The sequence below is a fragment of the Chiloscyllium plagiosum genome, unplaced genomic scaffold (genome assembly GCF_037043375.1).
Source record: "Chiloscyllium plagiosum isolate Xiang-an unplaced genomic scaffold, Cpla_swu_hap1 HiC_scaffold_6, whole genome shotgun sequence".
NCBI lineage: Eukaryota > Metazoa > Chordata > Chondrichthyes > Orectolobiformes > Hemiscylliidae > Chiloscyllium > Chiloscyllium plagiosum.
The window spans coordinates 129,261,839-129,406,017 of NW_028270144.1; the positions used below are offsets into that span (position 1 = coordinate 129,261,839).

The 144,179-nt window shown below is 44.7% G+C and overlaps 3 protein-coding genes across 10 annotated transcripts in view; 1 reads left to right on the plus strand and 2 right to left on the minus strand.

The window, feature by feature from the left end:
• Window positions 1–15,700: 15,700 nt before the first annotated feature.
• On the minus strand, window positions 15,701–26,695 carry spcs2 (signal peptidase complex subunit 2). 2 transcript variants are annotated; one of them, XM_043692542.2, is made up of 5 exons: window positions 26,625–26,695; window positions 24,086–24,169; window positions 22,518–22,678; window positions 16,415–16,549; window positions 15,701–15,972 (listed from the first exon to the last, which is right to left on the minus strand). In XM_043692542.2, exons 1-5 carry the CDS (start codon window positions 26,661–26,663, stop codon window positions 15,786–15,788), a joined length of 606 nt encoding a protein of 201 aa, XP_043548477.1. In that variant the 5' UTR covers window positions 26,664–26,695; the 3' UTR covers window positions 15,701–15,785. The 2 variants fall into 2 exon arrangements, with proteins under 2 accessions (XP_043548477.1, XP_043548478.1); XM_043692543.2 differs by having other exon boundaries at window positions 24,086–24,166; window positions 26,625–26,690.
• xrra1 (X-ray radiation resistance associated 1) lies at window positions 26,281–114,820 on the plus strand. Of its 6 annotated transcripts, none has more exons than XM_087988461.1 (18): window positions 26,281–26,869; window positions 39,936–40,031; window positions 43,522–43,697; window positions 48,123–48,194; window positions 62,213–62,285; window positions 67,586–67,683; window positions 73,936–74,081; window positions 74,291–74,395; window positions 77,985–78,271; window positions 83,459–83,511; window positions 85,989–86,114; window positions 88,335–88,425; window positions 93,118–93,236; window positions 94,922–95,194; window positions 102,128–102,281; window positions 103,266–103,381; window positions 107,062–107,167; window positions 114,447–114,820. In XM_087988461.1, exons 2-18 carry the CDS (start codon window positions 39,941–39,943, stop codon window positions 114,668–114,670), a joined length of 2,310 nt encoding a protein of 769 aa, XP_087844587.1. In that variant the 5' UTR covers window positions 26,281–26,869; window positions 39,936–39,940; the 3' UTR covers window positions 114,671–114,820. The 6 variants fall into 6 exon arrangements, with proteins under 6 accessions (XP_087844587.1, XP_087844590.1, XP_043548474.1 ...); XM_043692539.2 differs by lacking the exon at window positions 26,281–26,869 and adding an exon at window positions 27,007–27,194; XM_087988463.1 differs by lacking the exon at window positions 26,281–26,869 and adding an exon at window positions 27,010–27,194 and having other exon boundaries at window positions 67,589–67,683.
• Window positions 114,821–125,464: 10,644 nt separating this feature from the next.
• Window positions 125,465–144,179, minus strand: part of rnf169 (ring finger protein 169) — a 28,780-nt gene continuing 10,065 nt past the window's right edge. The window contains exons 2-6 of one of the 2 annotated variants that reach the window (XM_043692545.2): window positions 142,161–142,237; window positions 137,812–137,985; window positions 132,371–132,489; window positions 131,710–131,806; window positions 125,465–129,698 (exon numbers count right to left, since the gene is read on the minus strand). In XM_043692545.2, coding sequence (XP_043548480.2) covers window positions 128,718–129,698; window positions 131,710–131,806; window positions 132,371–132,489; window positions 137,812–137,985; window positions 142,161–142,237 — 1,448 coding nt within the window. In that variant the 3' untranslated portion in view covers window positions 125,465–128,717. The remainder of the gene's footprint in view (window positions 129,699–131,709; window positions 131,807–132,370; window positions 132,490–137,811; window positions 137,986–142,160; window positions 142,238–144,179) is intronic. The other variant, XM_043692546.2, reaches the window with a different exon arrangement.

A 144,179-nucleotide genomic window follows, 5' to 3' on the forward strand; every position in this document is an offset into this window, starting at 1 on the left:
GGGTTCAGAAAAGATTTACTAGAATGTTGCTGGTATAGAGAGTTTGAGTTATAGGGAGAGATTAGATTCCCTACAGTGTGGAAACAGACCCAACCATCACCCCTCTGAAGAGTAACCCACCCAGACCCATTTCCCTCTGACTTAACACTATGGGCAATTTAGCTTGGCCAATTCACCTGACCTGCACATCTTTGGACTGTGGGAGGAAACCAGAGCACCCAGAGGAAACCCACGCAGACACGGAGAGAATGTGCAAACTGCACACAGACAAACGCCTGAGGCTGGAATTGAACCTGGGACCCTGGTGCTGAGAGGCTGGTGTGCTAACCACTGAGCCACCATGCCGCCCGTTATAAAATCATGAGGGGCATAGATAAGGTGAATGGCAGGTGTACTTTTCCTATAGTGGGCGATTTCAAGACTAACTGGCACATGTTTAAGGTGAGAGGAGAAAATTTTTTAAAGAATGTAACAGAGTAGTTAATTTGTGAAATGAACTTGCACAGGAGTTGTGGGTTGCGGGTACAGTGCCAACATTTAAAAGACATTTGGATAAGTACATGATTAAGAAAGGTTTTGAAGAATATGGATCAGGAGCAAGCAGGTTACTCCTGCTCAAAACAACTAGCAAAGTTAGGATCTGGGAAGGAAAGCCAAAGGAGACTGTATTTTTGGATACAACACAGAGGGAAGAACCAATTTTAGAGGATTCTGAATTGGACATTCCTCATGTTAAATTGGACAATGAGGAAGTTGTCGAAAATTGGGATAAATTATTGAGTTACCTTCCAGAGAAAAATCAAAATGACCTGAGAGAGTTATTACTATTACACGGGCAGATGTGTGGAAATAAGCTGGGAAGTACAAACCTAATGCCTGACATAGATATAGGAGATGTTGTTCCGATTAAGTAACATCCTTATAGGCATAACCCTCTGAAGTTGGTACAGGTTCAAAAAGAGGTTGAACGCATACTCCAAGACAACATAATCAAATTTAGTTACAGTGGCTGGAGCTCACCCACAATAATGGTTCCAAAACCAGATGGTGTTCAACAGTTACGTGTGGACTATCGCAAAGTCAATGCAGTTATGAACATTGATGCATATCCAATTCTGCATTTGGAAGACTGTGTTGAGAAGGTGAGCCCAGCAACTTATATTTCTAAGTTGGACTTGCTCAGAGAATACTGGCAGGTACCTTTGTCAGAAAGAGCGAAAGCAATTTTGGCTTTCATAATGTCTGATGGACTGTATCAGTTTAAAGTCATACTGTTTGGTCTGAAAAATGTGCCAGCTACATTTCAAAGACTAAGCAATAAAGTCATTGCCAGATTACTCAATTGTGTTGTATATTGTGGTGATGACCTGGTGATTTCTAGTCACACATGGAAGGAACATTTGCAGCATTTATCATACTTGTTTGATCGACTTTGGAAGGCAGGCTTGGTGATAAACCTGGCTAAAAGTGAATTTGCCAAAGCACAAGTCACTTTCCTGGGCCATGTTATTAGACATGGACAAACAGTCCCATGGGATGCAAAACAAAAGGTAATTGGGGAGTTTCCCATATCATCGACAAAAAGAGCAATACTATTGAGTGGATTTTATCAAACTTCATCCAAATTTTAGCAGTGTGGCTGCTCCACTCACTGCATTGCTAAAGAAAGGCAAGACGTTTCAGTGGATAGCTGACTGTCAGAAGATATTTGACAGCCTGAAAGCTCTGTTAACCATTGCTCCAGTATTAGCCGCACCTAATTACGCAAAGCCATTCAAGGTGGCTATCAATGCATGTGATGTGGGTGTCGGTGCTGTGTTCTTGCAGGAAGATGATGAGAAGATAGTAAGACCTATTGGGTATTTCTCCCAAGAAATTGAACATTCATCAGCAAAAATATTTGACAGTTGAGAAAGAGACTTTGAGCTTGGTGTTGGCATTACAACATTTCAATATTACATTACCGTTAACGTATCTGAGACAATCATATACACTGATCATAACCCATTGAAGTTTGTGGAGAAATTTAAGGACAAAAATGCCAGATTGTTTAGATGGAGCTTGTTGTTACAGCCGTTCAATTAGAAAATTGTGCATGTGGCAGGACAAGAAAACGTGATTGCTGACGCATTGTGGAGACTGAGATGAGAAAGGAGGCACTCAGTGGAAGGAGTAAATCAGTTTGAAAGAGAATGTAGTTATGCATGTTTGCACATTTATAATCGATGTAATATATGTGTGTGTATGCTATAGAGCACAAACAGTTTAGGACTAAGAGGTTTTAAAATGAAGCCATCTTTAGATATGATGGTTAATTGTTTTGGGGGGGGAGGGGAGGTACAATGATGCTGCTCCTTTATCAAGGTTATGTTGTCCTTGGGTTTTTCTCAGGAAGTTATTAAAACACATGTTCTGAAAAGTCTAGGCTTGGATGGGTATTAGGGCCAATTTGACTATAGCTAACAGACACTGCCTCAGGAAAAGGGCTTTCAAGTCTTTTTTTAAAAAAAAACATACTTGTACAATGAGAGGGGAATGGCCAGTTCTCCCAGCGCAGGCTTTCTCTGGTTTGATTTGGTTTTTGGCAGTTTGGCTATTCACTGAAAGCAGTCAGGCAGTTTTAAAGTTGCTAGACTCAAAGAGGCAGGGCCATGCTGATCCTCCTCTCTCTCTGATATCTCTCCTATAAGACCCTGCATTTGATTTTACCTTTTGTGCCAAGGGGTGGAATTGTTGCAAGTATTTGGAACACCATCATTGCATTAGGATGATCTGTTGGGTTTGGGGAGAGGTTAAGTTATTCAGTACTCTGTTCTCTTTTGTTTGTGTTTCGTTGGGTAATCTTGTAAACAAATTCGGTTTTGTTTAAAACTAAGTGGTTTGACTAACTGCATCCCTCCTGGAATAAAACAACTAGTGAAGTTCGGATCTGAGCTACTCTCTTGAAATGTTTTGAGGGGGTCTGTCCTGGTCCAAAACATCAGGAAACATTCTTGTTTTAATTTTTTCCATACTTTCACATTCTTCCTAAAGTGCAGTGCCCATAACTGAGCACAATACTTTAGCTGAGGCCAAACTTGCATTTTTTACTAATCCAACATAACCTCTTCTTTTTGGTTTGTTTCTAATGTCCATGTGATTTCTTCTCCAGAATTGCACACACACAGTATCCTGGAGATTGATTTATGGAGATGCCTGGCCAATCCTGGAGAGTCGGGACCCTACAACGATGTGTATAATAGGAAGATCTATCATTTCCTAAAAATGCTTTCCTGAATCTGTTATTTTTTTGTTCTTTTGGTGACTGCTTTATCATCTTCATTCCTTCTGAACAACTTGACTAACAAAGAAGTCAAAGGGCATTGGGGATCCTCAGGAAAATGAATCAATCAGATCAAGCATACTCTTACTGAATGGTAGAGCAGGCTAGAGGGGCTGAATAGCCTACTCACACTTCTAATTCATACGTCTGTGTATGTTTATATGGAATTCCAGTGCATCGAGCCGAACTGACTGAAGGGACATGCACTGCTCGGGTGGTGGGGCATGCCAAAATCTGAGATAGAATTGTTGGATTGAAAGGCTGGGACAGCCCTAGTGATTCGAGTGTGATACTGGAAAAGCACAGCAGGTCAGGCAGCATCCGAGGAGCAGGAGAATTGACGTTTCAGGCCAGAGCCCTTCATCACCGCAGGATACACTGGCGCTGCTGGATTCCCTATCAGACATGTTACCTACCTTGAACGTCATTTCCGTCCCCGTAGTTGGTGCCGCAACAGTTGCTTCTGCCACCACTGACATCAGCAGCCGATTACCCTAAACTAACGTTGCCTTCCCGCCTGTGATGTCACTTCCGCCCCTGTTAACTCTACCATCAGCACCACTTCCGCCCCCTTTGTAAGCATTACTTCCTTTGGGGACGTCACTACTGACCCCATAACCACATATACTCAAGCCACTATCTCCACCCCCACCTCAAATTCCAGCCCCATCCCAGGTCCTAGCTTACATCCCACCTCAAACTCCAGCCCCACCCAGGTCCTAGCCACCATCTCACCTCAAACTCCAGCCCCACCCCAGGTCCCAGCACACATCCCTGCCATGTCTTCACCATTCCCCCAGACCTCCCCCTCACTGAGGACAAATGTTTAGTCCTCAGTAAACGCGCCACCTTTATCCCTCCGCAGTCCCAGATTAATGAGTTCAACACACGCTGCAACCTTGAACATTTCTTCTGCCGCCTCCGTGCCTACTTTTTTAACCAAAACACCCACCCAATCACCCAACACCCCTTCTCCCACCTCCAACACTTCACATCCACCTGAACACCCTGTGCTGGTCTGCTACCTGCCCTTGACCTCTTTACTTCAAACTGAAACCGTGACATCGACAGCCTGAACCTGTCCAACCGCCTCACCCACTCCAACCTCTCGCCCTCACAACGCACAGCCCTCTGCTCCAACCCCAACCTCACCATCAAAACAGCTGATAAAGGGGGTGCAGTGGTAATTTGGCATATTAAGACCATAAGACATAGGAGTGGAAGTAAGGCCATTCGGCCCATCGAGTCCACTCCACCATTCAATCATGGCTGATGCGCATTTCAGCTCCACTTACCAGCGTTCTCCCCGTAGCCCTTAATTCCTCGAGACAACAAGAATCTATCAATCTCGGCCTTGAAGACATTTAGCGTCCCGGCTTCCACTGCACTCCGTGGCAATGAATTCCACAGGCCCACCACTCTCTGGCTGAAGAAATGTCTCCGCATTTCTGTTCTGAAATGACCCCCTCTAATTCTAAGGCTGTGTCCACGGGTCCTAGTCTCCTCGTCTAACTGAAACAATTTCCTTGCATCCACCTTTTCCAAGCCATGTATTATTTTGTACGTCTCTATTAAGTCTCCCCTTAATCTTCTAAACTCCAACGAATACAATCCCAGTATCCTCAGCCGTTCCTCATATGTTAGACCTGTCATTCCAGGAATCATCCGTGTGAATCTCCGCTGGACACGTTCCAGTGCCAGTATGTCCTTCCTGAGGTGTGGGGACCAAAACTGGACACAGTACTCCAAATGGGGCCTAACCAGAGCTTTATAAAGTCTTAGTAGTACATCTCTGCTTTTATATTCCAACCCTCTTGAGATAAGAGACAACATTGCATTCGCTTTCTTAATCACGGACTCAACCTGCATGTTTACCTTTAGAGAATCCTCGACTAGCACTCCCAGATCCCTTTGTGCTTTGGCTTTATTAATTTTCTCACCATTTAGAAAGTAGTCTATGCTTTTATTCTTTTTGCCAAAGTGCAAGACCTCGCACTTGCTCACGTTAAATTCCATCAACCATTTCCTGGACCACTCTCCCAACCTGTCGAGATCCTTCTGTAGCCTCCCCACTTCCTCAGTACTACCTGCCTGTCCACCTAACTTCGTATCATCGGCAAACTTCGCTAGAATGCCCCCGGTTCCCTCATCCAAATCATTAATATATAATGCGAACAGCTGTGGCCCCAGCACCGAACCCTGTGGGACACCGCTCGTCACCGGCTGCCATTCTGAAAAAGAACCTTTTATCCCAACTCTCTGCCTTCTGTTAGACAGCCAATCCTCAATCCATCCCAGCAGCTCACCTCGAACACCATGGGCCCTCACCTTGCTCAGCAGCCTCCCGTGTGGCACCTTATCAAAGGCCTTTTGAAAGTCTAGATAGACCACATCCACTGGGTTTCCCTGGTCTAACCTACTTGTTACCTCTTCAAAAAATTCCAACAGGTTTGTCAGGCATGACCTCCCTTTACTAAATCCATGTTGACTTGTTCTAATCAGACTCTGCTCTTCCAAGAATTTAGAAACCTCATCCTTAATGATGGATTCTAGAATTTTACCAACAACCGAGGTTAAGCTGATTGGCCTATAATTTTCCATCTTTTGCCTTGATCCTTTCTTGAACAAGGGGGTTACAACAGCCATCTTCCAATCATCCGGGACCTTTCCTGACTCCAGTGACTCTTGAAAGATCTCAACCAATGCCTCTGCTATTTCCTCAGCCACCTCTCTCAGAACTCTAGGGTGTATCCCATCGGGGCCAGGAGATTTATCAATTTTAAGACTTTTTAACTTTTCTAGCACTATCTCTTTCGTAATGGCAACCATACTCAACTCAGCCCCGTGACACCCTTTAATTTTTGGGATATTACTCATGTCTTCCACTGTGAATACTGACGCAAAGTACTTGTTAAGTTCTCCTGCTATTTCCTTATCTCCCATCACTAGGCTTCCTGCATCAGTTTGAAGTGGCCCAATGTCTACTTTTGCCTGTCGTTTGTTTCTTATGTACTGAAAGAAACTTTTACTATTATTTCTAATATTACTGGCTAGCCTACCTTCATATTTGATCCTCTCCTTTCTTATTACACTCTTTGTTATCTTCTGTTTGCTTTTGTATCCTTCCCAATCTTCTGATTTCTCACTGTTCTTAGCCACTTTATAGGATCTCTCTTTTTCTTTAATACATTTCCTGACTTCCTTTGTCAGCCAAGGTTGTCTAATCCCTCCCCGGTTAATCTTTCTTTTCTTGGGAATGAACCTCTGTACAGTGTCCTCAATTATACCTACAAACCCCTGCCATTTTTGCTCTACTGTCTAGTAACTATAGGCCGGTGAGTCTCACTTCTGTTGTGGGCAAAGTCTTAGAGAGAATTGTAAGGGATAGGATTTATGCACATCTGGATAGGAATAATGTGATCAAGGATAGTCAGCATGGTTTTGTGAAGGGCAGGTCGTGCCTCACAAACCTTACTGAATTCTTTGAAAAGGTGACGAAGGAGGTTGATGAGGGGAAAGCGGTAGATGTGGTATATATGGATTTTAGTAAGGCGTTTGATAAGGTTCCCCATGGTAGGCTACTGCAGAAAATACGGAGATATGGCATTGAGGGTGAGTTGGAGGTTTGGATTAGGAATTGGCTGGATGGAAGAAGACAGAGGGTAGTAGTTGATGGCAAAGTTTCTTCATGGAGTGCCGTCACTAGCGGTGTTCCGCAAGGATCTGTTTTGGGACCATTGCTGTTTGTCATTTTTATAAATGACCTGGAAGAGGGGTTAGAAGGTTGGGTGAGCAAGTTTGCGGATGATACGAAAGTCGGAGGAGTTGTTGACAGTGAGGAAGGATGTGGCAGGTTACAGCAGGATATAGAGAAGCTGCAGAGCTGGGCAGAAAGGTGGCAAATGGAATTCAATGTAGCTAAGTGTGAGGTGATTCACTTTGGGAAGAATAACAAAAAGATGGGGTACTGGGCTAATGGTCGGATACTTGGTAGTGTGGATGAGCAGAGGGATCTTGGTGTCCATGTACACAGATCTCTGAAAGTTGCCACCCAGGTAAATAGTGCGGTGAGGAAGGCATATGGCATACTGGCTTTTATTGGTAGAGGAATTGAGTTCCGGAGTCCTGAGGTCATGATGCAGTTGTATAAGACTCTGGTGCGGCCGCATCTGGAATATTGTGTGCAGTTTTGGTCGCCATACTATAGGAAGGATGTGGAGGCACTGGAACGGGTGCAGAGGAGGTTTACCAGGATGTTGCCTGGTATGGAAGGAAGATCGTATGAGGAAAGACTGAGACACTTGGGGCTGTTTTCATTAGAGAAAAGAAGGTTTAGGGGTGACTTGATTGAGGTGTACAAGATGATTAGGGGGTTAGATAGGGTTGACAGTGTGAACCTTTTCCCGCGTATGGAGTCGGGTATTACAAGGGGGCATAGCTTTAAATTAAGGGGGGGTAGATATAGGACTGAAGTTAGGGGTAGGTTCTTCACTCAGCGAGTCGTAAGTTCATGGAATGCCCTGCCAGTAGCAGTGGTGGACTCTCCCTCTTTATGGGCATTTAAGCGGGCATTGGATAGGTATATGGAGGATAGTGGGTTAGTATAGGTTAGGTGGGCTTGGATCGGCGCAACATCGAGGGCCAAAGGGCCTGTACTGCGCTGTGTTCTTCTATGTTCTATGTCTTCCCAGTTAGCCTCTGCTTCCAGTCTATTTTAGTCAGTTCCTCTCTCATGCCCTCATAATTACCTTTATTCAACTGTAACACCATTACATCCGATTTTGCCTTCTCCCTTTCAAACTCCAGACTGAACTCTATCATATTATGGTCGCTACTTCCTAAGGGTTCCCTTACTTTAAGATCTTTTATAGAGTCTGGTTCATTGCAAAGCACTAGGTCCAGACCTCTACACCGTTGAAGCCAGGCGCCAACTCGAAAACATCTCCTCTTACCGCCCCATCGACCATGACCGCACCCTCCCATCACCAAACCATCATCTCCCAGACCATACACAACCTCATTGCCTCAGGGGATCTCCCACCCACAGCTTCCGACCTCATTGTTTGGGAACCCCAAACCACCCGATTCTACCTCCTACCCAAGATCTACAAGCCTGACTACCCCGGCCGATCTATCATCTCAGCCTGCTCCTGCCCCATCAAACCCATCTCCAACAACCTCGATACTGTCCTATCCTCCCTGGTCCAGGAACCCCCCACATACGTTTGGGACACCACCCACACCTTCCACGTCCTCCAAGACTGGTTTCCCCGGCCCCCAATGCCTCACCTTCACCATGGACATCCTGTCCCTCTACACCTCCATCTGCCATGACCAGGGCCTCCAAGCCCTCCATTTCTTCCTCTCAAGACGTCCCCAACAGTACCTTTCCACTGACACTCTCATTCGTTTGGCTGAACTGTCCTCACCCTCAACAATTTCTCCTTCCAGTCTTCCTATTTCCTCCAGATGAAAGGAGTAGCCAAGGGGACCCATGTGGGCCCCAGCTATGCCTGTCTCTTTGTCGGTTACGTAGAACAGTCCATCTTCAGGAGTTACACCGGCACCATTCACCACCTCTTCCTCCGCTACATTGATGACTGCATCGACGCCACCTCGTGCTCCCACCAGGAGGTCGAACAGTTCATCAATTTCACAAACACATTCCACCCTGACCTTAAATTCACCTGGATCATCTGACACCTCCCTCCCCTTTCTAGACCTCTCCATTTCCATCCACGAGGACCGACATTCCTGATGAAGGGACCTGGTCTGAAACGTCGATTTTCCTGCTCCTTGGATACTGCCTGATCTGTTCTTTTCCAGCAACACATTCTCGACTCTGATTTCCAGCATCTGCAGACCTCACTTTCTCCCAGCCCTTGTAAGTGGCTTCTGGTTTGGTTTTCATATAAGCCATTTCTCCGTGTAGCATGGGTGCCCTCTACAGGCAAATAATTTAATAATATGCGTTAGAGAACTATTTCATACATTTTTGCTAAACAAGAAAATCGACGTTTCGGGCAAAAGCCTTCATCATGAATAGAGCTCTATTCCTGATGAAGGACTTTTGCCCGAAACGTCGATTTTCCTGCTCCTCGGATGCTGCCTGAACTGCTGTGCTTTTCCAGCACCACTCTAATCTAGACTCTGGTTTCCAGCATCTGCAGTCCTTGTTTTTACCCATTTTTGTTAAACAGCACTTTATACATAATAAAATGGCCCAAGGAGTGTTTAAAAGGAAATCTGACATTGATCCGAATAAGATGTTCAGGTTGATCTCCTAAAGCTTCGTCAAGGAGATTATTTTCTGTTTTAAAGTAGGAAAGGGATGTACAGAAATGGTGAGGTTTGTGGAAGGAGTTCTAAAAGTTAGGACTCAGACAGCAAAAGGCACAGTAGTGAACTGATTAGAATTGGTGGTGCTCCAGAAGCTAAAATTAGAAAATCAGAGATATCTTTGGAAGATTTTCTGTCTGAACAGATTAAGGAGAGACAGAGTGGCAAGGCAGTAAGCTGAGTGGTTGTGAGCTGCCTTCTTGAATTACTGGAGTCTAAGTATCCTCGCAGTATCCTTGAGCTAACCTTCCTGGAGTAGACAAGTCTCACTTTTTTATTCACTTGTGGGCATTGTTGGCTGGTCAGCATTTACTACCCATCACTAGTTGCCCTTGAGAAAGATGGTGGTGAGCAGCCTTCTTGAGCCACTGCAGTCAATGTGCCGTAAGTAGAGCCACAAAACCTTTAGGGAGGGAATTCCAGGATTTTCACCCAGCAAAACTGAAGGAACAACAATATATTTCCAAGTCAGGATGGTGAATGGCTTGGAAGGGGATTGCAGGGGGTGGTGTTCCCATGTCTTCTGTAAAATATATGGGGCCTTCTAGAAAGGGTAATAATGTGTTTGGATAGAGTTATGTAAGAATCTTTAGTGAATTTCTGCAGAGCATCTTGTAGATGCTATGCATGGCTACTATCAATGATGGAGGATGCCTGTGGTTTTTATCTATTTTATTTTTTCATAGGATCTGGTAATGAGGAAGTTACAATGTTCTTTACTTCTCTTTCTGTGCACATTGGGACCTTTTGAGTCAAAAATCCCACTACCAAAGGACTTACTGCAACAGCAACTGAAAGCCTGTATTCTTTCAATGCACACATGTGGATTCCCCCATTCCATGCAAGAAAGCCTAGACAAGATCTTTGTCCTTTGCAGACAGGACTAATAGCCCTGGCCCCAACCCACTTAACTGCCGCCCTCTCCCAATTGTCTTACTTCCCCTCCATTTTAGCATAGGTATGCAAATCCTCATTCACTTTCCCTCCCTATTAACATCGGGATGTGAATTCCCCCTCATTTCCCTCCCCTCCATATTAGCATAGGTATGTGAGTACCCCATTTTTAGCAGGCAAAACCTTTCTGCTTTAATTTCTTTCCATCAATACATATCATGGAAGATACGATCATTGGTTTCTAAAGTCCATTCACACAGGACATCAACATTCATCGGGTTTTGTAAATTCATAATTACCTACTTTAAATTATGTGATGACAATCATCCATGTAACTGATCAGTTTTTCAATTTCTATAAAATATACTGTCTCTGGGTGTAAGGCAGAGACTTGTGAGGAAGATGCTTTGAATCTCTAGCCAGCTGTCTAATAATAAAGCTACTGCTGTTATACAGAAAACTTGTGTTGTCCAGATTTGCAGAACAAAGCAGACATCAACAGTTAGGCCAGCATTTATTACCCATCCCCAATTGCACAGGGCAGTTGAGGTTCAAGCACATTGCTGTGGGTCTGGAGTCACATGTAGACCAGCAGTTTCCTTCCCAAAAGGGTATTTGTGAACCAGATGGGAATTTTCCCGACAACTGGCAACAATTGCATGGTCATCAGACATTTGATTCCAGATTTTTATTGAAATTAAATTCCATAAGCTGTACAGCAGGATTCAAAACCTGATCTTCAGAATATTACCTGAGTCTCTCAATCAATAATCTCACAATAATACTGCTGCACCATCACTTCCCCCAATAGGGTACTAGCAGTTTGGAACTCCCTTAAAATGGCAGTTGATGCTAGATCAATTGTTAGTCTAAAATCGGAGATAAATAAATTTTGTAGTCATAGGTATCAAGTGATAAGGCAGCACTGCAGAGCTTAGATCTGAACCATTGAATGCAGGGTCACTAAGTTCAGTCTATGAGTTACTGCTTATTCTGTTTGGCCCACACCCCACAGATGCCTAGTCTTGAATTGTTAGATCTGTTTATCACCATGAAAAATGGTGACTGATGACACACAAGATAGAGCGTAGTCTCAATGTGAAGGTGGGACTTCGTCTCCACAAGGATGGTCCAGAGATCACTCATAGCAATATTGGCATAGATTCATTTTTGCAGGCAGATTACTGAGGATGAGGTCGTATATGATTCTCCCTCCTTATACACTAATAGAATTATACAGCACAGATTCAATCAGGTCGATCAGTAGCGTTGCTGCCAAGCTAATCTGGGTGGGTATTTCTGTATCCATCACCAAAAGTACATTCTACAACCCTGCTACCCTCAATGCTTAATAGGAGCGTGGAGGAGTATGGATTCATCAGTCAGAGTCAGAGAATTATACAGTAGAGAAACAGACCAGCAGAAATGGTCCAACTCATCCATGCTAACTAGATATCCTAAACTAATCCCATTTGTCATTCCTCAGCCCATCTAATTAAGCTCCCGTTCTACTCAAACATAATTGTCTTCTCTGTCCACTATGTCGCCAATTTTAGTGTCATTTGCAAACTTACAAACCATACCTATACAATAATATCCAATTTTTAAAATAATATGCGGCACTGATGCTCTTGGTCTCACAGTCAACAGAGTACATTATGTGATGATCACCAGGAGATAGCCTTGCCCATGGTTAACCTGACATCAAGAGATTTCATAGTGTTCACTGTCAATGTTGAAGACACCAGAGCAACTTCCTACCTGCTGCATACCAACACTTCTGCTTGACCTATACTATTGATTGGCCAGGACATATCAAGGAATAGTGAGCGTCGTTTGGGACATTATCTCGCTTTGTCTCGCGAACACTCTACTGACAAAGTTACTCTCTCAGGTCTACACCATTTCTTTGCTAGGGAGGTGCTCACATCCCACATGCCATTGATGGCTTATACACATTAGTGTTTTGGAAACTGACTTATAACAACTACTGAGTCTTTACCAGCTGGCTAGGGAGATGAAATATACAAATTTTAGGGAACTTTTTCTTGCTTCTTCCTCCAACTACAAGGAAGCAGTTTGACCCTGAGAAGTACTGATCACGTTGCTTTTCTTACACTGAAAACTAACTACTACTTCCTCTCACAGTAGGGTTCATCCAACTTTTGGATTAGATCACCCTATATTGGTCCTTACCTTTACCAAGCTCACACTTGGGAATCTAAGTTGTGATCAAGAAGTCTCAATAGCCCCAATAAATTTGCAATTGGCAGGTCAAGCTCGGTGAGGGTATCCATTAGTTGCTGAATTATGAAAACCGATTCTGGTGGCCTGTGCAGTTTATACAAATCTAAAATCCAACGGTTGTGAAGGTAAATAAGCACCACATTATGGAGTATTAAGCTCAAAAAGACGACATCCTGCAAATTGTGTTTAGCTAACTTCCTTTAGTTTCATTTTAAAAGGTAATAGATCGGATCATGAGGGCAATACTGTTGGAAATTTGTATTGTGAACTATGAGGATAATACAGAGCAGTTGATAAAATGAACAGTGTGGCTGTTGAAATTTAGTGCAGTGAATTACGAAGTAATTAATTTTGGTAGAAAGATTATGCACAGGCAACATAAAACAAATGGTACAATTCCAATTTGAATCAACACCGTTGATGAAACCCTGGTCATATGTGCTAACATCAGCTCAGTAGCTCAATCCATTGTCCTGTAAAGTGCACAGGATAGTTTCCTGTGTAAAGATGCAATGTCAATGCAAGTTCTTATAATTTGTGAAAGTTAGTGATTACCCTATAAGATAATGGAATACTGTCTAATTAATCACATTAAAATTACCAGTGAACGAAGTAGATTTGATTTCAACAGTTTCTAATAGACCACAGCCAGATAAAACCAGTATTCACACTTAAAACCTTTTTCCACTCCCAAAAGGGTGGAATGTCATATTACAGGAGTAGCTGTTCATTGGAACAGAAGTTCAAATCTCCAACAGGGCAGTTTGAAAAAAAATCTAGTATCAGTAAAGTATCTTTGAAGCTGTTAGACGGTCAGAAAATATATCTATACACTTTGGTACCGTGTGTAATTTCAGTCGAATACGAATATAGATGATTCTCAACTCAAAATGGTCTCTCAAAATCAAATATTGTACCAAACAGCTACCAATAGTTCAAGATCTACCATTATCTTCTAAGGACATATTATTTATGGTCCAAGTACTCAATGGCAGAGATAGAATGCTTCAGAGCTAGCTTCAGCAAACATCCAGATCAAAACGATGACAGACTTGGAGGGCAACACAGACAATGGTATTCTATGCTTCAGTGCCTTTGCCCATTAAGTGGGCTTGAGGAATGAACAATATTTTGATCAGTTGTTGATTGCATGCCATATTTCCCCACATTCTGTCAAGATAACCCTTCAAAAGAGTACTTTCACTGGCTGTTGGGCACTTTTGAGAAATCCCAAGTCACAAAAGGGGCTGTGTAGATGAACACGTTTGAGACTTTTTTTTCAAAGGACACACGAAGGGACAATGCTGCTCCACAAATACTCTCACTTTCACTCATTACACCATTCAGCATTGAAGGGCAAGTTTCTTTAGAGTCATTACAGGCCGATCTACACTGTCAAGATTTTAGACAGAACACAAGAGACCGAAGACACTGATTACCGCTGCCTGGGATAGGTCACAAGCCCCCCACAATAAATCTTAGACGTTTCCCCTAAATAGAGACAGCCAACTGCTTGCCCACTGCCTTGTTCTATTTTATTCGACCAATATCAGAACAATTTAGAGTGGAGGGTATAAAAATACAATTGCTTCGACTCTAACTTGTCGAAGGTTTGCTGTGTGAAACTTTAAGGATAAACAGAATAAGCATTCTAGAATAAAGGAACTGAACAATGCAAACAGTTTCTGCTCTTCCTCCCAAAAAATGTAACCAGCATCTACAAGGATGTGTGCAGTGTTGGTTAAGTAGACATGTCACTTTGTTGGGATCAATTCTCTTCTGAAAACACTGTTGCTAAAGTTTGATTAGGCTTAATCTCCAGGTGGGAATCAGTAATACCTCAGAGAGGCCTAGCAATACCAATACAGCTTGGCACTGACAAGAGATGACATCTGTAAAGTGGGATGTCCACCAGCCAGATGTTAGAAAGAAAACTCCATTGCCATTCTTGGATCAGCACTATTTTGAAGAGCAGAAGAAATTGACAGCAGTGATAGTTTGAACTCATCTACCATCACTGGAATTACAGATTCTGATACATTGAAGCTTAACCTCACCTGACCCATGTCCTTGGAGTCACTGAGGGACAATGTGCAGTAGCTGCACTGGTTCATTCTCTAGCTCACTGCTCATTACTTTAGTGCAAATGGGCTAGAAACACAAGACAGCCCTCTTTAAAGGTCATCCCAGCAGATTACAATCTGGACCTACACAGCCCATTGGAAAATCAAGCCTGAGATACTGGCCAAAGTCCACTTCTGCCCAACAGAAAGTGCACAGCTCATGACATCAAACAGTCCAGTCAACAAATTCCTCTAACTCCCTACTCAAAGTGAGCACAACTCCAAAAGGTTGATTGTTCTGTGGTATCTTGCACAAAGCAACAATCTCAACTGAAAGGCCAAAACTGATTCGTTGTCCCCTCTGTTACAGCTCCCCTGAATGATATCAACTATTTCTGCCCCCACGTTCTATAATGGATATTAACAAAGGATAAGTAGTTGTTGACAAAACTTCATGTGCAAGGAATAAACAGTATGTGTCACAGCAGTAGGAAGGTTGCACTGTATTTTCTCAAGAAGATAGTCTGTATTTGAACATCTATATTTTCCAAGAATGCATCCTTGCTACCCCTTCCAGCCAGTCCTCTACATGAAAACCCCTTTGCCCACCCACAAACTCCAATCCCTAGGCACCAAATCCATCATTTTTCAGTAGAGACAGTCTAAGGTTGGACCAGACCAGTTGAAGTTGTGGCATCACATCTGACCCTTCCACAAAGCTGAAGGCATTGTATAAATGCAAGTTGCTGCGGCCGAACGAATTTAGAAAATGTGAAGTGCTCCGCCAACCCAAAGGAGAATCAGTGTTGAAGAGGGTGCAATCACAACAAAGATATTTCCACAAAGTGTTTTTTTTCTCCCCTTTTCTTTGCAAGCATTATCTCAGCAATACAACATAATGCAAAGAAGCACACATGTTCTTATTTAATTTTTTTCTTCTTCCCCAAGGAATCATGAAGCTTGGACACTTCCACCTCAAACAAATCCATAACCAGGGTACCAGATTCATCAAAGAAGTACTCGAGAGACTTGGTGAACTCCCTCTCCCGCTCCTGGTTGGTTCGCCCATCAATGAAAGTCATCTTCAAGGTGTACTGATCATCAAACCTAAAACAGCAGAAATTAATAATATGCAAAATAAAAGTGAGAAAATAATTCAAAATCAGTTAGTACTTTGCAATTATTCCCACAAACAACTTTCAGTAAAGACTGTTGGTGCAGGGGCATGTGGTTAATCTTTCAATGGTTGGCTAGACAAATCAGCTCCGAAACCCCTAATCTCTATAAATAAGCTACGAGCTGCTTGTTAAAATATTGGTGGCAGTGACCAACCACAGCGGCACAGCCAACGCCCAGCAATATGAAAGATTCTGGTGCATTTGCTGAACCCTTCAGCCTCAAAGAACAAGTATGAGACTAGTCTATTCAGTCAAACAGGGCTACCTCCAACTGCTCAGTATCATTGCATTCAACCAAAATTATCAACTGAAATAATTAAATAGTTTGAGATTAAAATGAACTTGTTAAAAAGAGAAAATCAATTCAATACCTCCGCAGAGATGATGAGAGTTGCCAGATGTCACCGGGATCCAATCCAGCTGGGTCTTTCTGTATGGCAATTAAAAATATGCTTCTCTCTTTGTAAGAGGTATAAAACGTAAGAATCCCCATCATAACAAAATAGGTATAGATATGTTAAAGAAAACCAGAGACTTTAGCACCACTTGCATGTGTATAATTAGAAAAGTCACTTTCTTATTGAATGTCCGAACATGCTGGAGAAGCTAAATAATCTACTCAAATAAGATATGAAATACTTGCTGAACAGGATCAAAGCCAATCCTCTCTCAATGCCATATTCCTGTTTTCTCCACATTGCCATGTTTGTGCTTAAAGTCTAAAAACGTATGGTTCTTTCTTGAAAATATTCAGTAATTTGGCCTTCAACATTGAGGTCCAGAATTCCACATGCACAATACTCGAGTGAAGAAATTTATTATCTCAGGCCGACGCTGTCTACCTCATATCTAGGGCTTTGCCGCCTAGTTCTAGACTCCCAACCAAGGAATACATCCTCTCTGCACTTAGTCTGTCCAGCGTTGGTAGAATGTCATATGTTTCAATTAGATCCCCTCTCATCCTTCTAGAATCTTGTGAATTCAATTCCTGATGAAGGGCTTTTGGCCGAAACGCTCATTTTCTTGCTCCTCGGATTCTGCCTGACTTCCTGCGCTTTTCCAGCACCACTCTAATCTTGACTTTGATCTCGAGCTCTCGTGAATACAACTAGGAGAAAGTGAGGACTGCAGATGCTGGAGATCAGAGCTGAAAAATGTGTTGCTCAAAAAGAGCAAGTCAGGCAGCATCCAAGGAGCAGGCGAATCGAGGTTTCGGGCAAGCTCTTCTTCAGGGATGAGGAAGGTGTGTCAAGCAAGTCCCTCCTCTCTACCTTTTATTTTAGCACGCTTGGCACACCTTCCTGAAGAAGGGCGGCACGGTGGCACAGTGGTTAGCACTGCTGCCTCGCAGCGCCAGAGATCCGGGTTCAATTCCCGCCTCAGGCGACTGACTGTGTGGAGTTTGCACGTTCTCCCCGTGTCTGCGTGGGTTTCCTCCGGGTGCTCCGGTTTCCTCCCACAGTCCAAAGATGTGCAGGTCAGGTGAATTGGCCATGCTAAATTGCCCGTAGTGTTAGGTAAGGGGTAAATGTAGGGGTATGGGTGGGTAACGCTTCGGCGGGTCGGTGTGGACTTGTTGGGCCGAAGGGCCTGTTTCCACACTGCAAAGTAATCTAAAGTAATCTAATCTAATCTAAAAAAGGGCTTATGCCCGAAACATTAATTCTCCTGCTCCTTGGAAGCTGCCTGACCTGCTGCACTTTTCCAGCAACACATTTTTCAGCTCCAGTGAATACAAGCCAGTCAATCAAAATCTCTCCTCAAAGGACAGCCCTGCCACCCCAGTATCAGCCGAGTGAACCCCTGCTGCACACTCCATCGAATACCAAGTATATCCTTTCTTGGGTAGGGATATCAAAACTTCTCACAACACTCAGTGTGGTCTCACTGAGGCCTTAACATCTCTGTCCTTAAACTCAATTCCTCTTGCAAAATACAATTTGCTGCATTTGTTTGTCTGCTTTCATTGACTGGTATTTAAGGATATCTAAATCCCTATAATACTATTTAAATAATACCCTTCCTTTCTGTTTTCCACATCAAAATGCTTCAGTTCATAATTAGCTTTGAACTGCACCTGCACGGTTTACCCACTCAACTTGTTTAAATCACATTGAAGCCTCCTTCTGTCAACATTACCCAATTTTATGTTATCAGCAAACTTGGAAATGTTGCCTCTGATTACCTCATCCAAGTTATTTATATATTATGACTGGCTGAGCCCCCAGTCACTGATCCTTCTGGTAGTCACTGTCTGCCACTTGGAGGAAACAATTTATTTTCGCACTGTTTCCTGTTTGTCAACTAATTCTCTATCCAAACATGTACATTATCCCACCCAATGTGTTTTAACTTTGCTCTTCTGAGGAACCTTATCAAAAGCCATCTGAAAATCCAAATGCACCATATCTACTTGTTCTCCCTTATCCATTTTACTAGTTACAATCTCAAAAAACTCCAAAACAGGGGCGGCACGGCAGGTCAGTAGTTAGCATTTCTGCCTCACAAATCCAGGGTTCCAGGTTCAAATCCAGCCTTGGGCAACCATTTGTGTGGAGTTTGCACATTCTCCCCACGTTCTGCGTGGGTTTCCTCCAGGTGCTCTGGTTTCCTCCCACATTCCAAAGATGTGCAGGTCAGGTGAACTGGCCATGCTAATTTGTCCATAGTGTTAAGTGCATTAGTCAGAGGGGAGTGAGTTACTCCAGAGGGTCAATGTGGACTTGTTAGGCCAAAGGGCCTGTTTCCACACTGTAGGGAATCTAATCTAATTTGTTCAGCATGATTTGCCTTTCATAAATCCATTGTGACTTTGTCCAATCCTATTAATGCTTTCCAAATGTTCTTTTATTGTTTCTTTTATAACAGACTTTCATTCTCCCCAGGACTGATGTCAGGCTAACATCTGTAATTAATTTTGTTTTTTCTCAACTCTCCCTTTTCAATACTAAGGTCACATTCATCACTCTCCAATCTGTAAGACCTACTCCAAGGTCGACAGAATTTTGGAAGATGACCATCAGTACATCCACTGTTCCCAGTGTCACTTCCTTTACTACATATAGATTTAGACCTTGGTGATTGGTCATCTGTTAAACTTATTTATTTCCCCAGCACGACTTTCTTACCAATACTGATTTCCTTCTATACCACCCTCTCACCGGACCACTAGTTCTCTTACATCGCCATTTACTACTTGTTCCACATTTCTTAGATAATCATTGCTCGTGGGCACTTAGAGGTAAGCAATAAATGCTGTCCATCCAGTGATGCCCACATCCTACAAGAGAATTAAAAACCTCACTGATTTTCCTAAACTACCTCAGTCTACAGAATCAATGTTGTCACACACAAGACCTAAACTTCAAGTGGCAGTTCTGCTGAGAGGACATGGCAAAGATTTTTATGGCTTTTCTTAAAAAGTGGTTGAAACAGAATCAAAATGGATTTCTCATGGCTACAGAGAAAGAGCAAGCTGACTGCAAGCAATTCAGCTAATTGAAGGGTTCTTTTCAAAGACTCTGCAGAAGTTCCATGGTACAAATGCCATTTTTCCTATGCTATAGGATTCTATAAGTGAAGCAAAAGAATGGGATAAATTTTATTGCCAGCCATACAGAAAATGATTCAGAATTAGTTTGAGACCACAAATTTTCTTATTGCCAACTCTGTAGAAAGGTGGCAGGCTAGTAAACTAAATTTCGAGTATTTGGGGTGAAACTGTCCTTCCATCATGCCCATTACAATACATTGGGGAATTTCCCTTGAACCTTGACATTGATAGGGTCAGGACAGACATCACAAATTGGTGTAGACTAATATACACATAGGTCATCAGATCACTGGAGTGAAAACCTTCTCAACCTCTTTCAGAGTCCAAAGGCACTGCCAACATCAAGTCCGCATTTCTCTCCAATTAAATGTTTTGAGATGCAGCAACAATTTTAAAATCACCTTATTTTTAAATCCAAGCTGTAGACTAAGTTAACCGCCACGACATTTACCACCTCAACCTCTCCACCCCTCTCACCCACTCCAACCTCTCACCCTCAGAACATGCAGCCCTCCACTCCCTCCGTTCCAACCCCAACCTCACTATCAAACCGGCAGACAAGGGAGGCGCGGTAGTAGTTTGGCACATTGACCTTTACACCGCTGAGGCTAAACGCCAGCTTGCGGACACCTCCTCCTACTGCCCCCTTGACCATGACCCCACCTCCCACCACCAAACCATCATCTCCCAGACCATCCATAACCTCATCACCTCAGGGGATCTCCCATCCAACCTCATAGTCCCACAAGCCTGCAACGCCCATTTCTACCTCATGCCCAAAATCCACAAACCTGACTGCCCCGGCCGACCCATTGTCTCAGCCTGCTCCTGCCCTACTGAACTCATCTCTGCATACCTCGACACAGTCCTGTCCCCCTTAGTCCAAGAACTCCCCACCCACGTTCGGGATACCATCCACGCCCTCCACCTCCATGATTTTCGCTTCCCTGGTCCCCAAAGCCTTATCTTCACCATGGACATCCAGTCCCTGTACACCTCCCCCATCACGAAGGACTCAAAGCCCTCCACTTCTTCCTTTCCCACCATACCAACCAGTACCCTTCCACTGACACCCTCCTTTGACTGACTGAACTGGTCCTCACTCTGAACAACTTCTCTTTCCAATCCTCCCACTTCCTCCAAACCAAAGGAGTAGCCATGGGCACCCGCATGGGCCCCAGCTCTGCCTGCCTCTTTGTAGGATATGTGGAACAGTCCATCTTCTGCAGCTACACTGGCCCCACCCCCCACCTTTTCCTCCGCTACATCGATGACTGTATCGGCGCTGATTCGTGCTCCCACGAGGAGGTTGAACAGTTCATCCACTTCACCAACACCTTCCACCCCGACCTCAAATTTACCTGGACCGTCTCAGACTCCTCCCTCCCCTTCCTAGACCTCTCCATTTCTATCTTGGGCGACCGAATCAACACGGACATTTACTATAAACCGACCGACGCCCACAGCTACCTAGACTACACCTCCTCCCACCCTGACCCCTGTAAAAATGCCATCCCATATTCCCAATTCCTACGTCTCCGCCGCATCTGCTCCCAGGAGGACCAGTTCCAATACCGTACAACCCAGGTGGCCTCCTTCTTCAAAGGCCGCAATTTCCCCCCAGACATGATCGCATCTCCGCCACTTCCCGCTCCTCCGCCCTTGAGCCCCGCCCCTCCAATCGCCACCAGGAGAGAACCCCACTGGTCCTCACCTACCACCCCACCAACCTCCAAATACATCATATCATCCGTTGTCATTTCCGCCACCTCCAAACGGACCGCACCACCAGTGATATATTTCCCTTCCCTCCCCTATCAGCGTTCCAAAAAGACCACTCCCTCTGTGACTCCCTCGTCAGGTCAACACCCCCCACCAACCCAACCTCCACTCCCGGCACCTTCCCCTGCAACTGCAAGAAAAGCAAAACTTGCGCCCACACCTCCCCCCTTACTTCCCTCCAAGGCCCCAAGGGATCCTTCCATATCCGCCACAAATTCACCTGCACCTCCACACACATCATTTACTGCATCCACTGCATCCGATGTGGCCTCCTCTATATTGGGGACACAGGCCGCCTACCTCCGAACGTTTCAGAGAAAACCTCTGGGACACCCGGACCAACCAACCCAACCATCCCGTGGCTCAACACTTCAACTCCCCCTCCCACTCCACCAAGGACATGCAGGTCTTTGGACTCCTCCATCGCCAGACCATAGCAACACGACGGCTGGAGGAAGAGCGCCTCATCTTCCGCCTAGGAACCCTCCAACCACAAGGGATGAACTCAGATTTTGCCAGTTTCCTCATTTCCCCTCCCCCCATCTTGTCTCAGTCCCAACCCTCAAACTCAGCACCGCCTTCCTAACCTGCAATCTTCTTCCTGACCTCTCCGCCCCCACCCCCACTCCAGCCTATCACCCTCACCTTAACCTCCTTCCAGCTATCGCATTTCCAACGCCCTTCCTCCAAGTCCCTCCTCCCTACTTTTTATCTTAGCCTGCTTGGCACACTTTCCTAATTCCTGAAGAAGGGCTCATGCCTGAAATGTCGATTCTCCTGCTCCTTGGATGCTGCCTGACCTGCTGCAACACATTTTCAGCTCTGATCTCCAGCATCTGCAGTCCTCACTTTTTCCTGTAGACTAAGTTACACCTTTATGGAGTTAAAGATCCCAAATGCTTTGCTAACTACACTCATGAATTCCCTATGTTCCTACACTCTTTACAACTGTGTCATTTAAGGCCCCACAAAAACATTATCCACTTCCCTGCATTAAAATTCTTTAATTAGTGGCCATAGGATCTTTCATATACATGAGGGGACAGACGCAACTTTAGTAGAAAGATGCATCTCCACAACTAAAGCATTGCCTCAGTACCACAACAAAGTAACTGTTCACTGCTATATTGAAAGGATATGAAAGGACACAACCTGCAAGGACACTCTTCGACTCAGGAAAAGGGTGCATGTAGTCCCAAATTAGTGCAATTATTGCAAAGACACAGGAAATTGTGCAAATGAGGAGTCGCCCATCGATCAGTCCATAATTCTCCTCATACCCGTACTTCTCCAAAAGGACCTAACAAGAAATAAAAACGATGAAAATTATTGAATCAAGAGCAAATGTATGTCAAAGATTAAATCATACTATCTCTCTGGACATTAATGTAAAGTTAAAGGGTTAAACTGTACTGCCGTTCTCCAAGAAGCTGAACATTCTGGAAGTGGGTGGGGGTGACATGCATGCAGGAATGTGGATGACCCACACTTCATTTGGGCAAAGTTAGAAATCACACATCACCAGGTTATCACCCAACAGGTTTATCTGGAAGCATTAGCTTTCGAGGTGCTGTTCCTTCATCAGGTGGTCTGGGTACCCGCAAGCATTACCAACTGGCCTGTACAAAGGGGATGTATTTCCTTTGTTTGGGGCTCATTTGACTCGACTTTTCATGCAGCTGTAGAGATGCATCTTTCTACTGAAGTTGCGTCTGTCCCCTCATGTATATGAAAGATCCTATGGCCACTAATTAAAGAATTTTAATGCAGGGAAGTGGATCGGGAGTAGATGCTCATCGGTAATTGTCCAGGTATAGTTTGTATCTTTCCAATGGAAGTCATAGTCTTGAAGCGTTAATTCTGTTTCTATCTGCAGATGTTGCCTGGCCTGCTGCATACTTTTCAACATTTACTGTTTTATCTCTTTATTGTGTATATATACGTTAGGTTCTTTTCCTGAGGTTTCACACGCAAGGTGCACACACCAAGCTCTGCAAACGGTTCAAGTTTATTACAGCCTGTAGAAGCTAGGTGACCTCTTTGACAGACTTTGCATGCTGTCAAAGAGGTCACTTTAGACCCCCCCCACCCAAGAGTGCAGAACTCAATTGCTAGGGGTCACGAGTTCAAAGTGGGAGGGCAAGGTTCAGGGGAGATATGCATGGAAAGTTCTTTATGCAGAGGGTGGTGGGGACCTGGAATGCGTTGCCAGCGGAGTTGGTAGAGGCAGAAACAATAGCATCATTTAAGACATATCAGATACACAATTGGGCAGGGAGCCAAGGGATACAGATCTTTAGAAAATAGGCAGGTTTAAATAGAGGATCTGGATCAGTGCAGGCTTAGAGGGCCGAAAGGTCTGTTCTTGCGCTGTAAATTTCTTTGTTCTTAAGAGACAACTGGTGGTAAGAATAGCCAACAGTCTCCACACCTCAGAAGAGAGGCAAGGTGGAGAACGCAGAGATTTTGCAGTGACCTCAGCCAGTAAGGGAACTAAATCTGCGTTGTCGGCCTCACTCTGCATTGCAAACCAGCCATCTAGCCAACAGAGGTAATAAACCCCCAAACAAAACAAAGTTATCAGTAAAAACAGGTTGTCTTACAACTTCAAACCCAATGTATAATGATTAGAAGATTGCAATGGTTTGGCAGGGGATGCAATTAGCTGTAAACAAATGGCAAAGATTCCATTCTGCTATTATCTTACCTTTTTAGCAGCATCGTCCAAAGCATTTTTCACAGCTGCACCATCCCACTTGTCAATCTTAATTGGCTTGTCATCGATCTTCCACTAGGAAAAAGTGAGACCCAGAAACAAAATCAGCCCATCACAGCTGGGCAGATACTTTAAAAGAGCTACCTATTTAGTCACATTCACCTGGCTTCTTCTCATGTGCTCTTTACAAACTTTATCTGTTTCCTTTAGAAATATTCCACTTTTTAAAAAAATCCACTGCTCGGGACAGCATTCTATCTTTTCAGACATTCCCTTTCTTTTTGATAAGATTCAGGGTCCCCATTATTGGTTCAATGAGAGTAGTTGTTTCCCTATTATAGATAATCATTAAGTTTCGACATCTGATGGTCTCCTAACACTTTCATCCCCACTGTTTTAAGAAAGGGGGTAATTTCTCAAATGGCATGTCTTAATGTGTTAGCATCTCTGATGAACCCTGTCCATGGCTTTTCTTGATGCCTCCAGTTACCTGCCCCCTAAGCACTGTCTCACTCACCATAACACCAGCCTTACACCCCCCCAATCTTTGCTGGTTCAGTTGTTCAGTTTGTCATGCATCCACTCATTTCCAGTAGTGTGCTTTAACTTTTTTTATTCTCCTGCTCAGCGAATTGCTTGTTGCTCAATTTGAGTTTTCCAACAGCCCAGACCTAAAGACTATTGGCTGAGCAGAAGAGGACAAATGTATTAAGCAAAGTTCTGAATATGAATAACAGGAAAATTGCAAACTAAACGATATCAGTAAATAGAATTGAGAGCTCAAGTTTATAACTCTGCACATAATTTGTTAAAAATCATTTAACTGAAACCAAGAAATAAAGTGCCTTCTTCAGTATCTGAAAATGTTTGAAACGAACAAGGGGACACTAAACTGAGAGATTATCCTTTTAGGACAGAAAAAATTTGTTTCTCTGAGGGTTGTGCAACTTCAGCACACTGCTTCAGAAGATGCTGGAGGCATTCATTGAATCTACCTCTGCCTTAAAAATATTCATTCTTTTAAATCGGGGAAATCAAACAATTACAAGGGTAAATGAAAATGTGGAATTCAAAACAAAATGACCAGCCTTGGTCTTAAATGACAGGTCAACCTCAAAAGGCCAAATGACCTACTCCTGTGAATGCACATATATGCAGCCCTAAGCAAAAGTGAGGACTGCAGATGCTGGAGATTAGAGTCAAGTGTGGTGCTTGCTGGAAAAGCATAACAGATCAGGCAGCACCTGAGGAGCAGGAGAATCGATAATAATTCAGGCAAAAGCCCTTCATTGGGGTTTTGTTGGAACAGAAATCTGACTTTTCTGTTCTCAGAAGTTAACATTTGCTGCACATCTTCAACTTATTTCCCATACTCAACGTGTTATTCTACCAGCTGGGCTAGAGAGATCGGAGTGAATTAACTATATGAATTGTCACAATAACATTTATTCAGCACTTAAATGTAATAGAACACCCCAACTACAAAACAAAAGCTACCACCGCAGATGGAGATATTTAGGTAAATGGAAATAAACAGGCTTTAAGGAGAGCCCCAAAGTAGGAAAACAAGTTAGAAACTTGAACAAATTACAGAATTTAGTGCCTGAGAAACTGAACGAACAATGGCAGGGTAATTAAAATTAGAGATGCTCAAGAGACCAGAATTAGGAATATTAGGTTTGCAAAACCATGAGGTTACATACAGGAAGGGATACAGTTAAGAAATTTCAAAACAAAGATGAGAACTTTTAAATTGAAGTGCTACCTGACTAGTTAGCACGTCAGCAAGCACAGTACTGACAAACATTACTGCAAATTCAGGCACAAACAGCATAGATAATTAACAGGCAGTTAAACTTACGAGTTATTTTACTAAAAAAAGGGTCTTTATTTCCTCAAACATGCAAATACTGTGTATAAAAAAAACCAGAGCCATGCAACACCTCTAAGATTCACTGTCCTGCTTCAGTGAGCCTTAGAAATGTTCTGCTCACAAACACAAGATAGTGCTCAAGGTAGACGTGCGACATCGGTGCTTTCTTTATTTTTAACTGTACTGGCTTAATGCCCGCCAAGTTTGAAGAGTGTAAACATACCGCGTTGTAGAGGTCAGGAGCTACACTTTGTTAAGGATAGGTAAGGCTTATAGAGCCAGTTGACTGGATCAGTGACATATATTATGGTTTACCGTGAGAACACAGCTGCGGAACTGAGGAAGCGAAAGGCCACGTCGGCCATCAGCTAATCTGGAAAGGCGCCAGCCCAGAAGCCCGGACGCGGGGTGCCGCTTGAAGCTTCCCCATTGCCCTGGGCTGCAGATAGCTGCGATCGGAGCGGACTGGCAGTGACCGTCCGCCGTTACCCGCCTGAATAAAAACCCCAACTTATCGCTCTCTCCCCAACTCCCGTCGTCGAAGAGCAACCTCAACCCGATAAAACGAAGCTTCGCGAGAAAATACTTTTCACAGAGAAAAAATATATAATTTCGTCCGTAGATTGCTGGATAGAAAAGGACGTCCACTCGACTCACTTTGGACAGAAAACCGCTTTTTCCGCTCTTCGCCGCCATCTTGTCTCCTTCGGCCGTCTGCGAAGGGGGAGGGGCCGGCTGGAATAACGGTTATGAACGCCGCGCGTGTTCACGGGATCCAGCCAATCCCAGACCGAGCCGACTCCAGTGCGTCACAGCTGAGCGCGCGGCCACATCACGGCACGTGACACGAGGTGCGATTGCGGTTGGCGAATGCGTTTGGGCCAGCCTTGGGCGGGTGGAAAGTAAGAAGAACTACATATCCCAGGGTCCATGGCGCGTGGCTCCCCATCTCCAAGGGCCGGGCCGGTCGTGCAGGGTATTGCGGGAAATGTATGCTAATGTCCGGAAAGGTTTGTGGGTGGTACTCGTCTTTGAAATCTCTCCTCTCGCCCAGGCTGGATGGCGTGGTGGTTGCCATAGTGACGATAGCCAGTTGCTGAAAATTCACCATTCAGGCTAAAGCCGCGCAATTCCAAGGCAGGATAATCATCCTCGGACAGAAAAGAAAAACATCAGCAAAGCAGCGCTGAACCTTTAAGTATAGATGGTGTCTGTCAGTCACTGCAGGTAAAGGAGGAGGTGGACAGCGTCCTGACTGTGTACCTGGAGGAGGAATGGTTTCCTGTCATCATGTAATATAGTCTGGGAGATTTTACAAAGTCATGCGGATTATCGTGTCCACGCTGGTCATCAAAGATCCTATTCTAATCCCATTTTCCAGCATTTGGCCCTTAGCCTTGGATGCAATGGCCTTTCAAGAGGTCATCAAAATAGTTGTTCCATGTCTGAGTTTCCTTCTCAATTTCCCCCTCAATTCCTCTCCTTGTTTTGAAACTGTATCTTCTGGTATTGATTCCTCTGCTAAGGGGAAAGGTCTCCTACTATATGCTCACATCAGAACTTTGTACATCTCAATCAAATCCCTCCTCAGTCTTTTCTGCTCTAAGGTAAACAATTTCAGTCTACCTAATCTTTCTTCTTGGTTGAATTGCTCTGGATCAGGCAACATTTCTAATGTACCTCTTCTGCACCTCTAGTGCAATCACATCCTTCCTGTAGTAGTGTGGTGGTAGCCCATTCTCTCTCTCTTCATTGTGGAAAGAAAACAAGGAAAGAGACTGGCTGGAGTACACTGCTTGGTGGCTGTGAGAAAGTCAAATTGCAGGTGCCAGCCTCCATAAGCAGACTCGGGCCAGGGTAACTTGGATAGGAAACCACCTGTGAATAAATACCAAGTGCTGGCAGCTTTTGTTGCTAGCAGAGGTTGCAGCTGCACAGCAGTCCACAGGTGAAGGTCACTTGTCCCTCAAGACTGCTCTGCTATTCAATGGCTGATCTGACTACTCCACATTCCTACAAACTCCCTTCTCTGACAACCTTTCACCTACTTGCTTATCAAATATATAGACAGTCAACGGTTATGTGAATTAGGTAGAAATGATCAGATCAGCTATGATATCATTGAATGACAGAGCAGACTCAATGGGCAGAACAGGCTACTTTATTCCTACATCTTATGGTCACCTTTTCTCACTCTGCCTTTTAATTGACAGACAGACATGTTGCTGCTTTTTTTGTCCTTTTGTCTTTCCTTGACCATTCAGTGCCTCAAATCTGCTTAATTATACAATTAGCCTGTGATTCCTATGTACCTGAGCTCCACTTATGCAGCCTTTGAGTATCATGACTTTATGTACTTTCGACAGCTTTCACTAAATTGAAGGCAATAAGTCAAATTATGATATTGTTGCTTTTACAGAAGGATGTGAAAAAGGGACAGGATTGGCAGCTTAATGTTCCATGTATCATTGTTTTAGAGGCCGGAAGCAAAAGAAATGGGGAATTGTATTACTAGTTAGGAGTGTATCACAGCTGTGTTGAGAGAGGACAAGGGATCCTGCAGCAAGACATTTTGGAAGAGCTCAGGAATAGGAAAGGTGCAAACACAATGCTGGGATTGCACTACAAACTTCCCAGCTGCCAGTGGGAGATAGAGGAAGAGATATGTAGTCAGATTCTGGAAAAACGTGAAAATACCAGGGATATTGTGGTGGGTGATTTTAACTTCCCCCATATTAGTTGGGACTCCCTTAGTGTTAGAGGTTTAGATCAAATTGAGATCAATTTGTTAGGGTGTCCAGGAGTGAGTTTTAAAACATTATGTGAATAGGCCCAATGAGGGAGGTTGCTGTACTGGACCAGGTATTGGGAAATGAGCCTGGTCAGGTGATTAAAGTTTCAATGGCAGAGCATTTTGGGAATAGTGACCATAATTCTGTAAGTTTTTGAATGCTTATGGATAAGGACAAAAGTGGACTTTGGATGAAGATATTAAATTGGAGGAAGGCCAACTATAACTGAATTATGCAAGAATTGAAGAATGTAGATTGGGAGTGGCTGTTTGAAGGTAAATCCACATCAGAGTCTTTTAAAGATCAATTGATTAGAGTGTAGGACATGTATGTTCCTGTGAAAATGAAGGACAGGAATGGCAGGATTCAGGAACCTTGGATGATAGGAAAAATTGTCAGTTTAGTCAAAAAAAAGAAAGCATACCTAAGGTCTAGGTGACTAAAAACAGACAGAGTTCTTGAAAAATATAGAGAAGGTAGGAAGGAGCTCAAATGGGGAGTTAAGAGGGCTAAAAGTGGCAGTGAAATGTCCTTAGCCAGCAGGGTTAAGGAGAATCCTGAGACATTTTATATATAAGGAGCAAGAGGGTAGCTATGGAAATAGTAGGCCCACGCAAGGATAAAGGAGGGAGATTATGTGTGGAGCCAGACGAAATTGCGTGAGATCCTTAATGAGTATTTTACATCAGTATTTACTAAAGAACGGGACATAAGGGATGTTGAGGTTAGGAAAAGTGTGCGAATACTCTGGGGCAGGTCAACATAAGGAAGGAGGAAGTGTTAGGTGTCTTGAAATGCATTAAGATAGATAAGTCCTCAGGGCCAGATGGGATCTATCTGGATTACTGTGGGAGGCAAGGGAGGAAGTAGCTGGGGCCTTAACAGATCTTTGTAACCTGTTTGGCCTTGGGCAAGGTTTCAGAGAACTGGAGAATGGCCAATGTTGTTCCTTTGTTTAAAATGGGAAACAGAGATAATCCATGTAATTGCAGGCTGGTGAGGCTCACGTCAGTGGTGGGGAATCTGTTGGAGAAGATACTGAGAGATAGGATTTATTCACATTAGGAAGCGAATGGACTTGTTAGAATTAGAATTAGGATTTATGTCATGTGTATTCAAGTGTAAAATACAGGAATATAATGAAAAGTGTACAATGTTGCCACACATAGCAAAGTACCTAGTTACAAATCTTAGGTACTAAAATAGATCAGGTACAAAAATAGAGAAATAAAGAAAAAAACTAAAAGTTCTACATTGCAGGTCTTCATAGAATAAGTTAGGAAAATATGGAAATAAAATTAAAGGATAGACCTTACAGTCCTTCACTAGCCTGCAATTGTTCCATGCTGGAGGCTTTCCACATGTGGTCTCACTCTCCCCCACACTGAGCTAAAGGTTTGTGCGGGGAATGTCGTGTCTCACCACCTCGATTGAGTCTTTTGAAGAGGTGACAAGAATGATTGATGAGAAGCATAGATAGAGTATATAGTCAGAAGCTTTTTTGCAGGTTGGAAAGGTCAATTACAAAAGGGCACAGGTTCAAGGTGAGAAGGGGAAAGTTTAGGGGAGAAGTGTGGGGAAAATATTTCACCTAGAAGGTGATGGAATACAGTGCCAGTGGAGGTGGTGGATAAGGCATGTTAGTAATGTTAAGGCATACCTTGATAGACACGTGAAGGGGAGGGAACAGTGGGATAGAAACTGAGTCTGAGTAACAAGTAGCAGGTCTAAATAAGGATTGGGAATCGGCACAGGCTTGGTGGGCTAAAGGGCCTGTTTCTGTGCTGTATTGTATTGTATTATATTTCAGGTTTATGCAAGATGATGTGCTGAAGATTCCCAAAGCAGCAAGGTTGTAAAATTTGGAGGCAAGGTCTTGAACCACAATGGATAATCTCAGTCTCTGAGCCAGGAGCTCTGGGTTCAAGTCTACACTCTGGGATTTGAAGGGCCAGAAAAAGCATGTTTTTAAAAAGGTCAAACAGTTAAGTAACAATTTTTAAATCCTTCCAAAAGATCCCAATGGCAGGTTGTTAGAGCGTGAGAAAATCCTAGTTAAACATGAGATGTAGGAGCTGAAGTACCCCATTCAACCCATCGGGCCTACTGCGCAATTCAGTGAGATCATGGCTGATCCGATCATTCACATCTCCACTTTTCTGCTTTTTCCCCATAACCCTCAATCCCCTCACTGATTAAAATCTACCTCAGTCTTGAATATACATAATGACCCAGCTTTCATAGCCCTCTGTGGTAAAGTATTCCATGGATTCACTACCCTCTAAAAATAGAAATTCCTCCTCATCTCTGTGTCAAACAGGTGACCCCTTATTCTAGGATTATGTCCACTGTTCCTAGACTCCCTCACGAAGGGAAACAACCTTTATGCATCTACTCTGTCCAAGTCCTTTCAGAACCTTGTATATTTAAACAAGATCACAACTTATTCTTTTAAATTTCCAACCTACTCAACTCAGAAACTGAACTAGACGAGCTAAATAAATGCAATTGCTACAAGAGCAAGTCAGAGTCATAGAGATGTACAGCATGGAAACAGACCCTTCGGTCCAACCCGTCCATGCCGACCAGATATCCCAACCCAATCTAGTCCCACCTGCCAGCACCCGGCCCATATCCCTCCAAACCCTTCCTATTCATATACCCACCCAAATGCCTCTTAAATGTTGCAATTGTACCAGCCTCCACCACATCCTCTGGCAGCTCATTCCATACACGTAACACCCTCTGCGTGAAAAAGTTGCGTCTTAGGTCTCTTTTATATCTTTTCCCTCTCACCCTAAACCTATGTCCTCTAGTTCTGGACTCCCCCACCCAAGAGAAAAGACTTTGTCTATTTATCCTATCCATGCCCCTCATAATTTTGTAAACCTCTATAAGGTCACCCCTCTGCCTCCAACGCTCCAGGGAAAACAGCCCCAGCCTGTTCAGCCTCTCCCTGTAGCTCAGATCCTCCAACCCTGGCAACATCCTTGTAAATCTTTTCTGAACCCTTTCAAGTTTCACAACATCTTTCCGATTGGATGGAGACCAGAACTGCACGCAATATTCCAACAGTGGCCTAACCAATGTCCTGTACAGCTGCAAAATGACCTCCCAACTCCTGTACTCAATATTCTGACCAATAAAAGAAAGCATACCAAACGCCTTCTTCACCACCCTATCTACCTGCGACTCCACTTTCAAAGAGCTATGAACCTGCACTCCAAGGTCTCTTTGTTCAGCAACACTCCCTAGGACCTTACCATTCAGTGTATAAGTCCTGCTAAGATTTGCTTTCCCAAAATGCAGAACCTCGCATTTATCTGAATTAAACTCCATCTGCCACTTCTCAGCCCATTGGCCCATCTGGTCCAGATCCTGTTGCAATCTGAGGTAACCCTATTCGCTGTCCACTACACCTCCAATTTTGGTGTCATCTGCAAATTTACTAACTACCTCTTATGCTCGCATTCAAATCATTTATGTAAATGACAAAAAGTAGAGGGCCCAGCACTGATCCTTGTGGCACTCCACTGGTCACAGGCCTCCGGTCTGAAAAACAACTTTCCTCCCCACCCTCTGTCTTCTACCTTTGAGCCAGTTCTGTATCCAAATGGCTAGTTCTCCCTGTATTCCATGAGATCTAACCTTGCTAATCAGTCTCCCATGGGGAACCTTGTCGAATGCCTTACTAAAGTCCATATAGATCACATCTACTGCTCTGCCATCATCAATCTTCTTTGTTACTTCTTCAAAAAACTCAATCAAGTTTGTGAGACATGATTTCCCACGCACAAAGCCATGTTGACTATCCAGAATCAGTCCTTGTCTTTCCAAATACATGTACATCCTGTCCCTCAGGATTCCCTCCAACAACTTGCCCACCACCAAGGTCAGGCTCACCGGTCTATAGTTCTCTGGTTTGGCTTTACCTCCCTTCTTAAACAGTGGCACCACGTTTGCCAACCTCCAGTCTTCCGGCACCTCACCTGTGACTATCAGTGATACAAATATCTCAGCAAGAGGCCCAGCAATCACTTCTCTAGCTTCCCACAGAGTTCTCGGGTACATCTGATCAGGTCCTGGGAATTTATACACCTTTAACCGTTTCAAGACATCCAGCACTTCCTCCTCTGTAAACTGGACATTTTGCAAGATGTCACCATCTATTTACCTACAGTCTATATCTTCCATATCCTTTTCCACAGTAAATACTGATGCAAAATATTCATTTAGTATCTCCCCCATTTTCTGTGGCTCCACACAAAGGCCGTCTTGCTGATCTTTGAGGGGCCCTATTCTCTCCCTAGTTACCCTTTTGTCCTTAATATATTTGTAAAAGCCCTTTGGATTCTCCTTAATTCTATTTGCCAAAGCTATCTCATTTCCCCCTTTTGCCCTCCTAATTTCCCTCTTAAGTATACTCCTACTTTCTTTATACTCTTCTAAGGATTCACTTGATCTATCCTGTCTATACCTGACATATGCTTCCTTCTTTTTCTTAACCAAACTCTCAATTTCTTTAGTCATCCAGCATTCCCTGTACCTACCAGCCTTCCCTTTCACCCTGACAGGATATACTTTCTCTGGATTCTCGTTATCTCATTTCTGAAGGCTTCCCATTTTCCAGCCGTCCCTTTACCTGCGAACATCTGCCTCCAATCAGCTTTCGAAAGTTCTTGCCTAATACAATCAAAATTGGCCTTTCTCCAAATTAGAACTTCAACTTTTAGATCTGGTCTATCTTTTTCCATCACTGTTTTAAAACTAATAGAATTATGGTCACTGGCCCCAAAGTGCTTCCCCACTGACACCTCAGTCACCTGCCCTGCCTTGTTTTTCAAGAGTTGGTCACGTTTTGCGCCTTCTCTCGTAGGTACATCCACATACTGAATCAGAAAGTTGTCTTGTACACACTTAAGAAATTCCTCTCCATCTAAACCTGTTAGCAGAGGCTAGCAGTAAGTTACTTCTTGATTTCGCAAAGCTTGTCCATCATTTACCCACTTGACTGCATGAAAGTAGCTCTAACAACACTTATGAAGATTGATACCAAGCAGGACAAAGCAGTCCACTTAATTGGCACCACATCTACAAAAATCCACTCCCTTCACCAACACTCAGTCGCAGTAGTGTGTACCATTGACAAGATGCTCTGCAGAAATTCCCCAAGGCTCCTTAAACAGCACCTTCCAAACTCATGACCACTTCCATATTTAAGGACAAGAACACCATCATCTGCAAATTTCCCTCCAAGCCACTCACTATTCTGACTTGGAAATATATCACTGTTCCTTTACTGTAACTGGCTCAAGATCCTGGAACTTCCTCCCTAACTGCATTGTGGGTTTCCCTATAGCACATGGACTGCAGTGGTTTGAGAAGGCAGCTCATCACCGCCTTCTCAGTGGCAACCAGGATTGGGCAATAAATTGTGGCCCAGCCACAAGTGAATAAAAATAAACTCTCCTGATAAGACAGTCCCTCCATAATTGGACTCATCCCAGTGAACCTTCTCTGGACCGCTTCCGCTGCTAGTAAGTCCTTAGATAAGGCTTCCAAAAAAGTCACAATATTCCAGGTTAGACCATTCACAATATGGTCTAACTGTTGTCTTTTATAGTTTTAACAAAACCTCCCTCTTTGTATCCTATTCCTTTCAAAATAATGGCAAATATTCCATTTGACTTCTGTATTACCTGCTAAACCTGTATGCTAGTTTTTTCAGATTTTTGCATAATGACTCCTACATTCCTCTGTACTGTGGCTTTCTACACAACATCTCTATTTTGATTTTTAAAAGTTTTGGTCTTTTAGATTACAACCTGCAAATATTTCCCTATTTACCTTCAATCTGAAAGTAACCTGTAATAGGTAGTCAAATTAGTAGCTATCAATAACCAATGAATTTACAGTTTGCCTGAAATTTCGTTCTTTTGTTGGGTCCCTAATCTTGGGCTTTAATTATCCTGTTAAAAAAACCTTACAAGTTATGAACCCCAAAAAAAAGGCAAGCAAAAAGCACTTCATTCCCCTCTGCACCAAATTCCCACATTGCTACCAAATTCCCTGAACTTGGGCTGTATCTCACTCTGGATGTGAACTCTCCTTCCTGACTGTGTGAAACTTACTAACCTATTGAATTATTAGACTATTGAATTTAAGTGGAGAAACACCGCAGAAAACCAGAGTCCAAGGATTGTTGGTAAATTACTGCCAATCCATCTACTATCACAGTAGCTACTTCATTTATTTTCCGCGGATGTATTCCATCAGGTCTGGGTGACTTATTGGTCTTTAGTCCCAAGTTTTCCTAGTACTTTTTCTCAAATAATAGTTATTGTTTTTACTTCTTGTCTCCTTTTGCCCCTTGATTATTTAATAATTGTGGAATGCTTTTAGTGAAGACTGGTGCAAAGCATTGATGGAAAAATATTTGGAGTCTCTTCCATTATTATTCACAGCTCCAGATTACAACATGCATTTAAAAGTGTACATTCCCAGAGGAACTCAGACTCCAGGAGGAGTGGATGGCATGTTGGATGGCTGGAATGGTGACGTGAATCAGATCAATGTACAAAGTTAAAAATCACACAACAGCAGGTTATAGCCCAACAAGTCTGTTTGGAAGCACTAGCTTTCGGAGCGATGCTCCTTCATCAGGTGGATGAAGGAGCAGCGCTCCAAAAGCTAGTGCTTCCAATTAAACCTGTTGGACTATAACCTGGTGTTGTGTGATTTTTAACTTTGTACACCCCAGTCCAACACTGGCATCTCCAAATCAGATCAATGGAAACTTCATGGAGTTTGATCCACGTTCCAGCTGAGGTAGATTCAGGACCTTCCTCCTTGTCCTACCCATGATGGAAGTTGTATGCTGTGGGTTGGACATGTCCCTGGGAGAAGAACTCAAGAAGAAGAAGGAGAAAGATTAGCGAGGGTAGAACTTCAATTTTTGATCTCATCTCTCTGCAACATCTCTATACATTTCACACACTGAATTAATTTAAAGTACTTTGGTATCTAAACATTGCAGCAGCCTTTTAATGAGCAGCAAAAAAAACTATTATATGACCATGATTTGACTACTTTTTTGGGTGAGGTAATGATCTGTGAATCTTTGAAAAGCGAGGAAGGAGGATACCTTGAGAACTCTCTACTCTACTTTGAATATATGTTTGCATTACCTTTTTGAGAAACACATTAAAATTTTTGCCAAGTCCAGCAAACATGAGTTGAATTGGATCCTTTTTCCTGTAGACAGGGTTCAGTTTCTCAGCTCTCTTGCAGTGATTCTGAGTGCGCAAGTGCCTTATGATGTCTTTCTCCCCGTGTCTGGCACAGCTCAAGTAGGTCTCACATACCATGCAGTAAAAGTCCTTGCGACACTCTGGAACAGGCTGAATACATTGATATTTGATTGCCCATTCAGTCTTGAAATGGTGGCTGGACTTCTTTTGGCTTTGATATTTCATCTTCTTTTCCTACTTCTCTGCTGAGTTTGACATGGGATTGAAGAGAGGGGGGAGACCAAGAGGCAGACATGGAAATAGAGACTCGAGGGAATTCTCAAACCCTGGAACTCCTGACTTCTCAATTCTTAAACTTTAAAAATTGCTGTGCAGACTATATTTCTCAAGCAAAAATCTGTCATGATGCTTCAGGTGCCCTTAGTAAGCTGGGTAGATATAGCACAGTAACACAGACGTCATAATAACATGCTGTGACAGAGCAAGTGTAAATGCTACCTTGTAATGATTGCAGTTTAAGTTAAGTTAATTTGTTTGATCTTTGCCACTTTAAGAAAGTGTTTGAAATTGCAAAGAAGAGGTTTTGAATAGATTGCCTGGCTTTAGAGGCACCAGGATTGGAAGAGATGCAAATGAAGAAACCAAGATGTGGAAATTTCAGAGGCACTGGCCATAACTTTCCAATCCTCCTTAGACCTAAGTGGCGCCAGAGGACTGGAGAAGTACAGATGTTTACATTTGAGTATAAAGATCAGCCAAGCAACGACAGGTCAGCGTAGATTTGTTAAGGACAATTTGTGTTTAACTAACAAATGGAGTTGTTTTTTATTGAGGTAACAGAGATGGTTGAGCAGGGCAATGCTGCTGATATGTTGTGCATTGACTTTCAAAGTGCAGCACAACAATCTTGTGAGGAAAGTTTCCATTTGGGATTTAAAAGGGAGAGTACCAACATTGATATGAAATTGGCTAAGTAACAGAAACAGAGAATAATGGTTAATAACATTTTATGAGACTGGAAGAAGGTTTAAAGTGGAATTCTTTTGGGATTGATTATAGACTGCTGCTCTTCCTGATAAATATTAATGACGTAGACCTAGCTGTATAGGGGACATTTTCAAAATTTGAAGTCAATTAAACGTTTGAAAATGAATTATGAGGGGCATAGCATTAAACTCCATAGACAGGTTGATCGAGTGGGTGAACAGGAAATTTAATGCAGATAAATAGTGAAGTGATTTACTTTGAGAGAAAGAGGGCACTGCCTGAGAGTGTGGGAGGCAAATGAAATTGAATGTTAAAGAGGGAATTGGATTATTACTTGAACAGGAAGAATGTGTAGATATATTAGAAGGACAAACATTAATGTTCTGGTGTCATTGGTTCAAATCTCATTGCAGTATCTGGTGGAATATAAATTCAGTTAATGCTAATATCTGCTCCTAAGGTGTGGAGGGGAGATGATGGCCCAGTGGTATTATTGCTATGCTGTTAATCCAGAAACCTCAGTAATATTCTGGAAACCCAGGTTTGAATTTCCTGTGGTAGATGTTGGAATTTGAATTTGTCATTAAACTCTGGTGCCAGTGTGAATGGTGGAGGGAGCGTGTTTGGGGAGAGGGGTCTTCTTGGGCCTTTCTCTCAATCCCATATCCTTTCTCTCCTTCAAGTCCTCTTCCCACCATCCCTATTTCAATATTGCATTTCTTTCCTGCATGTGGGCAGCAGCTTCCTACCAGGTCTCACTTTCCACGTCCTCACCTTTTCATTGCAGTCTCCCAAGGCCTCTAGCAACATGTGGTGATGTTAGGGACATTGAGCAGGGGAGCAGCAGCAGTTGGACGAACCATGTCTGGAGGAAAAGAGATAAAGAGGCCTCATGGAGAGTGGTAGAGACAGACCATTTTCTCAACCAGCCATGAACACAGTAGACCTGGTTTAACCTTAATTGCCATTCATATTTATACAGACCCGATGTCAGTGGATCAAAGAGTCATAGTTAAAAATCACACATCACCAAGTTATAGTCCAACAGGGTTATTTTGAAGCATTGGCTTTCGGAGTTCTGCTCTTTCATCAGGTGACTGTGGAGTGTAAGATGATAAGGTTCGTATGCGACAGCACTGCCTTTAAGAGAGATGCGTCCTTACCTGTTTCTCTTGCGGAAAGATGCTGGAATAAAAAAAACAAACAACAAAGAAAATTTACAGCCCAGGAACAGGCCTTTCGGCCCTCCAAGCCTGAACGAATCCAAATACACTGTCTAGACTTATCGCCCAATTCCCAAGCATCTGTATCCCTCAGCTCCCCACCTACTCATGCATCTGTTCAGATGCATCTTAAATGAATCTACCATTCCTGCTCCACCACGTCTGCTGGCAACTTGTTCCAGGCACCTACCACCCTCTGTGTAAAGTACTTGCCGCGTATATCCCCTTAAACTTTTCACCCCTCACCTTGAACGCGTGACCTGTCATTATTGAATCCCTCACCCTGAGAAAAAGCTTATCTCTATCTATCCTGTTTATACCCTTCATGATTTTGTAGATCAGGTCCCCTCTCAATCAGGTCCCTGCTTAATCTTTTTTTCTAATAAAATCAATCCTAACATTCTCAACCTTTTTTCATAGCTAGCACTTTCCATACCAGGCAATATCCTTGTAAACCTTCTCTGAATGTCTCTTTCAGACAGACAATTGGTAAACAGCTTATGAGTTCTGCATGGGTGCTTCTTTTTGAAAAAATGAGACAAAAGAATCATGAGTGGACAGGGTCGGGGCTCACACAGACCCAGGAGGGTTTTTAGTTTTGCTTTTAGTTAGTTGAAGGTGTGCTGGTGGCTGAGCTAAAAGCTTTGCATTCCCTGCTGCTAGGGTCTCAGACAGCGAGGTTTCTTCAAAATCAAAAGAGGCAGCGTATGAGAACCAGAACTGTTTTGCTGAGTTGCATTTTTGCCAAAGGGTGTATTTGTGAGGTGTTGCCTGTATTGAAACAGTTGATGATTAGCGGTGAAATAAGACATTATCTTGTTAAATATTACAGGAGAGTTAAAATTATTGCCAGTTGTTTTTTCAATTTTACATGTGTTGTAAGAATACAGTGTGGTTTGCTTAAATCAATGGAATTATGTGTGGAATACAGCACCTTACACTTGCCTTTAAATATATGTGAAAGTTAGGGTGTAGGCTATCTTGTTACTGTATTTTGAGGGTTTCTCTTCTGGTCCATAACACATGATCTTCAGATTGTGCCAGAGGTTTGGAGACATTATGATTGGTGCAGAGTTTGAAGTATGTATTGATGTGTAAATCCTGCAATGACTTGGATTTCCTTAACAGTAGAACAATTTTGTAATATCTACCTTATCAAGCCCACTCAGATCCTGTATTTTTAAATGAGATAAGAACCCAGCATCTTCTGACTTAGTCATTTGGTAAATCACTACCCAATTAACAAACCTAGCAGGAGTTCCCCACTTTGATTCTTGCTATGTGTTAACTGACCCCAGCAATTAGGAGTCTAAGGGTGGCCTCATCATTCCCGTCTTTGGAGCCAAATCAGCCAAAATTCTGTCGTTTGAACAACATTTAGTTGTTCCTGCTTCCTCTGGGAAGTGAACATGCATGGTGTTTGGATGATGAAGGATTTGATTTAATGGTGAAGGTCCTTAAAGTTGTTTGTTCATCTGTACTCACAGTCCAGGCTTATACATGGTTAATGGTTGCGTAGATCTGATAACTGCCTGTAACCATGGTTCCAAGAGCTCATTAGAATCACCCTTCACATGATGTGAGAAAACTAAGAATAAGAAAGATATATTCTCTCAGCTACTGAATTCAAACTGGGCCAGAATAATGCCAGTTCAGTGAGCATCAGCTACATGTTAGGCATTTGATGCTCTTTTAATTTTTTTTATTGTTTTTCAGTAATTATGTTGCAAAATCAATATAAGCTGGATGATGGCAAGAGTGTCTCAATGGATTGCTTTCCAATAAGGAAGATCTTCAAGGGAGGATATCAAAGTAAGCACATTTTCCTTTTCATAGTTGGAAGGTACATATCGTAGTGAACCCAAGAAAGATTGTTTCAAAAACATCTATCATTGTATATCTGAAAGTATCTTCTTGGTATTTTAAATTTTTTCATGGTGCTGTTTCTTACTCCACCACACCACACATCCAACTTCCAAGAGATGAGGCAAATCCCTATTTAAAAATATAAACAAACAGTATTAATAAACAACAATAGCAAATTAAAATTGTAAAACAGCTTTGATAACATCTAGTAGCAAAGGGGAAAACCATTTGTCACAAATAGTCCTACTTCCCATAACCATATGTTTCCTTTTCACATAATTACCCAATTGTCTTTGAAAGTTTCTGTTGAATCTCCTTCTACCATGCCTTCAGACAGTGCTTTTCTAGTCATAACAACTTCTCGTATTCCCTCTGACCTTAAATCTGTGTCCTCTGGGTACCTAACAAATTTTATCAAAATTCTCATTACTTTAATATTCAAATAATATAAGGGAGGTGTTATTAAATGTCTTTCTAACCCACTCTGCCGAGAACAATCGCTATTTTATCATTCTCTACTTAGGTCCTTCATCATGTAATAGAATAATACAACAGAACAGCATGTGTGCCAGCATTTATTACCCATCCTAATTGCCCTGAGAAAGTGGTGATAAGCTGCTTCCTCGAACTCCTGTAGTCCATATGGTGTAGGGAGTTGAATGTTGAAGTTGGTGCACGGGGTGCCAGTCAAGTGGGCTGCTTTATCCTGGATAGTGTCAAGCTTCTTGAGTGTTGTTGGAGCTGCATTGATCTAGACAATACAAGAGTATTCAATCAAACTGCTGCATGTGCCTTGTAGATCATGGACAGGCATTGAAAAGTTAGCAAGTGAGTTACTCAGCATAAGATTCCAAGCTTCTGACCTGCTTTTGATAACCACATACTTATTTGGTTGTCCAGTTCAGTGTCTGGTCAATGATGACACCCTCTCCCCCTTCCCCTTTCCCCCAGATGCTACTCAAAGTTTGTGAGAAGGTTTGTAGCTCGGGTGCTCATTGTTGTGGTTCTGTTCGCCGAGCTGGGAATTTGTGTTGCAGACGTTTCGTCCCCTGTCTAGGTGACATCCTCAGTGCTTGGGAGCCTCCTGTGAAGCGCTTCTGTGATCTTTCCTCCGGCATTTATAGTGGCAGATTCAAACCACTATAAATGCCAGAGGAAACATCACAGAAGCGCTTCACAGGAGGCTCCCAAGCACTGAGGATGTCACCTAGACAGGGGACGAAATGTCTGCGGCACGGTGGCACAGTGATTAGCACTGCTGCCTCACAGCGCCGGAGACCCGGGTTCAATTCCCGTCTCAGCCGACTGACTGTGTGGAGTTTGCACATTCTCCCCGTGTCTGCGTGGGTTTCCTCCGGGTGCTCCGGTTTCCTCCCACAGTCCAAAGATGTGCAGGTCAGGTGAATTGGCCATGCTAAATTGCCCGTAGTGTTAGGTAAGGGGTAAATGTAGGGGTATGGGTGGGTTGCGCTTCGGCGGGTCAGTGTGGACTTGTTGGGCTGAAGGGCCTGTTTCCACACTGTAATGTAATCTAATCACAAATTCCCAGCTCGGCAAACAGAACCACAACAACCCAGATGTTACTACTAGGGACTCAGCAATGGGAATGCCAATGAATGTCAAGAGGAGATGGTTGGAGTCTCTGTGAAGTATGTAGAGGAATGTCTTCCACATGTGATCTTTGAAATCCTTCTCTGTGTACAGTTATTCTAAACTCAACTGAAATATGGAGCAATGAGTGAGGAAGCAATACCACACAAAAGAATATTTATGATTTGCTATCGCTTAGTATGTGCTCAATATTTTAAAGATAAAATTATCACCGCTGGCAATTTCAAATGGGTAAAGCTAATATTGATGATAACATATTTTACAATAACTTTTGTCAGTTTGATTTTATGGCCATTAGTTTGAGCAAAGATCCATTTAAACTTTCAGTAGATTTTTGATCTTCAAAGCACATGATGATATTGATATGGCAGGACCCATGGAAAAAACTCCCAAAAGGACTGGCCGAGATGGTGTCCTTGGCTGAGCCCTCAGATCCTGTGTGGACCAGCTGGTGGGAATATTCACTGACCTCTTTAATCTCTCCATACTATGATCCAAAGTCCCCACCTGCTTCAAGAAGACCACCATCTTCCTGGTACCAAAGAAAACTCATGCAGCATACCTCATGGGGCGGCACGGTGGCTCAGTCGTTAGCACTGTTGCCTCACCATCAGGGACCTGTGTTCGATTCCCACTTCAGGCAACTGTCTGTGTGGAGTTTGCACATTCTCCCCGTGTCTGCGTGGGTTTCCTTCCACAGTCCAAAGATGTGCAGGTGAATTGGCCATACTAAATTGCCCATTGTGTTAGGTGCATTAGTCAGAGGGAAATGGGTCTGGGTGGGCTACTCTTTGGAGGGTCGGTGTGGACCTGTTGGGCTGAAGGGCCTTTTCCACACTGTAGGGAATCTAATCTAATCAATGACTACCACTCGGTGGCTCTGAATTCCATAGTTATGAATGCTTCAAGAGGTTAGTCATGGCTCATATCAACTCCAGCATCCTAGCCAGCCTTGGTCCCTTGCAATTCACCTACTGTTGCAACAGGTCCATGGTAAACACCTGGCCTGGCTCTACACCTGCCCATGAAACATCTGGATAACAAGGATACTTATGTCAGACTCCTATCCATAGACTATAGCTTGGCCTTCAACATTACAATTCCAAACAAACTCATCTCCAAACTCTGAGAACTAGACCTCTGGTCTACACTCTGCAACTGGATCCTTGAGCTCCTGATCCACAGAATGCAATCAGTCATACTTTATACAATATCATTTGAAATCCTATTTGCACAATATCAACTGAACTAACCCTCATTAACCCTATCTTGTTACTTAGTGCAAATCTTAATCAAAAACATTTTGACTTTAGATAGTAGCTCAGTGGTTAGCACTGCATCCTCATAGTGCCAATCTCCAGGGACTGTCTTTGTGTGGTTTGCACATTCTCCTTGTGTCTGCATAGATTTTCTCCGGTGCTCTGGTTTCCTCTCACAGTCCAAAGATGTCCAGGTTAGGTGGATTGCCGTGCTAATTTGCTCAGTTGTGTTCAGGGATGTGTCGGCTAGGTGGACTAACCATGGGAAATACAGGCAAAGAGTAGGCAGTGCTGGCTCTGGGTGGGATCTCTTCAGAAGGTCGGTGCAGGCTTGATGGACCAAATGGCAACTTTCGGCACTGTAAGGATTCTATGGTTTAACCAGAGTCACTACTCTTATCTGAAACTATAGCAAACCGTGTCCTGTCCCCAAGTGCAGTGGACTGTTTCTCTAGATGAATGTTATGAGAGGATAACCAAGATTACATTACATAAAATCATTCTCAGTGGCTGACAATAGTAATACAACGTTATGCACAGTCTTTGTTTGTGTGCTTTTTTTACAGATGCTGGACACTGGGTGAAGGCTCAGAAAAGTACTAAGGAGAAGGTTTTTCATGTTGTAATTGGACCAAAGCCAGTTCAAAGCTTGGATCCACAGCCAGCCCCTGTGGATGCAGCCCAACAAACTGACAAGCCTCCTAAACCGACTAAAGAAAACGTGCTGAATGGAGATTTCTTGGTGAGTGTTGGTAAGCTCCCTGGCTCTTCTACAAATGGTAAATCTGGCTGGACATGTTCCTGGAGATTTCATTATATCAAGTGAACTGCCTCCATGGTTTTGCCGTTGGTTGTCTGAAGTCCATCCTCATATCATCCTGTTTGCCTATGCCCATCTTTGCTGTTCCTGACATGCAAATGTTTGATGCCGACAGTATAGAGGGAGATTTACTCAATACCTGTTTTTGGAATGTTTGGGGACAGTGTAGATGGAGCTTTACTGAATTTAACCCCATACTATACCTGACCTAGGAGTGGCTGGGGACAACGTGAAGGGAACTTTACACTGTATCTAACTCCATGCTGTGAGTGTTGACTTGTAACTGTACAGAGGGAGCTTTACAATGTATATGGAGGAAGCAATGGCCTAATGGTATTATCGCTGGACTATTAATCCAGAGACCCAGATAATGTTCAGGGGACCTGGGCTCGAATCCTGCCATGGTAGATGGTGGAATTTGAATTCAATAAAAAGAAAATCTTGAATTAAGAGTCTAATGATGACCATGAATTCACTGTCGATTGTCAGAAAAACCCATCTGGTTCACTAATGTCCTTTGGGGAAAGAAACTGCCATCCTTACCTGGTCTGGCCTACATGTGACTCCAGACCCACAACAATGTGGTTGACTCTTAACTGCCTTCTGGGCAATTAAGGATGGTTAATAAATGCTGCCTAACCAGCAACACCCTCATAGAGATGTATAGCATGGAAACAGAGCCTTTAGTCCAACCTGTCCATGCCGACCCAACCCAATCTAGTCCCACCTGCCAGCACACAGCCTGTATCCCCCTGAACCCTTCCTATTCATATACCCATCCAGATGCCTTTTAAATGTTGTCATTGTACTAGCCTCCACCACTTCCTCTGGCAGCTCATTCCATGCATATACTATCCTCTGCGTGAAAAAGTTGCCCCTTAGGTCTCTTTTATATCTTTCCCCTCTCACCCTAAACCTATGCCCTCTATTTCTGGACTCCCCGACCCCAGGGAAAAGATGACAATAAAAAAAAGTTCTGTGCTAGACCCATTCTGCAAAAGTCTAATGGGACAGTATAGAGGGGATATTAGTTAATATCTGACTCCATACGCATTTATCCTGGGAGTTCTGCACAATTGCATGACTTAGAAGAAACATTAGCCAGATCCTATAAATTGGAGTACATACCTATTGTGGCTAGTGTCTGTTGCTTACTCCATAACCAATTCCCTGCTGGCAGGCTATATTGGATGCAGTGACCATGATGTGGAAGAGTTAAGGGTTTTATTGGGAACAAAGGCATTAGATGATGAGGTGAGGAATTGGTTGTGTAGAGATACATATGCAGAAGTTTCACAGCAAGCACAAGACAAATGATTGTCAATTGGGAATTTGTAGATGCAGATATAAATAACTTGAGCAGAGTTTTTAATAAGTATAAAGAAAAGTTGTGCATGGTCAACAACCTTCCAACGTTATATATCCACCTTTTGATTAAAAAGATCAGGATAGCCTAGATGATTTCTTGTACGTCTTTCTAGGGTATGATTCTAAAACAAGGGTAATTAGTAATCCAATTAAACAAAGAACTGAGAGTACTTGAGATCTGAGACAAAAACAGAAATTGCTGGTGAAACTCAGCAGATTGGCTGTATTTATGGGAAGAAAGCAGAGTCAACATGTCAAATCCAATGACTGTTCATCAAAACTCAGCTGCTGCCAGACCTGCTGAGTTTTGCCAGCAATTTATGCTTTTGTTGCATTAATAATCCAAAAGGCTTGACCATTCATTCTGGCCAAAAGGTTTATACATTTTGAGTTGATGAGAAATACAAACTTGCCATGCCTTAAACATGAAAAAGAATATTAGATAAAGCCGAAGTGAAGTGGGCTGAATGTGGTTTATCTTTGAGGAGAAAGTGAGGTCTGCAGATGCTGGAGATCAGAGATGGAAATGTGTTGCTGGAAAAGCGCAGCAGGTCAGGCAGCATCTAGGGAACAGGAGAATCGACGTTTCGGGCATTAGCCGTTCTTCAGGAATGAGGAAAGTTGGTCCAGCAGGCTAAGATAAAAGATAGGGAGGAGGGACTTGGGGGAGGGGCATCGGAAATGTGATAGGTGGAAAGAGGTCAAGGTGAGGGTGATAGGTCAGACTGGGGTGGGGGCGGAGAGGTCGGGAAGAAGATTGCAGGTTAGGAAGGCGGTGCTGAATTTGATGGATTTGACTGAGACAGGCTGGGGGGAGGGGAAATGAGGAAACTGGTGAAATCCGAGTTCATCCCTTGTGGTTGGAGGGTTCCTAGCCGGAAGATGAGGCGTTCTTCCTCCAACCGTCGTTTCGCTGTGGTCTGACGATGGAGGAGTCCAAAGACCTGCATATCCTTGGTGGAGTAGGAGGGGGAATTGAAGTGTTGAGCTACAGGGTGGTTGGGTTGGTTGGTCCGGGTGTCCCAGAGGTGTTCCCTGAAACGCTCCGCAAGTAGGCGGCCCGTCTCCCCAATATAGAGGAGGCCACATCGGGTGCAAAGGATGCAATAGATGATATGTGTGGAGGTACAGGTGAATCTGTGGCGAATATGGAAGTTTCCTTTGGGGCCTTGGAGGGAGGTGAAGGGGGAGGTGTGGGCGCAAGTCTTGCACCTCCTGCGGTTGCAGGGGAAGGTGCCGGGAGTGGAGGTTGGGTTGGTGGGGGGTGTGGATCTGACGAGGGAGTCACGGAGGGAGTGGTCTTTACGGAATGCTGATAGGGGAGGGGAGGGAAATATATCCTTGGTGGTGGGGTCCGTTTGGAGGTGGCGGAAATGGCGGCGGATGATGCGCTGTACATGGAGATTGGTGGGGTGGTAGGTGAGGACCAGTGGGGTTCTGTCCTGGTGGCGGTTGGAGGGGCGGGGTTCAAGGGCGGAGGATCGGGAAGTGGAAGAGATGCGGTGGAGGGCATCGTCGACCACGTCGGGGGGGAAATTGCGGTCCTTGAAGAAGGAGGCCATCTGGGATGTGCGTTTTTGGAACTGGTCCTCCTGGGAGCAGATGCGACAGAGTCGAAGGAATTGGGAGAATGGGATGGCGTTTTTACAGGGGGCAGGATGGGAGGAGGTGTAGTCCAGGTAGCTGTGGGAGTCGGTTGGTTTGTAGTAGATGTCCGTGTTGATTCGGTCGCCTGAGATAGAAATAGAAAGGTCGAGGAAGGGGAGGGAGGAATCTGAGACTGTCCAGGTGAATTTGAGGTCGGGGTGGAAGGTGTTGGTGAAGTGGATGAACTGTTCAACCTCCTCGTGGGAGCACGAGGCGGCGCCGATACAGTCATCGATGTAGCGGAGGAAAAGGTGGGGGGTGGGGCCAGTGTAGTTGCGGAAGATGGATTGTCCACATATCCAACGAAGAGGCAGGCATAGCTGGGGCCCATGCGGGTGCCCATGGCTACTCCTTTCGTTTGGAGGAAGTGGGAGGATTGGAAAGAGAAGTTGTTCAGGGTGAGGACCAGTTCAGTCAGTCGAAGGAGGGTGTCTGTGGAAGGGTACTGGTCGGTACGGCAGGAAAGAAAGAAGCGGAGGGCTTTGAGTCCTTCGTGATGGGGGATGGAGGTGTACAGGGACTGGATGTCCATGGTGAAAATAAGGCGTTGGGGACCGGGGAAGCGAAAATCATGGAGCAGGTGGAGGGCATGGGTGGTGTCCCGAACGTAGGTGGGGAGTTCTTGGACTAAGGGGGACAGGACGATGTCAAGGTATGCGGAGATGAGTTCGGTGGGGCAGGAGCAGGCGGAGACAATGGGTCGGCCTGGGCAGTCAGGTTTGTGGATTTTGGGCAGGAGGTAGAAGCGGGAGGTGCGGGGTTGTGGGACTATGAGGTTGGAGGCGGTGGATGGGAGGTCCCCTGAGGTGATGAGGTTATGGACGGTCTGGGAGATGATGGTTTGGTGGTGGGGGGTGGGGTCATGGTCAAGGGGGCAGTAGGAGGAGGTATCTGCGAGCTGGCGTTTGGCCTCAGCAGTGTAGAGGTCGGTGCGCCAAACTACTACCGCGCCTCCCTTGTCTGCTGGTTTGATGGTGAGGTTGGGATTGCAATGGAGGGAGTGGAGGGCTGCGCTTTCCGAGGGTGAGAGGTTGGAGTGGGTGGGAGGGGTGGGGGAGTTCAGGTGGTGGTTAATATCGCGGCGGCAGTTGGCTATGCAGAGGTCGAGGGCAGGTAGGAGGCCAGCACGGGGTGTCCAGGTGGATGGGGTGTGTTGGAGGCGGGAGAAGGGGTCGTCAGAGGGTGGGCGGGAGTCTTGGTTAAAGAAGTAGGCACGGTTTATCTCATTTAATGTGAATGTGGTTTATCTCATTTAAACAATATCTACACCCAGCTATGGAACTTGCCAGGATTGATTCAAGTTTCTATCAACTACTCTGTTGTTCTTTACAGAAGTGGCTGCATTGTGTGGATAATTACTCTGACCTGTGTACTGTGAATATTAGTGACCAGAACCTCCATTCCGTATGTATGATGTTAACATTGCAATTTTGTGCTTGTGAATAGGGATTAAGATCATAAATGGCAGGAACCTAAGAACAGGAGGCAGCCATTTATCTGTCAGATCTGTCCCAGTACTCAGTGAAATCATTGCTGACCTGACCTACCTCATAATACTCACCTTTGGCCCATATTCTTTAACACCTTTGATTAACCAAAATCTGTCATTCTCTGGTATAAACATTCGTGAATCAACATCACTGCCCGGTTCTACCTCCTTCCCAAGATCCACAAGCCTGACCACCCCGGCCGACCCATTGTATCAACATGCTCATGCCTCACTGAACTCATCTCTACCTACCTCGACACTGTCCTATCCCCCCTAGTCCAAGAACTCCCCACATACGAGCGAGACACCACCCATGCCCTTCACCTCCTCCAAGACTTCTGTTTCCCCGGCCCCCAACGCCTGATCTTCACCATGGATATCCAATCCCTCTGCACCTCCATCCGCTATGACCAGGGCCTGCAAGCCCTCTGTTTCTTCCTCTCCCGACGTCCCCAACAGTACCCTTCTGACATTCTAATTAATTTGGCTGAACTGGTCTTAACCCTTAACAATTTCTCCTTCGAATCCTCCCACTTCCTCCAGACCAAAGGGGTAGCCATGGGCACACGTATAGGCCTCAGCTATGCCTGTCTCTTTGTTGGCTACGTAGAACAGCCCATCTTCCGTGATTACACCGGCACCACTCCCCATCTCTTCCTCCGCTACATTGATGACTGCATTGGCGCCACCTCGTGCTCCCGCGAGGAGGTTGATGAATTCATCAATTTCACCAACACATTCCACCCTGACCTTAAATTTACCTGGACCATCTCTGACACCTCCCTCCCCTTCCTGGACCTCTCCATCTCCATTAATGACGACCGACTTGACACCGACATTTTTTGCAAACCCACCAACTCCCACAACCGCCTGGATTACACCTCTTCCCACCCTACCGCCTGCAAAAATGCCATCCCGTATTCCCAATTCCTCCACCTCCGCCGTATCTGCTCCCAGGAGGACCAGTTCCACCACAGAACACACCAGATGGCCTCCTTCTTTAGAGACCGCAATTTCCTTTCCCACGTGGTTAAAGATGCCCTCCAACGCACCTCGTCCACATCCTGCACCTCCGCCCTCAGACCCCACCCCTCCAACTGTAACAAGGACAGAACGCCCCTGGTGCTCACCTTCCACCCTACCAACCTTCGCATAAACCAAATCTTCTGCCGACATTCCCACCACCTCCAAAATGACCCCCCCACCAGGGATATATTTCCCTCCCCACCCCTTTCCGCCTTCCGCAAAGACCGTTCCCTCCGTGACTACCTGGTCAGGTCCACGCCCCCCAATAAACCACCTTCCCGTCCTGGCACCTTCCCCTGCCACCGCAGGAACTGTAAAACCTGCGCCCACACCTCCTCCCTCACCTCCATCCAAGGCCCTATAGGAGCCTTCCACATCCATCAAAGTTTTACGTGCACATCCACCAATATCATTTATTGTATCCGTTGCTCCCGATGCAGTCTCCTCTACGTTGGGGAGACTGGACGCCTCCTAGCAGAACGCTTTAGGGACCATCTCTGGGACACCCGCACCAATCAACCACACCGCCCCGTGGCCCAACATTTCAACTCCCCCTCCCACTCAGCTGAGGACATGGAGGTCCTGAACCTCCTTCACCGCCGCTCCCTCACCACCTGACGCCTGGAGGAAGAACGCCTCATCTTCCCCCTCGGAACACTTCAACCCCAGCGCATCAATGTGGACTTCACCAGTTTCCCATTTCCCCTTTCCCCACCTCACCCCAGCTCCAAACTTCCAGCTCAGCACAGTCCCCATGACTTGTCCTATCTGCCTATCTTCCTTTCCACCTATCCACTCCACCCTCCTCTCTGACCTATCACCTTCATCCCCACCTCCATTCACCTATTGTACTCTATGCTACTTTCTCCCCACCATCACCCTCCTCTCATTTATCTCTCCACTCTCCAGGCACCCTGCCTGTATTCCTGATGAAGGGCTTTTGCCCGAAACGTCGATTTTCCTGCTCCTTAGATGCTGTCTGAACTGCTGTGCTTTTCCAGCACCACTCTAATCCAGAATCTGGTTTCCAGCATCTGCAGTCATTGTTTTTACCTAGTTTTTATCATAGTCATACAGCACAGAAATAGGTCCTTCAGCCCAACATCCATGCTGACTAGATTTCCTAAACTGGAGTAGTCCCATTTGCCTGCATTTGGCCCATATCCCTTGAAACCTCTCCCATCCATGTACCTGAGTAAATGCCTTTTAAATATAGTAATTGTACTCACCTCTACCACTTCTTTTGGCAGCTCGTTCCTTTTTTGCACCACTCTCTGTTAAAAAGTTGCCCCTCAGTTCCTTTTTTAACAGATCCTTCAGTCCAACTAGTCCACATCGACCATGTTCCCATTTACCTGCGTTTGGTCCAAATCCTTCCAAATCTTTCCTAATTATGTACTGATCCAAATGCCTTAAATGTTGGAGGAACAATTTACTACATATGCTGGAATCTGTACTGAAAACAAAAGTTGTTTGAAATCACAGCAGGTAAGGCAGCATCCATGGAGAGAGAGCAAGATAACATTTCGAGTCTAGATTACTCTCCATCCACCATGTCCATCTCAGACTCCGAGATTTCTTCAATATTAGGTGGAACGGGAGAACACAAGGGTTCCCATAACCTTCCCAGCTGTTCTAAAGAGCCAGGTATGCTTTGCTCCTGCCCTGTTTGTGAGTTTGCAGCTTTCATGTGGTCCACATGCTTGTTCAGGAGTGCCTAAATTAGCAGACTTTGTACATCATGGGACCTCATGTCCACCATGCCTCTTGCCCATGCAGGGCAATTTCCCTGATTTTGGCACCAAACTGTGTCTCCCGCTTAGAGGAGTCTTTCGTCCAGCATTGGTATTCCTGATGCCTCCCCCCTCAAGATCCAGGAAGATCAATTTTAACCTGGTGCAGAGTCTTTTCACCATTAGCAACTCAGTTGGAGCCATCCCTATACAGAGGAACCACGATTATACGTAGGACATCATTTGGTTAATCGAATGCCGGATAACATAGTCAGGACCTTGCGATCTTGTTCAGATAATCTGAAATTTGGTTGATCGAATGGTTAAATGACTGAATAGGAACTGGGACAGTTTGGTGTCCAGTGAAGATTCAGGCTGTTTCTGTAAGACTGCTCTTTCTGCCAGACCATTGGATAGTGGATAGTATGGAACAGTCCATATATGCCAAATGCCATTCGACTTTAAAAAATACACAAATTCCCTGCTGGTAAATGATGGCCCATTGTCTGTAACCAACATTTCTGGGTGCCTGTGTATTGCAAAAGAAGCTTGCAGCTTTTCTATTGTTGTCCCCATGTTTGATGAATGAACTCTATACACTTTGAGTGGGCATCCACAACGACTAAGAACATTGAGCCCATGAAAGAGCCAGCATAATTGACATATAACTGAGTCCAGGATTTACTTTGCCATTCCCACGAACGTGGGGTAGCGGTTACAGCCAACCTCAGAGCTATGGCCTCAGCAGCCGCTCGCAGCCCTGGCCAGGGCATTCGCAACACAGTCAGGGTGACTGTGAAGAAGGTGGAGGAGCGCACACCGGTCGAACGGACGGTGTTCGTGAGGAAGAGATTTTGCTGGAGTGCTGCGGGTTCGAAGCAGCGGACATGTACTGCCTGCAGGATTTCCCTGCGGCAGGCTATTTCGATGTGACCTTCAGGAGCGTGAAGAATTGCGAGCAGCTCCTGAAGGTCTTCAAGGAGAAGGAAGGGGAACCTCTGTTCTCCATCTTGTCGGCGGTCCCGTTGTGTGTGCTTCCTGCGCAAAGGAGTCGGGTTGTAACAATCCAGATGTACAACCCCCACGTCCCAGCAGCAGATGTCCTGACCTTCCTGAGAAGATATGTCCAAGTTGAGGGAGAGAGTACCAATGTGGTCGATCCTTTCGGGATCTGGACCAGCAAACGACAGGTCAGGGTAACCCTGAGGGTCGATGCCAGTGGGAACATCCTCCACCCACCCTCCAGCTTTGCCATCGGAGGAAGCAGAGGTTACCTGACATACGCAGGGCAGCCGAAAGTGTGCCAAACCTGCGGGAGGTCAGGCCACATGTCGGCAGATTGTAAGATGACCGTCTGCCGAAACTGCAAGCAGGAAGGCCACCCGACCAAGGAATGTAAGGAGGCCAAGAACTGTAATCTGTGCGGAGAGGCGGGCCACATGTACAAGGCCTACCCAAGATGAGGTGCCAACACGAGCCATGGACCACCTAAGACCAGCAAGGTACCACAAAACAGCACGGGAACGGTGTCTGGAGGCACCCAGAAGGAAGGGCAGGCTGTAGCGGAGCAGACGGCAGACAGCGGGGAGATGCAGCAGCTGATCCAAGCTCCTTCAGGACAGACGGAGGAAATGGAAGAGGAGGGATCAAAGGAGGCAGAGGATTGGATTACTGTCAAAAGCAGGAAGAGGAAACCTCTCAAGGCCCCCAAAGCCACCCAGCGAAGGGGGAAGCGACACCTACACGATGAGGATACAGGCAGCTCCTCCAACGGTGAGGACAGGTGCAAGGAGGTTCGTCACCAGAGGAAGAGACAGAGCGCCGTGGGGAAAAAGGAGGGCAGCACCCCCAAGCTGGAAATGACAATGCCTCTGAGGGGACGGGTAATGGCCTCCCCCCACTCGGTGAGAACCAAGAGGTACCCACCGGCCCACAGCTCCAGGTAACTGGGAGCAGCGGTCTTGTGACAGCCCCGCTGTCAGATGGAGAACTGGACGGTGCGGACCCTGGGCCCGACCCGAAGACACCAGAGCGGGGAAATGGCTTCAGCGTGGAGCCGGACAGCTACCTCAGCCCTGGGAGGGTCCAGCAGTTTGCCATCACCACGGGTGTACACACAGCTACCCCAGAGGGGCAAGACCAGCAGCAAATGGACACTGTTAACCTCGTAAACTGTTAAAATGGGGTTAAAAATTGCCAGCATCAATGTGCGTAGCATCAAATCGGCGACGCGATGTGTTTCTACAATGGCCTTCCTGGCCAACGTTAAAGCCGACGTCCTGTTCCTGCAGGAGTATGGGATACCGCACCTCAGCAGCTACAGGAGATGGTCGAGCTTGTGGGCCCATGGGCCGTCAGTTTGGTTGGGGGGCAACGATAGTTGCGCCTCCGGCCTGGGTATCCTGTTGCGAGGAGGCAACTTCACCATCTCCGAGGTTATGGAGGTGGTGGACGGGCGCCCCCTCGTCGCCGACGTCATGTACAGGAATGTTCCCCTGAGACTGATTAATGTGTACATCCCAGTGGGTGAGAGTGAACGGTTGGCTGTCCTGCAGCAGCTTCCACTGTTGCTGGCCAAGGCCAGGCCGGTCATTCTGGCCGGAGACTTCAACTGTATCATTGATGTAGATGGACGATCCGGCGGGGGGGACAGTAAACTGGACACCACGTCCAGAGCCCTGATGGACACGATAAAAGATGCCAAGCTGCACGACGTCTTCAGCACCCCTGCAGATGGAGCGCAGTGTAGATACACCTGGTCACGGGCAGACGGATCTATCCGCTCAAGGATAGATTACCTGTTTGTGTCCCGAACGCTCTCGGTCAGATCCACCGACGTCAAGCCGGTGTTCTTCTCTGACCACTGCCTCCTGCTGGCCGACTGTCACCTACAGGACGAGCAGCGGGCTGGTAAGGGAATGTGGAAGCTGAACACAAAGCTGTTGACCCCGGGAAACATTGAGGAGCTCAAGAGGGACTACGCAGGTTGGAGAAACGTGAAGCCCCTCTTTGAGTCCCCAGCGGACTGGTGGGAAACAGTAAAAGGGAACATCAAGAGGTTCTTCATCCTCAAAGGTGTTCAGGAGGCGAGAGGGAGGCGGGGAAAACTGTCCCAGCTCCAGGAAAGTATGCAGAACCTGTTCCTGCTGCAGACGATGGGGTCGATGTCACAGAGGACCTCAAGGAGGTGAAGGGCCAGCAAACCTTGCTCTTTGCCTCGGAGGCCTCCAAGATAATCTTCCAGTCCAGGGTCCACTCGATGGAGCAGGACGAGACTTGCTCACGTTTCTTCTTCCAGAAGGTGCACAAAGAGAGCTCCGTGCTCAGCAGCCTGAAGGAAGATGGCTCGATAACATCATCTCAGGCTGATGTCATGAGGATCAGTAATCCTTCTATGCCAGTCTGTATGACGTGAAGCCTCCCAGTCATTCCTGTCCTCTATCACGGAGGTCTTAGACGACAGACCACGCGAGAGGCTGGTCCAGCTGCTATCTCTGGACGAGCTGACCAAAGCCATCGAGTCCTTCGAAAAGAATAAAACTCCTGGAAGTGACGGCTTACCGGTCAAGCTCTATTCCGCTCTGTGGGACTTGATTGGCCAGGACCTGCTGGAGGTGTATGTCAGTATGCTTCGGGCAGGTACCATGAGTGAATCCATGAGGAAAGGCATCATCACCCTCATCTACAAGCGGAAGGGGGAAGAGGGAGGAACTCAAAAATTGGAGACCAATCTCACTGTTGAATGTGGACTACAAAATTCTGTCAAAGGTAATCGCCAACTGGGTCAGGTCTGCTCTAGGGTCGGTGATTCACCCTGACCAAACCTGTGCTGTACCGGGCAGGAAGATCGCTGAGAATCTCGCACTCCTCAGGGATACGATCGTCTACGTGCAGGACAGAGGGTTGGACACCTGCCTGATCAGTCTGGACCAGGAGATAGCCTTTGACAGGATATCACACAGGTATATGAGAGATGTTCTCTCCAAAGTGGGCTTTGGGGAGGGAATCTGCAATTGGGTCAGACTGCTCTACACCAACATTGTCAGTGCAGTCTCAATCAATGGGTGGGAATCAGATAGCTTCCCAGTCAGATCTGGAGTCAGGCAGGGCTGCCCTCTCTCTCCTGCCTTGTTTGTGTGCTGCATAGAGCCATTTGCCGAGTCCATCAGGAAGGATGTGAGCCTGAGAGGGGTGACTATTCCAGGCAGTGGGGGCCTGCAGGTTAAGGCCTCCCTGTACATGGATGACGTCGCCGTTTTCTGCTCTGATCCGCTGTCCGTGCGCAGACTCATGTGCATATGGGACCAGTTTGAACGGGCCTCTGGGGCCAAGGTAAACCGAGGCAAGAGCGAGGCCATGCTCTTCGGGAACTGGGCCGACCAATCCTCGATTCACTTCACCGTCAGGACCTGAAGGTGCTGGGTATTTGGTTCGGGGGGGGCTGGGGCGTGTGCCAAGTCTTGGGAGGAGGGTATCAGCAAAGTGAGGCAGAAACTGGGCAGATGGAAGCTACGGTCGCTCTCCATCGTGGGAAAAAACCTGGTCATCAGGTGTGAGGCACTGTCATTGCTATTATACGTGGCACAGGTCTGGCCTATTCCCAGAACCTGTGCCACTGCAGTCACCCGGGCCATCTTCCAGTTTATATGGAGGTCAAAGATGGATTGGGTCCGAAGGGACTCGCTATACAAAGATCTGGGCAACGGGGGAAAAAATATACCCAATGCCACCCTCACCCTGATAGCCACCTTTGTGTGTGGCTGCATCAAGCTGTGCATGGATCCACGGTTCGCAAACACCAAGTGTCACTACGTACTGAGGTTCTACCTGTCCCTGGTGTTGCGAAGGATGGGCCTGGCCTTGCTGCCGTGGAACGCTCCGAGTAGTTGGACCATTCCGTATCACCTGTCCTTCGTGGAAAAGTTTATGAAGAAAAACACCTTTGACCACAAGTCCATCTGGAAGTGGTCAGCACGTAGTGTCCTCGAGACCCTTCGGGAATAGGAGAGGGCGGATCCTATCGAGCGGTTCCTTGAGCAGACTGTCAAAGCCATTTGGCAGAATGCCTCATCGCCAGAACTTTCCAACAAGCACCGAAACATGGTTTGGCTGGTGGTGAGAAGGGCTCTGCCTGTGAGATCCTTTATGCACACCCGGACTCTCAGCCACACCGCACGCTGCCCTCGAAGCAGCTGTGGGGGGGACGAGACTGTCACACACCTCCCTTCTGGAATGTGCCTACGCAGAAGAAGTCTGGAGAGGAATGCAGTGGTGTTTGTCGAGGTTCGTCCTGAGCAGTGCCGTGACGCGGGACTCGGTCCTCTATGGCCTGTTCCCCGGGACGCACACCAAAACAAACATCAACTGTGCCTGGAGGATCATCAACTCGGTGAAGAATGCTCTCTGGGCGGTCCGAAACCTGTTGATTTTCCAGCTGAAGGAATTGACCCCGACTGAGTGTTGCAGACTGGCACATTCCAAGGTCCAGGACTACGTGTTGAGGGATGCACTGAAGCTTGGGGCAGCTGCCGCCAAGGCGCGGTGGGCAAAGACCACTGTGTAACGTCTGTCTGCCCAAAGAAGAACAGGGGGCCCATCCAGTCATTTGGGCTCTGCTGACGCCTCCGCTAAAAATGTAATCGTACCGACCTGTAAATAGGAATGATTACTCTGTTTCAGTATGCAAAGAAATGGAATGTTTCCATATGTATGGCATGTCCAACTGTACAGACCATCAAATTATTTTATGAATAAAGTATATTTTTGAAATAAAAAGAAAAGCGGTTGGCTGTAATTTTGGCAATCTAGGCACTGCCTCATCAATGTGGCTATGTCAGCATCCAATCTTGGCTACCAGACATAACTTCTCACCAACATCTTCACTTTGGAAGCCTCTGGATGACCCTGATGGAGTTCAGCCAGTATCTGGCAACGACCTTTCCATAGGACAATCATACTTGCTCCCCATAACAAAATGTCATCCTCTACAGTGATCTGGTCTCTCTGGGTCCAGAAAGGTTTCAATTCTGGTTGTGACGGCCCTTTTGTATCCCCCATCACCACAAACTGTTTTAGTTTTGCCAGGACCGGATCTTTTTGCGTCCAAAGTCTGATATTGTCAGTGGTGACTGGAAGGGTGTCCAACTACAGGGATAGCTTCAACAGGGTTGCGACTGAGGAGAAGACTGATTAAAGGTTAAATCTGATTATCCCAGACTTGAGGTGGAGGGTCAAACGACATCAGGAACACTAATGCCGGACACAAGACTCCTCTAAGAAAGACAGTTTACTTTGGGGGATGAAGTTTGGTGCCTCAGGAAACGTTAGGCTCCTAATAACCAAAAAAGCTATGGATCCATAAGCTTTCAGGAGAATTACTTGTTGCTTTTCATCTGCCCCAACGTCATTTGCCCAGGAAAAAAAAAGGCATTTTTCCATATATTGGGCCCAGTCTTCGATGGCAGCGTCAACCTTCTGAAATACCTGCATGATGCCAGAATTGCTTACCCAACTCAGGAGTGTATTTTTTTCTCTCTTGTCACCACTGAAATAACTCCACAAAGGCTGGTATCACATTACCAAGTCAGTCTTTAGTTCCACTTGCATAGTACGTGACACTGGTTCGGCTTCCTCAGAAGTAGCTCTCAGACACTCCTGTTTATATCTGTCAGCTAGGGCTCCCTGATTGGATTAGGTTAACAGCCCCAATCAGGGAACTCAGATTTTATGAGGTTCATCTGGCTGACTTCGTTACAATCGCTAGAGCCTTGTGAATTGTGCTTTGTGAAAGCTTTTCAAACTTCTACTAGACTTCTTAACCTCATGTCTGAGGTTAGTTGTTAGATTTAGATTAGATGAGATTAAATTAGATTACATTACAGTGTGGAAACAGGCCCTTCGGCCCAACAAGTCCACACCGACCCGCTGAAGCGCAACCCACCCCTACCCCTACATTTACCCCTTACCTAACACTATGGGCAATTTAGCATGGCCAATTCACCTAACCTGCACATCTTTGGACTGTGGGAGGAAACCGGAGCACCCGGAGGAAACCCACGCAGACACAGGGAGAACGTGCAAACTCCACACAGTCAGTCGCCTGAGGCGGGAATTGAACCCAAGTCTCTGGCGCTGTGAGGCAGCAGTGCTAACCACTGTACCACCGTGCCACCCACGGTGTCACCTTATCCTAGATTATGTCCCCTTATCCTAGATTTCCTGCAATCAGTGGGATCACTTTCTCTCTACCCTTTGAGATCCCCTTATTGTCTTGATAGATTTAACAATAACACCTTTAGTACTCTAAATTCCAGGGAATGCAACCCTACTCTTCCCTTATAACATTTGGAGTCCCAGGTATTAATCTAGTAAATCTCTGCTCCATTGTCTCCAAGGCCAATATAGGCCAAGGATCCTGAGGTGTGCAACCCAGACTACACTCCATGTGTGACCTAACCAGAGTTTTCTATATCTGTGATATGACTTCTCTCTCTTTTAATTACAATTGTATCTTGTCCTCCGGATGTAAAGGCCTGCATTCCATTTGCCTTTTGGTCATTTTATGTGCCAGTTCACGATACTTTAATGATTGTGACCTCCCTTGCTTCCACGAAATGTTTTTATGCTCCTTTGCTGTTGGATTGATGGCCATTTCACCGCTTATCTACCTGCCATTGGCATGTCTAATGTTTTACAGAAGTTAGGGGAGGTCCACCTGCCCATCAGTGTTTTCAATTCCTTAAGTGGTTAATTTATGGGAAGCCCAGGCCATGTAGGAAGCCCAGTGGCTTTAGATGTTCTGTCCAATATCCAGTTAGTGTAGAATTCTCCATTGCAGGTCCCCGATTCATTGGAGGTACCCCTACAACAAGGTCATGAGTCTGTTTAACTTTCTAGGAGAAAGTGAGGACTGCAGATGCTGGAGATCAGAGTTGAGAGTGTGGTGCTGGAAAAGCACAGCAGGTCAGGCAGCATCCGAGGAGCAGGAGAATCGACATTTCGGGCTTAAGCCCTTCATCGGGAATCAGGCTTGTGGGCTGGGGAGTTGAGAGATAAATGAGGGAGGTGGGGTGGGGGAGTGCGGCTGGGGGAAGGTAGCTGAGAATGCAATAGGTAGATGAAGGTGGGTGGGAAGATAATAGGTCGGAGAGGAGGGTGGAGCAAATAGATTGGCAAGACAATTGGTTAAGAGGGCGGTGCTGTGTTGGAGTCTTCGGACTGGGATAAGGTGGGGGGAGGGGAATTTAGGAAACTGATGCAATCCACATTAATCCCGTGTGGTTGCAGGTTTCAAGGCTGAAGATGAGGCGTTCTTCCTCCAGGTGTCAGGTGGTTAGAGTTTGGCAATGGAGGAGGCCCAGGATCTGCATGTCCTTGGTGGAGTGGGAGGCGGAGTTGAAGTGTTCAGCCACGGGGCGGTGGGGTTGTTTGGTGTGGGTGTATGAAACAATCTGCAAATTGGTGTCCTGTCTCCCTAAAGTAGAAGAGACCAGATCAGGTGCAACGGATACAGTCGATGACATTAGTGGAGATACAGGTAAATTTCTGTTGGATGTGGAAGGATCCTTTGGCGCCTTGGACAGAGGTGAGGGGGGAGATGTGGGTGCAGGTTTTGCACTTCCTGCGGTGGCAGGGGAAGCTGCCGGGAATGGGGTGAGGGCTGGTGGGTGTCGTAGATATGACGAGGGAGTCGCAGAGGGAATGGTCTCTCCAAAATGTTGGTAGGGGTGGGGAGTGAAATATATCCCTCATAGTGGGGTCTGTTTGTAGGTGGTGCAAGTGGCGGAGCATGATGCAATGTATACGGAGGTTGGTGTGGAAGGTGAGGACCAGCGGGGCTCTGTCCTTGTTGCGTTGGGATGGGTGGGGTACAAGGGCAGAGTTGCAGGAAGTGGAGGAGATGTGCTGGACATGGGCATTGTTGACCATGTGGGAGGGGATATTGCACTCTTTTTCAAAAAGGAGGCCATCTGGGCGAAGGTGGAGAATTATTCCCAATTCCACTGCAGGAAGTGCAAAACCTGTGCCTACACCTCCCCCCTCACCTCCATCTAAGGCCCCAAATGATCCTTCCACATCTGACAGAAATTTACCTGTACCTCCACTAATGTCATCTACTATATCCATTACACCCGATCTGGTCTCCTCTACATCAGGGAGACAGGACGCTAACTTGCGGACTGGTTCAGAGAACATTTCTGGGATACCCGCATCAATCAACCCCACTGCCCCATGGCTGTACACTTCAACTCCTCCTCTCACTTACTAAGGACATGCAAGTTCTGGGCCTCCTCCATCGCCAAACCCTAACCACCTGATGCCTGGAGGAAGAATGCCTCATCTTCCATCTTGGGACCCTGCAACCACACAGGATCACTGTGGATTTCACCAGTTTCCTCAGTTCCCCTCCCTTCATCTTATCCCAGTCCCACGCCTTCAACTTGGCACCGCCCTCTTGACCTGTCCATTGTCTTTCCTATCTATCCGCTCCACCCTCCTCTTTGACCTATCATCTTCCCACCCACCTTTATCCACCTATTGCATTCTCAGCTATGTTCACCCCAGACCCACCCTCCTCTCACTTATCTCTCAGCTTCCGGCCCACAAGGCTGATTCCTCATGAAGTGCTTATGCCTGAAATGTCAATACTCCTGCTTCTCAGATGCTGCTTGACCTGCTGTGCTTTTCCAGCATGACACATTGACTGTCTATAACTTTTTCCTGGCCGGTAGAATTCACTCCCAAACCCCTGCAAAGATACCCATAACCCTGGACTTTTCTGTAGCAGCAATGTGTTGTCCCTGTCTAGTTCCAGCAATGACCTCGATGTCCAACCTCCGCTTTTAGTCTGCAGAGCTGCTGGCCATCTGGTTACCCCAGCAACTCTCCAACATGGGGTTCCCCACTTTTAATTTATTAATTCTGCTCCAAGTATTAAATTACTAATGCTCAGGATTATGTGACCTTCCCCTGTCACTGAAATTGTAGGAATTATGATTTGGTTTATCTATAAAATCTAGCTGTAGAGCTTTCAGCTTTGGCTGTAGCTCAGTGTCATCTCAGAGTCAGAAAGTTGTGGACCTGAGTCCCATTCCAGACACTTCAATATCGCAATCTAAGCTGACAGTCCAGTGCAGTATAAAGTGAACTCTATATTGTCTGAGATACTGTTGTAAAAGATTGCTGGCAATAGTTGAAGAAAAGCAGGGTGCCTTGACCAAAATTTATTCCACAAATTATATCAGAAAAAAATACCGTAACATTAACATTAAAGACAAAATATTGTAAATGCTGGAAAGCTGAAATAAAAACACGAAACACTCAACAGGTGAGGCAGCATCTGTGAAGAATTGGACTTAAATACTTCAACTCTGTGACATTTCATTAGATCTGACGGTGTTTCTACATCTGAGACAGAACTGTTACAGCTAAGATTCAGGTGGCTTGTTGCATTAATTAACCTAGTTTTTTGATTATAACAAAGATATTCTGTTCTTAACAATGCGGAATAAATATTGGTTAGCACTTGCTTCTTCAAAATACATAGCTTCAATCTTTCATGTCATTCATGGGCGGCACGGTGGCACAGTGGTTAGCACTGCTGTCTCACAGCGCCAGAGACCCGGGTTCAATTCCCGACTCAGACGACTGACTGTGTGGAGTTTGCACATTCTCCCCGTGTCTGCGTGGGTTTCCTCCGGGTGCTCCGGTTTCCTCCCACAGTCACAAAGATGTGCGGGTCAGGTGAATTGGCCATGCTAAAGTGCCCGTAGTGTTAGGTTAAAGGTAAATGTAGGGGTATGGGTGGGTTGCGCTTCGGCGGGTCGGTGTGGGCTTATTGGGCCGAAGGGCCTGTTTCCACACTGTAAGTAATCTAATCTAATAACACACCTCTGTTCAATGCAGAACTTGCTGGTGTGAGTGAGACCTTTTACTCTTGTATACTTGTCATAGGCAGCATAAGAAATGCTGGCCTTAGTAACTGCTTGGTTTGGTGTCTTTGCTTTCCAACAGTGACACTCTATTATTAACTTGCTTCTGACAGAGACAAATCTTTGCAGTGCTCTCAGTGAGAAAATAAGCAGATAAGCTACAGTAAATATCTTACAAATTAATAAAAATTCTAATAAATCCAAATTAATTTTAACCATCTTATAAGATTTTCTTTTCTTTAGGTTAAAGAAGACGATCTTAAGTTGTTTGATTCTGTGGTTTATGTAAATGCAGCAGAAAACCATTTGCCTTTAGGTAAGAATCAACTCATTGATCAAGGAAATATGTCATCTCAGCATCCTGGATAAGGGAGGGAGAGCAAGTATCCACAGTCTAGGCTCCTACTGCAAAGTGTGTGTGCATGTGAGAACACAATCAGGCATGGCTGTGATGCCCCCACAGGTGAACAGTCAGTCAGCACCAAAGTAATGGATGGCCACAGGAGCTGAAATGTGGCTAAGACTTAAAGTTTTAGGCAAATAGTTGAAATGCAGCTAAGGGGAAGCATGATAATAAATTGAAAAAGGAAGATTAGATTAGATTAGATTCCCTACAGTATGGAAACAGGCCCTTCGGCCCAACAAGTCCACACCGACCCTCCGAAGAGTAACCCACCCTCCTCTGACTAATGCACCTAACAACTACGGACAATTTAGCATAGCCAATTCACCTGACCTGCACATCTTTGGAATGTGGAAGGAAACCGGAGCACCCGGAGGAAACCCACGCAGACACGGGGAGAATGTGCAAACTCCACCCAGAGTGGAATGATATATTAAAGGGTGGGAGGAGGCTTATGTGGAGAATAAACAATGGCATGCACCAGTTGGGCTGAATGGCCTAAATCTGTGTTACGCATTCAATGTGATTATATGTGATACCTCTCACACAGAATTGTCCTAATCTCAACAGAATGCATAACCAAGCAGGGCTTGGAAATGCCCAGGCAGATATGAGTATGTGAGAGAGAGATAAAATAAGTTTGAACAATATTTGCTTTGAGACATTCTCACCTTCCTCCCAGATATTTAGTTTAGAACAGCATTGGAAGCTATCCTCAGATTTTTTTTTGTTCAGAGAGGAAAGAGGAAAGATAGCTCTTGGAAGAAGGGAGATTGATAGTGAGGGATTCAGCAATGTTAATGCCATTGAATGTCAAGTGGAAATGATTAGATTCTGTCTTGTTAGCGATGGTCATTGCTAGCACTGTGCAAAGGCCATATCTTTTTCTTTTTCCATGTTTTTGATTGATTCCTGGAACGGAAAAACATTTTTAAAAACCAAGGATTATTGTGGGCCTGCTGTACATTTGGAAGGCAGGTAACCTGACACTCATTTTAAGCACTCTTTACTCAGCTGCTTATTCAAGCAGCAGAGGAAGAAGGTTTCCAAAGGAGCTGGAGCTGTGGAATCATGGTATATCCTGTGAACAGGGACCACTGAAAGGCTTTGCTAGTTTTGTCCCTCCACCCATCAACATCCATGTTTTGTTTCCTGTTTATGTCTGTCTATATGTTTGTGTAGAAGGAGTGTTTATAACCAGGTTTAGAGTTTTAGCCAGTAGATTATATGTTGACTGCTCAGAATTGATGAAGCAACTGAAGATAGTTGGGCCTAGGACACTCCTGCAGAGATGTCCTGAAGCTTAGATGACTGACCATCACAACCACAACAATCTTCAGATATGACTCCAATCAGTGGAGAGTTTGCCCCGATTCTTATTAACTTGAGTTTTGCTAGGACTCTTGATGCCACATTTAGTCAAATGTAGCCTTGATATCAAAGGCAATCACTATCACCTCTCCTCAAGAATTCAGCTCTTTTGTCCATGTCTGAACTAAAACTGTAATGAAGTCAGGAGCTCAGTAGCCCTCGCGGAACACAAACTGGGTGTCATTGAGCAGGTAATTGCAAAGCAAGTGCTGCTTGATAACATTGTTGATGATACCTTCCATCACTTTACTGATGACTCAGGGTAAACTGATGGGGCAGTAATTAGCTGGGTTGGACTTACCTGGGCAATTTTCCACCTTATCAGATGGATGCCAGTGTTGTAGCTGTTTTGGAATAGTTTGGCTAGGGGATGCAGCAAGTTCTGGAGCACAAGTCTTGAGTACTATGGCCAGAATTTTGTCAGGACCTTTAATGTTTTGCAGTATTCAGTGCCTCCAACTTTTCTTTGATATCATATGGAGTGAATTGATTAGATTAGATTACATTACATTACATTACAGTGTGGAAACAGGCCCTTCGGCCCAACAAGTCCACACCGACCCGCTGAAGCGAAACCCACCCATACCCCTACATTTACCCTTTACCTAACACTACGGGCAATTTAGCACGGCCAATTCACCTGACCCTGCACATCTTTGGACTGTGGGAGGAAACCGGAGCACCCGGAGGAAACCCACGCAGACACGGGGAGAACGTGCAAACTCCACACAGTCAGTCGCCTGAGGCAGGAATTGAACCCAGGTCTCAGGCGTTGTGAGGCAGCAGTGCTAACCACTGTGCCACCGTGCCGCCCACAAATTGGCTGAAAACTGGCATGTTTCTCTCTCTACAGATGTTCTCAAACCTACTGAGTTTATTCAGTACTTTCTGTTTTAATTTAAGCTAAGAAGTCAACTCTGGTTCAAGGGACGATGCAGGAGAGATGTGAGCTGCACCATGCATACCTAAAATCGAGGTGTCAACCTGATGAAGATACAACACAGGTCTACTGGCAAGTCAAACTGTGGAAGCAATATGCAATAATCAGAGCCAAGTCATCCCACAACCAACAGCTCAGATCTAAGCTCTGCAATCTTATCACAGCCAGTCATGAATACTAATGGACAATTAAACAACTAAGTGGAGGAGAATGCTCCAGATCTATCCCCATTCTCAACAATGCAGGATTCTAGCATATCAGTGCAAATGACCAGGCTGAACTATTTAGAACATCAAATTATTTCAACCAATTCAATTCACTTCACATGATGTCAAGAAATAGTTGGAGATGTTAGATTGAAAAACTGTGGGCCTTAACAGCATTCCAATAAGACAACTGAAGACTTGTACTCCAGAGCTAAGCTGTTCCAGTCCAGCTATAGTGCTCGTATCTACCCAGCAATGTGGAAAGTTGGCCAGATTTGTCTTGTTGATGCCATCCATAAAAAGCAACTTGGCCAATTAACATTAGTTTATTCTTGATCATCAACAAAGCCATCAACAGCAATATTGAGTGCCACTTGCTCAGGAATAACCTGCTCACTGGTGCTCAGTTTGCATTCCACCCAGGCCATTTGGTTCCTAACCTTAGTCCAAACATGGACAGAAGATTGGAATTTCAGAAAGGAGGTGAGAGTGACTGCCCTTCTTATGAAGGTAGCATTTGACTGAGTATAGCAGCAAGGAGCTCTAGCAAAACTAGAGCCAATGGGGAATTGGGGGGAGCTCTTGTGATGTAAAGTCTGTGACTTATTGATAATTGTAATATCATTTATTTTGGAAATTACATTTGAGCTAGAGGCATCTTAATTTTGGGGGTCTGTGTCTTTGAAGGAGTTTAATGATTAATGTGTAAGTAGTTCTGTTGCTGTAGTGATTTTTTAAAAAAGAAACAGTCTGAGAGAATTGGGATTGAATCCAGACCTCCTGGCTCAGAAGTATGGACACTACCACTGTGCCACAAGGGCTGTCTAGTCATCAGGGTAAGTCTTCAGCATGACCATCTTCTGCTGCTTCAACAACCATCCCTCCAATATAAGGTCAGAAATGGGGATTGTAACTCCATCATTAGCAAACATGTTCAGCACTATCTGCCACTCTTCAGATACTTAAGCAGTCAGTGTACACATGCAGCAAAACCTGGACAACATCCATATTTAGGCTGATCAATGACAAATAACATTCATGCCACATAAGTACTAGGCAATGACTCTCTTAAACAAGACACAATCTAGCCATCTAGGGGTTTAGATAGGGTCGACAGTGAGAATCTTTTTCCACGTATGGAGTCAGCTATTACAAGGGGGCATAGCTTTAAATTAAGGGGGGGTAGGTATAGGACAGATGTTAGGGGTAGGTTCTTTACTCAGCGAGTCGTGAGTTCGTGGAATGCCCTGTCAGTAGCAGTGGTGGACTCTCCCTCATTATGGGCATTTAAGCGGGCATTGGATAGGCATATGTAGGATAGTGGGCTAGTGTAGGTTAGGTGGGCTTGGATCGGCGCAACATCGAGGGCCAAAGGGCCTGTATTGCGCTGTATTCTTCTATGTTCTATATCTCACCTTAATGTTCAAAGACATTACCATCTCTGTATGCCCTAATATCAACCATTGGAGTCACCATTGACGAGAAACTGAAATTGACAAGCTGTGTAAATACTGCGGCTACGAGGTCAGTCATTGACTCTCCTTTGACAAGATCTTCCAAACTCATAACCACTACTATCTAGAAAGACAAAAACAGTAGATATATGGGAATACCAACATCTGAAATTTCCCCCTCAACACATTCACCATTCTGACTTAGAACTATATTGCTCTTCCTTCATTGTCACTGGGTCAAAATTTTGAAACTCCCTCTGTAACAGTACTGTGGTTGCCCTAACTCTCTGCCTTCTGCCAGTTAGCTAATCCTCTATGCTTGCAAGTATCTTGTCCCAAATACCACGGACTCTTATCTTGTTTAGCAGCCACCTGTGTGGCACCTTGTCAAAGGCCTTTTGGAAAGTACTTCTGGATTTGTCAGGTATTGAAGCAGTCTGGCTTGTGTCCAGCAAGACTTGGACAAAATTGGGCTGACAACTGACACGCAAAGTTGCCATGCATTTGTGAAGCAACAATGACCATCTTCAACAAGAGAAAGTCTAACCATCTCCTCGTCACATTCAACAGTATTAACATCACTGGATCCTCTACTCCCCAACATTATAGTTAGTGGTAAAATGAAGTGGACTAGTCATATAAATTCTGTGATTACAAAAGCAGCATGCAGTTCACATCCTAACTCCCCAAGTCTGTCCACCATCTATAAAACACGTTTGTTATGTGATAAAATAGATACCTCTCTACTTGTCTGGATGAATGCAACCCTAACAATACTCAAAAACAGAAATTGATAGAGAAACTCAGCAAGTCTGGCAACAGATCTGTGGAGGGAAAGCAGAATTAACATTTTGAGCCCCGTGATCCTGCTCAAGAACTCATTCTTTTTTCCTGTGGAGGTTTGGTAGTATATGCTTTGTTGTTCTCCATGAAATTTGGCATCCTGATGTCTGTTCTGAAGAGTGCAAGATGTAAAGATTTGACAGCATGTTCCTCACTTCAGTAATACTCCATTAAGTTAGTTGAACACAATTTGGCTTTAATAAATCCATGCTGGCTTTACTCCATTAATCCACACTTGTTCAAGTGACAATTAATTTTATCCCTTAAAAATTAAGATGATAGATTACCTGAATTATAATATCTGAACTCATTCTCCACATTATTACTGCAAATTTGGGTAACCCAGCCAATGGAACCTGTATGTGTATACTGTAATCACTTGTTCTATTTTTCTCTTAGAAGTGTTTAGACTGTTTCCAGCTATCCGAGAACTGGATCTCACAATGAATGGGCTGCAGAAAGTGCAGCTGATCACAAAGGATTTCCCCCATTTGGAGGTAAGTTATTCAGTTTAGATTGGTGCCTGATAGTCACAGGACCTGTCAGGCCTACAGGTAAGAATTGCTGGATGCAACTCGAGTGCCAAGTGTCAATAGGAATCATTGAGCAGTGTTGTATATAGTGTTGATCTCCCTCTTTAAGGTGTGCAGTTAGGAAAGATGTTACAAGCTGATGTTCTGTGAAGATTTATGAGTCTAATATCTGGAATGGACAGGTTGCCTTTACATGACAGATTGGGAAGGCCAGACTTGTATTTGGTGGTTTTTAGAAGAACATGAGGTGACTTAATTGAAACATATAAGATCCTGAAGGGTTTTGACAGGATTGATGTGGAGAGAATGCTTCCTCTTGTGAGAGCACCTAGAATTAGAGACCATTGTTTCAACAGTAAAGAGTAACCCATTCACAGCAGACGTGAGGAGAAATCTCTTCTCGCAGGGGATGGGAAGGTTTTGGAATTCTTTTCCTCAAGACAGTGGAAGTGGAGTCTTCGAGTATTTTTAAAGTGGAGTAGATTGATTCTTACTAAACAAGGGTTTAGTATTGTCAGGGTAGATGGGAATACAGAGAAATCAGATTGGCCACAATTTTACTGAATGATGAACTAGACTTGAGGGACCAAGGGACCTACTCCTGATTTGTATGTTTGTAAGTAATTTCTGTGGTTTTCTCCTACATCAGATGCAAGCCTTTCAACCCAATGTTCAAGGCAGTAGATCTTTTTAAAAAGATTACTCCCAGGGCCACATGCTGGCGAGAGCAGGAATAAGAGGATAGATCAGATGCATGTGTGGCAGGAGAAATGGTGTAACAGGGAGGGGTTTAGATTCTTGAGGCATTGGGACCATTTCTGGGGAAGGTGGAACCTATACAAGCCTGATAGGTTGTACCTGGGCAAAGCTGTGACAAATATCCTCATGGGGGGCTTTTGCTAGTTCCATTGGAGAGGTTTTAAACAAGTATGGCAGGGGAATGGGATTTAAAGTGCAGTGGTTTGGCTGAGGTGGACTGGACAGGACCGCAAAAGGATAAATCAGTGAGAAGCACTAAAAAGTGTGATCCTTGGGGCACAAAACAGACATGTCCCTTCCAAAAATAAGAATGGTACTGCCAAATTGAGACCTCTACGGTTGTCTAGAAAAATACGGGGGCAGATTAAACAGAAAACAAAAGCATGCGATATTCACAGTTGGTGGTGGAGGCAGAGACACTAAACTCTTTCAAAAGTACCTGGATCTGCACTGTAAGTGCTATAAACTGCAGGGCTATGGGTTGTGTGCAAGAAGGTGGGAGTAGAAAGGCCATCTGGGTATCTTTGGATCAGCATGGAAAAGATGAGCCGAATAATAACCCCTTTTAATGTATAATTTCTGTGGTTTTATAGTTCTAAGGGAATATTGAGCTTCCAGATATTGACTCAAGAGATGATCCATCAAGATTTTATGTTTTGAAAACAAAAAATATTTTATCAAATGACTAAAGAACACTATTCACTCAGCACAATCATCACTTTTAGACAGCTTATACAATAAAATCTAGAAATGTCTTACTTATTACACATCACATTCTGTACAGTTACAGTTTTCTTACAAATAATTCAGTTTCATTCAGTTTAGAAAGACCTTTCATGTGAGGATTATATTGTAAATATATTTCTGTAGCTTAGTGCCAGGCAACTGTTTCAGTCTCTTTTTCTCTGTTTCTGTGGTTCTAGGGAACCTGCAACCTAGAACATAGAAGAATACAGCGCAGTACAGGCCCTTTGGCCCTCGATGTTGCGCCGATCCAAGCCCACCTAACCTATACTAACCCACTATCCTCCATATACCTATCCAATGCCCGCTTAAATGCCCATAAAGAGGGAGAGTCCACCACTGCTACTGGCAGGGCATTCCATGAACTTACGACTCGCTGAGTGAAGAACCTACCCCTAACTTCAGTCCTATATCTACCCCCCCTTAATTTAAAGCTATGCCCTCTTGTAATACCCGACTCCATACGCGGGAAAAGGTTCACACTGTCAACCCTATCTAACCCCCTAATCATCTTGTACACCTCAATCAAGTCACCCCTAAACCTTCTTTTCTCTAATGAAAACAGCCCCAAGTGTCTCAGTCTTTCCTCATACGATCTTCCTTCCATACCAGGCAACATCCTGGTAAACCTCCTCTGCACCCGTTCCAGTGCCTCCACGTCCTTCCTATAGTATGGCGACCAAAACTGCACACAATATTCCAGATGCGGCCGCACCAGAGTCTTATACAACTGCATCATGACCTCAGGACTCCGGAACTCAATTCCTCTACCAATAAAAGCCAGTACGCCATATGCCTTCCTCACCGCACTATTTACCTGGGTGGCAACTTTCAGAGATCTGTGTACATGGACACCAAGATCCCTCTGCTCATCCACACTACCAAGTATCCGACCATTAGCCCAGTACCCCATCTTTTTGTTATTCTTCCCAAAGTGAATCACCTCACACTTAGCTACATTGAATTCCATTTGCCACCTTTCTGCCCAGCTCTGCAGCTTCTCTATATCCTGCTGTAACCTGCCACATCCTTCCTCACTGTGAACAACTCCTCCGACTTTCGTATCATCCGCAAACTTGCTCACCCAACCTTCTAACCCCTCTTCCAGGTCATTTATAAAAATGACAAACAGCAATGGTCCCAAAACAGATCCTTGCGGAACACCGCTAGTGACGGCACTCCATGAAGAAACTTTGCCATCAACTACTACCCTCTGTCTTCTTCCATCCAGCCAATTCCTAATCCAAACCTCCAACTCACCCTCAATGCCATATCTCCGTATTTTCTGCAGTAGCCTACCATGGGGAACCTTATCAAACGCCTTACTAAAATCCATATATACCACATCTACCGCTTTCCCCTCATCAACCTCCTTCGTCACCTTTTCAAAGAATTCAATAAGGTTTGTGAGGCACGACCTGCCCTTCACAAAACCATGCTGACTATCCTTGATCACATTATTCCTATCCAGATGTGCATAAATCCTATCCCTTACAATTCTCTCTAAGACTTTGTCCACAACAGAAGTGAGACTCACCGGCCTATAGTTACTAGGGTTATCCCTACTCCCCTTTTTGAACAAGGGAACCACATTTGCTATCCTCCAGTCTTCTGGCACTACTCCTGTAGACAAAGAGGACATAAAAATCAAGGCCAATGGCTCTGCAATCTCCTCCCTTGCTTCCCAGAGAATCCTAGGATAAATGCCATCAGGCCCAGGGGACTTATCTATTTTCACCTTTTCCAGGATTTCCAACACCTCTTCTCTACATACCTCAAAGCCATCCATTCTACTTATTTGTGACTCAGTATTCACATCGACGACAATGCCCTGTTCCTGAGTAAATACTGAAGAAAAGTATTCATTCAGTGTCTCCCCAATCTCTTCCGCCTCCACACGCAACTTCCCACTACTATCCTTGACTGGACCTATTCCTACCCTAGTCATTCTTTTATTCCTAACATACCTATAGAAAGCCTTAGGGTTTCCCTAATCCTACCGACTAAGGACCTTTCATGTCCCCTCCTTGCTGCTCTTAGCTCTCTCTTCAGGTCCTTCCTGGCTACCCTATAACTCTCAATCGCCCCAATTGAACCTTCACGTCTCATCTTGAGATAGGCCGCCCTCTTCCATTTAACAAGGGATTCCAATTCCTTATTAAACCACGGCTCCCTCGCACGACCCTTTCCTCCCTGCCTGACAGGTACATAATTATCAAGGACACTCAATAGTTGCTCCTTGAACAAGCTCCACATATCATTTACACTCTTGCCTTGGAGTCTACTTTTCCAAGCCACACATCCTAAGTCATGCCTCACCGCATCATAATTTCCCTGACCCCAGCTATAACTCTTGCCCTGTAGTACACACTTATCCCTCTCCATCACGAGAGTAAAAATCACCGAATTATGGTCACTATCCCCAAAGTGCTCACCTACCTCTAATTCTAACACCTGGCCTGGTTCGTTACCCAGAACCAAATCCAGTATGGCCTCACCTCTTGTTGGCCTGTCTACATATTGTGTCAGGAAACTCTCCTGCACACATTGAACAAACACTGACCCATCTAACGAACTTGAGCTATAGCTTTCCCAATCAATATCAGGAAAGTTAAAGTCCCCCATAACAACCACCCTATTACTGTCACTCATCTCCTGAATCACCTTCCCTATCCTTTCTTCAATGATTCTAGGACTATTAGGAGGCCTGTAAAAGACTCCTAACAGGGTGACCTCACCTTTCCTATTCCTAACCTCAGCCCAAACTACCTCAGATGGCAAGTCCTCATCCATCGTCCTTTCCACCACTGTAATACTATCTTTGACAAGCAATGCCACACCTCCCCCTCTTTTACCCCCACCTCTGACCCTACTAAAACATTTAAATCCTGGAACCTGCAACAGCCAATCCTGTCCCTGTTCTAGCCATGTCTCCGTAATAGCCACAACATCGAAGTCCCAGGTACCAACCCACGCTGCAAGTTCACCTACCTTATTTCGTATACTTCTTGCATTGAAGTATACACACTTCAAGCCACTTTCCTGTTTACAGGCACCCTCCTTGGAAATTGATGCCATGTTCCTAACCTCCCTACACTCCAGGCCCTGCACCCTGAAGCTACAATCTGGGTTCCCATGCCCCTGCAGAGTTAGTTTAAACCCCCCCCAAGAGCACTAGCAAACCTCCCCCCAAGGATACTGGTGCCCCTCAGGTTCAGGTGTAGACCATCCTGTTTATAGAGGTCCCACCGTCCCCAGAAAGAACCCCAGTTATCCAAAAACCGGAATCCCTCCCTCCTGCACCATCCCTGTAGCCACGCATTTAAGTGTTCTCTTTCCCTATTCCTCGAATCTCTATCACGTGGCACGGGTAACAAACCAGAGACAACAACTCTGTTCGTTCTAACTCTGAGCTTCCAACCTAGCTCCCTGAAAGCCTGTCTAACATCCTCGGCACTCCTCCTACCTATGTCGTTGGTGCCAATATGGACCACGACTTCGGGCTGCTCCCCCTCCCCCTCCAGGACCCGGAAAACACGATCAGAGACATCACGTACCCTTGCACCTGGGAGGCAACATACCAAACGTGAGTCTCTCTCGTTCCCACAAAACCGTCTATCTGTGTCCCGAACTATCGAGTCCCCAATTACTACTGCTCTGCTCTTCTTCACCCTTCCCTTCTGAGTAACGGGGACAGGCTCCGTGCCAGAGACCTGAGCCCCGTTACTTACCCCTGGTAAGTCGTCCCCCCCACAAGTATCCAAAACGGTATACTTGTTCTTGAAAGGAACGGCCACAGGGGGTCCCTGCACTGGCTGCTTCCTCCCAGTCCCCCTCACTGTCACCCATCTATCTGCCATCTTTGGAGTTACTACTTCCCTATAACTCTGATCTATGACCCCCTCTGCCTCCCGAATGATCCAAAGTTCATCCAACTCCAGCTCCAGTTCCCTAACACGGTCTTGGAGGAGCTGGAGATGGGTGCACTTCCTGCAAGTGTAATCGGCAGGGACGTCGATGGCATCCCTCACCTCATACATGTTGCAGGAGGAACATTGCACTGCCTTCACTGCCATCCCTCTAAAGCTAACTTTTATTTAAAAAAAAAATGGCATCCCTATCCTCTTTTCGTTGGCAACAGGAAACATGTTAATCTCGTACCTTCGTAGAAATACTAATCAGCTACTTTTGATCTTAACTTCCTTTCATCTTCAAAGTAAAGGGACAGTTTTCAACATGACTACTTCGAGCTTGTGACTGATATCACCTTCCTGGTACTCTAGGAGACTTTGGATCCACTGGATGTTGACCTAGAAATAACTGTCATTGTCTCCAAATGTAAATATGTGACACCTCCTCCACAGTAAAACCTGGGTCCTCCTTTTACCTAACAATCAAACCACCTAGACTCTATTGTCAGACAGAGTGTGGCGCTGGAAAAGCACAGCAGGTCAGGCAGCATCTGAGGTGCAGGAGAATAATGTTTCAGGCATAAGCCCTTGATCAGGAATGTGTGATGATCTATTGTTAGACAGATTAATAGATGTCACATAATCCCTTTCATTTACTACAGTTTAAAGATAGATATCCAAATACTTAGAAACTAAAGATATAGTCCAAAAACATAATAATCTTGTAAACCTCACAATTGTAACACAATAAGGATTGTTTGTTCTTCTCCTTGTAACTTTAAATTTGTCTCACATGCTTCAGGTGCTGAATCTGTCCTATAACAAACTGTCTAACACAGATATTCTGACACTGGGAATCATTCCTCATCTCAAAGTTCTCCACCTGACTGGCAATAATCTGGACTCACTTCCCCCAGATTTGACAATATCCTATGATGTCTTGGATCGGTATGTATGCTGAGAAAGGTTAAGGGGTAAGATGGGTTGTGTGGGGTGTCTTTAAATGGTGGTGTTCAAATTATGCAAGGTTTTTACAGGTTAGATAAAGGGAAATATTGAAGATCATAAATGTGGTCTGATGTGTACAAAGTTCACTGATGATATCGTGTGTGTGTGCCACTGAGCCACCTTGCCACTTGGCTTTTCAATTTTACCAGGTTTGAGGACCCTTTGCTGAGGTTTTCTGCACTTGAGGTTCTGATGTTGGACGATAACAGATTATCTGACCCGTGTGTGTTTTCAAGTCTGGCTAATCTTCACAGGTAAGGTTCATCATTGTATCAGTAGTAAAGTCCCTTCCTTCTATCTTGCATAACATTGTGGTTCCAATATGCACCATACCTTGATGGTAGAGTGTAGGTAGCAGGCTTTATTCATAAATGGTGATAGATTAATGCTAAGTGAGAGATTATAGGTTAGATTCGCTACAGTGCGGAAACAGGCCCTTCGGCCCAACCAGTCCACACCGACCCTCTGAAGAGTAACCCACCCAGACCCAATCCCCTACATTCAACCCTGACTAATGCACCTAACACTATGGGCAATTTCGCATGGCCAATTCACCTAACCTGCACATCTTTGGACTGTGGGAGGAAACTGGAGCACCCGGAGGAAACCCACGCAAACACAGGGAGAATGTGCAAACTCCACACAGACAGTCGTCCAAGGCTGGAATCAAACCTGGGACGCTGGTGCTGTGAGGCAGCAGTGCTAACCACTGAGCCACCTTGCCGCCTGGCTTTTCAATTTTACCAGACTGAAATTTAATGCTTCTTTGCCTCCAGAGGCAAGTTCAAGGGCCAAATGGGTTGGGGGAGGGTAATTCATATAATTGGGTGGAAGGATGCAGAATGGAAATCCTCCTGCCTTCCCGCCTATCTCTGACGAAATCCAGAGGGGAAGGGGAGTCTCAAAGACAGCCATCCTACCCAGATAGGAGTTGTACCCTGCAGGACACCATTTAAGTGCCTCATCTCACTACCACTAAACTTCTTGCCACTGGGCAAAATGCACACAACTCTCTATGATGAAGACGGTGGGGGGGGGGGCGTCAAGGGATCCGGCGTCAGAAAAAATGACTCTGCAATCCCCACCATCCAACTGTCCCTCTTTCTGCAACCCTATCAGTCCCTATTTCTGGAACCTCTATTGGCCCAAATGCAGTCCCAGCAGTATCCAACATGTCTGGTGGTACTGCCAATCTCTAATTGCTCAAAAGCTGTCATGATCTCCACCCTGCACCCTTTTTTCTGAAGCAGAGAAATCATAAAGTTACTACTCTCCACACCAGATGGTCCTGTGATTTTTTTTTTGGAGCTGGAGGCATTAGCAGGAGATGGGGGAATTTCCTGCTGCCAGTAAGGCACATCATTCCATCAGAGCTCCCAGAGATTGAATCTGGGGGCTGCCACCAGATTTTGTTGCAGAGCTTAAGCCCTTCATTGTGCACCTTAAATTTCTGCAGGTTCGCTAACTTGTGGAAACCATGCTCCTTTATGCAACTAGCTTTGTCTACTTCAATCACACAAGATAAATGTTATGTTTCAGGAAGGATAGGGTTTGAAGTATTTAACAATGACAAGAGTTTTATAGGGAGATGTTCACTGGGTAAGGCAGCAAGCTGGAGTAAAATAGCTGATGATGTCATAATGACATCATGTGATTGGACTGTTAAAGTGACAATCCAACATATTTACATAAATCCATAACAGTAAGATCTCATGATTGGTCTCTTCCTGAATCCTTTGAGGACAATTTGTACGAATAAGTTACCTTCCTAAATGTCCCCTCAATAACTATAGGTAACTTAACCCTCTGTCTATGTTTGTTATACTAGCATAAACTATACTATAATTGCTCATGGTCAATATTATCCCTGCTCCTCATTTGCATGCATTAGCACTCGAACTGAACAAGTACTGAGCGCTTTATCAGTTAGTACTAGAGGTAACCTGCTAGGCACTTAACGCCTACGTGAAAATGATACCTTTAGTTCACTGTTCCAAATAACTTTCTGACCTCCTTAAAAAAAATTACCTTTACAGAACTGTCACTACACATGTATTTCACCTTTACTTTAAAATACAAATTCCCAGATGTTAATAATATATGCCTTGATCACAATGTATGGTGGATCTCGCAATTATTCTCGGGAATGCCAGTGTCCTGTAAAATAACTGTTCCCTATGACTCGCTGATTTCTGTCCTTTACCTCTGTTTTTATCTTCCTCCTCCTTCAGCCTCAGTTTTGTTAACCAGCCTTTTTCTGCTACTTTGTCAAAAGTTTTCTTCAATCCATTGAGGCAAAATCCACTGCTTTCCCTTTATCGACCTTCTATATTACAACATCAAACATTCAATTAGATTTGTCAAGCATGATCTTTTTCAAGAATATATCATCTTTTCTCCTGTGTGCTGTCATCGTGTGAATTGAGAGCATCAGTTTAAGATTAGAGGGGAAAGAATAAAAGGGAAACCTGAGGGGCGACATTTTTACACAGAGGGTGGTACGCAAGTGGAATGTGCTGCCAACAGAAGTGGTTCAGACGGATAGATTAACAACTTTTAAAAGGCATTTGGACAAATCCATGGATAGGAAAGGTTGGGAAGGATTTGGGCCAAGTGCAGGGAAATGGGATTAGTGTGGATGGACATTTTGGTCAGTGTGGACCAGTTTGGGCTGAAGGGTCTATCTCTTTTCTGTAGGACTCTATGACTCTATGTTTAACTTAGAAAGCAGATGAATGCTGCCTGACCCAATGTGATCTCCAACATTTGGTTTTTCTGTACGGATTCCAGCATCTGCAGTAATGTGTTCCTTCATCAATAGTTTACATGTCTTGTTCAGAGGGGAATGCATTATTCATCAGGTGAATAGGAAAGGACAATGATCCTGGAGAGAGAACAGGGATGTGGAATGAGGATTAGTGGTAGTCTATCAAAATATGTGTAGAGTAGGGTTTGCGGAGGTGAGGGTGGTGATGAGTAGGTGTGGGTATTACTTTTAATTGTTGCTTCCTGTTCTTAAAACTAAATCCAATATGGTTTGTGTGACAAAAAATCTTGGTAATGTAGATTGTTTTACTTTCTCCAGAACCAGAGGACAGAATCTGTGCCTGAGGAGAATAAACTGTAGGAAGCAGTGAGTGAATGATGAATCATTCAAATTAAAATTATATATATTTATTTTAAAAAATAACATTTTGGAACATGGCATATGAGTAAGTTGAGGTGGAGTGAGTGTCCAATGCATGAAAGAAACAGGTGACTTCAGGTCAATGGTTCACAAACTCTCCTCCTTTGGGATTTTCCTCACCTCACCTGAATCTGTTGTAGACTCATTGATATGAGATTGATCTCTGTAGCTTGGCAGCAACTCCTTTTATCATTGTATCAAGTGACCACTTGATTGCAGAAAGAACAGTAGACTTTTTTTGTCATCCAGTAAATCCTGTATCCAAAGAGAGGGGTTCACAGAGAGATTAATCAAACCAATCCTTTTCTTCAACACTCCAATGGGCAGTTCCAAAAGATCCCCATTCACCTAGTCCTGTACATCCTCACAAGCAAGAGGTGAGTTCATAATAAAGAAATGAAAAATGGAGGTCTTTCTGTTCCAAGGTACCAATCTTCATTATGCATGAAATCAAAAAATGGTAATTTAAGGGATTTTTCATCATCTTATCATTGACTCATTGACAACATCTTCAATGTTGACCTGCACTGTAGGTCTGAACATTTCACCTTTGGTTTCTCAATAAGATTGTCACCTGTCCCTCCCATCCCCCAACCTCATGCTCTAATTCACCTGTAATATTGTACCTTACCAGTGTTTTTTTTCAATGTTAATAGCTTAAAATACTTAAATCTCGACAAGAACAATTTCACTGGGGTGCCCTACCTGCAGCAGATGGCATTCTCACTGCTGGAGAGGACTGAAGATGATCCACTTTGCCGATCAATCATCAACCAATTCAAACAGCCCATTCAATGTCCAAAAGGGGAGGAAATGGAGACCATTGAGTTTGAATCTGATGTCGAAACCAGCAGAGAAATGCTAAAAGTAATTGAAACAGAGGAGAAAACAATGGAAGAGATAGGAGAGAAGATGAAAGTGTGGCAAAATGATTTTACTGATGGTGGGTGTATTTTATGATTTGTTTCTTGTCCTCTCCCCTCAATATATGATCACAGATGATGGGTGCCTTCTCATAGCAAAGTGATCCTGGAAGAGAAGGAATGTCAGGGACGATTACACAATGGGAGGTTAGTCCACCTGCCCTTACCAAAGTCCATGATGTGCACTTTCTAACGCTGAACAGTGGACAAGGGTCAGGGTTGTCCAATATCCTGCAACAACACTCAAGGTGTTTGACATCATCTAGGACATGCTATCCACCCCTGGCTACAATCTGGCTGCAATGTGTAACACAGAATGCATTGCAACAGCTCATCAAGGCTGCTGTGATGGAAGTCAAGGTCTTGGTGAACAGGACAGTTGGTGCATGGGAGCACAACTACTGCCAAGACCCTTTCAAGTAACTTACCATGACGACTTGGACATGTATTAGTCCTTCTTTCATTATCCTAGAGTCATACAATTATACAGCATGGAAACACATCCTCAGTCTAACACGTCCATGCTGACCAGACATCCAATCTGACCTCATTCCATTGGTCAGCATTTGGCCCATATTCCTTGGTATTCATATATCCATTCAGATGTCTTTTAAATGACATAGTTGTACCCGCCTCCGCCACCTCCTCTGGCAGCTCGTTCCATACACGCAGCTGAGCTCATGATTGAACTACATCTTTACCACACAGGACAGGCAATGAAATAACAACATGTAAAAGCTATATCTGAACAATAAATTTGACAGGTACCAGAGCATTAAACACTGATCCAACATCCTGGATACAATCTTATTCTCTATCCCCTTGTGGGTCAGGTGGTGGTGTAGAAGACAGGGGGCCTTTAATTAAGCAGAACTATGGCATTGGGTGTCCACTGGCTCTCGGCCTCCATCTAGATTCAGACAGTGGTGGGAAGATCTATGGATTATCATTACCATTTCCACTCCCAGCATAAGCACCTCAATGTCACTGGTATGAATAGAACAGCAGGTTGGATGCTCACCATGCATAGAGGCAGACATTTAAACAAGTTTGGCATTCCTTTCAGATTTCTGAGGATAGGAGGATTGCCCATCATTCAACAGCACTCAATGCCTGATTGAGGGATCCAATCACAGGAAGGTTTGTTTATGGGAGTGGGGGTGCAGTTTCCATGCTGAGAGTCAACCCCCTGCCTTTGCTGCAAACCCCATCCATGACCTCCAATGAATCCTACCCCACAAAAGGAACTGCAACCCTATAAGCTGTTATTCGTGGAGCCTGGGATCCAGTGATGATCCTATGTCTCTGGTAGATGGCACACTATCTATAGTAAGCAGCTACTAGTGACAAAGTCATTCATTGAAACTGCAGAACTGGTTGCTCTTGGCAGGCAGGGTATCTGTCCCTAGCGCTTTTAATACCAGTAATGGCCTGTCCACTCTTTGAGGGGAATATGATCTAGCAGACCTTCCTGAAAAGAGGGCACATGGGATGTTGGATTGTGGTATCTGCACAAGATTCTGCAATTTGAGTTCAATACCATAGTGCCCATTTATAAAGCCCTTGTACTACCACTGAAACATCGAATTGCAAAGTATTTTAGATCCTGGTCCTCTACCTTCCATTTCCCCTTCTCTTCCAGTGACAAAAGGGCTTCCAGCCATCACAAGCCTCATCCTACATTTTCGTCAACTACAATTACAAAAGTACAAGACAGCATAGATTCAAGGTTGAGGGAATGCTGCAATGTGACGGTATCAGTACTGAGGTAGTGCAGCGCTGTCAGAGGATCGGTGCTGAGGAAGTGCTGCACTGATGGAGTGTCAGTACTAAGAGAGTTGGCACCATCGGAAGGTCAGTACTGAGGGTGTGTGGAGCTGTCTGAGGGACAGCACTGAGCAAGCGTCACACTGTCGGAGGGTCAGCGCTGACAGAGCACCACACTGTCGGAGGATCAGTGCTGAACGAGTGCCACACTGTCAGATGGTCAGTGCTGAGGGAGTGGACGCTGTCAGACGGTCAGTACTGAGGGAGTGCCACACTGTCAGAGCGTCACTGCTGAGGGAGTTCCGCACTGTTGGAGGGACGATACTGAGGGAATGCTGCACTATCAGATGGTCAGTACTGAGAGAGTGCCACACTGTCAGAGGGTCACTGCTCAGGGAGTGCCACACAGTCAGAGGGCCAGTACTGACAGAGTGCCACACCGTCAGACGGTCAGTACTGAGGGACAGCCACACTGTCACAGGGTCAGTACAGAGAGAATGCCACACTGTCAGAGAGTCACTACTGAGGGAGTGCCACACTGTCGGAGGGTCAGTACTGAGGAAGTGCTGCACTATAGGAGATTCAATACTGAGGAAGTGCCACACTGTCAGAGAATCACTTCTGAGAGAGTGCTGCATTGTCAGAGGGTCATTGCTGAGGGAGTGTCACAATCTCAGGGTCAGTACTGAGGGAGTGCCACACTGTCACAGGGTCAGTACTGAGGGAGTGCCACACTGTTGGAAGGTGCTGCACTGTTGGAGGGTCAGTACTGAGGGAGTGTGGAGTTGTCTGAGGATCAGCAGAACAGCCCTCCAGTCTTGGTAACATCCTTGTAAATCTTTTTTGCATCTTTTCCAGTTTAATAACATCCTTCCTGTAGCAGGACAACCAGAATTATATGCAGTACTCCCAATGTGCCGTTACCGATGTTTTGTACAGCCATAAACACGTCGCAATTATCTGTTAAACTCCATCTGCCATTCTTCAGCCTACTTGTTCAAGGATAACCTTCTTCACTCCTGGATAACCTTCTTCACTGTCCATATGCCACCAATTGTGATGTAATTCGCAAACTTACTGACAATGCCTCCTATATTCTAATCCAAATCATTAATATAAATGACAAACAACAATGGATCCAGCACCAATCCTTGCAGATTGCTGGTCACAGGCCTCCAGTCTGAACAACTCTACCATCATCTTCTGTTTCCTATTGTCAAGCCAATTTGTATCCATATGGCTAGTTCTCCCTAGATCCAAGTGCTCTAACCTTATTAATTAGTTTACCATGAGGAACCTTGCCGAAGCCCTTGCAAAGTCCATTTGGACAACGTCTAAACACTCTGCCTTCATCTAGCTTCTTGGTCGCTTCTTCAAAAAACTCAATCAAATTTGTGGGACACAATTTCCCACGCACAAAGCCACGCTGACTATCCCTAATCAGTCCTTACCTTTCCAAATGCACGTTGATCATGTCTCTCAGATTCCCTTCCAACAACTTTCCCACCACTGACATCAGGCTCACTAGTCCATGGTAGACTGGCTTTCCTTGCAGTCTTTCTTAAATAATGGCACAACAATAACCACCCTCCAGTCTTCCGGCACCTCACCCATGATGTTGATGACACGAATATCTCTGTTAGGGACATAACAATCTCTTCCCTGGCTTCCGACAATGACCTGGGATACCCTTGATCAGGTCTTGGGATTTATCTACCTTTGTGCTTTAAGTTGTCTTCTGTAATGTGGACTGTTTTTAAGACATCATTATTTATTTCCCTGAGTTCCCTAGCTTGCAAGTCTTTCTCCATAGTAAATACTGATGTGAAGTATTCATTTAGGATCTCACTTATCACCTGTACGAGTACAGCTCCAACAACAATCAAGAAGCTTGACACCATTCAGGACAAATCAATTCCCTTAATTGGTACCATGTCCACAAACACCCACTTCTTGTACCATGATGCGGAGTAACATCAATGTGTACCATCTGCAAGATGCATTGCAAAATTAGGTAGCATCTGCACATTCCCCTTTAAGCCAGTCACCATCCTGACTTCGAAATATACTGGGGAGAAAGTGAGGTCTGCAGATGCTAGAGATCAGAGCTGGAAATGTGTTGCTGGAAAAGCGCAGCAGGTCAGGCAGCATCCAGGGAACAGGAGAATCGACGTTTCGGGCATAAGCCCTTCAGCCCTGAAGAAGGACTTATGCCCGAAACGTCGATTCTCCTGTTCCTTGGATGCTGCCTGACCTGCTGTGCTTTTCCAGCAACACATTTCCAGTTCGAAATATACTGCCATTCCTTCAGTGTCTCTGAGTCAAAATCCTGGGAATTCCCTCCCTAAGGGCATTGTGGGTCAACCTGCAGCAGGTGGACTGCAGCAGTTCAAGAAGGCAGCTCACCACCACCTTCTCAAAGTGGAACTAGGGATGTGCAATAGATACTGGTGCAGGAAGTGACACTCACATCCTATGACTGAATTTTTTTAAAATGCGAGCTGGTCATTGGTGAGAACTTGTAATGTCTTTTTGAATTTCTGTATTATTTTGTGGACAGTTCAAAAAATGATACTTCATTAGCTGCTTTTATGAAGTTGAAGGTGAGTGCAGTACCTTTAAGAGAGAGTGAAAGCTGTTTTGCATTGAGAGCTTGTAGGTACCTGTCATGTTACTAGCAGTCTCAGAGTGTACTGGAAAATTGAAAATATGTAACATTTGGTTGTGAAACAAAGACCTGGGTTTTGGGTGCTGTTTTCACAACAGTTCAAATTTAACCAATCAGTTTAAATTATGCCCCAGGATACTAACACCCAATTGAATTTGAATTTAGTGTTTTGACAACATCAAACCAATGAGACTATCTGAGGTTTAGGGTATAAAGAAGCTGGCATTTTGAGAGTTAGAGTGAGCGACCAACTGCCATCGCTAGAGTAACTGTCAACAAAACACTCTCTATCAAAGGTACCTTTTCCAGCAAAATACCAAAGACAAGCCAGGGAGATCTCCAGCCAGAGGAATGAGGACACCGGAGGTGACTGCCGCTATCTGGTTCTGAAAATGAAATTGATGTCATTTTAATCTGGGTGGTTATTGGAACAGTGTGTTGTGATAGAGTTGGAGGTAGATAGCAAACCCATAAGAGAAAGGAGGCTTAGAATTGTAAATAGTTGTTGTTTAATGTTCACTTCTAGAGTTAAAGAATAAATTGATTTTTTTCTTTAAATTGTGGAAGTTGGGTGTTTTTCAAACTTTAACAGATTACAAGGCACGGTGAGCTTTTTTGGGTGTTTGGTTTAATTAGCAGAAGGGTTCACCACTGTGTCGTAACACTGTAAAGTGCTTTTTTGACAAAATGAGTTTGTGAAATGTGATTCTGTGTTTCTTTCAGTCTAACTGGGCTTTTAAAAGCTTATTCATGCTCTCTGCATTTCCTTTAGTAACCTCCACTAACCATGGCTCGGAATCAAATATTCCCTTTCCCACTGTGCAGGTAAGGTAGCCTGAGTGGGGCGGGGGTGGGGGGGTGGGTGGGGGTGGGGGGGAGGGCAGGGCATGTTATATTGTGGTTTTTATTTCTTAAGAATGGCTGTGGTAACTACATATTTTGGCACTCCCAAGGACTGCAGCAGATCAAGAAAGCAGCTTACCACCACATTTGTATGGACTAATATAAAAGAAACTCCCACTAGGAATCGGGCTTTGTAGATGCAATTTCCTGGTGTGCTCCCCTCAGGAGTTTAATTTACACAATCATGCCCCCAATATTATAATCTTTCCAGGCAAAATGGGTATAGACTTCATCACCTGCAAGTTCTCTCAAAGCCATTCAATATTCTGACATGGAGATATATTGCTGTTCCCTCACTGTCGAGTGGGTTAAAATCCTGGAACTCCCTGCCTAATGCCATTGCAGGTTGACCTATAACACACTGGACTGCAGCAGTTCAAGAAGGCAGCTCACCATCTTCTTAAGGGTAACCAGGCTTGGGCAATGAATACTGGCCTGGCCAGAATCACCCACATCTCATGAACAAAACAAGCTGTGGACATCAGCAACAGCTCATGTGCAGGGAGTGTTCAACATTTAGAGATCCTGCTGTCTCAAATCATTGGAAGTGGCGTATTTGTTCCTGGGCTACTTCAGGCGAGTGATGCTCCTAGTGATAATGAACTGGTTCAGATTGCAGAGCGTTTTTCAAATCAGCATCAACAATCATCACTTAAAAAAATTATCAGCTCTTTATCATATTACTGTTTGGAGAACCTTGCTATGCACACACAGGCCTATGTTATAGCCGTGACTGCACTTCATTGGCAGTAAAGTATTCCTTGACCTTCTGAAGTTGTAAAAGGTGCTATAGGAGTGCAAATCTTCTTTTACAGGCTGTGCTACTGTGAAACTGCAAACACAGGCAGATGCCTGGCATTGAGAAGGCCATTTTGTCCATTGTGTCTGCGTTAGCATATAAAGAGCTGCCTGCCCTATTCCCACTTTCTGTTTTGGATTCCAGCATCTGCAGTTTTTTTGTCTCTATTCCCACTTTGCAGCATGCTCGATAACCCTGTAGATTATGACATTTCAGATTATCCAAATTTTCTCTTAATGCAATGACAGTTTCTATCCTACCACACTTTTTGAGCTCCAGACCCCTACCAAGTAATCAAATTACTCCACAATTTTCCCCAATTCTTCGACCAAGTCCCCTGTTTTTGCCCTTTCACTTAGTAGAAACATATTCTATCTTCTCACTCTCTGTTCTGGCCTCTTATAATTGTACACATCTCAATTAAATCTCCCTTCAGCCTCTTTTGTTTTATAGAAACCAATCTTAGCCTACTCAGCCTTTCCTCATCACTAAAATTCTCCATTCCTGACAACACCAAATCTTCTCTATGCTCTCCCTGGTGTACAACCTTCTGTATTCCAATGGTGACGACTGTACACAGTAGAACAACCCACTTTGGAAAGTGTGCTCATGTTTGAGCTCCACTGGGGCCATCACAAAAGATAAAGATTTAATCAAAGTACTCAAAGTCCCCAATTTACCTGTCTGATGGACATAGGATAACAGAAAGGTAAAAACAATGACTGCAGATGCTGGAAACCAGATTCTGGATTAGTGGTGCTGGAAGAGCACAGCAATTCAGGCAGCATCCGAGGACAGGCAAAATCCGAGGACTGGCAAAATCGACGTTTCGGAAGCCCGAAACGTCGATTTTGCCTGTCCTCGGATTTTGCTTGTCCTCGGATGCTGCCTGAATTGCTGTGCTCTTCCAGCACCACTAATCCAGAAATAGGATAACAGAAACACAGACTAGGTTTCTGTATTTAACAAGATGCTACTATTTGTAACGTAGAAATCAATTCTAACTGCAGGAAAGCAAAAATATAAATCAACATCACTGTACTAGATAAAACTCTAACCCCCTTCTTAAACCCTTATACATACATACAAAGTGACATAAACAAACAAATACGGATGCAGGAATAAATTGCAGGGGAGACACATTTCAAAGACACTTTTGTTCTTCAATTTCCTTATTTCAGATGCATTTACTATTTGTGGAAGGCACAGGGCAATTGGCACACTAATTGTGAAGTCATTAAGTCTTACTGTGTAGAGGCAACAACTTGCAGCAAGTGTGGGTGAAAATATCCAGACTTGGTTATTTCACTGCAAACAGAGTGTATATTGTAAGCACATAAGTTATTCCTCTGCCCAGGAACCAATCAGTGATTTGCAATCACTCTGAAAAAGAGTCATATTAGATTCAAAACATTGACTCTGTTTCTGTCTCCAAACATTCTATCAGATTTCTCCAGAACGTTTTGCTTTTATTTCAGATTTCCAGCATCTGCATTTTGCTTTTATTGTGATAATAGTAATGATTGAAGTAGTGTATTATGTTCATTTTTAAGATGTTTGAACAAAATTAAATTATCCTCTTCCCATTCCTTTGTTCCAGGGGCAAGCTAGTTTGGAAGAATTGCTGGAGCCTCCCAAAATAAAACCAATGTGTTTTCTGAAACAGAAGAATGAGTTTCTCCCTCCATTCTCAGAGCTGAGACACCTCAGCCTTGCAAGAAATAAGGTAATGCCTAGATTCTGTTTGAGTCACTCTCATTCACCTTTTGTCCTTTAATTTTTCCCTAAATTACCTGATTGCACACATGAGGATTGATGGCAAGAATTACAGTCAAATCCCTGATTCTATCCCTGGTAAGTTGCTACAGACAAACAATGCTCAGTGATTGTATCAGGATAATCCTGGACATTTGTTTGAGATCCGGATTTATTCTGATTTACAGTGCAGCTGTTTCAGTTCCATGTGACCTTTTCCAGTTTGGAGAGTTAGTGGATCATTGGTATAAGGATCAACATGTACAGTCAATTGCTGAATTATGAATTTGTTCACTGACAACTGGAAGAGATAAAAAGACGCGCACACACACACGCAGACACTTTGACATATGGGTGCTGCATTTAGAGACACAGAAGATAGTTAGAGGAGGAGGCCTTTCGGCCCTTCGAGCCTGCTCCGCCATTCATCACGATAATGGCTGATTGTCCAACTCAATAGCCTAATCCTGCTTTCTCCCCATAACCTTTGATCCCATTCATCTCAAATGCCATATCTAGCCACCTCTTGAATACATTTGATGTTTTGGCATCAACTGCTTCCTGTGGTAATGAGTTTCACAGGGTCACCACTCTTTGGGTAAAGAAATGTCTCCTCACCTCCATCCTAAATGGTCTATCCCAAATCCTCAAACTGGTTATGGACACACCCACCATCAGGAACACCTTCTCTGCATCTACCCTGTCTAGTCCTGTTAGAATTTCATAAGTCTTTATAAGATTTCCCCCCTCACTTGTCTGCACTCCCACAAAAACAATCCTAACTTGTTCTATGTAATTAAATATATAAAAGTATCATGTTCTGGGGATTCTTCAAGAGCTCACATCCAGTCCTCTGGTCCTAGCTGGTGTAAGCATTGAAGTTAGGAGCGTACCTGAGGAATTCTTTTGATATGTAGTTAGGAATGAGTAATAAATGCTTGCCTAACCAATATGTGTACATCCCATGAACAAATAAACAAAATGAATATAGTTAAAAACCACAAAACACCAGGTTATAGTCCAACAGGTTTATTTGGTGGCACTAGCTTTCGAAGCGCTGCTCCTTCACCAGGTGGTTGTGGAGCTGAATCATACAATACAGACTTATATGGTTCTACTCCACAACCACCTGGTGAAGGAGCAGCACTTTGAAAGCTAGTGCCACCAAATAAACCTGTTGGACTATAACCTGGGGCTGTGTGATTTTTAACTTTGTACACCCCAGTCCAACACCAACACCTCCGAAAAGTGAATATAGATACCTATATCTCATACAGACTGTGTAAGGGGATTTGTTTTATTACCTCCTTGACCTGATATACTCTAGAATTAGCCAGATATTTCAATCTCCCTAACCCTTCAAATAGGAGAGTAGTTTTCTGCCAAAAATTATGGAGGTATAAAAGTGAGTTCCGTCTCCAAAACCTCTTTGTTCTGTTTTTGAATTCAGTTGTAATGGGACAGGAAAAGAATGTGAACGGTTGCAGTTTATAAATCTGTGGAATGAGTATTTCAGTGAGCAAGTGGTCAATCTGCAGAACCAGTTCTCTATTTATTATTTCATAGAACATAGAAAAGTACAGCACAGACCCTTAGGCCCACAATGTTGTGCCGAGACTTAATCCTAATGTAAAATATAGTAACTTAACCTATGCACCCCTCATCTCTCTGCTATCCATGTGCATGTCGAGCAGTCACTTAAATGTCCCCGATGACTTCGCTTCCACCACCTCAACTAGCAAAGCATTCCATGTCATTGGATGTAAGATGAACATTTGTTTCCCATTCTTTAATTGCCTTTGAACTAAGGGGTATTGCTGGGCTATTTCAGAGGGCAGTTAATCTGGGACTGTGCAGTTCTAATCTGGTGAAATTAACACTACATCACTACCTCCCACAGTTGAACAGCTCTTTCAAAGACCCAGCACAGGAATGATGGGCCAAATGGACTCTTTCCGTTCTGTGAAGCAGCTTTAGTTTCCCAACCCTACTCTGTTGCTAATCTGAGCCAGGAAGATGTCAGGATGGGGAAGACCTTAACGTGATAATCCTATCGATTCCAGATTCAGGGTATTTACCTCATGCATGGCTGGGACTTGGACATGACTGGGGCAGTGCCAGGTGGAAAAGTATATGGAAAAGCTGCACTTTACAAATGCCTTTTTTTTTGCTGATGTGTTTTCTGTTGTAGATAACGGATGATGAGGAACTGCTAGCTATTTGTCTCTTTCCGGCACTCAACAAACTGACCATCTACAAAAATCCTGTTGCCTCGTACTCCGGTACTGCATATTGTTGCTGCAGCCATTTATCCTCTTGAGTTAATGGAATCTTCATACAGCAAGTACCACCAAATGAGATTTCAATCCTTACCTTTGACTATAGACAAGCTGTTTATTTCTTAGAAATTGTAGCACTATTGTTGGGGATGGAAATAAATTATGCAGTGGGGGACTCGCATGTAGCAGTCCAATTTAGAAGTAATGCACACACACAAGCCTTAAGTATTGACAAGTCGACCGAATGATCACAAGTCACTCGGATGAGATACAGAGAGTTGTGTGATTATAAAGGTTACAATCGTTTAAAAATTAGCAAACTGTCAATTTGCAGGATAACAAGCAAGCTAGGCACCTTGCCCTGTCATTAGCTTCAGTCAAGTAATGTCTGCACAGTGTTGGTTAGTAGCTGATAAGCAGATATTGGTATATAATAGGTCCTTGCAAAGAGAAGAATAGCCTCATGCAAGGCAAAAATTTGTTTATCAGATAACAGTACAGCTGCAAGGCCAACCGTCTTAGCTGGACATGGGAAACACAGGCTTTTAGTAAGCAGGCACTAAGATGAGATTCAAAATGGTTTCCAGGCTTTTAATATGTGACAAAATGGCTGTCACAAATCGAATAATTCTCCCACAGCTATCAACCACACAGCAACCACTCAATCATTGACACCCTACATTTAAATCATTGTTATGGAAAGCAAGAGAATAAATGTCAAATCTTGTAGAACTCCACTGGAAATTAACTTCCAGTCATAAAAGCATTCATCAACCATTGCACATTGCTTCCAGTCCCTGAGCCAATTTTGGATTCAGCTTGTCATTTGACCTTGGATACTATAGACTTTTATGTTCTGGTCCATGCTGGTGTTGATACTCAACATGAGCCTTCTCTCAATCTCTTTCTCTCACTCCTTCTGTTCCTTTCTCCCTCATATTCCCTTCACCTCACTACACCCTGTGGTCAACAAGTTCCACATTCTCACTGCTCTCTGAGGAAAGAAGTTTCTCCTGAAATTTCAGTTGGATTTATTAGAGACTGTCTTATATTATTGGCTCTATTTTTATATTTTCTAATTTCCCTGTCATTGCACATCTTTGGAAAAGGTGGGACTTGAACCCAGGCCTCCTGGCTCAGAAGAAGGGACACTATCACTGCACCACAAGAACCCCCCACCCCCACCCCCACCACCACCCTCACCCTCACCCCCCCTCCAATGGCTGTAGTCTTGGATTCACATGTATTACATAAACTATTAAACTTTCAAAAGAAATTGATTGGCAGTAAGGGATGTCCTGAATTAAGTTCCACTTTGAAGCGTGTGTACATATTTGATGCTGATGGTTCACAATGCAGTACTGAATGAGGGAGTGTTACACTGTTAGATGGACAGTCTATTTTACATTCAATGGAATGTGATCATCACTGGCAAGGCCATAATTTGTTGATCATCTCTAATTGCCCTTGTCTAATTGACCAGACCAAGTAAGATCAGCAGATTCCCTGGCTAAAGTTTCCTGCTGGTGAACCAGATGGGATTTTACTAATGATAAAGTTTCGTGGTCACCATTACTCGGACTGATTTGGAGGTGCCGGTGTTGGACTGGGGTGAACAAAGTTAAAAATCACACAACTCCAGGTTATAGTCCAACAGGATGGCACGGTGGCTCAGTGGTTAGCACTGTTGCCTCACGGCGCCAGAGACCTGGGTTCAATTCCCGCCTCAGGCGACTGTCTGTGTGGAGTTTGCACATTCTCCCCGTGTCTGCGTGTTTTTCCTCCGGGTGCTCCGGTTTCCTCCCACAGTCCAAAAATGTGCAGGTGAGGTGAATTGGCCACGCTAAATTGCCCGTAGTGTTAGGTGAAGGGGTAAAATGTAGGGAATGGTTCTGGGTGGGTTGCGCTTCAGCAGGTCGGTGTGGACTTGTTGGGCCGAAGGGCCTGTTTCCACACTGTAAGTTATCTAATCTAATCTAAGGTTTATTTGGAAGCACTAGTTTTCGGACCGCTGCTCCTTCATCAGGTAGCTGTGGAGCAGGATCATAAGATACAGAATTGCAGTGTCACGGAAAGAAATATTAAACAAATTTAGCTTAAGTCTTTCATCTTTTAGAATGATCATGTTTTGTTTTGGTTCCTTCATATGTAAATCCCAGAACTTTCAAAAAGTTATGTTCTCAAGATAGCTTTAACAATAGGTGCCATCTCAGCTCAGATAATGCATTGAAGGTGTGAGATTAAAGAGGTAAAAACAATAACTGCAGATGCTGGAAACCAGATTCTGGATCAGTGGTGCTGGAAGAGCACAGCAATTCAGGCAGCATCCGAGGACAGGCAAAATCCGAGGACAGGCAAAATCGACGTTTCGGGCAAAAGCCCTTCATCAGGAATAAAGGCAGAGAGCCTGAAGCATGGAGAGATAAGCTAGAGGAGGGTGGGGGTGGGGAGAGAGTGGCATAGAGTACAATAGGTCAGTGGGGGAGGAGATGAAGGTGATAGGTCAGGGAGGAGAGGGTGGAGTGGATAGATGGAAAAGGAGCTGGGCAGGTCGGACAAGTCCGGACAAGTCAAGGGGATCGTGTTGCTGGAGGTTAGAAACTAGGATGAGGTGGGGGAAGGGGAAATGAGGAAGCTGTTGAAGTCCACATTGATGCCCTGGGGTTGAAGTGTTCTGAAGCGGAAGATGAGGCGTTTCTTCTTCCATGCGTCTGGTGGTGAGGGAGCGGCGGTGGAGGAGGCCCAGCACCTCCATATCCTCGGCAGAGTGGGAGGGGGAGTTGAAATCTTGAGCCACGGGGCGGTTTGGTTGATTGGTGCGGGTGTCTCGGAGATGTTCCCTAAAGCGCTCTGCTAAAGTCAGTCTGTGTCCCAATGTTAAGTCAGCCTGATTCTATTTCTAAAGTGGGATTTACAGAATCTTACATGGATTTATGCAGTTTTTTAACAAAATAAAATGTAATTCTGCAAATACAAATTCACCCCACAAACTTACATGTGTCTGTGTGCAGGGGAGACCGAGTGAGTGTGTGCATGTGTGTGTCAGGGTGTGAGTGTCTGTGGGAGGGGGGATATGAGTGTCTGTGAGAGTGTGTGTAAGTGAGTGTAATAAGTCTGTGAGAGGGTGCATGTGTGGGAGTGTATATGTGAATGTATGAGAGAGAGCTTGTGTATGAGAGTGGGTTTGCGTGAGTGTGTGTGTGTGTTTAGTACAGTGAGGTCGCCTGTAGTGTGACATGAACCCAAGATTCCAGTTGAGGCCATCCCCATGCCTCTGCTCAGCCACTTTGTGTTGTTGAGTGTCCCAAGGTCTGCCTTGGAGGATGGTCATGCAAAGCTCTGAGGCCGAATGTCCCTGACCATTACTAGGACTAGCTGTCAATCCCAGTTTCTTATTCATGATTACATTTAAACTTATCTTCCTCCACAATTAATCAATTATCTGCTGACTTCCCCACTGCACCGCTGGAGACTCAGTACTGAGGGATCACTGGACTGATGGTGAGGCAGTATCGAGGGACTCTGCACTGTTGAAGGGTCAGTTAAGAGGAAGCTCTGCACTATCAAAAGATTATTACTGAAGGAGAACAGCACTGTCGAAGAGTCAGTCCTGAGCTATTTTGCACCGTTGAATGGTCAGAATGGAGGTTATCTGGAAATTACTATCTGAAATGGTGTTAAAAGTGAAACTGTCACAACATTTAGATGATCATTTGAAATATCCTTATACAAGGATATGGGCCAAGTACAGGAAAAGAGACTGGAGTAGCTAGATGACTGGCATGGATGTAATGGGCTGAAGGGCCTCTTTCTATGCTATAAAACACCATGAACCTATGAAAGCTAGTGAATTATGCCCGAACATCGATTCTCCTGCTCCTTGGGTGCTGCCTGACAGGCTATGCTTTTCCAGCACCACACTCTCGACTCTGATCTCCAGCATCTGCAGTCCACACTTGCTCCTCGTTAAAAACCCATCTGGGTCACTGATGTCCCTTAGGGAAGGAAACCTGCTGTTCTTACCCAATCTTACCAACCCACAGCAATGTGTTAAACTCTTAACTAACTGCTTTTTGAAATGGCTTAGCAGACCACTCAGTTTGAGGGCAATTGAAGATCACCAATAATTGACAACCCACCAGCAACTCAAACATCCTCTGAATGTATGTGTCAAAGCGTCGAATAGTCAAGCTGGGATTGGTGCCCTGGGCACTGAGCAGCTTACAATTCAACTCCAATTTATTTCAATGGACAGGACAGAGGATTTAGATTAGATTCCCTACAATATGGAAACAGGCCCTTCAGCCCAACAAATACACACTGACCCTCCGAAAGTAACCTACCCAGACCCATTCCCCTACTTTTACCCCTGACTGATGCACCTAACACAATGGGCAATTTAGCATTGCCAATTTACCCGACCTGCACATCTTTGGACTGTGGGAGGAAATCGGCGCACCCGGATGAAACTCACACAGACACGGGGAGACTGTGCAAACTCCCCACTGACAGTCGTCCGAGGTTGGAATCAAACCTGGGTCCCTGGCATTGTGAGGCAGCAGTGTTAACCACTGAGACACGCGGTGCTCCATTTAGCGTGTGTGGGTGTGTATGTATGTATATGTACTATTTTACTTTGCACAAACACATTGTAATGACCGTTCTTACGCAGATTCTCTTCATTTTCCCGTTCAGTGAAGCACCTGCTAGTGCTCTCCATGTTTCAGGACAGACTCGGGATTGAGGTGATCAGAGGCAAGCCTCAGCCCCCAGAGAAACCACCAGTCTGTAATGTCTTTAATCACAAGCGCAAGGTAACTTTGTTATATTTGTTCAGTGGATGTGGGTGTTGCCAGCATTTATCATCCATCCCATCTCCATTCCCTGCAGAAGGTGGGGGTGAGCTGCCTTCTTGAACCGCTGCTGTAAGTAGACACACAATGCCCTGAGGGAGGGAGTTCCAGAATTTTTGACTCAGCAACACTGAAGGATGGGTGACATAATTCCAAGTCAGAATGGTGAGTGGCTTGGAGGGGAACTTGCAGGGATGGTGTTCCCATATATCTGCTGCCCTTCATGATAGAGGAAGATGCTGTTGAAGGAGGTTTGGCAAGTTGCTGCAGTATTTATTGGACAGTAAGTACATTCTGAGACATTTCAGAGGTTAATGGAAACTTAATGGGATAGAAAAGGTGAACCAAAGTACTGCAGGGCAAGAGGACATAGGGTCAGGCTTATGGTGGATATGTTGAGTACCGCTATCAACAAAGATTTCTCAAAATGTAATTGCATTTGTATTTCATCTTTAATATTGTAAAACATCCAGAGAAATTTTTACAGGATTAAACAACATTGCACACTCAGCCATTTAAGGAAGTATTAAGATAGGGGATCAAAACTTGGCCACAGAGTCCAATTTAAGAATGAAAATGTGAGCGGGGTGGACAGGGTTTGGGAAGGAATTCTGGACAGGGACGCCTGTGTGAGTGATGGAGGGATCCAATTTGAGGATGTTTGTGAGTCCAGAAAGTGAGGAATGCAGAGACCTTGCAAGACTGGAAGAGGTTAGAGAGATCAGGAAAATACTCACTGCAGCTGACTTTATCAAAACTGACAGAATGCAGTAAGCTGGGCTATAAATCTGATGGTATTTCCATCCAACCTCCCAGATCATTTGTGGTGGATTTTAACCAGTTCCCTGCAGTGGCCGGTAAACGTGCTTGTCTGAAGCTGGCAGGTTCATTATGTTAAATAATCAGATCAGGACCTGATGGGATTGAGGCCTGAGTGTGCAGGGGGTTCCTCACTTCAGTGTGTCTCCCTACTGTTGCGACAAATTCCAGTTGCACATGTAACTGGGCTCATGCCTCCCACTGTCAGGGCAGACTAAGAGTTTCAATTGTGAAGTTCACACCTTTCTCGCTGTGGGGGTTAAATTGGAGCTCCTTGAGTTGCAGTGTGGGCAAGTTACTCTTGTTGCCAGGGGTTGGGTAGGAACTCTGCTTTTGAACTTTAAATCATTGAATGACAGTGCAGACAGATACTCTCTGTGCCACCTCTTTGGGAGAGGTATCCAATTATGCTGCTTCCCCATAGTCTTATACTGAATCTGTCCTTTCGAGCAGTCTGTTCCAGATCACAACTCAGAAACCTGCTCATCACCCACCCACCCCCCTCTCCCCCACAACCTCAACCAACAGTGGGTTGATTACAGATGGTCTCTATTTTCTCAAAACAATGTGGAGTTGTAAACTTTTCATCATTGGGACAGCTGCACTAAGGCTTAAATATTTCATATTTAATTTCCCACTGCTTGGAATTCCAGGGTTTTTGGGGATTCAAATCCATTTTCTTCAGTGTATGAGCAATGACGTAATGATCAGGTTGGCTTCCTGCTGAAGGAGTGCTAGGGCTAGGAAACCTTTGTAGTCAAGATTCTGGACTGTGTCTCACATACTACTGGATCACTACTTGAGGAAGTTCCCTTTTGCTGTTTCAGGTCAACAGTCACATTCCACGGATTCCTAAACAGGACCTGGTGTTGGAAGCCGCTGAGCAGCTCCTGGAGCTGGACCAGGATGGAGAAGGAGGGAGCCAGTCTGATGATGAAGAGATGGAAATTCCAACACCACCACTTGCCATCTGCTCAGACCTTCTGTCATCAGTATCACACAGGGTCTGCCCATTGGAGAGCAGGTCCTCTGAAGGGAGCTCCTGGACTTCAGATCAGACAATCAAAGAAAAGGAAATAGAGGGGTTCTTCATGACCCAGGTCAGTTCTATCAAAGATACCATGATTATAGACTGCTTTTTATGTTAGAGTAACAGGGAGTTAATGGCACAGTGCATTGAGAAAAGTAAGAAAATCTCAAATTCAGATGAACCACATTCTTTGCGATTTTGGCCTAATTGGAAAAGTCAACATTAGTTGCTCATTCCTAAATGCCCTTAAACTCCAATGTTTTGCTTAGCCATTTCGGGGAGCAGTTAAGAGTCAACTATGTTGCTATGGGTCTGGAGTCACATATAGGGCAGTCTGGGTAAGGACAGCAGATTTGCTTCCCTAAAGGATACAACCACAGAGATAGGTTTTTACAACAATCAATGATAATTTCATGATCACCATAACTTAGACTAGTCTCTGATTCCAAATTTTATTTTGCAAATTTAATTTAAATTCCCTCAGCTGACTTATAGACTCCTAAATGTTTACAGCGCAGAAGGAGACAATTTGGCCATTGTGTCCATACCAGTCAACCAAGATCTGATTCCATTTTCCAGCTGTTGACCCACAGCCCTGGAGTCTATGAAAGTGAATATTTAAATGCTGCTTAAATGTCACAAGAGATTCTGACTCAATCGCAGTGAGTTCCAGACTCCCAGTGCCTTCTGAGTGTGAAGGTTTCTACTCAACTCCTCTCTGAGCCCTATTCATCTTACCTTAAATCTAGGCTCCCTTGTTATTGACCTCTCTACTAACGGAAGATGTATCTTCCTGTTCCCCCGATCTATGCCCCTCATTATCTTGCATACCTCTATCAGGACTCCTTTCAATCTTCACTGCTACATTGAAAACAACCACAACCAATCTAATTGTTCCTCACAGCTCAGGTCCTCCAGGCAGCCGCATCTTGGTAAGTCTCCTTTCTATTGCAATCACATCTTTCCTATAATGTGGTGACCAGAACTGCACATAGCACTCGGTTGTGATCTAACCAGTGTTTTATACAATTCCAACATAACCTCCTAACTTTTTTATTCTATGCCTCAGCCAGTAAAGACAGGTATTCCATATGCCTTCTTAACCACCTTACCTACTTGCCCTGCTACCTATAGGGATCTTTTGATGTGCACACCAAAGTCCCTCTGATCTTCTGTACTTTCTGGGAGCCTGCCATTTAGAGTGTAATCCCTGCCTTACCAGCTCTCCCCAAATGCATTTACATCACACATTTCCAGATGTAGGCTTGCTTGGTGAGCTGGAACTACAGAGGCAATCATCCCAATATCCACAAACGAAGCTGCATCATTTCATTTCAGACAATTCGTCACCATACAAGGTAACATCTTCAGTGGGCCTACGGACGAAGCATTGCTGATGACTCCTGCTTTCTATTTATATGTTTGTGTTTCTTTGGGTTGGTGATGTCATTTCCTGCAGGGATGTCATTTCCTGTTGGGATGTCATTTCCTGTTCTTTTTCTCAGGGAGTGGTAAATTGGGTCCAAGTCTATGTGTTTGTTGATAGAGGTCTGGTTGGAATGCCATGCTTCTAAGAATTCTCGTGTATGTCTCTGTTTGGCTTGTTCCAAGATGGATGTATTGTCCCAGTTGAAGTGGTGTCCTTCCTCATCTGTATGTAAGGATATTAGTGAGAGAGGGTCATGTCGTTTTGTGGCTAGTTGATGTTCATGTAGCCAGGTGGCTAGTTTTCTGCCTGTTTGTCCAATATAGTATTTGTTATAGTCCTTGTAAGGTATTTTGTAAATGATATTAGTTTTGTTTGTTGTCTGTATAGGGTCTTTCAATTTCATTAGCTGCTGTTCTAGTGTGTTGGTGGGTTTGTGGGCTACCATGATGCCAAGGGGTCTGGCAGTCATTTCCGAGATGCCTTTGATGTAGGGGAGAGTGGCTAGGATTTCTGGACATGTTTTGTCTGCTTGTTTGGGTTTGTTGCTGAGAAATCTGCCAACTATGTTCATTGGGTACCTGTTCTTTTTGAGTACACTGCTTGGGCGATTTTCCTCTGCTTGCATAATTCCTCTGTGCTGCAGTGTGTGGTGGCTCATTGGAATAATGTTCTGATGCAGCTTCGTTTGTGGATATTGGGATGATTGCCTCTGTAGTTCAATATTTGGTCCGTATGTGTTGTTTTCCTGTAGACGCTGGTTTGAAGTTCCCCATTGGCTGTTCGCTCTACTGTGACATCTAGGAATGGCAGTTTGTTGTTGTTTTCCTCCTCTTTAGTGAATGTTATGCCAGTAAGGGTATTATTGATGGTCTTGAAGGTTTCCTCTAATTTGTTTCATTTACTGATGACAAAGATGTCATCCATGTAGCAGACCCAAAGTTTGGGTTGGATGGTTGGCTGAGCTGTTTGTTCGAGTCTCTGCTAAGAACCCTGATATTGGAGATCCCATGGGTGTTCCATTGGTTTGTCTATAGGTTTTGTTGTTGAAGGTGAAGTGGGTGGTAAGGCATAGGTCTACTAGCTTGACGATGCTGTCCTTTCTGATGAAGTTGGTGGTGTTTGGTGTATGTGTCTTTGGGTCTCCTAATAGTGTAGTCAGTGTTTCTTTGGCCAGGTTGATGTTGATTGATGTAAACAGGGCTGTGACATCAAAGGAGACCATTATTTCATCCTTTTCTATCTTAGTGTCTTTGATGGTCTTCAGGAATTCTTGGGTGGAGTGGATGGAGCAGCATGAGTCTTCTACTAAGTGCTTTAGTCTTTTGTGTAGCTCCTTGTCCAATCCGTAAGTTGGTGTTCCAGGTAGCGAGACTATGGACTGGGGGGGGGCTACTGGTTTGTGAATTTTGGGTAATCCATAGAAGTGTGGTGTGTTGGATCTGTTTGGTTTCATTTCTTGGAAGCCAGTCTTATTTATTTCTCCAGATTTCAAATGTTTTTTGAGTAGGACTATGATTCAGTTCTCTAGTTGCGGGATCGGGTCTATCGCCACCTGTTGATAAGTGTTGGTATCTGCAAGTAGTGCATTTGCTTTTACAGTGTAGTCTCTTTGGTTTAAAATGACTGTCAAGCGTCCTTTGTCTGCAGGTAGGATAACAATGTTTTTATCTTTTTTTAGTGTTTCTCGTGCTTTCCTTTCTTGTGTATTGAGCGTGTTTCCTTCCTTTTTTCTGCTTAATGTTGGTGTGACTACCTGTCTGATAGTTTGCTGTGTTTCTTCTGTGAGTTGGTTGTCTTTCACTGTTGTTTCTAATGCTGCAAAGGACACCACTTCAACTGGGACAACACATCCATCCTAGGACAAGCCAAACAGAGACACGCATGAGAATTCCAAGAAGCATTCCAACCGGAACTCTATCAACAAACACATTGACTTGGTCCCGATTTATCACTCTCTGAGAAAAAGAACAGGAAATGACATTACCACAGGAAATGACATCACCAACCCAAAGAAACCCAAACATATAAATAGAAAGCAGGAATCATCAGCAATGCTTCGTCCAGCAGCTCACTGAAGATATTACCTAGTAGGGTGATGAAACGTCTGAAAATGAACCTTCCAGCTCAGCGAGCAAACCTACATCCAGAACCTCAACCTGAGCTACAAATCTTCTCAAAACCCGCTAACACATTTCCAGTTAACTTCCATTTGTCACTATTCTACACATCTGAGCAGTCCATTCAGATTCTCCTGCAGGTTGTGGCTATTCCTCCTCATTATTTATAGAGTGAAACAGCATGGAAGCAGACACTTCAGTCCAACCAACCATAGAATCATAAAGTTATAGAGACATGCAGCACGGAAGCCGACCCTTTGGTCCAACATGTCGATGCTGACCAGATATCCTAAATAAACCTAGTCCCATTTGCCAGCTTTTGGCCCATATCCCTCTAAACCCTTCCTTTCCTATTCATATACCCATTCACATGCCTTTTAAATGTTGTAATTGTACCAGCCTCCACCACTTCCACTGGCAGCTCATTCCATACACACACCACCCTCGGAATGAAAAATTTGCTTCATAGGTCCCTTTTAAGTATTTCCCCTCTTACCCTAAACCTATGCTCCCGAGATTGACTCCCCCACTTTGGGCAAAAGAGCTTGTCTATTTACCCTATACATGTTCCTTATGATTTTATAAACCTGTATAAGGTCACCTCTCAGCCTCCGATGCTACAGGGAAAATACCCCCAGCCTATTCAGCCTCTCCCTATTGCTCAAATCCTCCAACCCAGCAACATCCTCATAAATCTTTTCTGAACCCTTTCAGGTTTGACAACATCGACCTCACCCACAACTTCCACCTCACCTTCAAATTCACTTGGTCCATCTAGGACACCTCTCTCCCCTACCTTGACCTCTCCATTTCCACCTCCAGCGACAACCTCCAGACAGACGTTTACTACAAATCCACAGACTCCCATAACTACCTGAACTACACCTCCTTGCACCCAGGATCCTGCAAGAACTCTATCCCCTTCTCCCAATTCCTCTGCCTCCGCCACATTTGCTCGCACGAGAAGACATTCCACTCCCAAGCTTCCCAGATGTCCACCTATTTCGAACAACATGCATTTCCATCCAGACAGCTCTCCATCACACCATCTCCATTCCCTGTTCTACTGCTCTAAACCCAACCCCCTCCAAACATGATAAAGACAGAGTGCCCCTTGTCCTTACCTAGCACCCCACCAGTCTCCGCTTCTAATGCACCATCCTTAAACACTTCCACCAACTCCAACTAGACCCTACCCTCAAGATCATCTTCCCCTCCCCACCCCTCTCCACCTTCCGCAAGGACCGTTCCCTTCAACAGTACTTGGTTTGCACCACTGTCCCCACTGACCCCCTGAACCCACAGATACCTTCCCCTGTAACTGGAAAAGATGCAAAACCTGCCAGTACACCACCCCCCTCACCACCATCCAGGTCCGCAAAAAATCTTTCCAGGTGAGACAGAGGATGACTTGTCCGCTTTTACCAACCGAGGTAAAAACAATGACTGTAGATGCTGGAAACCAGATTCTGGATTAGTGGTGCTGGAAGAGCACAGCAGTTCAGGCAGCATCCAAGGAGTACTTCCAACCTAGTTTACTGCATCAGGTGCTCCCGATGTGGTCTTCTCTACATCAGGGAGACCCCATGTAATCTCTGAACATTTCGCTGAGCATCACAGTTGGGTCCGCAGAACCTCCCAGTCACTGCCCATTTTAATTCCCTTCCCATTTTAATTTCAAACATGACCATCCTTTGCCTCTTCCATTGCCATAACGAACCAACACCTCATCTTCCATCTGGGCAGCCTGCAGCCCGGAGGACTCAACATTGAGTTCTCCACTTTCAAATAACCTTTCTTCCCTTCTCCCCTCCCCCTCTGTTTCACTCCTCCCAGCCACCAACTGGATTCATTCCTTCCATTGACCAACCATGTCATACCCTTTGCCTGTATACACCTATCCCCACTTCACCACCTCTGTTCCCGCCACTCCCTTTATCTGCAGCTCCCCCTACACCCACCCACAGTCCTGAAGAAGGATTATACCCAAAATGTCAACTTCTCCATCTCCTGATGCTGCCTGGCTTGCCAGGTTCTTCCAGCCTCCTGCCTGTCCAATTAACATCCTTCCTATAGCAGGGAGCCCAGAATTGCACGCTGTATTCCAAAAGTGGCCTAACCAATGTCCTGTACAGCTGCAACATGACTCCCAACTCCTATACTCAATGCACTTGCCCTGTTCACAAACTAAACTAGTCCCACCTGCCTGTATTTGGCCCATAACCCTCCAAACAATTTCTATTCATGTACATATCTAAATGTCTATTAAACATTATAACTATACCTGCGTCCATCACTTCCTCTGGAAGTTCATTCCACAAACCAACCACTCTCTGTGTAAAAAGATTGCGTGTTTTGTTTTTTTTAAATCTTTCTCCTCTCACCTTAAAAATATGCCCCAAGTTTTTAACTTGTCAAACCTTATCTATGCCCCTCATGATTTTATAAACTTCTATAAGGACACCCCTCAACATCCTATGCTCCAGTAAAAAAAATCCCAGCCTATTTTTATAACTAAAACCTTCCATTCCTGGCAACATTCTGATAAATCTTTTCTGAACCCTCCCCAGTTTAATTATATCCTTCCTATAAAAGGGGAACCAGAACTGCACACAATACTCCAGAAGAGGCCTCACCAGTGTCCTGTACAACCTCAACATGACGTCCTAACTTCTAAACTCAAAAGGTCTGAGCAATGAAGACAAGCATGCTAAATGCCTTCTTAACCACCCTGTCTACATGTGATGCAAATTTCAAATTTACCACCCCACAGTTTTTGTGCATTTGCAAACATCCTGATTATATCCGTACATTAGAAATAGCAAGGTCACCAGCAGTGATCCTTGTGGAAACCACAGGAGCCAGACTTGCAGCCACAGGAACCCCTCTACTATCACCCTCTGTATCTGCTTCTGAGCCAAAATTTGAATGTGCCACTTAACTTTGGATCCCATGAGTTCATACTTTCTTGACCAATCTGAGGTACTTTATCAAAAGCTTTGCTAAAGTCCATGTACACCATGTCAAAAGTATTATCCTCATCAACAATCCTGGTTACTCCCTCAAAACATCCAAACAACCCTCCCTTAACAAACCCATGCTATCATTCATTAATCCATGTTTCTCCAAGTGGATATATATTTTCTGTCTCAGAATTCTTTCTAATAATTTGCCCTCCACTGAGGTTAAACTGACCGGCCTGTAATTTCTTAGTCTATCCCTTCAGTGTGTTGTGTACTCTGTAACCCTCAGTTGTGTTGGCATGGTGTCTTTTTGAGCACACTAGTGTAAACACTGTGTTTTCTCTGAAATCAATAGTACTTTCACTGTATCTTGCTGGAGCTCTCTACCTATCGCATTGTCACTCCTTACCCTACACTAGAGCCTGAAGAAACACTGAGCCTATGGCAGTCCTGTGAGTTCCAATATCTCTGTGTCCTGATTTTATTTCCTGAAGGTTGACAATGTGACACTGAAGAGTGAAGGGTTGGAGAGTATGAAGGAAACATTTACTGAAACATCCTCATTCACATCTAATCTTCCTGAAAAATATAGAGGCTATGAAGAACTTCTGGATGCAAATCCTGACCCTGACTTTGTGGAACCACTTGGTAAGAGATTCTACTCCCATCCATAGCTTCCTCCCCCACCCCCTATCATCTCAGAGAGGTCCAATACTTCTGCATTATGAGCGTCGGCTGATGCTACCGGCTCCTCTAGGAATTGTCCTGGAGTCTCCAGGAATTGGTGAGGAACCACCTGTCCACTGCTGTGAGGAAATGTCTGAAATCAGATCATTGGTTTTCTAAAAAAAAGTTACTTTAAATTTCATTGAATCCTTCCAGTAATACAAGTGTTGGAAGAAATGGCAGAAGTTTGGAAATGTTGAAATTGAGAGCATGTAACCTCCAGGAATGGATGCTCCAGGACTTGACATCCGGATATTCAACTGACTCCTAGTGGCCCTCTTCCCCATTCCACGGTGGCTCAGTGGTTAGCACTGCTGCCTCACAGCACCAGGGTCACAGGTTCGATTCTAGCCTCGGGTGACTGTCTGTGTGGAGTTTGCACATTCTCCCTGTGTCTGCGTGGTTTCCTCCGGGTGCTCCAGTTTCCTCCCACAGTCCAAAGATGTGCAGGTTAGGTGAATTGGCCACGCTAAATTACCCATAGTGTGAGGTGCATTAGTCAGAGGGAAATGGGTCTGGGTGGGTTACTCTTCAGAGGGTCGGTGTGGTCTGGTTGGGCCGAAGGGCCTGTTTCCACACTGTAGGGAATCTAATCTAAAGAAAATTGAATTAATTGTCATGTGTACCGAGGCACAGTGAAAAGCTTTATCTTGTGAGCAATACAGGCAGATCACAGAGTTAAGTAGCATAGGTAGTAAATAATAGGTAAACAGCAGCAAAAACAAAAACGCAGGTATAGGCGAATGTTAAGAGTTTGTGAGTCCATTCAGTATTCTAACAACAGTAGGGTGGAAACTGTTTTGAAACCAGCTGGTGTGTGTTCAGTCTTCTGTACGGTAGGTTCGAGTTTCAGTCTTACAGAACCTTCATTCAGCAGTTTGTTTTTGTTCTCATTTGACTCTCCAGGAATTCAGCAGAATGTTCAACAATTGGAACGCTCACTTCGGAAGCTACAACTGTACCCTGACCCATTTGCCAGAGTGGACCTCCAAAGGGAGCCCAATGTGCCCAGGACAAGAATGGTATAGTACTTTATTGTCACATCACTCTAGGAATCAGAAAATGAATAACCACTGCACCTTTCACCTTCTCAGGATGTTCCAATGTGCTTTATACCTAATGAAGTGCTTTTTGAATTTAGTCACTATCCTAATGTCGGAAATATGGCAACCAACTTGCGCATAGCATGTTCCCACAAGCAGCAAATGGCAGGAGAATCTGTTTTACTGATTTTGGTTGAAGGGTAAGTATTTGTCCCAGGGCACTGGGAAGAATTGCCCTGCTGTTTTTTTTTGAAGAGTGTTGTAGCAAAGTTTATATCATCTTTAGAGGGCAGATGGGGCCTTGGTTTAAAATCTCATTCAAAAGATAGTAATTTTGACAATGCAGCATTCAGTAAAGTCCCACTACTGTTGGAAGTGGAGACTATGGAACTTAGGTCTTCAAAGCGAGACCTGAGTCAAGAATCTTATGATTCAATGGACTGACACCATAGTGCCATGGGCAGTGTTGCCAATACTGCAGAAAAGCAGCCATTTAGACAATAGGTGCAGGAGTAGGCCATTCTGCCCTTCGAGCCTGCACCACCATTCAATATGATCATGGCTGATCATCCTTAATCAGTATCCTGTTCCTGCCTTATCTCCATAACCCTTGATTCCACAATCCTTGAGAGCTCTATCCAACTCTTTCTTAAATGAATCCAGAGACTGGGCCTCCACTGCCCTCTGGGGCAGAGTATTCCACACAGCCACCACTCTCTGGGTGAAGAAGTTTCTCCTCATCTCTGTTCTAAATGGTCTACCCCGTATTTTTAAGCTGTGACCTCTGGTTCGGCACTCACCCATCAGGAGAAACATGTTTCCTGCCTCCAGGGTGTCCAATCCTTTCTCACTTTGAAAGATCCCAGTAGCTGAGCTTAATCTGTTTCTGGTGTTGATTGAGGGAGAACTCTAGCACAGTCTTCTGTCTTGTTTTGTTGAATTGGAGCCTGGGTTCTGCACCATCTCCTGGAGTAGACAGCCAAGCCGTCTGCCCAGGCAGCATTCCCTCAGTAAGATATCAGAATGGGAAACCTTTGTTGGCCTTTAACTTACCCAGTTGGTCAGTTAGCGAAAGTAGTGTCATACAAATTAAGGGGTCTCACATTTGGAACACTTCTCTTACCGATGATCACAAAAGGCCTCATGCAAGAGAATGGAGTAGCCTGCTCCACCATTCAATAACATCATGGCTGATCTGATGTTCCTCACACTTACTTTCCTGTCCTTTTCCTTTAACCCTTACTCCCTGATTGAACAAAATTCTATCTCAGCCTTAAATATACAGAAGGACTCTGCCCCCATAACTCTCTGTGACGAGGAGTTCCAAAGACTCACAACCCTCTGTGGGAAGAAATTCCTCCCCATCTCAGTCTGAAATTGGTGCCCCTTTACACCGAGACGGTGTCCTCTGGTCCTAGACTCTCCCATGAGGGGAAACATCCTCTCAGCATTGACCTGTAATGCTCCTTAAGAATGCTATATGCTTCAACGAGATCATCCCTCATTCTAAATTCCAGTGAGTCCCAACCTGTTTACCCTTTGCCTGTAAGACAGTCCCTCCATACCAGGGATCATCCTCATGAACCTTCTCTGAACTGCCTCCAGTGAAATAATATACTTTCTTAAATAAGGGGACCAAAACTGCTCACAAAACCCCAAATGTGGTCTCACCAGCACCTTGTACAATTGCAATAAGACTTGCCTCCTCTCACACTCCAACCCCCTTGAAATAAGGGCCAATATTCCATTAACCTCCCTGATTAACTGCTGCACCTGTGTGATAGCTTTCTGTGTTCAAGCACAAGTATCCCTAAGTCCCTTTGTAATAGAACTGAGACCATAAGCTATAAGAGCAGAATTAGGCCACTTGGTTTTTGTAATCCCTCATTCCCTCATGGCTGATATGTTACAGCTTCCTGCAGGTTTTCTCCAGGTAAAGAATACTCTGTTCTTCTCCTCTCCCTTCCAAAATGAACAACATCACATTTTCACACACTATACGCTATTTGCCACTTTTTTTGCTCACATACTTAATCTGTCATTATCTCTCTGTGAATTTTTGTATTCCCATCACAACTTGCCTTTCTACCTATTTTTTGTGTCATCTGCAAATTTTGCAACAGTATACAGAATGACCTCAGTTATCCGAACGTCACTTATCCGAATTTCAGATTATCCAAACAAGATGTTGAGGTCCTGTAAAAACGTTATCCGTTATGCGAACAATCAGTTATACAAACAAAATACTCCCTGCCCGTCTCGTTCAGATAATCGAGGTTGTTTTGTACTTGCTTCCTTCCTGCACATTATTAATATAGATTGTAAACAGTCGCAGTCCTAGTACTGATCCCCGCTGGTTACCAACCTGAAAAAGAACCCCTTATCCCCACTCAGTGTTTTCTGTCCATAAGCCAATTCTCTATCCATGCCGATATACTACCTCCAACACCCTGGGCTGTTATTGCTTAACTTTTTGGGGGATACCTTGAAAATGCTTTCTGGAAGTCCAAGTACTTCACAACCACTAGTTCTCCTCAATACTCTCAGATTTTTTGTCATTTTTGTCATTTACCTAAATGATTTGGATGCGAGCAAAGAGGTACAGTTAGTAAGTTTGCAGATGACACCAAAATTGGAGGTGTAGTGGACAGTAATGAGGGTTACCTCAGATTACAACAGGATCTGGACCAGATGGGCCAATGGGCTGAGACATGGCAGATAGAGTTTAATTCAGATAAATGTGAGGTGCTGCATTTTGGGAAAGCAAATCTTAGCAGGACTTATACACTTAATGGTAAGGTCCTAGGGAGTGTTGCTGAACAAAGAGACCTTGGAGTGCAGGTTCATAGCTCCTTGAAAGTGGAGTCACAGGCAGATAGGATAGTGAAGAAGGCGTTTGGTATGCTTTCTTTTATTGGTCAGAGTATTGAGTACAAGAGTTGGGAGATCATGTTGCGGCTGTACAGGACATTGGTTAGGCCACTGTTGGAATATTGCGTGCAATTCTGGTCTCCTTCCTATTGGAAGGATGTTGTGAAACTTGAAAGCGTTCAGAAAAGATTCACAAGGATGTTGCCAGGATTGGAGGGTTTGAGCTACAGGGAGAGGCTGAACAGGCTGGGGTTGTTTTCCCTGGAGTGTCGGAGGCTGAGGGGTGACCTTATAGAGGTTTACAAAATTATGGAGGGGCATGGATAGGATAAATAGCCAAAGTCTTTCCCCTGGGGTCAGGGAGTCCAGAACTAGAGGGCATAGGTTTAGGGTGAGAGGGGAAAGATATAAAAGAGACCTAAGGGGCAACGTTTTCACGCAGAGGGTGGTATGTGTATGGAATGAATTGCCAGAGGAAGTTGTGGAGGCTGGTACAATTGCAACATTTAAGAGGCATTTGGATGGGTATATGAATAGGAAGGGTTTGGAGGGATATGGGCCAGGTGCTGGCAGGTGGGACTAGATTGGGTTGGGATATCTGGTCGGCATGGACGGGTTGGACTGAAGGGTCTGTTCCATGTTGTACATCTCCATGACTCTATGACACTATTTATTCAAAAACCTTGAATATATCAGTCAGACAGTTTTGCTTTTGTGAAGCCGTGCTGACTCTGTTTAATTCAATAATAATTTTTCCAAATGTACTCATTCACTTTTCTCTTGTGCAGCCAAGGAAATTAGCAGAATTCACATCTCACAAGAGCAGAGCTGATAAAATAGAAGAGATTCTAAAAAGGATGAAGGAGCAGAGAACGATGAACATTATTCCATTAGGTACTTAATTAGCAATTCAATTTCAATCATCACATGACTTGAAAAGATCTCCATTCAGCCCATCCAATCTATTCTGTCCCACATTGGAATGTCACACTGACCCTTGCATGGTTGCCGTTGGTTCGGAGAAAGTGAGGACTGCAGATCCTGGACATCGGAGTTGAGAATGTGGTGCTGGAAAAGCACAGCAGGTCAGGCAGCATCCAAGGAGCAGGAGAATCAACATTTCGGGCATAAGTCCTTCATCAGGAATGAGGCTTGTGGGCCAGAGGGACTGGGAGATAAACGGGAGGAGGGTGCTGGGGGGAGGTAGCTGGGAATGTGACAGGTAGATGAAGGTGGGAGTGAAAATGATAGGTTGGAGAGGAGGGTGGAGTGGATAGGTGGAAAGAAAGATGGACAGTTCAAGAGGACAGTGCCGAGTTGGAGGCTTGGGACTGGGATAAGGTGGGGGGAGGGGAAATGAGGAAACTGGTGAAATCCACATTGATCCCGTGTGGTTTCAGGGTCCCAAGGTTGAAGATGAGGTGTTCTTCCTCCAAGCATGAGGTGGTTAGGGTTTGGCAATGGAGGAGGCCCAGGACCTGCATGTCCTTGGCAGAGTGGGAGGGGGAGTTGAAGTGTTCAGCCACAGTGCGGTGGGGTTGGTGGGTACAGGTGTCCCAGAGATGTTCTCTGAAACAATCCGCAAGTTGGCATCCTGTCTCCCTGATGTAGAGGAGATCACATTGGGTGCAACAGATACAGTAGATGACATGTGTGGAAATACAGGTAAATTTCTGTCGGATGTGGAAGGCTCCTTTGGGGCCTTGGATGGAGGTGAGGGGGTGGGGGTGGTTTGGGCGCAGGTTTTGCACTTCTTGCCACCACGGGATCAATGTGGATTTTACTAGTTTCCTCACTTCCCCTCCCCTGACTTTATCCCAGTCCCAGGCCTCTAACTCGACACTGCCCTCTTGAACTGTCCTACCTGTCCATCTTCCTTCCCACCTATCTGCTCCACCCTCCTCTCCAATCTGTCACTTTCACCGCCAACTTCATCTACCTATCACATTCCCAGCTAACTTCCCCCCTCAGCCCCAGCTCTCCCAGTTATCTCTCAGCCTCCTGGCTCACAAGCCTCATTCCTGATGAAGGGCTTATGCCTGAAATATCGATTCTCCTGCTCCTTGGATGCTGCCTGACCTGCTGTGTTTTTCCAGCACCACACTCCTGACTCTGGTTGTAGTTGATGTTTTCAACTCTGTTATCCAAAATCGCTGCAAGACCGGCTGAGTATTTCCAGCAACTTATGCATTCCCTGCTGGCATGAAATTTTTAATGTCATATATGTAAGCTCCCTGACACCAGTCTGAAAATTCAAGATTTTTCCACATTTTTTATAAACTTAGTTATTCTGATACTTGAGGATCTTCTATGAGTGATCATCGACCCACACATCTTAATACTGGCTAATCAGTGCTGACTGTGATAAAGACAGAAAATACTGAAGAATCTCTGCGGGATAAATCCAACCATGGTAGCTGGTGGAATTTGAATTCAATTTGAATAATTTGGAATTGAAACTAGTCTCTGTGATGGTGAGCATGAAATTGTCATAAAATCCATCTGGTTCACTCATCTCAATTAGGAAATCTGCTATCATTACCTGTTTTAGTCAACATCAGCCTCAACTGCTTTGTCCTGGAGGTTGTCAAGCTTCTTGAGTGTTTTTCAAGTTGCAGGCAAATGGGGAGTATTCAATCACACTCCTGAATTGTGCCTTGTAGATGGTGACAGGCTTTGGGGAGTCAGGAGGTGAGTTACTCGCTGCAGGGCTCCTAGCCTCTGACCTGCTCTTGTAGCCACTGTGTTTATATGATTAGTGTTCAGTTGCTGATCAACGGTACACCTTGTATTAGAGGATTCAGTGATAGTAACACCATTGAATGTCAGGGGACAATGGTTAAATTGTTTTCTGTTGGAGATCTGTAAGAATATTAGGATTCAAAGTTTGTGAGAAGATTTGTAGCTCGGGTGCTCGTTGCTGTGGTTCTGTTTGCCGAGCTGGAAGTTTTTGTTGCAAACGTTTCGTCCCCTGTCTAGGTGACATCCTCAGTGCTTGGGAGCCTCCTGTGAAGCGCTTCTGTGGTGTTTCCTCCGGCATTTATAGTGGCCTGTCCCTGCCGTTTCCGGTTGTCAGTTTCAGCTGTCCGCTGTAGTGGCCGGTATATTGGGTCCAGGTTGGTGTGTTTGTTGATGGAGTTTGTGGATGAGTGCCATGCTTCTAGGAATTCCCTGGCTGTTCTTTGTTTCGCTTGCCCTATAATGGTAGTGGGACAACATTTAATGGTAAGGTCCTAGGGAGTGTTGCTGAACAGAGACCTTGGAGTGCAGATTCATAGCTCCTTTAAAGTGGAAATGCAGGTAGATAGGATAGTGAAGAAGGTGTTTGGTATGCTTTCCTTTATTGGTCAGAGTTTTGAGTACAGGGGTTGGGAGGTCATGTTGTGGTTGTACAGGACATTGGTTAAGCCACTGTTGGAATATTGCGTGCAATTTTGGTATCCTTCCTATCGGAAAGATGTTGTGAAACTTGAAAGGGTTCAGAAAAGATTTACAAGGATGTTGCCAGGGCTGGAGGATTTGAGCTACAGGGAGAGGCTGAATAGGCTGGGGCTGTTTCCCCTGGAGCGTCGGAGGCTGAGGGTGACCTTACAGAGGTTTTTTAAATCATGTGGGGCATGGATAGGGTAAATAGGCAAAGACTTTTCCCTGAGGTGGGGAGTCCAGAACTGGATTAGATTAGATTCCCTACAGTGTGGAAATCGGCCCTTCGGCCCAATCAGTCCACACTGACCCTATGAAGAGTAGCCCACCCAGACCCACTTCCCTCTGACTAATACACCTATCACAATGGGCAATTTAGCATGGCCAATTCACGTAACCTGGACATCTTTGGACTGTGGGAGGAAAGCAGAGCACCCGGAGGAAACCCACACAGACATGGAGAGAATGTGCAAACTCCACACAGACTCGCCCGAGGCTGGAATCGACCCTGGGACCCTGGTGATGAGAGGCAGTAGTGCTAACCACTGAGCCACCATGCCAGGGCAAAGGTTTAGGTGAGAGGGGAATGATAAAGAAGAGACCTAAGGGGCAACTTTTTCACGCAGAGGGTGGTACGTATATGGAAAGAGCTGCTAGAGGATGTGGTGGAGGTTGGTACAATTGCAACATTTAAAAGGCATTTGGATGGGTATATGAATAGGAGGGGTTTGGAGGGATATGGGCCGGGTGCTGGCGGGTGGGACTAGATTGGGTTGGGATATCTGGTCGGCATGGACGGGTTGGACCGAAGGGTCTGTTTCCATGCTGTACATCTCTATGACTCTATAGTCATTGCCTAGCACCTGTGTATTGCAAATGTTACTTGCCACTTGTCAGCCCAAACTTGGATATTATCCAAATCTTGTTCCATTTGGGCATGCACTGCTTCAGTATCTGTGAGCCATGAATAGTGCTAAACATCACACAACCAACAGCAAACATCCCCACTTCTGACCTTTTATTGGGAGAAAGTCTTTGATAAAGCAGCTGAAGATGGTTGGGCCTAGGACAGTACCCTGAGGAACTCCTGCAGAGATCTCCTGGAGTTTAGATGATTGACCTCTAACAATCAGGAGCATCTTCCAATGTACCAGGTATGACTCCGACCAGCCGAGAATTTTCCCCATTACTCCCACTGATTCCAGTTCTGCCAGGGCTCCGTGATGCCACACTCAGTCAAATGCAGCCTTGATGTCAGGGGCTGTCACTCCCTCCTCCCCTCTGGAATTCAACTCTTTTGTCCATGTTTGAACCAAGGCTGTAAAGAACTGGCAGAATCCAAACTGGGCGTCACTGAGCAGGCTATTGTTGAGCAGGTGCTGCTTGATAGCACTTTTAATGGATATCTTCCATCACTTTACTGATGATCGAGAGTAGACTGATGGTGCAGTAATTTAGCTGTGTTGGATTTGTCCTGCTTTTTATGTACAAAACATACCTGGACAAATTTCCACATTGTTGGGCAGATCCCAATGTTGCAACTGTACTTGGCTAGGGGATTGGCAAGTTCTGGAGAACGTGTCTTCAATACTATTGCCAGAATGTTCAGCACCCATAGCCTTTGTCATATCCAGTGCATCCAGCCATTTCTTGTTGTCAAATGGTGTGAATCAAATTGACTGAAGACTGATATTTGTGATGCTGGGAATCACAGGTGTAATGAAGATGTGGGTATACTGTAACTATTGAGCTATTGAAAATTGAACAGTTAAGGGAGAACTGCCAAGGAGACTGAGATGAATCATCCACTAGACACTTCTGGTTGAAGATTGCTGCAAATGCTTCAGCCTTGTCTTTTGCGCTGGTGTGTTGGGTTCTTTCCCTCCCTATTTTCAAATCCTCTCTGAACACAGGAAAGATGCTAGAGGGCAGCTGATGTAGTATCATTATTCAAGAGGTTATACCAAGGAAGTATAAACCTGTGAGTCTAAAATCAATGGAAGGGAAACTATTGGAAAGATTCTGAGGGACAGAATAATTCTTCACTCGGAGAGGCAAGGATCGATCAAGGATAGTCAGCATGCCTTTGTAATTGGGAGATCGTGTCTGACAGTTTAACTCAATTTTCTGAGGAGGTTTCCAGCTGTGTGAATGAGGGTAGTGCAGTGGATCTCATCTACCAGGACTTTGTTGCGACTTTTAACAAAGTCTCACATAGGGGACTGGTTAAGAAGCGAAGAGTCCGTGGGAATCAAGCTAATTTTGCAAACTGGATCCAAAATTGCCTTTGTGGCAGGAGCAGATGGTGATACACAAAACGTATTTTTGTGACTGGAAGTCTGTGTCCTCTGGAATACCACAAGATTCAGTGTTGGGTTCCTGCTGTTTGTTATATACATTAATGGTCATACATGGATGTAGGAGAATGATCAGTAAGGTCACAGATGTCATGAAAATTGCTGGTGTGGTAAACACTGAGGAGGAAAGCCTTAGACTAGAACATAGAACATAGAACAATACAGCACAGAACATGTCCTTCGGCCCACGATGTTGTGCCGAACATTTGTCCTAGCTTAAGCACCCATCCATGTACCTATCCAATTGCCGCTTAAAGGTCACCAATGATTCTGACTCTACCACTCCAACAGGCAGTGCATTCCATGCCCCCACCACTCTCTGGGTAAAGAAACTACCCCTGACATCCCCCTACCTTCCACCCTTCACCTTAAATTTATGTCCCCTTGTAACACTCTTAACACCCGGGGAAAAAGTCTCTGACTGTCTACTCTATCTATTCCCCTGATCATCTTATAAACCTCTATCAAGTCACCCCATATCCTTTGCCGTTCCAATGAGTAAAGGCCTAGCACTCTCAACCTATCCTCGTACGATCTATTCTCCATTCCAGGCAACATCCTGGTAAATCTCCTCTGCACCCTCTCCAAAGCTTCCACATCTTTCCTAAAATGAGGTGACCAGAATTGCACACAGTACTCCAAATGTGGCCTAACCAAGGTCCTGTACAGCTGCAACATCACCTCACACTCTTGAATTCAATCCCTCTGCTAATGAACGCTAATACACCATAGGCCTTCTTACAAGCTCTATCCACCTGAGTGGCAACTTTCAAAGACTACAGGGCAATATAGACAGGCTAGTCAGATTGGCTGAACAGTGGCAAATGGAATTTAATCACGGAAAGCATGGGATGGTGCATTTTGGGAGAACTAACAAGGCAAGGAGAGTACACGATAAATGGTAGGACTCTGGGAAGCACAGAGATTCAACAAGACCTTGGTGTGCTTGTCCACAGATCTTTGGCTACAGGATAGATGGATAAGGAGTGAAGAAGGCATATGGTGTACTTGCCTTTACTAACTGAGGCACTGAATACAGGAGCAAAATTGTGATAGAAACAAAAACAGAAATGACTGGAAAATCTCAGCAGGTCTGGCAGCATCTGCAGAGAAAGATCAGACTTAATGTTTCGGACCCCCGACCCTTCTTCAGAATGAATGGTAGCTAGGAAGGGTCACTGGACCCTAACCCTTAACTCTGATCTTTCTCTGCAGATGCTGCTAGACCTGCTGCAACTTTCCAGGCATTTCTGTTTTTGTTTCTGATATCCAGCACCTGCAGTTCTTTTGTTTTTTTTTTAACTTAGAGGTTATGTTAGAGCTGTCCATAACATTAGTTAGGCCACAACTGGAGAACTGTGGAAGGATGTGACTGCACTAGAGACAGTGCAGAAGGGATTCATCAGAATATTGCCTGGGATGGAGAGAATAGACAGGTTGGGGCTGTTTTCCTGAGATGTATAGAATTATACATGCAATAGATAAGGTAAATAAGAAGAAGCTTTTCCCTTCAATGGATCAACATCCAGAAGGTATAGAACAACAGGAACAACCTGGAGATTTAAGGAGGTTATTTTCACCCAGAGGATGGTTGGAACCTGGAACTCACTGCTAAAAGGCAGGAACCCTTATCATAAGAAGAATTTAGATAAACACTTAAAGTGCACTGCCTATGGGCCAAGTGCTGGAAAATTGGATTAGAATAGATAGAAGCTTAAACAACAGTGTGGATATGATGGGCTGAAAGGCCTTGTTTTGTATGCTGTAAACCTCTACCTCCCTTTCAGGTAGTGCGTGTAGATCAGTCAGAGTCACTGCCGAAAGAGGTTTCTCTCAGTCACCTCATTGTTTTGCTCATCATCTTCAATCTGTGTCCCTCTGGTTTCCAACCCCGTCTTTTGAAACATTTTACCTTTATTTACTGTATCTATCCTTATGATTCTGAACATCTCCATAAGATTGTTCCTTAATCTACCCTACACGAAGGAGAACAATCTCATTTTGAGTCTCTCCATATAACGGAAATCCCTGGTCCCATTGTGGGAAACCTCCTCTGCAAATCTCATAAATTTGACTCTTTCTTAAAGGATGGTGCCCAATATTCCAAAATGGCATATGGGTGTCAGTGATTACGCCATCATTTGTTGCCCATGGAGTCACATATAGGCCAGATTGGACAAGAATGGTGGTTTTCCTGCCCCAAAGAGCATTGGTGAACCAGTTAGCTTTGAGGACTATCAATGGCAGTTTCATGGTAACCATCTCAGAGACTAGCTTTCACTGTCAGATGGTATTAATGGAATTGCACCAGCTGCCCAGGTGGGATATGAACCCATGTGCCTGGAGTTACTAACGCTGAACACTGTTGTGACTGACTTTCTGATTCCACCTAGCCCATGTGTTAAGGGGAAAAGGTATCAGCAAGCATGACTACGAAGAGGCTGTGCATTTACTGAGAGAGCTGCAGCTGAAATACAAGGAAGCTCGAAAGCAACTGGCCGTTAACTTCAGCAAGCTACAAGCTGAGTGTGTGAAACCCGACAGCGATGAGGAACAGTCTGAGATTAGTCTCAAGCCTTCAGATGGTGAGCTGGAACCAAACAGCAGCAGAGAGTAACAGCAGCCAATTCTGATCAGTCCAATTTCTGTATGTTTGTCGCATGACCTAAATTATTCATCACTCTGCTGAAAGGGCATGCCCTCAACCTCCACATTGTGTATTAATTTTCTTTATAACTAACAATTTTTAATAAAAAGTACAACTAATTTAAACACAAGTATCATCTTTCTTTAAAGTGTTTCTTCAGTGCGCAAAGAATTTCATCTGTGATTCCTAACCACAGCTTATTTCTGGAGGATCAGTAACTATTACAAGGGAACAGGAAACCAAAACTGCTCAAATTTAAATTTAAAAATTAAAATTGAATAGTGTTACTCTAACTTTGTGTGACTCTAACCTGAAGAAGGGCTTATGCCCGAAACTTCGATTCTCCTGCTCCTTGGATGCTGCCTGACCTGCTTTTCCAGCAACACATTTTTCAGCTCTAACTTTGTTTGCTTTTATTTCAGAGCTCCTTGATGCTGCTTCATTATTTCAGAGCTGCAAATTGTATTTATTTAACTTCATTACATTAAGAATGTTTCATAGAAAATAGAAGCAACAGCAGGCCATTCAGCCCTTCAAGCCTACTCCAATTTATTATGAGCATGGCTGATAACGCAACTCAACAGCCTGTTCCCACCGTTCCCCCCCCCCCCATATTCCTTGATATCCTTAGCCCCAGGTGCTATATCCAATTCCTTCTTGAAATGCTAAGTGTTTTGGAACTCAGCTGTTTTCTGTGGTAGCAAATTCCCACAGGCTCACCACACTCTGGGTGAAGACATTTTCTCAATGCTAAACGGTCTACCCCATATCCTTCCACTGTGACCCGAGTTCTAGATTTGCCTGTCGTGGAGAACATCTTTCCTTCAACTACCACTCCTTGTCCTGCCAGAATTTACAGGTTTAATTGAGATGCCTACCTACCTCATTCTTCTGAACTCCAGCAAATATAATCCTCACCGAATCAATCTCTCCTCAAACATCAGTCCTGCCGTCCCAGCAATTAATCCGATAAACCTACACTGCACTCCCTCTGTAGCCAGAACATCCTTCCTCAGATAAACTGCACACAGTACTCCAGGTGTGGTCTTACCAAGGGGCAGGAATATTGACATTTTGGGCAAAAGTCCTTAATCAGGAATGAAGGCAAGGAGCCTCCAGGGTGGAGAGATAAATGGGAGGGGGTGGTGCTGGGGAGAAGGTAGCCAAGAGTACAATAGGTGGGTGGAGGTGGGAATGAAGGTGATAGGTCAGAGAGAAGAATGGAATGGATAGGTGGGAAGGAAGGTTGACAGGTAGGATAGGTCATGAGGATGGTGCTGAGCTGGAGGATTGGAACGGTGGTAAGGTGGGGGGAGAGGGGAAATGAGGAAACTGATGAAATCCACATTGATGACCTGGGGTTGAAGTGCTTCACCAGTTTCCTCATTTCCCCTCCCCCTCACCTTACCTCAGTTCCAACCTTCCAGCTCAGCAACATCCTCATGACCTGTCCTACCTGCCACTCTTCCTTCCCACCAATCCGCTCCACCCTCCTCTCTGACCTACCACCTTCGTCCCCCACCTATTGTACTCTTGGCTACCTTCTCCCCAGCCTCACCCTCTTCCCATTTATCTCTCCATCCCAGAGGGTCCCTGCCTTCATTCCTGAGGAAGCGCTTTTGCTCTAAATGTCGATTTTCCTGCTCCTCGGATGCTGCCTGACCTGCTGTGCTTTTCCAGCACCACTCTGATCTCCAGCATCTGCAGTACCCACTTTTGCCTAGTGGTCTTACCAAGGCCTAATATAACTGCACCAAGACATCCCTGTTCCTGTACTCAAATCCTCAAGCAATGAAACCCAACATACCATTTGCCTTCTTCACTGCCTGCTGCACCTGCATACTTACTCCCACTGATTGGTCTACCAGGACATCCAGGTCTCATTGAACATTCCCTTCTTAATTTATAGCCATTCAGGTAATAAGGTCTTCCTGTTTTTATTCCCAAATTAAATAACCTCACATTTATCCACATTATACTGCATCTGCCAAACATTTGGCCACTCACATCCAAATTTTCCTCTGAAATGTCTTTGCATCCTCCTCAGAGCTCGCCTTCCCACCCTGCAGTGTTATTAGCAAATTTGGAGCTATCACATTTAGTTCTGTCAAAATTATTAACATGTTTATGAATAGCTGGGGTCCTAGTACTGATGCCTGCACTACCCCAGTAGTCAATTCCTGTCATTTTGAAAAAAGATCCATTTATTCCCACTCCTATGTTTACTATCTGACACTTTTCTGTCCACCTCAAAACACTACTCCCTAGATTTTCACACTAATCTCTTCTGTGGTACTCTGGCAAAAGCCTTCTGAAAGTCCAAATAAACCCTGGCTCCCACGGATCAAATCTATGAGTTACTTCCTTGAAGAGTTCCAGTAAATTTGTCAAGTATGACATCCCTTTGTAAATCTCTGTTCCTGCCTGTTTTCCAGGTTGGTTAGTAAAATAGGGCTGAGTTAGCACGGTTTCATTAATAGGAGGTTATACTTGACAAATCTATTTGAGTTCTTTGAGGTGGTAATGAGCAAGTTAGACAAAGGAAAGCCAGTGGACATGATCTATTTGGATTTCCAGAAGGGCTTCAATGAGATGCTACGCAGGAAACTGCTAAATAAGATGAGCCCATAGTATTATGGGCAAGGAACTGGCATGGATAGAAGATTGGCTGATTGGTAGAAGGCCAAGAGTGGGGATAAAAGCTTTTTTTTTCAGAATGATAGCTGGTAACTAATGGAGTTCCACAGGGATCTGTTTTGGGACCACAACTATTCACATTATACATTAATGATCTAGACAAATAAATTAAGGGCATTATTGCTAAGTTTGCAGATGATACAAAGATAGCTGGAGGGACAGTTAGTTTTGAGGAAGTAAGGAGGTTGCAGAAGGACTCAGACAGTGGGCAAACAAGTGGCAGATGTAAAACAATGTGGGTAAGTGTGAGGTTATGCACTTCGGTAGGAAGAAGAGGTGTAGACTATTTTCTATATGAGGGAGGCTTCAGAAATCTGAAGCACAAAGGACTTGGGGGTTCCAATTCAGGATTCTCTTAAAATTTAACATGCAGGTTCAGGTGGCAGTAAGGAAGGCAAATGCAATCTTAGCATTCATTTCAAGAGGGCTAGAACACAAGAGCAGGGGTGTACAGCCAAGGTTGTATGAGGCTCTGGTCAGAATGCATTTGGAATATTGTGAGCAGTTTTGGGTCCCATACCGAAGGAAGGAATGTGAAGACCTCAGTGGGCATCCAGAGGAGGTTCGTAAGAAGGTTCCCTTCTTATAAATGACGGGCAAGTCATACGAGAAGCTGTTGAGAACTCTGGGTCTGTATTCAACAGAGTTTAGAAGGACAGTGGGTTTGGTGGTGGTGGTGGAGGCAACCTGCTTGAAACTTACTGAATGCTGATAGGCCTGTATAGAACAGATGTGGAGAAGTGCTTCCACTACTAGGAGAGACTGGGACCCAAGGGCACAGTTTCAGTGTGAAAGGGCAATCCTTTAGAACTGAGATAAGGAAGAATTTCTTCAGCCACAGGGTAGTCACTTTGTAGGACTCATTACTGCAGGGGGCTGTGGAGGCCAAGTCATTGAGTGTATTTAAGACAAAGATAGATAGGTTCTTGATAGATAAAGGGGTCAAGGGTTACAGGTAGAAGGCAGGAGAATGGGGTTGAGAAACAGGCCTAATTCTGATCCTACATCTTATAGTCTTAAGGTGCTCTGCTATGAAATATTTTATAACTGATGCATCCATTTTCCCTGTTACTGATGTGAGGCTGACTGGTCTATAAGGAAACAAAGAAATGAGGAATCTGAAGATCTGAAACAAAAACAGAAATTACTGGAGGGTGAGGAGGGAAGAGATTAGTAGGTAGATGGAGGCCAGAGACAGAGATCTGAAAGGGTTAGGTAAACAAGATTATGAAGAGCAGGCCAGGACAGAAAGAAGACTAAATAATTGATATTAAGAGGGAAGAGTGAGAAAATTAATGTTAGCTGTGCTGAATGCAGCCCATTGGATAATGGGCCTAGGGCTACATGGGAGTGGGTTACTGTGCTAAAAGCCACATGTCACAACAGAACTGGGTGTTGGGTGGGTAAAAAAACTTGGAATCAGGCAATCCTTTACACATCCATCCTCTATTAGAATGGTCTCAGGACTTTCCACTTCTTCCTGGAAGAAAAGGCGTGAACCGATAGCATCCACCTCTACCTGGCTGAGCTCATCCTCACTCTAAACAACTTCTCTCACTTTCTTCAGGTCAAAGGGTGGCCATTGGTGCCCACATTAGTCTCAGTTATAGCTGTGTTTTTGTGGGTTATGTGGAACATTTTGTTCCAGTCCTACTCCAGCCCCCACCTACAACTCTTTCGCTGTTATATTGATGACGTCATTGCTACTGCTTTCCCCTCTTGTTCTGAACTGGAGAATTTATCAATTTCGCTTCCAATTTCCACCCTGCCCTCACTTTTACCTAGTCCATCTCTGAATCTGCCTTCCCTTCCACGACATCTGTTTCCATTTCTCAAGATAGGCTGGCCATCGGTATCCATTACAAACCCACTGACTCCCACAGTTACCTTGAGACATCCTCATGGCCTGTTTCCTGTAAAGACTCCACCCCATTCCAGTTTCTCTGTCTCCATCACATCTGTTCTGATGCACCTTTCATGAACTGCCTGCAAACTGTCCACATTTCTTCCCCTCAGTTGAGGATTCCCTACTACAGTGGTTGACAGGAACCTTAGCCATGTTTGACCCATCTCCCGTACTTCTGCCCTCTCCCCTTCCCTTCCTTTCCATAGGAGCAATACTCAGGTCCTCACTTATCAGCCCCCAGCCTTCAAATTCAAAGGATTGTTTGCTGCCATCCATCATTTCAAACAGAATGCTACCACTAAACACATATCCCCTTCCCCTTTGTCAACACTCCACAGGAACTATTCCCTCTGGGACTCTTTGGTATACTCCTCCATTCCCAACATTTTCTCATACTCCACAAAACCTTCCCTTGCAACTGCCCACTTACATCCTTCCTCCTCAGTATCCAAGACCCCAGATACACCTTCCAATTGAACCAGCGATTTACCTGTACTTCACTCAATCTAGTTTACTGTATTCACTGCTCACAATGTGGTCACCTCTACACTGGGGAGCTGAAAGTAGACAGGAAGGAGGCTGGAAGAAGCTGCAAGCCAGGTATCAGAAGGTGGAGAAGTCAACATTTCAGGAGTTACCCTTCTTCAGGACTGGGGGTGTGGGTAGGAGGAGTTGCAGATAAAGGGGGTGGTTGTGTGTGGGGAGAGGGATGGAGCGGTGAGGTAATGAATGATAAGTGAGCATAGGTAGTGACTATGGCCTGGCTGTCAATGGGAGGAATGAATCCAGTTGGTAGCTGGAAGGAAGGGTTGGTCAGAGGAACAGAAGGGAAGGGGAGGGGCTGGAAAATAAGTCAGAGGATGGGGAGGGAGATTATTTAAAATTGAAGAACTCAATGTTGAGTCCTCCAGGCAGAAGATGAGGTGTAGTTCCTCCAATTTGTGGTCTGATTCAATGTGACAATGGAAGAGATCGAGGATGGTCATGTTGGAGAGGGATTGGAAGAAGGAATTGAAACGTGCGGTGACTGGGAGGCTAGCATCCTTACAGGCCTGGCTAAGATGCTCGGCAAAATGTGGCCTTAGTTTATGTTTAGTCTCACCAATGTAGAAAAAAAACACATCAGGAACACCAGATACAGTAAACTAGGTTGGAGTAGAAGCAGGTGAACCTCTATCTCACCTGGAAGGAGGTGAGTGGGGTTGTGTGCTGGCAGGTTTTGCATCTTTTATGGAGATGAACAGCATATAGGTGACAGCTGTATAGAACAACTACGTACTAATTCAGCATAAATACCATTGTTTCCTCACAAATAACAATTTGGAAGAGTCACTAGACTTAAAATATTAACTGTCTTCTCACAGATGTTGCCAGACCTGCTGAGTTTCTCCAGCAATTTTTGTTTTTGTGATTGTTCTATAATTCCCTGTTTTCTCTGTCTCCCTTTTTTTTAAAATAGTGGGGTTACATTAGCTGCCCTCCAATCTGTAGGAACTTTTGAGTCTATAACATCTTGGAAGATGACCACCAATGCATCCACTCTTTCTACAGCCACTTTCTTAAGTACTCTGGGATGCAGACGATCAAGTCTTCGGGATTTACCCACCTTCAATCCCATCAATTTTCCCAACATCATTTCCCCATTAGTTCAGGTTTCCTTCAGCGCCTTCCGCTCACTAAACCCCACGGTCCCCAACATTTCCGGTATGTTAATTGCGTCCTACCTTGGAAATACATATTTTGGTTCTGTTTCTCTTCATATACTGATGGAAATTTTTAGTTAGTTTTTATGTCCCTCACAAGCTCTCACACTCTTTGCATTTCTTAACCAATCCTTGTTTTCCATTTGCTGAATTCTGAACTGCTCCCACTCCCCCTGTCGGTTGTTTCTCTGGCCAGTTTACATGCCTCTGAATCTAATACTCTCTTTAAATTTGCCTGGAAGCCATGGTTTGACACTCCTTCCCATTTTCCTTTTACTTCAGACTGGAATGAACTCTTGTTGCAGTTTACCTATGTACTCTTTGAACGCTTACGTATCTTTACAGTCTTTGCACCACAATCCCTTTAAGCAAGTATGCACAAAGGCTGTATACAACTATATGTCTACTCCTGAACTTAAATCTCCTCACGAATAAGATCAGAATACTATTTGCTTCCTAATTGTTTGCTGCGCCTGTATATTAGCTCTTAGTGACTCATCAACAAGGACACCCACACTTCCCAACTTCTCACCAGTTTGCCTTTTCCACCAATGTTAATAACCTCACATTTATCTACATTATATTCTAGCTGCCATGTTTTAGCCTATTCACAGCCTGGCCCAAATTCAATTGAAAACTCCTTGCACTGTCATCACAACCAACATCCCCACCCAAATTTATGTTAAATGCCAATTTGGAAATACTCCAATCGATCCCCATGTCCAATACTTTTCACTCAACCTTTGAATGCTTTATACTGCAACGTTCACATGTTGGGAGTTGGAAGATTGATGACTAGTTTTGTCCACAGGACATTTCTGGAAATTCCTAGACCTTCGTCAACTTGGATGTTCTATGGTCATTAGCAGACTTTTAATCAATAATCCATTTTAAAAATAAGCAAGTGATTATAGCTCTTTAGAAAAACATTTGGGATCTTTGGTCACGGTTTGTAGGCACCACAATACATACTAAAGGGGAGAAGTATTTTATGCAGTGGAAGAAAATTCAATTACAATAGAACCTCCATTACTGCATTCAATTAGTGCTGTAGGCCACAACTATTTTCAATATATTAATGACTTGGATGAGGAAAGCGAATGTGCTATCCCCAGTTTTGTGGATGACACGCAAACAGGTGGGAGGGTAAGTGAGGAGGATGCTGTGAAGTCGACAGAGCGATATATGTTAAGCACGCGGGTGAAAACTTGGCAGGTGGAATATAGTTTCCTAAAATATGAGGTGATGCACTTTGGCAGGAAGAAATGATGAGCTGAACGTCATTTAAATGGAGAAAGCTTAGAAGGGCATTTAAGCGGGCATTGGATAGGCATATGGAGGATAGTTGGCTAGTGTAGGTTAGGTGGGCTTGGATCGGCGCAACAACGAGGGCCAAAGGGCCTGTACTGCGCTGTATTCTTCTATGTTCTATGTAAGGCTTTGGAAATCCTTGTCCATGAATCATAAAAAGCTAGTATCCAAACTCAGTGGCTAACAGAGAAGGCAAATGCATATTGACCTTTACTTCAAAGGAAATGGAGCACAAGCATGGGGAAATTTTGTTAAAACTATACAAGGCACTAGTCGGACCAAAGCTGCCCCTTTCCTGATGAAGGGCTTTTGCCCGAAACGTCGATGTTCCTGTTCCTCGGATGCTGCCTGAACTGATGTGCTTTTCCAGCACCGCTTTATTTCTTTTTTAAAATTTTTTTTCCCCAGCACCCATGTTGTGTGTGTGCAGGTGTGAGACACAGTGAAAGACACAAGGTGCACAAATCTTTTTTCAGTTTCCACCACCAAGAAGAAAGGAAACACCCAAGTGGCCAGTGACAAGCACTGCCCTTCACATCAAAGGGCAATGCTGTGTGATCAAACAGTGAAGGGGAGAGCAGGGAATACATCAAAATAGAGTTGGAGGGGGAAATGATGCACTCCACTCCCTGAACAACTCCAGGTGTAGGTGGACACCACATGCTCCTTCTCCAGACACCCAGGCCCTAACGTAACCGCGGAAGAGGGGCAGGCAGTCGGCCCTAACAACCCCCTCCACGGCACGTTACCTGGACCTGTTTATGGCCAGTTTGGCCAGGCCCAAGAGCAGACTCACGAGAGTGCCCGAAGATCAGGGGCGTGGGACTGAAGTGCAACCAAAAACAGAGGAGGTTTTTAAGAAAATCAAAAAAGGATGCAAATGCCCACACCAAATATACACATGGTCCACGGACTCCACAGAACAAGGAATTGGGCTGGGAGTCCGTGAACCACCGCAATCTGCGGTTGCAGGGGACCGCTGCGTGCAGCACCCTCCACCCCAGATCCCCGAAAGGTGCAGCAGCAGTCGATACAGGGCTCGCCTTTTTACGTCCTTAAAAGGAACAAAACTAAAGTTCTGGAGGCGGTTCAGGTTCCCGCGGGAAGTACGGGACCTTGGGGCCAATATGAAATTCTGTCCGGGCTGGGGTGAGCGCGTGCGGGATTCCACTGCACACCTGAGCATCCTCCAACTGGAGCACTACGTCGGATGGTGGTGGCCACGTACCGGATGTCTACCGCTGCCCTGCTCGCTATGCCAGTACCACTCTAATCCAGATCCTGCCCCTCATCACTCAGCTGATCCCAGGTATGGAGAGACCATCTGATGAAAGGAGGTTGAACATAGAACAATACAGTACTGAACTGGCCCTTTGACCTCGATGTTGCACTGACCTGTGAACTAATTTAAGCCCACTTCCTACACTATCCCATCGTCATCCATGTGCTTATCCAAGGACTGTTTAAATGCCCCTAATGTGGCTGAGTTAACTACATTGGCAGGCAGGGCATTCCACACCCTTATCATTCTCTAAGTAAAGAACCTGCCTCTGACATCGGTCTTAAATCTATCACCCCTCAGTATGCAGCTATGCCCCTCGTACAAGCCAATGTCATCATCCTCGGAAAAAGACTCTCACTGTCCACCCTATCTAATCCTCTGATCATCTTTTATGTCTCTATCAAATCCCCACTTAGCCGTCTTCTCTCCAATGAGAACAGACCCAAGTCTCTCAGCCTATCTTCATAAGACCTTCCCTCGAGACCAGGCAACATCCTGGTAAATCTCCTCTGCACCTTTTCCAATGCTTCCACATCCTTCCTGTAATGGGGCGACCAGAAGTGTACACAATATTCCAAGTGAGGCCACACTAGTGTTTTGTACAGTTGCAGCATGACATTACGGCTCCGGAACTTTATCCCTCTACCAATGAAACCTAACACACTGTATGCCTTCTTAGAAGGGCTTATGCCCAAAACGTTGATTCTCCTTGCCTGACCTGCCGCGCTTTTCCAGCAACACATTTTCAGCTTCTTAACAGCACTATCAACCTGGGTGGCAATTTTCAGAGATCTATGTACATGGATTCCAAGATCTCTCTGCACATAAACACTACCAAGAATGTTTCCATTGACCCAGTATTCTGCCTTCCTGTTATTCTTTCCAAAGTGCATCACCTCACATTTATCTGCATTGAACTCCATTTGCCACCTCTCAGCCCAATTCTGCAGTTTATCCAAGTCCCCCTGCAACATTGTTCCAAACTGTCCACTACTCCACCAACTTTAGTGTTATCTGCAAACTTACTAACCAATCCACCTCTGCCGGCATCCAAGTCATTTATAAAATTGACGAACAGCAGTGGTCCCAAAACAGATCCTTGTGGCACACCACTAGTAACCGGACTCCAGGCTGAATATTTTTCATCAACCGCCACTTGCTGCCTTCTTACAGAAAGCCAGTTTCTAATCCAAACTGCTAAATCACCCTCTATCCCATGCCTCCGCATTTTCTCCAAAAAGGCTACCATGTGGATCCTTATCAAAGGCTTTACTGAAGACTGTACCATATTGATTGGAGTTTAGAAGAATGAGGGGTGACCTGTTTGAAACTTACAAGATTCTTAAGGGACTTGACAGGGTAGATGTGGAAATATTGTTTCTTCTCACGGGAGAGTCTAGGTCTAGAAGGCATAATCTCACAGTCACAGGCAATCACCCATTTAACTTAGAGATAAGGAGGAATTTCTTCTCTCAGAAGAGGGAAAGCAGTTGTGAAATTCTTTACTGCCAAGAGCTGTAGAGGCTGGTTCATTAAATATATTCAAGGCTGAGATTGATAATAAGTGAGGGGGTCAAGGGTTAGCAGGACAAGGATAGGAAAACTGGGATCAGAGATTTTAGATCGGCAATGATCTCACTGAATGGCAGCAATGGGCTGCATGGCCTACATCGTATGGTCAATTATCTCAGAGGAGACAGATGCTTTCCCAATGGTGTGTTTCACAACAGAGGTAACAATCCTCAGCAGCACTAATAAACCTACAGCTTGAGTTACCTATTGGGGGAGGTGGGGAAGATAACAGAACTTGCACTTATTTGCCAGAGAACAATGGAGACAAACACTAGAAAAAGCAAACAAAGTAATCTGGACAGAGTCTTTTTCTTTATAAATATGTACATACACACAGTGACAGACACATCCCTCAATCCAACGCCTTTTGGCACTCACATCTGTCCAGACGAGGTGTGAAAAATTCATTCTGTGCAAATATTGGTTATGTGACTGCATTCTGAAAATTATTTGTCCACAAACACTTTTCGTTAAAAATTCTTTATATATGTATATCTCTCTCTTTGGCAAATAACTCTGTGAAAGAACTTAAAACGGGTTCGAAGGAGCCTAAGTGCTTTACTGGGTTTAGTATAAAGTATATTAACAAAATGTCCATTTTTTTCATTCATCCAATATTCTTTTCTTAATTTTTTCCATGATTACAAAAATATTTAGCCCTTGTTTGTTATTTCCAATCCAGCATAGGAACAAGTACAAGAAATTTGTAACTCAAATTGACTGGATTTTAGAGCTGTAACAATGCAACCAATACTGGCTGTAAATAAGACTTGCGTCCAAGAGGCAGTCAGGGAAAGGGTTAAGTTGGGCAGAAGGCAGCTTCCGTGAGGGATAAACCTGCTGGTTTCTGTTCTGTAAAACTAATGTAATCCCACAGAATAAATCATGGGCTCTGCCACCGGATTGATCTGGTTGCTTCTTGGTTCAATCTCTGAACTCCTTGAATAGATGCAGGTGCAACTCAGTGAGCTTATCTGTACATGGCTCATCTGTATGTCTCCCCACAGGACACACTGACCATTTAGACTCTCCAACTAGCTGCTAGAACCTAGAATGACAGCAATTGACCCTTTGAGCACTTGCACGTTCTAGAATGCACTGCTTGAGGCAGCTTCAACATTCGAGGTGGTATTGGGCAATTATTTAAATGGAAGCAATGCAGGTTTACAGAAAATAGGCAGGAGATTGACACAGTCAAAATGTTGAGAGTGTCAGTGCAGATGTGATGGGCTAAATGACTCCACAGTAACAATTTGCGATTCCCATGTTGTTCCTTGTTTAGTTCGAAGTCTAGAACAGCCCACATTCTGCAACAGAGCGAGGGGAGTGGGAATAAAAGTTGGGGAACTCTTGAAACTGTTTGAATCCCAAAGTGTCAAAACCAATATGCTTTTGTTTAAAAGTTCCAATTTCACAGAACAGCATAATGCTGGAATACGAAAGCAAGGTGGAACAGTGATAGCAGATGCTGCAAAACTGTGCACACCATACCTGCTTCAGGTAGATGGAGCAAGCAGTCTCTTCAAGACAGGTGCACTGGGGTAAGACCCCCTTTCTTCACAGCCCCATCCAAGAGAATCTGCTTTTACTGAAATGTGACCCTCCCATTTCACAAACGGGTAATGCAAGCATCAAATAAGGTGGGGATAATAACTAGTCTGGGTACTGGGTTGCAAGTTAGGAGGAAGGATCGCAGAAAGTTGAGCTCTGCATCTAAATATCTAAAACGCAAAGACAGCATTGTGTTCAACAGTGCTGACAGCTCAGAGTGTGTGTATAGGTGCGTGTGTGCATCAGGTTACTTTATCTGCAAGTTTCATGAAGTTGCAACACTTTCAAAAAATCAACAAAGAGTGCTGATGGCCTTCTATAAGCATGGCAAGTACTGATTAGACTGAAATATTACACATCACAGATAAGGTGAACTGGAAAAAGCCAAAGTTAAACATCACACAACACCAGGTTGGAAGAGGGAAGGTAACATGAACAGGTTTATACGGAAGCACTAGCTTTCATAGCGACACTCCTTCATCACTACCACCTGATGAAGGAGCAGCGCTCCGATAGCTAGTGCTTCCAATTAAACCTGTTGGACTATAACCTGGTGTTGTGTGATTTTTAACTTTGTACACTCCAGTCCAACACCGGCATCTCCAAATCGGAAAAAGCCAAGTCTTCTCAGCAGGTTCAAAGGAATTTCTGAAGGTACAAAATTTACAACAATATTAAGAAAATAAATTCTTTACTCAAAATGGTGATTTCACAACTTTCAGTGGAGGCAATAGGATGAGAGGGTAGTTCTGGATGCTGGCTTACCTCCAGTTATGCTCTCTGCTTCAGCCCTGGCTTAGCCTCACACAGCTTTAGGGTGCAAGTTAGTGAAGAGTAATGTTATTGCACAAATACACAACAGTACACAGGGAGAGTCCCTGGAGCACAAGTACAAGATCACATGTTTATGGAGGCATCTCCTATTCAGTAGGAGTTGATAAAGGTTAGGGTGAAATTTTTAATCAGGATTAGCACTTGGCACTGTCAGCCATTTTAAGAAGGACTTGGCAAATAGTGCCCTCCCACTCAGTTTCCATGATACATTATATCATTCTGGCGGGCTCTCTTTCTCTCAAGCTGGGAAACAGCGATGGGAGTTGGGGAGAAAATGCTTAACCTTGTTCCTGTGGTCATCATGCCACAGGGCAAGCTTCTGATGGTCCTGCTGGTCATTTAATCTATTCATCAGCTCCAGTGAAACTAGGAGAGTAAAAAGAGGCCTCTGCTTCTGGATACAGAAGCACATGAGGTGTCTGTACAAAATGAGAGGGGACATGGATACAAAAGCCTGGTACAAGTTGTTGGTTGGAGGAAAGATGCACATCAGTGATTAGACAGAGGGGACCCAGACCGACTCTGATACATTGTTTGAGTCAGGGACACACATTGGCAGAGATGAAATGCTAAGGAACAGCATTGATAAGGGAAACAGAAAAGAAATTTTCATGTTACCTTCCCTCTTCCAACCTGAGGAATGATTCCCCTTTCAATAAAAAATATAGGTTATGATGCGATAACTTGCAGCTACAAAACTTGTAATGGGAATTAATCTAGGCTCCTTGCAACATTTCACAAAAATGTGGATCCAATATTATCCAGGGTCAGAGGAGATGGGCACAATGATTATCCACCTCATAGGGAACCTCTCTAAAGCTGCTATTTCAGCAGTGGATCGGGAGTGGACCCAGAAGGAAGAAATCACAACACAGATCGTCGATAATAGCATACAGCTCTCATGTTAAAAAGGGAGCATGAAGGCCTCATCCAACCACCGGCTGATGGGTTAGATTTCTCTGGGGCTCAGGGCGAAGGGGCATCTCGGATAGTGAAATTAAACTCAGCAATTCTGCATCAGCAAAAGATCAAGACCAAAAAAAAAAGCCAGAATGAAGTGAAGGACTGTATTATTCCTGCACATTGCACAGACTGGAAGCAACAGGCAGAGATCCCTGGGCACAGCAGAGCTGATAGGGAATGGTAGCCATCCCAAGTGAGCTACTTTGATTTAAAGTTGGTCTTTGTCCGCAGTGGGTAACCATCCTCACTGCCCTTCTGTCGGTTAACTGTGGTCCGCTCAGCATCAAGCCGTCGCTGGAGCCTGGCTGCTAACCTCCTGTCTTCATCTTCCTGTTGGCTATGATCCAGACTGCTGACTGACGTTGTGCCAACATTATTGACGGTCCACTTTGTCCGCTTGGTCTTCAGCTCCGCTGTGTGCTTGGTCTTGTGGTGCCTCTTCTTGCCCTGCGAGGAGGAGGAAGATTTCGATCCTTTGCTTTTCTTTGCCCCCATGTGGTCAGAAGACGAGGTGCTGATGCTGTGCTGAGACCTGTTGCCTTGCTCCACAGAGGCTTGTTGGGTTGGGATTGACTCCATGTGGCTACTCCAACTCTCGGGAACCTTCTGATGGCAGCCCTGGGAGGGGGCAGAGTTTAGCGAATTCTTCTGATGGCCAGGGGAACTTGAAGATGAAGCAAATTCCATTGCATCAACCTCGCTTTCTGCTCCCAGCCTGCCAACAGCAGCCTCACCCTCGTCCTCCGAAATCAGGGTGCCCTTGGAGGCTACCATTTCCTCATGGCGCTCCTGCAGAATCTGGCCCCACTTCTGCAGGAGATTGGGGTTCACCTCATAAGTGGTGGTAGCAGCGGCTGGCTTGTGGAAGCCACAGCCGAGGTTTCGGGGTGTCGATTTGACAATCTTGGGCTTCATCACCCTGCCGTCAGGCAGCTTCTTGGGAGGGGTGCAGGGTGAACAGCTGATGGGCTTGAAATGATTGAACTCCCCGGAGATACTGTCATTGCTGTCGGGGCTGGCTGACCGCTCTCTCTTGGCTGGGCCTGATGGTGCTGGGTCATTTGCAGGGCGCTTTTCCGAGCTCAGGTTTGGGGCAGAGTTGGAGCGACTGTTTTCAGAGGATGACAGGATGTTGATGACGTTGTTGGTAACAAGGGAACCTGCAGAAACTGAAGTTGGCTGCAAAGAAAACAGAGCGAGATTGGAGAGGATCCATTGGGAATAAAATTAGAAAATACATATCTGGAAACTGCACCATCTCACTGAGAGAAGCTGAAACATCATCATATAGAACAAACAGTAAGAATCTTATTGAGTCAATTCAGAGGAAAGGGAGTCACAGAGAGAGAAATACAAGGATATATGAACATACAAAAGAGTAGCACAAGTAGACCACTGAGCATGCTCCACCATTCAATAAGATCATGACTGATCAGTCTATTTCGAATTCCACATTTCCACCTACATTACATACATTATAGCCTGATGAAGAGGGCTGGGAGCGGTCAACATGGAAGATAAACAATACAGACCAACTGACCATATACATCCATAGGAAACATGATGCAAGTCAATGGCACTCAAAGATACATTAGCGTTGGAGAGATGATACAAGGGATATGAAGGCAAGATCAGAAGATCTTAAGAAATGAAAACACAAGTCCATTCAGCCCTTCAATGACATAATGGCTGATCTGACATTCCTCACTCCCACTTTCCTACCCTTTCCCCGGACCCCTTGATTCCTCTATTGATTAAGAATTTAAGAATATACACCCACTAGTGATTTCTTTCCTTTGTTATTTCTAAATTTCCATCCAGATAATCCTGTATTTTGATCCTTCAAATCAAGATCATTTCACACTACTGTATTGACCCAGTTCTTTATTAACTACTCCACCTCCTTTTCCTTTCTTCCTAATCCTTCTGAAATGTCAAATGTCTAGGATACTCAGGTCTTTGTCACCTTGCAACCACTACCATGTATTCATTTATTTCTAGTTTTGCTATGAGTTCACCCTCCTTGCTCTGCATGCAGCATGCATTTGGACAGTGAGTCTGTAAAACGTCTTTTCATGACCCAAGTGACCTATCACAACTTACAAATGTAATTATTCCACCCTTAACGCAAATCCTAAGCATACCAACATGATCCCTTCTTAAGTCATCCTTGTGACTGGGCCATAGCGGTAACGTCATTAGAGTAATAATTCAGAACCTCATAGGACCTGGGTTCAAATCCCACCATGGCAGCTGCACCCACCTAATTTAAAATTGGTTAATAAATCTGGAATTGAAACCTACTCTTGGCGATGGTGAATGTGAAAAATACCAGTGATCATTGCAAACCCTACCTGGTTCACTAAAGTCCTTCAGGGAAGGTAGTCTGCCACCCTTACCCAGTCTGAACTACACATGACTCCAGACCTTCAATGTTTCTTCAGTGTCGCTGGGTCAAAATACTAGATCTCCATCTCTAATGATAATCTGTATATACCTTCATTAAATGGACTGTAGTGGTTCAAGATTGGTAACTAGGCAATAAATGCCAACTCAACTAGTGATGCCCACATTCAGTGAATGGATAAAAAAATCCAGAGCAATGTGGTTGACTCTTAATAACTCTCTGAAATGGCCCTGCAAGCCACTCAGTTCAAGGGCAATTAGGGATTTGCCTAATAGCTATTTACCATTTTTGCCTAATCTGACCTTATTTGTTGGAGCATTCTTATTTATGCCCCTTGTTGTCACACTCTGGCAGTTTCAAATGTTGACCACATTTGGTAGGGATCAGACAGAAAATCAAAGAAAAGCAGCCCTGCCTTAAAATTAGAGCCAGACCACCTCGAGGTGATGCCTGGAGGACATACTTCACACAAAGGGAAAGCACTTCCCACTGAAACCTGTAGATGTTGGGGAACAAGTGGAACTTTCAGGCTTGAGAATGATAGATTTTTTTTTTGTTTGGGAGAGGTGTACAATAATGAATTACATCAGTGACATCCACATTCCACAGAAGAATAAGAAAGTTGGAGGGAAACAAATCAGACAGCGAAATTCCTTGTGCCAGTAAGAACTGCATAACCAATGTTTCCAAATGATTAGTAATCGTTTCAACACAAAGGATGTAAGTCATATAGCAGTTCACCAGGTCAGCCCAGTCAAAGGGCCCTGCTGAAACCACAAATACCTTGGCTCTACCCTCAATGCGAGGTGTCCCTCTTCGGCCCTGGTTGTTTTCCACTGGGGTGCTCCAACTTCGATTCTCCTCCTCAATGCTCAGCATACTGTAACAAGACGCCAAGATTTAGGGAAAGGAATCCAGGGTCACTTCAACAACAACCTGCATTTACAGAGCTCCTTGAAAGTAGCATAACTTCCTGAGGTGCCTTACAGGAGTGATCGTCAAACACAATCTAATCATCGAGTCACATCAGGAGATATCAGGGACAGGTGATGGTCAAAGAAATGTGTTTTACGTAGAGTCTTAATGGAGGAGAGAGAGAAGTGGAAAGGTATAGGAAGGGAATTCCAGCACAAGGATCCCACGCAGCTAAAGGCATGGGCACCAGTGGTGGATTGATTAAAATCCGGCTTTCACAAGAGCCAAGATTTGCAGGAGCACACAGATCTCAGAGGGTTGGAAGGTGGAGGAAGTTACAGAGAGGGAGGGAGGAGGATCATGGAGGAATTTGAGCATTTCAAGGTGGTTGCTGGACTAGAAGTTGAGATAGTTCTCAACAGAATAGAATAACCCACAGGGGTAATGAGTGAGTGGGGTTCAAGGATAGTCAGAGCTGCTCCTTCATTAAAACCACTCTCTTGCCGAGGAGACCAAGGACTCTAATTACCTTGAAAATCGACCAGAAGAGTTGGAGCTCAGCTTGTTGTTGGCTGCTGAACCCCATTGCCGTGTAGTTATATGTTTCACTGGCTCCTCATTCTCTGAATCAGACATGTTGTCAGGAGCCTGGAGAAGAACACAAGTATTAAATCTCCTAGCACACTGATGAACACTAGAACATCTGATAACCCATGGGGTAACAGATTCACCAGAAGATGATTTCATTTGTAAACCGGCCTTTTCAGTGCCAACCTATCCCTTCAGGCTCCTATTGCCTGTGTAACACCGATGGCCAGCACTGAGAAAATGCTGCATTATTCCAGGGTAAGCAATGTGGGAGTGTCAGGTTGTCCGAAGGTCAGGTCAAGAGAATATCACATTGATGACTGTGATTTCTTTTGAATGGAGCATTGAACTTGGGCTCTTACTGCCCTCTCAGATGGACAGACCCCAAAGCATTTTCAGAAGAACAGAGTAGCACTTCGCGATGCCTTTAATCATTAATACTAAGCAAAAATCATCTGGACCAGCCACTTGCTTGCAATAGTGCTCAAGATATTTTCCTGCAGGCAGTATCATACCAGATTACCTGGACATTGATCTCTTCACTGATTGTGGGGTATTGATTACTCACCATTGCAAGGGAGGTGGTGACTTAATGGTAATCATAGAAATGAGAGAGCTCAGAAGGAGGCCATTCATTCCATCTCCATCAAATCTTTGAACATTTTGATTTAGTGCCAAACCCTTGCCTTTTCCCAATAACACTTTGTTTTTATTAAAACAATTATCTAATACTCTCTTGAATGCTTCAAAAGAATCTGCCTCCACCACATTTTCAGGCTGTGTTCCAGATTTGAACCACTCGCTTTAAGAAAAAAAAAGAGATTTTTCTCACCTCACACTTGCTTCTTGCAAAACACTTTAAAACTGTGCCCTCTTGTTCTCCATCCATTTACAACAGGAGCAGTTTTTCCATATCCACTCAGTCCATATCAATGACATAAAAAAACCTCTATCGAATCTCCCGTCAGCTTTCACCTCATCAAAGTAAGCAGCCTCAACTTCTCCAATGTTTACTTATAACTCAAGTGTCTCATTCCTGGACCCATTTTTGTAAGCCACTTCTGCATTCTCTCCAATGCATTCACATTCTTCCAAGTGATGCCCAGAGCTGCACACTATTCTCCAATATTACATATAGATTCAATACAACCTCTCTGCTCTTGTACTCTGTGCCCTTGTTCGTGAAGCTTAGGATATTATATGCCTTTTTAAAAAACTAATTCCTGGGATGTGGATGTTGCTGACTGGGCCAGCGCTTATTGTCCATCCCTAGTTGTCCCCTTGAGAAGTGGGGGGGGCGCTGACTTCTTAAACTGCTGAAGTCCACCTGCTATAGGTAGACCCACAATGCCCTTAAGAGAATTCAAGGATTTTGACCCAGTGACACTGAAGGAACGGAGATATATTTCCAAGTCAGAATGGTGAGTGGCTTGAAGAGGAAGTTGCAGATGTGATGTTCCCATGTATCTGCTACCCTTGGCCTTCGAGATGGAAGTGGTCATGTTTGGAAGGTGCTGACTGAGGACCTTTGGTGAATTTCTGCAGTGCATTTGTAGGTGATACATACTACTGCTACTGAGTGTCAGTGATGGAGGGAGTGGATGTTTGCGGATGGGGTGCCAATCAAGTGGGCTGCTTTGCCCTGGGTGGTGCCGAGCTTCTTGAGTGTTGTTGGAGATGCCCCCATCCAGGCAAGTGGGGAGTATTCCATCACACTCCTGACATGTGCCTTGTAGATGATGGACAGTGGATGTGGTTACTGTAGGATAGGGGACACAGGCAGTCGATGAGGTTACTGTAGTGGACAGGGTAGGGAACATAGGCAGTGGATAGGGTTATTGTAGTGGACAGGGTAGGGGACACGGGCAGTGGATGAGGTTACTGTAGTGGACAGGGTAGGGGACACTGGCAGTGGATGAGGTTACTGTAGTGGACAGGGTAGGGGACACTGGCAGTGGATGAGGTTACTGTAGTGGACAGGGTAGGGGACACTGGCTGTGGATGAGGTTACTGTAGTGGACAGGGTAGGGGACACTGGCTGTGGATGAGGTTACTGTAGTGGACAGGGTAGGGGACACAGGCAGTGAATGAGGTTACTGTAGTGGACAGGGTAGGGGACACTGGCTGTGGATGAGGTTACTGTAGTGGACAGGGTAGGGGACACTGGCTGTGGATGAGGTTACTGTAGTGGACAGGGTAGGGGACACAGGCAGTGGATGAGGTTACTGTAGTGGACAGGGTAGGGGACACTGGCTGTGGATGAGGTTACTGTAGTGGACAGGGTAGGGGACACAGGCTGTGGATGAGGTTACTGTAGTGGACAGGGTAGGGGACACTGGCTGTGGATGAGGTTACTGTAGTGGACAGGGTAGGGGACACTGGCTGTGGATGAGGTTACTGTAGTGGACAGGGTAGGGGACACAGGCAGTGGATGAGGTTACTGTAGTGGACAGGGTAGGGGACACTGGCTGTGGATGAGGTTACTGTAGTGGACAGGGTAGGGGACACAGGCTGTGGATGAGGTTACTGTAGTGGACAGGGTAGGGGACACTGGCTGTGGATGAGGTATTGGTTCAAGAAGGCAGCTTAGCACCACCTTCTTCAGGACAATTAGCAAAAGGTAATGAATGCAGGCTGAGCCAGCTGTTCCCGGAGAATACATTTTTAAAATTTATTACATGGTATAAAAGACTCAAAACATTCAAAGACAGAGGTCGTGGGTTTAGATAGCGCTGTCCAAGGAGAAGGACACAGGTGAGGTGCTGGAAGACTGGAGGTTGGCAAACATGGTGCCACTGTTGAAGAAGGGCGGTAAAGGCAAGCCAGGGAACTATAGACTGGTGAGCCTGACTGGTGGGGAAGTTGTTGGAGGGAATCCTGAGGGACAGGATGTACACGTATTTGGAAAGGCAAGGACTGATTAGGGATAGTCAACATGGTTTTGTGCGTGGGAAATCATGTCTCACAAACTTGATTGGGTTTTTTGAAGAAGTAACAAAGAAGATTGATGAGGGCAGAGCAGTAGATATGATCTATATGGACTTTAGTAAGGCGTTCGACAAGGTTCCCCATGGGAGACTGGTTAGCAAGGTTAGATCTCATGGAATACAGGGAGAACTAGCCATTTGGATACAGAATTTGTGGGCAGCACGGTGGCACAGTGGTTAGCACTGCTGCCTCACAGCGCCAGAGACCCGGGTTCAATTACCGCCTCAGGCGACTCTCTGTGTGGAGTTTGCACATTCTCCCTGTGTCTGCGTGGGTTTCCTCGGGGTGCTCCGGTTTCCTCCCACAGTCCAAAGGTGTGCAGGTCAGGTGAATTGGCCATGCTAAATTGTCCGTAGTGTTAGGTGAAGAGGTAAATGTAGGAGTATGGGTCTGGGTGCTATACTCTTCGGCGGGGCGGTGTGGGCATGTTGGGCCGAAGGGCCTGTTTCCACACTGTAAGTAATCTAATCTAAAAAAAAAGAACTGGCTCAAAGGTAGAAGACAGAGGGTGGTGGTGGAGGGTTGTTTTTCAGACTGGAGGCCTGTGACCAGTAACTGCCACAAGGATTGGTGCTGGGTCCTCTACTTTTTGTCATTTACATAAATGATTTGGATGCGAGCATAAGAGGTACAGTTAGTAAGTTTGCAGATGACACCATAATTGGAGGTGTAGTGGACAGCGAAGAGGGTTATCTCAAATTACAACAGGATCTGGACCAGATGGGCCAATGGGCTGAGAAGTGGCAGATCGAGTTTAATTCAGATAAATGTGAGGTGCTGCATTTTGGGAAAGCAAATCTTAGCAAGACTACAGTACAGGGGTTGGGAGGTCATGTTGCAGCTGTACAGGACATTGGTTAGGCCACTGTTGGAATATTGTGTGCAATTCTGGTCTCCTTCCTATCGGAAAGATGTTGTGAAACTTGAAAGGGTTCAGAAAAGATTTACAAGGATGTTGCCACGGTTGGAGGATTAGAGCTATAGGGAGAGGCTGAACAGGCTGGGGCTGTTTTCCCTGGAGTTTCGGAGGCTGAGGGGTGACCTTATAGAGGTTTACAAAATTATGAGGGGCATGGATTGGGTAAATAGACAAAGTCTTTTCCCTGGGGTCGGGGAGTCCAGAACTAGAGGGCATAGGTTTAGGGTGAGAGGGGAAAGATATAAAAAGACCTAAGGGGCAACTTTTTCACACAGAGGGTGGTACGGGTATGGAATGAGATGCCAGAGGAAGTGGTGGAGGCTGGTACAATTGCAACATTTAAGAGGCATTTGGATGGGTATATGAATAGGAAGGGTTTGGAGGGATATAGGCCGGGTGCTGGCAAGTGGAACTAGATTGGGTTGGGATATCTGGTTGGCATGGACAAGTTGGACCGAAGGGTCTGTTTCCATGCCGTACATCTCTATGACTATGACACATAGGAACATCACCACCTGCAAGTTCCCCTCTCAGCCACTAACCACACTGACTTGGAATTTTTTTTAAAAAAGGTTCATTCACGGGATGTGGACATCACTGTCTAGGCCAGCATTTATTGCCCATCCCTAATAGCCCAGAGGGCGGTCAAGAGTCACCCACATTACTGGAATCATCACGTGGCAGCCAGACCAGATAAGGACAGCAGTTTCCTTCCCTAAAGAGGATTGGTGAACCTGATGGTTTTTCCAACAATCTACAATAGATTCACGATCATCATTAGACTTGTAATCTCAGACTTTCTTTTACTTGAAGGCGAATTCCACTGTCCACCATGATGGGATTCAAACCTGGGTCCCAAGGACATTACCTGGGTCTCTGGATTTGTAGTCCAGCGATAATACCACGGGGCCATTACCTCCCCCAGCTATATCACTGATCCTTCAGTGACGCTGGGTCAAAGTCCTGCTCATTTCCTCCACAGTGGCATTGTTAGCCTACACCATACAGACTGCAAGAAGGCAGTTCACCACCACCTATTCAAGGGGCAAATTGGGACGGCTATTAATGCTGGTCCAGACAGGCAATCCCGCATCCCATGAATGAACAAAAAAAATTTAAAATTGGATGGTTCTGATCTACATAGCAGCCATTGTATTTTTTGTTCAACACAAAAGAGCCTCCCTCATCCAGCAGCAGTCGCTCAGACATGCATCCTGGTCACTTTCTACACGTCCTTTCCTCAACAGAAACAGGCAGTTCAGAGAAAACATCAGCAGTTCACTGTGAGTGCATGTCATAAGTGAGAGGTAGGGAGCACCAGGGGGCAAAGAGGCAGCAAGACAGGTAGAGAAGGGGAGAGGGCAGGAGCTGAGGGACTAAGAGGCAGGGAGGGACAGAATGGAAGGCAAGGACAGAGGGAGATAGAAGGGAGATGAGCAAGAGAAAAAGACAGAGGAGAATTTATAAACACTCACAAAATCTCGACCCCATTTTCTTGCCAGCTCCTCATCCCTCTTCACCTGTTCCATGATTGTTTTCTTTTTTTCCATTTGCTGCTTCTCGTGCTCCCCCTCAGCCAGAATAATCTGAATTATTTCCGCTGTGACCGTCTCATCATCTTCCTTCAAGCTCTCCTTCTCCGGCTCATACTGGAGACAGGAAACGTTATAATCTCAGTCTCAGTGAACCCCTACACCCTCTCCGCCCCACCCAGCACGCAAGCAATGGGGGAAGGTGGATAACTGGATGTGAGCAGGAGAGGTAGCATTATAGTACCCACTGCCATTATTACCAAACCTGCTTCAATAGTAAGGGTTTGTCAATTATACAGCAACTTTAACAGGATGCAACTTCCCACCATGCTTCACTGCAGTGTAAGCATTTGACAATGTGAGGAGATATTAGGATTTGGTTGAGTAACAACTTTCTCAAAAAGGCAGACAGGTTCAGCGAGGCTAGTCCAAAGGTCAGGGCTCAGGAAGGTAAAGGTACTGCTGTCCCTAGTGCAATAATTACACTGGATGGGTAGTCAGGTGGGGAGGGGGGCAACAGGACAAAGAACAGTACAGCATAGGAATAGGCCTGCTCAAGAAGCCAGAATTGGAAGAGCAGAGAGATGTCATTGTGGCCAACAAAGCTTCCTGTTTGGTTTTAGAGGGCACGATCATTTATTTAAGACGTGGTCCTTTTAAATCCTGTGCGGAGCTGCACATGGGTGAGCAACTTAAAAGAAATCAATTTGAGCAGGAATTTTCAGGATGCAACTTTTCTGTGAAGCTGAGAAAAAAGGTTGGTCTTGGAACAGGTTAGAGAAATAGAAAGGGAGTAAGCGCAAGGTCACAGATTTAACTCGCCTAACGTAGCGATTTGTAATTTACTTTCAAAGTCAGAAGCAGAAGCAGAGATGGAGGGTTTGTTCTACCATCTTCCTGTTTCACTCACTCCCCTGCAGTGTTTAGTCTGACTATTCCCATTCAAGAAGGGCAAATCTGAATTATTAACAGACAAAATCGACAGAATTTCCCAGCTTGGACTCAGCAGGTACACCGATACAGATGGGATATTGAATGGAGGGCCCTGCCTCACAGTCTTGCTCGATGCAGAAGATTCCAGGTCATGATTTTAAAAATCATCATGACTACTCAGTCATTTCAGTACCTTTTCTAAATTCTCACACAAAATCATTAAACAAGTTCTCTCATCACTGTGGGTAATGTGGAGAATGGCTACAGCATTCTCCTGTATACCATCTATAACATGCAATATACCAACTCAGCAAGGCTCCTGAGACAGCACCTTCCAAACCTACAACCTAGAAGAACAAGAGCAGCAGATTCACAGAAATCCCCTCCAAGCCACTCACCATCCTGACTTGTACATATAACGCTTCCTTCAGAGTCACTCAACAAAAATCTTAGAACTCCCTTCCTAATGGCATTGTGGATGTTCTTAAGCCTCAAGGACTGCAGCGGTTCAAGATGGTGGTACACTAGTAGCTTAACAAATGCTGTACCACATCCAACGATAAATGGAAAAAAAGGCAACTAATTAAAACAAAGACAGCCTTCTAATTAAATAGCACCACAGCACTCTGGGCATTCCTAAAGGTTTTGTTTAAAACAGGTAATACAATCACTGTTAATAAAATGTGGAGCTGGAAAAAGAACAGCAGGTCAAACAGCAGCAGAGGAGCAGGAGAGTTGACGTTTTGGCAGCATCCTTCATCAGGACTGTCACGGTCAGTCACTGTCATTTATGCACAGCAAGCTCTCACAAACAGCAATGTGGCACTGGCCAAATAATCTGTTTTAGTGATGTTAATTGAGGGAGAAACATTAGCCCCTGAACACAAGGAAGAAACTACCTGCTCTGTTTTGAAATAGTAATCTTGGAATTTTGAACATCTACTTGAGAGGGCAGACAAGTTTTAGTTAAAAGTTACATCACAAAGGTGGCATTTTCAACAACACGGTTCTTCCTCAGCCCAGACCCTCTGATAGCAAAACGTTCTCTCATCCTTGACCCTCCAACTGTGTGGCATTGCCTCGTCCTGACATAATGGCACAACATCACAGCTGATTCCCTGATAGGTTAGACTCTGCACTGATAGTCGGATAGTACAGCATGACCCAGGTCGTGACTCTCCAACAACACAGCCCTCTGTCATTACTGACCCTTCGACAGTGTGGTACTCATTTGGCGCTGACCTTCCGACAATGCGGCGCTCCCTTGGTGCTGACCTTCTGACAGTATGGTGCACCCTCGGCATTGACCCACCAAGAATGCAATGCCCCCTCAGTGCTGACCCTCCGAGAGTGCAGCACTCCCTTGGTTCTGATCCTCTGCAGCTTGTCAATCTTGGCCTCTTTCCAAGAGTGTCAGGAACATGCACAGATTTGTTTCCGGAAGATATGAGCTCAGAGGCTGGACTGGGCCTGTCAATAAAGGTGGCATTGCCCTGAATGTGCCCAGATCTGTGCCATGGAAGGACTGCATTCCAACTTTTGAGAGTCTGCCTTGGTGTGTATCTGGACTCCAATGCTCTTAACTATTGATTTGATATACACCTTACCTGAAAATTTGTCTTGAAATTTCCAATTGATCCCAAGGGATCCAAATTTCCAATCCCTTTTGTGTGAGGAAAGGCTTCCTGACAGCCTAGCTCTATTTTGAAAGAAGTTATGCCTGTTATTATGGATCTCTGTCCACCCCCCCCAGAGGAAACAGTTTCTAATCCCATCAAATTCATAGGAAACCACATAAACCCCTGAACTGAAAGGAATACAGACCAAATTCATTGAAGCGGAGTTTGCAATTTAACCCTAAAAAGGCCAGGCATCTTTCTAGTGAATCCAGGCTACAAAGGTAAGATGGGATATCCTCCCTGAGGTTTACCACAGTTGAATGCAGTCCCTTTAAATATTTTCCTCAATGGGTACATACTTTTGCCCCTTGTATATCAGCCACATAGGGCCTTCATTCTATTAGCCATTTGGATTGATTGATATTTCGCAGATTAATTTTTAGGAATCTGATTACTTGACATCCAATTACCTCCACGTTATTCAGGACATTAATCAGTAACTTGTACTGGGGGAGTGCGAGGGGCAGGGTGCATGCAGACTGAACTGAACCATCAGAATCAAACAACACAATCAGTATCACACTGTAAATAGCATCTTAGTCATGAGTCACCTTCCTAAACTGCTGAAGTCTGGGTGATGTAGGAACACCCACAGTGCTCAGAGGAACGATTTCTAGGATTTTAACCCAGTAACAGTAAAGTATCAGCAAAATATTTCAGGATGGTGAGTAGCTTGGTGTAATACTTGCAGGTGGTGACGCTCCCATGTATCTGCTGCCCTTATCCTTTTACAAGGAAGTACTAGGCTTGGGAGGTGTTAAGGAGCCTTGCTAAGTTGCTGCAGTGCATCTTGTAGATGGTCCACACTGTTAGCACTGTGCATCAGTGGTCAGGGAGTGTGTGTTGAAGGTGGTCGATAAGGTGCCAAGCAAGTGGGTCCTTTGTCCTGGAGGGTGTCAAGCTTCTAGAGCATCGTTGGAGCTGCACCCACCCAGACAAGTGGGAGATATTTCATATACTCTGACTTGTGTCTTATAGACAGCGGACAGGCTTAAGACAGTCAGGGAGTAAGTTACATTGAGAATTCTCAGCCTCTGCCATGTCCTTTTAGCACAGGATTTATACTGCTAATCCAGTTCAGTTTCTGGTCAATAGTAATCACTAGGATGATAATGGTAGGAATTCAATGGTAATATTACAGAATGTCAAGAGGTGATGGTTAGACTCTCTCATGGAAGCATCTACTGATACCTGCAATGTCTGGAGGCCAACTGCTTGAACGACCACTGGAAGAGGCAAGCACAAATGAGAAGCTCAGCTGGTGAGAAGAGAGCCCAGAGAAAACAGAGGCTACTGAATACTGCATCTTCTCAGCCCAATATCTTCCTCTGCAGCAAACGTGGCAGAGTGTGGCAATGGCAGAGTGCGATTCAGGTGCCCCAGAAGATGACGTTGAACAGAGTTGACAACCATAGTTCAATTGGTGTGTAATGAAATGGAGGGCTATCATGTACTGTATTGAGGTGACCACTGATTGGCACTTGTGACATGAACATAACTTACTCCACATCAGCTCAATCCTGGAATATAACCAAAGAACTTGTGTTTCCTCCAAGATGACATCATCAACAAATGGTCACAGTACAAGGACAGAGTGAGGTCATTCTCCACCCCACAAATCCTTGCCCCATTCCTCTCCTCATTCTGAAAACAGTTGACTGAAGTGATGGAGGACAGTACCTGTCGGAGTTGATTCTCAAGCCCCTCCCGGACATCACCTGCTTTACTCAGCACCAGGGGAGCACGGAACACTGGCTCTGTAAGCACAAAACAAAAGGGAAACTCACTAAAGGAGAAAGTGAGGACTGCAGATGCTGGAGATCAGAGTCTAAGAGTGTGATGCTGGAAACAGCTGGTTGGGCAGCATCCGAGGACTTTTGCCTGAAACATCGATTCTCCTGCTCCTTGGATGCTGCCTGATTGGCTGTGCTTTTCCAGCATCACACCCTTCAATGATGGAAACTCACTAAAGACAAACCCAACTCCAATCAGACAAAGCACCTGAAGTAACCAGTACCCTTTATCCATCAAGTTCCAATAACCATAAATCATATAGCACTGGAGAAGGTCTCCAAGCTCATTTGACTTGTGCTGACCCTTTAGTACAGCTATTTAATTAATCTCAGTACCCTCTGTTCTTTGTCTAGAGCCTGGAAACGTCCCCATCGATTTATTCATCTAACTCCCTTCTAAAAGTTATTACAGAAAAAAGATAAATGGCATCAAAGCTTTTCATTTTGCCCTCATCAGGACAATGTGCAAGAAATACCAGTGTAAAGAGGAACAAATTTTTTAAATTGTATCAGAATAAGTACTGATTGGTTGGCAAGTGGACTCTGATTGGTACAGGCATTGCCATGGAGAATGTAATGTTGTTCCCCATTACTGTGGAATTTCTTGTAATTTGTTCTGAATGCAAGATGTAAAGCTTCAAAGTGTTTGTTTTCCAGCAAAACTCAAGTTTTATACTACTGAACTAACATAAAAATGACTGAATCAGCTTCCAGGTCTTACACTTGCACTCATCCTTTTGCCAATTATCTTCAGTCTGTGACCTCTGGTTACCAACCCTCTCCCCAGAGGAAACTGTTATGCCCATTTCCTCAGGTCCTCACAATTTGGAATGCAGACAAGGTTGTACAGTGACTCAAGCATGCATTTCACAGAGCATGGTAGACACTCTAAACAGCAGAGGGAACAATTGTCATGTCCTATACGTCAAAAGGTTACTCCTACGAACGCGCCAATGGAAAATGCATCACAATAGTGTAATACAACATCCCACAGAGTATCGCAGGAGCGTTTATCAAGCAACCCTCAACACAGATCCACACAGGGAGATACTGGTATGGTGACAGTTTGGACAAAGAGCACTGTTAAATGATTGTACTGAAAGATCAGAGAGTGGGAGACAAGATTAGGGAGACAATACCAAAACTCTGGGCTTTGACAGCTGAAGGCATGATCACTCAATAGTTGGATGATGGAAACTGGGAATACTTAGAAATCAGAATAAAAGAAGCATACACATCATTGGAGAGTCGTTTAGGGTGAAGAAGTGGAGGCATTTGAAACCAAGGTGATAACTGGTGATGTGAAAGTTTGCCAAACTGGATTTGTGTGTTTGTTTAGAGCAGGGAGGTAGTGACTGAATGAAAATATCTTGTAGTTTATTCTCAGCCTCCGTAACTAGTTACGTTCTAGACTCAAATTGCCTTCAGAACTATAAAGGCTTGAAATGATTGACAGAACAGGAAGAGGAACAGACCTGGTTAAGTAAGTCTATAACGTTCACAGAATCACACAGTATAGAAGAAGCCCTTTGGCCCATCGAGTCTTTATTGCCAAGATTTATCCTTGTAAAGTTCATACTGCTTGACTGAGTCAGAAGTAAAGATTTAGAGAACAGGAGGCCATTCATTCCATCAAGCCTGTGTCAGCTGCTGATCAGCCTAACACTGTGCCCAAGTGCTGGGTTGTGACCTGAAACATATCACATATGGAAAGGTGAATGTCATTGAAGGCAGAGTCATGTTGCTAAAGCTTTTCATCTTGCACGCTACAGGACAAATGTAAGAATGCCAATTTCAACAACTTATACTGGAGGAGAAAAGGGCACTGATTGGCTGACATATTTTATGGAGAAATCAAAAGGGATTTAACCACTCCCTTAGCTTTTGTGCAATTAAAAAAAAGCAA

Bases quoted from the DNA above. Each gene is read 5' to 3' on its own strand.
- xrra1 (XM_087988461.1), top strand. From the start codon at position 39,941: ATGTTGCAAAATCAATATAAGCTGGATGATGGCAAGAGTGTCTCAATG. The intron at 86,115-88,334 runs GTAATGCCTAGA...TTTCTGTTGTAG, and splicing joins TCAGCCTTGCAAGAAATAAG to ATAACGGATGATGAGGAACT. The intron at 88,426-93,117 runs GTACTGCATATT...TTTCCCGTTCAG, and splicing joins TCCTGTTGCCTCGTACTCCG to TGAAGCACCTGCTAGTGCTC.
- spcs2 (XM_043692542.2), bottom strand. From the start codon at position 26,663: ATGGCGGCGAAGAGCGGAAAAAGCGGTTTTCTGTCCAAA. The intron at 24,170-26,624 runs GTGAGTCGAGTG...ACTTTTTCCTAG, and splicing joins AAAGCGGTTTTCTGTCCAAA to TGGAAGATCGATGACAAGCC. The intron at 15,973-16,414 runs GTATTGAATTGA...CTGCTGTTTTAG, and splicing joins CTCTCATCATCTCTGCGGAG to GTTTGATGATCAGTACACCT.